Genomic DNA, 117,293 nt, shown 5'->3' with positions numbered 1-117,293 from the left:
TTTCTTAAGTGAAGTTCAGGGAGTCACTTCGTCAGAAGAGTGAACGACGCCACCGCCAGCAGCCGATGCGAGTATCGTGCTTCGCACCCGGAGGGACTTCGTCCGCGAAGACCGCCTGCTCGGCAGGATTTAGCCTGCCCGTCCTCGATCCTTTTATCACGACACTTTTTCTACGTAGGCGACAGTGCCAACCTTGTAAATATTTTTTCTACGTAGGCGACAGTGTCAACCTTGTAAATATTTTTTCTCTTTCTTTAGCGAAGGTAATCCGATTTGATGACACTGGAGAATCCCTGCGCGGCTGAGAAAGGAGTTTTCGGCGTAACATCATGCCTCCTATGCTCATTTCGCCGCATTTTCCTTCGTGGCCGCAGTGCACACACAATTATGTAAAAAGCCGAGCTTCTAATTGGAGTTCATTGCCTGCTTCTTTACTGTAACCGCGTTACGGCCAACACCCTCGAGGATGACGTATGGCCTCTTTCCAAGCAGAACCTATACAAGGCGCTATTTTCTTAGCAAATTATAGGTGAGTGGGCTTGCATTTTTGGAACCTGAAAAAACAGTGCCACTGGAAAAAAGGTATTAAACAATCGTCTACTTTACTGATCTTAGAGTTCTGTTTCATGAAGCCGTGATAGCTCTGCGGTTAAGGCGCTCGGCCACTGAGACGGAGTAACCGGGCTCGAACCCGACCGCGGCGACCACGTTTAGATGGAGGCGAAACGCAAAAAGGCAACCGTGTGCTGTGCGATGTCAGTGCGCGGTAAAGATCGCCAGGTGTTCGAAATTATACCGGAGACCACCTTTACGACACCTTTTTCTTCCTCATTAACTTCCTCCTTTATCCCTTCCCTTACGGCGCGGTTTTGGTGTCCACCGAGATATGCAAGACAGATACTGCGCCATTTCTTTCCCAAAAACAAATTTTCATTTTCGAAGTGAACATACTCCATATGAAACCTACAGTTTAGACAGTATTCTGCAGGTGCATGCAGGCCGTGCACGCGTGGTACGTACTTGGAGTACGGAAAGGGACCAGGCTGAGAGTCCTGTTGTCCTGAAGGAATCGAGGCAGTGGTGGATACTGTTTGCTTTATCTGAAGCTTATGTAAAAAAAAGTTTTTTTTTGTGAGGTGCAAACTCCTTGCACCTTAGCCATGCTTCAAGAGTAAGAATTTGTAGCGGAAGCGGTTCTGTACCTTCTCCCTAACCATTCCGCTAAGTTCACCTACTCTCGTGTATTCCTTGATCACATGACAGCAGCTAAAGCGTTCTCGAGAGCGTTTCTCATTCTTCGGGCTCCATGCTGCTTACATGGCTCAGGCTCATCCAGATATCAGCAGAACATCATGCTCTTGTTTGCCAACAAGAGCACGCGGAAATTTTTGCTTAATCACACGTAACAGCATTTAGAGTTCCTTGCCGTATGCTGAAAGGAACAGAGGCGGGAGCCGATGGGCTGAGTAGCACCGTCAGAACAGATTCTTCAGCACTGTTGGAAAACTAATACCGCGCAACAGTAGTGTTTTTTTTATTTTGCATTGCATTGAATGTGGAAGGTAAAAGAATTTTTTCTACCCCGGCATCTGCTATCGCTGCTGGAAGCAGCTGAGCTGGGGCAGCGGAAATAAAGGATAGCAGACAGTGTGTAGGAGTGAAAAGAAAGAGGGGAGGGGATAGTAGAAAGGACAGGGGGAGGAGTGCACTGACAATAAATCTATTTACATATATACATGATAAATATAAATATATAGAGGTCGCACGCGCGTGAAGGTCACATAATCGCATTAGGATAGCTGAAGTGCGTCACTAAATTTAGAGAGTCGGCGCTATGAAGGTCGCCCACAGGCATCAAATCTAACGCTCTGCGTTTATTATTGTTGGTTGTATGTCCCCGTTATGTGCGTACAGTACAAACTTTCCTGCCGCATAATCTTTCAGTCTTGCATTGTCGTCGCGGCACGCTTTGATGTTGAAATGTTCGGTCACGAGAAGCGGATCGTTTTGGGGCAGTAACACGCAGAGGCTAGGTACTGCTCTTCGCGCATTTTCTGGCTCATTAAATGTATTAACGTATTTTTGTGCTATCTGGCTGCTTGCCGTTGTGCCTTAGTTTAAGTGGCACGTTTCAATGTCATTGTCTCGGCCTCTGCAACTCTCCTTTCTTCAGTTTGCTTCATGCATCGATCAGTCTGCCACGTTCTGTTGATGTGTTGGCTGGGTCCGGCACAGAGGGCTAGTTTCAGAACGTTTTTGCTTCGGAGTGACTTCACTGTCACCCAACACGCTTTTTGTTGGATTTTTTACTTTGTTATTACTGTAGACACATGCAAATGCTACGGGAAACGTAGCGGTGACCCACCTAACGACACAGATCGGTACGCTCACCACGGAAAAATCTGCTGCTCTTCTTTTCAATCGGCACGACAGATCTTCTTTAAGTCCCTGGATCGGCTCCCGAAATAATGCAAATTCGCTGTCCGGTTATCCTCCTCGCCCTGTCCGTAGCAACTTCTGCTGCTTGTTTCTTTGTTTTAGGGTACATTCCCGCTTTATCGCTACCGTCCTGGCAACGCCTTCAGTTCAGCCTTCCCTATTCACGCCTCTCCCCTGATGTGATCATGCGGATTTAAAGGCGTCCGATGGGTTTGCTCGCCGACAATGGTTATCGTCATAGAAGCCATCAAGCAGTTATTGCTGTCAGAATTTCCTGCCGGAAATTTGCTACCGGGCAAAATTAAAAACGGGTGGTTTGTATGAAAAAAACTTTGAAAGTATTGTGGGCAGCCTTGCTTCATCATAAAGAATGAAAATTCAGCATAGAGGCTGTCTGACCTAACGAACTGTCCTAAGGCATCTTCATATGGCTCCTTACCTTCGCTCACACGCCACGGGTCCCATTCCGCTTTACAAAGCAAGGCCAGTTTAGGATCGGAAGGTATAATGATGATGCACATCAGCGAATGGGTTGAGAGCAATCGAAAAACGTAGAGCGCGAGAAAAAGGACAAAAGAATATTCCGAAAGCAGGCGGGAAAGAAGACCGGGTAATGAGATTTCTTGGCTGTGTGCGACTCGTAAGATAAGGCAAGCATGAGAAGGACTTTTGTCCAAAGCTGCCACACGTGACTCTGCAGTGAGAGAATGAAAGGCAAAAAGTGTGGCTTGTGTTGTCTGTCGGCACACAACTCCCTTTGCGTCCCCGCGACCGATGCTGACAGTGGAAGTGAAAGCGACGATGAAAGAAGAGAGCAGGCAGAATGAGCAGAAAAACGCGCTGCATATACATCGGGCGCCCGGCGACATTCCTTTGTAGTCACATACTTGTGCCTCGCGATGTGCCCGATGTCTTGGGAGAGAGTGTGTGCACGTTTGTACTCTCCGAATTCTTGTCTTCTTTAGCATTTTTTCATCCATACGATATATTTGTGCTTAGCTGTTGTGCTGTACAAGAAGTTGGGCACGTGCCCGGCGATCGATTGCAAGAGCAATCGAGCGGTCGAGGGGAACCAATATGCAGGCTTTCCAACCCGTGTGACTTGGGTCGTGTCGAAGAGTCTCCGCAGGAAATTTTTGTGTGCTCTTCATGCCATTTATTCGTTTTTTTTTTCATAATGTCGCGTCGCGTCGAAGAGTCTCCGCAGCAATATTTGGGCGCTCTTCGTACCATTCGTTTTTTTTTTTTCTGAATGTCGCGGCTATAACCCGTTTGCCAATAGGTGGTGCCGGCAAAGCATTTTTATTTTCCTTTACTATCTAGCTTTTCTAACCAACGTATGTAGCAGCTCGCTAGAGGCGTGCGATTTGCCGGATCACTACGTCTTAGCATATAGTAAGATTACCAGAGTTCCTCGATGGAAGCTGCTGAAGGAAAGATGAATCAAACTGTCAGCAGATAAGAATTTTGAAGCGAAAGCTTCACTATGGGACCTCGTGCTTCGATCGCCGTGTGCTTAGTTTTCACCTTGAAAGGACCTTGAGCTTCGAAAGCAAAAGAAAGGCGCATAACTGGCATCCTGGGACAGTGGACACCTTAGTCGCACTTCAAGCTACGAAACCATTAGAGCGGGAGCTGGCAAAGCAAGGAAAGACGCACAACTGCCCTGTTGCAACAGTGAACACCTCATTCGTGCTTTAAGCTACGTGGTATTCTCTCGTACTACCGAGACAAACGAAGGGAATACGCACCCCCAGCTCCATCCCTCACCATACCGCAGGCTGCACATTGGCGACAACTACAAACCCGAACTGCTCCATACCCAATACTGCTGCATGCCCGATACCCAGACCAATTCCCGTCATCATGCAAACTTTGCGGCAAACCAGGAGACTTCTTACACACCCTCCTCACATGCCCCACCTTCCCTCATCCCCCATCACCAACCGCGGCGGAGTCTTACTGGGAGTCTCTTCTGACCAGCTCGTCCGCTCAAGACCAGCGCCGGATCATCTCCAGCGCTCACAGAAGGATTGCGCTCCAGGGGCTATCCTTCGCGTTGTAAGGGTGCCTCCTCCTCACATTGAGGTGGCATCCAAGTGCCATGTAGGGAGCTTCGCCTCCACGATTTACATCATTGGCAATAAAAGTTTCCACCACCACCTAAGCTACGTGGCGGTAGATAGATTCGCGCTGCATGCGTTGGCATTGACAACGTTGTGCCAGAAACGCGGCACTGAAGCCATCTCTCCCTCTTCTTTCACTCCCACCTTCCTCCCTTCTCTTATGGCGTGGTTCAGGTGTCCACCACCGAGATATGCGACACAGATACTGCGCCATTTCCTTTTCACAAAAACCAAAAAACCATAGGCCGTCGGCATTCAATTTCATTCACGTTGGCGTTGACAGCTTTTTACACTGCGATGATTTTAAGGAAGGGAAGTGCGCATAACTGGCTCCCTTGGTCAGTGGACACCTGAATCGCGCTTTTAGGTATACGTGGGGGTGATGAGAGAGAGAGGTGTGGGCTGCATGCGTTAGCGCTAACAACTTTGTGGCAGACACGCGGCCCTGCTGCAATAGGCCGCAGCGTTCAATGGGTGAGCAAACTCTCACCATCAACCCTTAACTGCCACCTGCCAGGGTGGCAGTGTGGGTGCGCTGCCTATCCAGTGTTCGGAACGCCGTCAACGTTACAGACGCCAAGCAGCTTAGCCCGATACGCCATAGCTTTCGCTCTCTGACCAGGTTCAGCAGTAGCTGAACCGCAGCTAATTTTTTAATACTTTGGCTTGACAGTCCGCGCGCTTTACTACTGATCACTTCAAATAGGCATGTTCGCGAAACCAAGTTTTCCGCAGAGCAAAATAACATTGATGGTGGTGGGGAAAATATTTTAATGAAATAGTTTAGAAGGTGGTTGGAGCTCTCAGTCCGGAACTCCATTGGCGTAGGCTGCTGTCCGGGCTCTTTCGATGAGTTGCTTTTGACTCGTTTCGTCCGAGCTAGTCACAGCTAGTCAGAGCTGCCTCCCACCCCTCCTACATTGGCTGGTTATTAACAGTGACCGCCTGATTTCATTGGCAAGCCCATACCTAATGGTACAGGTCCGTCTTCTCCTCGCAGAATTTGCATTGTGAGTCAAATGACTCCGGGTCTATTACGTGTAGTCTTCGTGGGTTGTTGTAAGCGTTGGTCTGTAGCTTTCGGAGGTATTGTTCCTCCCCTTTGTCTAGTGTCTTAGCCGGCGGAGGGTAGACCATAACTGGCCCCCTGGGTCAGTGAACGCCTGAATCGCGCTTATAGGTACGTGGGGTGATTAGGGGGAGATGTGGGCTGCAGGCATTGACAACGTTGTGCCAGAAACGCGGCGCTAAAGCCATAGGACATCGGCGTTCATTGCGTTCATTGGCGTTGACGTTGGCGTTTTACACTCCTATCATTTTAAGGAAAAGAAGTGCGCATAACCGACTCCCTGGGTCAGTGGACGCCTGAATAGTGCTTATAGGTACGTTGGGTGATGAGAGAGAGAGATTTGTGTGGGCTGCATGCGCTAGGACTGACAACAGACCTCTTCTTTGAGAACGAGGCATTGGTGCAGCAAGTCGAGCATATATTTATCTATTTCTCCCACCACAAAGCTTCCTTTATTTCAATCAAGAACTGCTAGTGAAGTGTTTCTTAAGGAAGGAATATGTGTGAAAAATAAGTTGTCTGTAATTGTACACACATGTCTTACTCGAATTTTTTGCTTCAATCTATCGAAAAGCTGAAGCAGCTGACGTGCTGCGCACAATGTTCGCATTAGGAAGTAACGTAATCGTCAGAAATTTTTTTTATTCGTGCAGCTCAGAAGCCAATCAGTTTAAAAGAGCTGCTTGTGCTGAATGATGAGATACAATGCATCACTGTGGTGTGTCGTTTCCTTTTAGCTTCCTTCTATTCTCATGTACCTCAGAGTGCGAAGCGCTGTATTTGCGAAAAACTTGCTTGACTTTATACTGCTGTTCTGCACACCGGTACCAACCACACTACGGGGGATGTGGTATAGAGGGGCACAAGTGATAAAAGCCTGCACAAAACCTCCCTGCCGCGTTTATTATCTAAGTGGTCCTCTGAGTTCTAATCTCATTTCGGCACTGGCCTCTCATTTGATGTTTAGAGCTAGACTTATTGAGCAGCTGCTCCCCAAAAGCGATGGTTCTGCGTTGGAGGCACGGACAAGGACCAAGTTCTCTGCAATTTCTGACAAACCATGTATGTCCGACTTTTTGTGTGTGCCTGGCTGCGCGCATGTAGATGCTAACGAAATTTAATGTATTCAGTGAAGGTTGGCGCTCGACAGTGCAGGACGAAATGAGGTCCATAAATGAACGTACACTTCCTGTCATAAGTATACGGCCAAAGGGGTTTGCTTGCAAGGCCTGCTGTATGCCTCGTTATGCATCCACTGCGAGCGCAATTTCTCGGAAGAGAAATGGCTTCCCGTCCTCAATTCTCCCAAGCATTGTAGTGCTGGATGGGCAAAACAACTTAGAAGCAAACTCCCCTCGGCTCTATACTTTTGACGGGGGCTGTACCTGATGCAGATATTTTTATATATATTTGATGCATCTAAGACATTTCTAGCAGTGGTGATTGCCAGGAGGCACTACTGCGCGGTGTGACGAAGACTCTTCGAGACAAGCCTCCTCTCTGCTGCTGTTACAGAAGCATACACTTTCTGCATTTTCTTTCGTCAACGCAATCCTGAACAACTGTCATTTGTGAATGGGAGCTCTCACCGGAAGCAGCAGTATGCCGCCTTCTGATCCCAGAGCTCCAAAGCATTGTTTCTTTTTTTTTGTGAGTATCGGGTGCAAAAAAGGAGTCTGAACGACAACGGATATCAGGATTTGCTCATATTTTATTTCTACGGTCCTAATACTCTCTTCAAATAATATGCGCCAAAATAATAATAATGATAGATTCAAATAATAACTGCCGTCACCGTTATGCGTTTGACGAGGACGAAGCTCACGGGACGCTAAGGAGACCCGCAATCCACGCCCTCGAAGTTCGTAAATGCGAGGACGACTTCGGCGATATCCCTTGCCGTGCCCACGTAGTGCACAGCTGCCGGTCTCCAGGCTTCGTCGCCTCAGTCGTCCTACGCTCCTCGCGTCCTCTTCCACCGCTTGTCCAAGCGTCTTACACTTTGTTCTTCGGCGGGACAGGACGGCGGTGTCGGCACCGCCAGCCCCGGACGCTGCGTATGGAAAGTCGTCCCTGCGCATTGTACAGAAGAATCGAGCTGAGAACCTGAGAAGCGAAGAGCGTCGTTTTTGCATGATCGGTCCTATCAGGCGTCAGCACAGCTTTTTACGTTTCAACTAATATATGTTAGTCGCCAAAGCGTTGGCGTGTACGCAGTGTGTGCAAATATGTTCGCTTGCTTTGAGGCATGAAGCATGGATCGCTTAGTACAACATACTGCGTCAGTATTAACGAAGGTAAAGTTAGCTTTCAGGCAGTGGGAAATTTTAGGCGAAAATTGGCGTTCTGCAATTTTGCCTCGACATTGCCCCTAGAAGACTGCTTATTCTTGTAATCCGTGCACTTCGCTCAGGGGCGAAGGTCGCCAGAAGTATGCGTCCATGGAAAATATAAGGCGTTTTTGTTTCCTTTGTAAAACATGCCATTTTTCCTATTTGTACAGGCAGCTAAATGTTTTGCACTTCAGATTTGTTGCGATTGTAACTAGCTGAGCAAGACAGAACCGTTTTACCGCAAATTTGGGCGTATAAAAGTTAAAGTGCCAACTTCTCATATGAAATTCTTTCATCGGTTTCGTAAATGTTCGTAGCTAAAGCGCTGCTTTCTCTGGCCCCTTGAATGAATAAATCAATTTTTCTGTTCACGTTGGTTCAGTAGTCTTTGCAAGTCGTGTTCTTAGCATAGAACAAACCTGTGCGGCCCATGCATTTATTGAGATACATACAATGATAGCCCTGGCCTGCATTAACCTTCGTGAGTACTCCACAGTAAGCTTCCTTCGTGTTCGATGAAGTATACTGGGTACAGTAATACATATTTATCTTTTGCGTACGCGTAAACATTCCTTTCCATGGCATCATTTATGAGTATTCGGAATCGTTCAAACAGTGCGTACCCCTTGGCTTCGTGCACAAAGACGACGTAGACGCTCATCGCCATGGCCACGAAGAAGAGGGCGAAGACAGGGACAGCCGAAAAAAGCTTGGTGAGAGCGCAGAGCGGGTTGCCCGGGCCCCTCGTCGCCTTGAGGCGCATTCTCGCTGCCGATACAATGCAGAGCCGAGGGGAACGCAGTAACGCAGGTGCCACCTGAGCCGATACCGTCGTCGTCGTCGTTGTCCCGGTTACTGAAGAAGTGGCGTGACCCCTCGGGCATCCAGCACGACGCCAGGCTAGTCCTTTTACGGGGACTGTTGGTGCTCACCCGGCGCATGATCGACGGTGGGCGCCACCATTTCCGGTCCCTGGAAATGCGGAGAACATGAGGGACATGCGGACTGATCGTTTCCAGTGAACCGTTAGAACAGCGCAGCACCCTATAAAAAAATGCCCAGGCTTAGCTTGGTTAAGCCAAGAATGCGTTGCATATTGCGCGGTCTTTTTGCGCGAGGTATTGCTTGGCGGCACTCGATTTTCTCAGCAGCTTTTCCTCCGTGACGTATGGATGGATGGATGGATGGATAGGAGTGCCCCCTTTGAAACGGGGCGGTGGCAACCGCCACCATGCTCAGCCGTCCTTTTGTTTTTTCTTTTTTTTTCTTTTTTTCTTTTGTCTTTTTTCTTTTCTTTTTTCCTTTTTTATTTTTTACGCGGTTTGGTGACGTCACGTTACCACGTGACGTGACGTCACCAAACCACGTGACGTCACGTCACGTGGTTTGGTGGCTGCCCGGCCGCGCCCAAGGGCTGAACTGAGTGATTGCAATAGGCTACGCATAAAAGAGGGATGCCAACACTTGTCCCATTTATATACGTATAAACAAATACCTTTACTCCTTTCGTGGCTTCGCCGTGGAGCATAGGCTTTCTAGAAAGGCGACATAAGAAACCATATTTGCTCACGGTAGAAACCCGAATCATTTCGTGATAAAGTGTATCCTGGAGGGACTGGTCGCATAATCTTGAATTGTTTGGGACGTTCCATCTGTAGAACTCACCGCACCGCAAAAGTTTTTTCGCTTCCCGTTTCCGAAGAACGCCTGGTAATGCACAGTGCTTCGTGTTGCTCAGATGTTTTTTCTATATTCTTTAAAAGGACTAAATAAATATTTCTGTAACATTAATTGCAAAATATGATGGGAGGCAAAGCTTTTTCTGTAGGCTTACGTTTCACATGTTTGAGGCTTGGTTTAACGTCTATAGAATGCGCAGACTTGATCGCAGCTGAGAGTCATTTATAAACATTCCAGTGGCATTCCTGTTTGGGTTGCGACTGAGAGAAGGATGAAGAGGAAAGTGCACGGGCCTGCCGACTGGCTCAAGCCCAGCCTCCACCGCTGCCACGTGCAGATAGAAGAGAGTTGAAAGATAGGAGCAAAGAGAAAAAGAGAGAGTAAAGACGTGGGCCGCAACAACCGCGTCCGCCGAAGCGGACGATGGCTGAAAAAACAGATAAGCGGCCGTAGCCCCTCGTATTCCAAGTGTCGAAGTAATCAGGCGGAATCATCAAAAGAAAAAGAACTGGTTTGGTTTGGTTTATGGGGTTTAACGTCCGAAAGCGACTAAGGCTAAGAGAGACGCCGTAGTGGAGGGCTCCGGAAATTTCGACCACCTGGGGATCTTTAACGTGCTCTGACATCGCACAGTACACGGGCCTCTAGAATTTCTCCTCCAAAGAAATTCAACCGCCGCGGCCGGATCGAACCCGCGTCTTTTGGGTCAGCAGCCGAGCACCATAACCACTGTTCTAGTTGTATTTATTTTAACTGGAACTATCAAACTGCTTCAAAATATGGTCACTTAAAATTGAATTTGTTCTTTTCGTCACTCAAGAGGACTCCTTTTTTTATTGACCATGTAGTTTTTAAAACAATTTCATGCGGCATGCCCGCATTGGCTGCGCAAGGCACCGATAGCAGTAGTAGAGACAGTATACTTAAATAGCAACTTTCTTTTATCCACGCCAACTTAACATTTAACTTAAGCCAAATTAAGCCTAATTAACATTTCTAGGCAGACCAGATAAATAAATAAAACCGAGTAGGAAATTCGTCGAGTTGGGGAATCGAACCCGCGTCTCTGGAGTGCGAGACGAGCACGCTTCCACTCCGCCATCCCAGCTCGATGGTTCGGAATGAACAAAGGCGCGTCTAGAGAATGCGTTGTCTTCGTTCACTCCCATCTTCTTCCCTTCCGGTTACGGCGAGGTTCAGGTGTCCACCGTGATATGCTAGACAGATACATTTCCTTTCCTCAAAAACCAATTCGTCGACGAACAAGGCATAGAGCCGAACGGGCGATGGCGTTCTGTGGACTCCATGGCAGCGTTGCAAGACGCTGTCGCGTTCCACTCTTAAAGGCGAAGCTTAATATCTTAACCACACATCATTGACACCATCAGCAACACCGCGCTTAAGGCTTTCGCCTCACAACACTTTAGGTCAACAAAGTGTCCCCTGAATTTTTTCACGTCCTGTTTCCAAAGAACCCCTGGTAGTGCATCGATCTGCTTAGAAGTTTTTATTTATATTTTTTAAAAGGGGGGAATAAATGTTTCTGTAACATACACGGCAAAATATGACGGCAGGAAAAGCTTTTCCTTAGCCTTACGTTTGGAATCTTTGAGGCTTGGCTGAAAGTCAATAGGACGCGCAGACTTGACCGATTCTCAGAGTAACTTACAAACATTCCAGTGGCATTTCAGGTGTCAAAGTAATGAGGCGGAATCACCAAAATTAGAGCAACCGTTCTACTTGTATTATTCTTTCTGCAGCTATGAAACTACTTGAACATATGGCCACTTAAAATGTAATTCATTCTTTTCCTGACTCAAGAGAACTTGTTTTAATCTTGCCCATGTAATTTTTAAGTCAATTTAATGCGGCATGCCCACATTGGCTGCGCAAGGCACCGATAGCAGTAGTAGAGACAGTATACTTAAATAGCAACTTTCTATTATCCACGCCAACTATTATTTTAATATGCACATCAACTGTTATCCGTTAAAATCACATTAGGGTAACAAAACTACCAAAAAGTATTCGCTTTGTATACCGGCTTGTTAATTTTGCATGCCAGAGTTATTTTACATGTCTCGGGAAGTATTATATATTGTATAAAACTTTCATGTATTTCATTCTGACTGCAACAGCCACGCATTAAATTTTCAAGCTGCCTTTTTTTCCTCATTAGACGTAGTGTGTTGGCTGTTTTTGTTTCTTTTGGCTATGTTTGCTGTTCTTATATTATTGTGTAAAAGTTTCCACATTCAATTACAGGAGGTCTCCTTACAGCATTGAGCTCTTGGACCGCCTTTTCAACGGTTTATGTAATGCCTGCCTTTAATGAATAAACCATTCTTCATTATCCCACTACGACCGAAGTGGGAAATGATAGTAGTGGGAAGTTTGAATTCCCATGGGTGCTAGTCTGCAGCTTCTGTGCATTGCCCGCGTAGCCATTTCGTAACTGCTATAGAAGCACTTCGGACCGAAGTTACAACTCCGTTCGGACCACATTTATAACTGGTATAATATCTACATCGTAAACGCTTCGGTATTTCCGCGAATAGTTCTTTAGGGTGGATAAATGGATGAATGGGGGCAACTTTTATACTTGCCAAGCGAAAACTCAATCCTAACCGCATTGGTATCTTCGTAGGACTCATGTCAATTCAAAAATTAGTGTTTCCTTTTTGATTAGATTGTGTTGAATTTCCTCACCACGATACTAAGGTCATGTTGCAAAATTGTAGAATAGTGGCACTAAAAACTGATTTCTTCGAGGTTGTTTGTCGACTTCAATACGAATTTTGTTGATTGCGCGTAAAAGTAGAAAAGAAATCTACGCGTGCCTATTAAACCAGGAAGGCCCAATGTCGATGCAATTTGGGGGCACATCAGCTTAAACTTCTGGAAAGGTAGGCAACAGCGTTTCACATTTCCTTCCTGCAACCTCGCGTCAACTAGACGCTGGCAGCAACCCTACTCATATCCAGGGCGTCCTAGATAATTTTAGCCACGGTTTAAAAATATGGAGAGGCACTCTAAGGCGACGCGACCAAAAGCGTGTTGCTGGCTGCTGTATGGAGCAAATCACACTATTTTGTGTAGTGTGGTTAATTGTATAATTAGTCGAGATTAATTATGCACGTTCGCAAGCAACGAGATTAGGCCAAAAATTTCAATGAGAAAGTTGAACAGCCCACACAACTGATTAAATTTTTTTAACTTTCCATCTATTACGAATTTCTTTTGCAATCAGAAAGCTGAACAGTCCGCACAACATCCGATTACAGTTTTTAACTTTCGATCTATTACGTATTCGTTCCGCTCACAGAAGTTGCCCGCGAGGTTAAAAAAACAAACAAACAAACAAAAAACACTCGTCTCGTGCCTGCTTGCGCGTCCCCAAGGTAGTGCTCTCGATCGTTCCTTATAGAGGCGGACAGATAACATAGCCGGGTGTGCTAACGCTTAGAACGGGAGAGGGCAGAGACGCAGGAGCTTCATGCGCAAATTACGCCAGCGGTACGCTAGCCTAGCGGCAGTTCACGGTAGCGGCAAGCAGACAGAGCCCTTATCGCTTGCGCTGGCGTAAATCGCGCAGCCAGCGCCTGCGTCGCTACCCCGTTGCCCTTTAAGCGGCAGCACAGCTGGCTAAGGGATGTGTCCTTTTGTGCGCGAAACACTTGAGAGCACTCCAATGGCACTGCACTGCAATTTGAGAGCACTGCAAAAATCGTATCGTGCCAACCGTTTGCCGCAGAATGTTCTGGACCGCGGCATACGATTCAGCGTTTCGTGCAGCATAAGCGTAGTAAAAACTATTTCTTTGGTCAAATACTATCTTAATTTCCTGCATTAAGGCACTCCCTTCTCTCTTCTTTCACTCCCACCTTCCTACCGTTCCTTTCGGTGCGGTTTGTGTGTCCACCGAGATGTCAGACAATTACTGCGCACATTCCTTCCGTCAGAAATGCGTTGCGTTCAAAACCGTTTCGAACGGGCAACGTAGAGAAAGCAGGCAGGCGTCGCACTGAGCGGTCGATGGCGTTCTGTAGTGTCCTTGGCAGCGCAGCAACACGCTGTCGCGTTCCACTCATACAGGGAAAGCTTAAGCACCCTCCATTTTTAAGGCGAAAGCCTTTAATGCCTCATACTGTCGTTAGCAGACGCTGTCGGCAGCGGTGTCGACAGACGCGTCGGCAGATTTGTCCGCCTTTCGGCGTCACTGCTTAAAAAGAAACCGCGCCGAGGGTGGAAATCGAACCAGAGCCTTTGGCATTTGAAGCAGAGACGCTAACAGTCCGCCACAAAGGCTCAAGGTTCGAGCATGAATAAAGGCGCATCTAGTGAAGGCATGGGGTTCATAAATAAAATAAAAGGAATAAAGTGAAGGAAAAATAACAATAAAGTAAACAAAATAAAAACAAAATAAAAATAAAAACAATAAAAGTCAGAAAAAGAACAAAAATAAAAAAAAAACGAAAAATAAAAAATAACAAACAGTGCTCCACGAAACGCTTTCGCCTTGCAGCACTTTAGAGAGCCAAAGTGCCAACTGAATTTCATTTTTTTGTATTTTCAGGATATCTACAGTCAATTTCCCCTCCATCGAAATTTGACGGAGGTGAAATTCTAGAGGGTCGTGTGCTGTGCGATGTCAGTGTACGTTAGAGAACCCCAGCTGGTAGAAATTTCTGGAGCTTTTCACTACGGCGTCCCTCGTAGTCTGAGACGCTTTGGGACGTTAAACCCCCATAAACCACAAGCCGCTTTTGTTCACTCCACGAAACATCGTGAAAAGGGCAACAAGAGGAAGAAAGGGCGCGAGGATAGCAGCGCGTCCCAAAGGCAACGGCCATAAGCTATCATGGGATCATAGTATGCATAGGATACCAGGCCTGAAATTCAATTTCACCAGTTCGTCACTGCAGTTTTGCATCTATGAGCGAAACGCCGCCACTCACGTAAAGTTGAATCCCTTCTTCGTTCACCGTGAATCGAGAGCATGGAAGATTGTGTGTTCTGTCACCCAGAGTTTTACAATCTGCATTCCTGATTACAAGGCCTTCCTGAGCGCTGACGCGTACCTTGTCAAAGACTTGTCGTTGGAGTTCTCCTCGTTCGATGTTGGTGACGAAGAGCAGCCTCCTATTGCGTTGGGTCCATCCGGGGCCTCTGCAGTGAGAAATCCAGTGGCCAACACCGGGTCCTGCCTCGCCTCCTCCTGCGCACACTGCTGGGCCACGATTTCCGGAGGTGGCGATAGTGGCTGGTCCATCTGGAACTGCAGGACCTCCGAAAAGGGCCAGTTAGGCAGACCTACTACAACCGATGGAGCCTTGAAGATGCCTGGTGGAACCATCCGTGATGGTGGCTGCTGCGCGAAGAATGGTTCTTCAGATGCTAGGAAAGCCGCGTCGGATGTGTGAGCGCTGCGAAAAGAACGCCGTTAGGAACAGGAGCGCTGCGTTTGAGGAATCGTGCCTCGTGCTTCACGCGCACGGCCGCGGGCAGGTATTGGCCGGTCGTTTGTTTACGTCACCGCAGTCGGTGGCTCCATCTTGCGGGGATTTTTTTAAGGCGAAAGCCTTTAATGTCTCATCGTTGTAAGCAGCAGTTGTCGACAGAAATGTCACGCTTTTCAGTTGGTCGAAACAGTTGTGACGTCACAGTGCGCGAATTTCAAACGGGGCCAATTGTACTTTGGCTAGTAACCAGGCAACCAATTGAAGGGATCGTATAGTGATGCTCCAAGTAAGTTGGACTGAGCTTAGTTAATTGCTTAATTACTCAATTAGCCTAATTAACTTTTCTAGTCAGGCCATATAAATAAATAAAACCGAGTAAGAAATTGGTCGAGCTCGGGAATCGAACCCCGGTCTTCGGAGTGCGAGACGAGCATGCTATCCACTCCGCCATGCCAGCCCGATGGTTTGGAATGAACAAAGGTGCGTCTAGTGAATACGGTGTCTTCGCTCACTCCCATCCTCCTCCCTTCCCTTCCGGCGAGGTTTAGGTGTCCACCGAGATATGAGAGACAGATACATTTCCTTTCCTCAAAAACCAATTTACCGACGAGCGAGGCATAGAACCGAATGGGCGATGGCGTTCTATGGACACCTGGAAGCGTTGCAAGACGCTGTCGCGTTCCACTCTTAGAGGCGAAGCTTAACATCTTAACCACACATCAGTGACCACACTTTAGGTCAAAAAAGTGCCCCCCTGAATTTTGACGGGTGTCCACCGAGATATGTGAGACCGTTACTGCGTAATTTCCTTTCCTCAAATACAATTTTCATTTTCTTCATTACGGGCCATCTTTGTCTTTCTTCTTCCACTCCCACTTCCTCCCTTCCTCTACGGTGCGGTTCAGGTGTCCACCGATATGACACAGAATTACTGCGTCCTTTCCTTTCCTCAAAAAGCGTTCAAAGGGCAAGGCATCGCGCCGAACGGGTGGTGGCGTTCCGTGGACTCCGTGGGAGCGCTACAACATGCTGTCGCGTTCCACTCCTAAAGGCGAAGCTTAAGCGTCATTAATTAGCAGCTAATTAGTATTGAGGCACAAATCAGTAATTAACCATTAATTAGTGATTTTTCGTCACTTAGTAATTAGTACTCAATTACATGTGACGCCACCAGTGCCACAGAAGCAGTCAAAGTGGTGCGGAAAACGCTTTCGCCTCTACGCACTTTAGACAGTCAAAGTGCCCCCTGAATTTTTGTTCGCCGCTCGTAGCGGGCAACTATAAGCGGCTTAGCGTCTGTAACGTTGAGTGCGTTCCGGACAATGGATAGGCAGCGCAGCCACCCTGCCATGCAAGTACCAGTTAATGGTTGGTCGCGACAGCGTGCTCAAACGCTGCGGCCTGTTGCAGCAGCCGCGTGTCTGCCACAACGTTGTCAGCGCTAACGCATGCAGCCCGCATCTCTCTCTCATCACCGCACGTACCTATCAGCGCGATCCAGGCGTCCACTGACCCAGGGAGCCAGTTATGCGCTTCCTTTCCGTAAAATCAGCGGTGTGCAAAATGCCGTCAACGCCAACCTCAGTGAACACAATGAACGCCGATGGCTTATGGCTTGAGTGCCACGTTTCAGGCACAACCTTGTCAATGCCCACGCATGCAGCGCACATCTGTCACTACAGCCACGTAGCTTATTGCACGACTGTGGTGTCAACTGTCCCAGGGACCAGGAGGAAGAGGTAAAATTTATAGAATACGACGTCGTAGGCACGGGTTGGGGTGATGTTAGTAAATTAGTTTAGTGATTTTTTTTTGAGCAAAGGAAATGGCGCAGTACTTGTTTCACATACCTCGGCGGACACCTGAAACGCGCGGAAAGGGAGGGGAGGAAGGTAGGAGTGAAAGAAGAACGAGAGAAAGAGGTACCGAAGTGGAGGTTGGTTGGTAACAACTTTATTCATAGTCCTGCAGAGCTTTCGCCGACGGGGCCTTAGGTCTCCCACGTGGGGACGTCGAGGCGCTGCCTCGCCGTCGCCTCGCGGGCCTGCTGGACGGCCCAGAGTTGGTCCCCGAGGCTGGGGCTGCGCAAGGCAGCGGCCAACCGCGGCGGGAGGGTTCCGGAATTAGCACCGTGAAGGTTTTTGGTACAGTCCCAGAGCATGTGAGTTAAAGTGGCTACATTGGCGTTGCAGACCTTGCATATATTTGTCGGGTATGTACCGGGGTAAAGACCGTGGTACAGTTCCGGGTTGGGGTACGTGAGCGTCTGCAGTTGTCTGAGGGTCACCGCGTGCGCCCTGTCCAGCTTGTCGCTGGGCGGAGGGAAGGTTCGGCGGGCCAGGCAGAGGGCCTTGGTAATTTCGTTGTAGCTGGTCAAGCAGTCTTTGGTGCTATTCCACGGACGACGGTCGCCGGCGCGGTTCGCGAGCTCGCGCGCCTTGGCGTGTAGGTCCCCGGAATAATTTCGACCACCTGGGGATCGTCAATGTGCACTGACGTCGCGCAGCACACGGACGCCTTTCTGCGTGTCGTCTCCATCTCGTCTCCAGGTAAACATTATTAAATAAAAATTGGCTGTGGTTTAGCTCTGGTTAAACCTGGAGGATTGCGAAAGCAACATCTGCACGTAGCCATATATTGTTGCGTGAGCTACACTGCCCACAGTCCCGCCGTTTAGCGTGCTCTTGCACGACCATACTGCGCATGCGCGAGGAGCAAGCGACGTCACTACGCACAGGTGGCGTGCCTTGCCGCGCGCGCTCGCCTTTATTTCCTTAAAATGATCGAATTTGGAATGGATTGAAAACGTTTATTGTCAGCACTGAGCCCTAGTGGGCATTATACTAGGTGGCTTCGAGCCCATGGCTCTTGGCGACCTTGTGAGCCCACTCAGTGGCCCGGACTTGCGTCAACGGGTCTGAGCTGGTCAGTATAGCCTCCCACTGGTCTATAGAGAAGGGAGTGGTAGTAGGTCCGCCGGTGGCGGCGCCTTTTTGCAGCTCCATAAAATGTGGTCATATCCGGCTATCTCGCCGCATTGTTTGCAAGTAGCGTTGTATTGTGTTGGATACATTTGTGCTAGTCTCGACGAGGTAAAGAAGGCTCGCGTCTGGAGCCGACGCCAAGTTACCTCCTGGCTTTTGTCGAGCTTTTTGTCTGGTGGCGGATAGATCCTCCTTTCCAGTTTAAACTGATTGGTGTATTCGTGAAATGATATGAATGCATCTCTCGTGAAATTTGGGGGCTCAACCCGGCTCACTGCTCGACTCACATAACCTCGAGGTATACTGTGAGCCAACTCGTTTCCCCTGTTCCCCGAGTGTGCCGGCACCCATATTAGTTCCACCTCTCTTTGGTCCCAGTCTTTATGTGTTAATATTCGTTCTGCCTTCTGGGAGATCATACCCTGCGCAAAATTGTTGATAGCCACCTTGGAGTCGCTAATTATGGTGACTGCTTTGGTGCTGGCCATTGCCATGGCGATAACCGCCTCCTCCGCTGTTCCTGAGTTTTTTGTTTTGACCGAACCGGCCGTTAATGTTTCACCCGAGTCGTTCAGGTCCACGACCACAAAGGAGTCGCCTCCTCCGTATTACGCCGCGTCTACATAGGTTGTGTATTCCGAGCCTTCGAGCTTGGCTTCAAGGGCCTTTTCTCTGGCTCTCCTCATGCCTTCGTGAAAAGCAGGGTGCATGTTTTTTGGTAGTGATTTAATAGTGAGTAATTTTTTAACCTCGGTCTGTAATTTTGCGTGCGCGTTTCTTTCCGGAATTCTATCATGTAATCCTAGGTTGCTTAGGATCTTTCTCCTCGGGGGTGAGGTCGCAGTGTAAAACGTTGACAACGCCACTGAACACAATGAACGCCGATGGCCCATGGCTTCAGCGCCGCGTTTCTGGCACAACCTTGTAATGCCGGCAGCTCACATCTCTCTCTCATCACCCTTTTGTACCTATAAGCTTGATTCAGGCGTCCACTGACCCAGTGAGCCACTATGTGCACTTCCTTTGCTTAAAATGATCGGATTGTAAAACGGGGTCAACACGGACGTCAATGAACACAACGAACGCCGACGGCCTATGTCAACGTTGTCAGTGCCAACGCATGTAGCGCACACCTGTCACTGTCACCACTTAGCTTAAAGCACGGTTTCGATGTCCGCCGTTCCAAGAGGGCTCTGGTTCAGGTGTCCACCGAGATGTGGACACCTAGCCCTCTCCTCACGCTATGTATATCCTGGCATAGCAGAGCTAAGCCACTGCCAGTTTTATATACACCACAAACCACGCAGACGGCGAGGCGCAATCGCTACTGTGCATCAGAGAGGGAGAGAGAGGGAGACTGTCGGCGAGGCGATGGAGAGCGCGCGGCGGCGGAGAGCAAGCTGATGACACGCGTCGCCATAGCAACGGAGAGGCTGACGTCAAACCGTATGTTAGGCGGTCGCGCAAAGAAAACAGCGGGTTCCAGGAACGCAAAGGGGACTTCCCAGGCCTGGCGAGCGAAAACAAGAAGCAAGATCTCAACCAGCCACAGCAGAGACCGGAGATGAAGGTGAGCTGGCCAATTGGACATAACTGTGCAACCACTGTGTCACACTCTAAGACAATGCAACTTGAGGACAGAATAGCAAAACTAGAACAGCGACTTGCTCAAAGCGATCAAGGGGTCAAAGAGCTAGAAGAACAAAACACGCATCTTAAAATAGAACTCCAAAGACAAAAAGCACAATACATGAACGCACTAAAAAACCTCGAACACGCCAGACAGCCCATGTCCATCACGGAGGCCGATCAAGTAGAAACGTACCAACGTAGGACAGAATCCGCAGAGGTGGCCGCCATAAAGGCGGCACAACACCAACTACAAGAAATCCAAGAACTCGATCAGGAGATGGTGAGAGCAACTTCGCTAGCAATAATGAAACACCATGTCAAAGTCAGTGAAGACCTGGAAAAAATGGACGGAAAAGACAACTACATTAAAGGGAAAGTAGCGACTACAACGAAGGAAGCACACAGCAAACGCATGAGAGAACACATGAGCAATAGGCCCATCCATTCCGACGAGCAGGAAGCAAGAATACAAAATGTCTAACGACAAACACACAAGGCTAAACAAGAAAGGAAGCTTGAAAATTTGGCAATGGAACTGTAGAGGAATAAAAGGAAAACAAACTCAGTTAATCCATCTCATAAAGAACCAAGAAAAACCGCCGGACATCATTGCCATCCAAGAATACGGGGCCAGGACTAAAACAAGCATAACAGGATACGAGATGTATGACGGAGACGGTTCCGGCAAGGCCGTCACCTTAGTACATAAGTCAATTACGGCAATCTGCAAAACCAACATACCGGATACGGACGTACACCACACTGTACTAGAAATTGTACCAGAAAAACCAGCGGATGACAGCGCTTTCATCATAAACGTATACAGCCCCCCAAAACAAAAGAACCCCAGAATATACGAACTGTTCAAAAAAGCCAGCGATATGGCAGGCCAGAACCCACTGTTGATCCTAGGAGACTTTAATGCGGCAAACCCCATTTGGGGGTACCAAAAACTCAATGCCAAAGGTAAAAGCATAGCAGAAAGCGCAGAAAAATACTGCATGGAGCTAGCTAACGACCCCACAACTACAACGAGGATAGGAAACAGCGTCTGCAAAGACACCACGCCTGACCTAGCCTTCTCAAAAAACAACGTTAATATCCAATGGGAAAATACAATGGAAACCTTAGGGAGCGACCACTTCATCCTTAACTTAGAAATAGCCGCAGGAGAAATGAAGAGATGCCTAGGGTCTGCCAAAATCACAGACTGGGAAGCCTTCAGAAACCACAGCGACGAAATAATAAACCCGATAACCAACATAGAAGAGTGGTGCACGGAGCTTATGAAGGTCAGACAAAAATACACGAAGATGATCGTTCGCACAGAACAACACCCAGACGTAGATAGCCACCTTCTTCACCTATGGGAAGCACGAAGAAGCCTTATCAGGAGATGGAGGCAGCAAAAACACAACAGGAAACTCAAGCTGAAGATCGCAGAACTGATTAAGAAGGCATCAGAACACGCAGACAACATCGCCACGCAAAACTGGCAACAGTTCACGGAAACACTTAGAGGAACACTAGGCACGGCCCGAACTTGGAATATACTAAGAGCTTTGATAGACCCCACAAAAACCAAAACGGAAAGCGGCAAGTCCATGAAAAAACTACTCCACACCTTCCCTGGAACGGAAGACCAACTAACACAGGCACTGAGGGAAAAATGCTACGGCACAATCATGCACCCAAAGCAAGACCAAGTATACACCGGCGAAAACAACCCCGAGATGGATAGGCCAATCACCGAGGAGGAAGTAAGGGCAACCATAGGGGAAGCAAAAAAGAATACGGCAGCTGGAAAGGACAAAATAAATAACGCTACCATTAGAAACATGGGAGACACGGCCATCGCCGAGCTTGCGAAGTACCTAAACGCTATCTGGGAAAAAGGAATCGTGCCGGCGGAATGGAAACATGCAGAGGTAATTATGATACTCAAGCCGAGTAAAAGACTCCAAATTGAAAACCTAAGACCAATCTCCCTAATCTCCTGTCTAGGGAAGATATACGAGAGGGTGATTAATGAAAGGATCACAAACTACATGGAGGACAAGGGATATTACCCTGATGCCATGTTTGGCTTCAGAAGGGGACTGTCCACGCAAGACGTACTCCTACAATTAAATGAGGATGTCCTCACTGAAATACCAAGAAGCGGCGAACACATAGTGCTAGCACTCGACATAAAGGGAGCCTTCGATAACGTGGGACATGCGGCCATCATGGAAGGTCTCAATAACATAAACTGTGGAAGCAGAGCCTTCCATTATGTCAAAGCCTTTCTCACGGAACGAACAGCTACGATAGGCATTGGAGATACAAGATCGGAGAGCTTCACGGTGCCAAACAAGGGTACCCCGCAAGGCTCAGTAATATCACCGCTACTATTCAACATAGCGATGATAGGACTCACGAAAGTACTGGACGAAATAGAAAACATCAGCTACGCAATGTATGCAGATGACATAACAATATGGACAAACACAGGCTCCCTAGCAGCTAAACAAGAGCGGCTACAAAAAGCGATCGACCATACTGAACAATACGCCAGGGCCAGAGGATTATCGTGCTCAGCAGAAAAATCAGAATACGTAAGAATCAAAAAAGGTACACGAAAATACGACTCCGAAAATCACCCTGAAACTCGGAAACGAGACAATACCTGAGAAAACGGAAGTCAGGGTACTTGGAATGTGGCTGCAAAACACAGGCCGATGTAGCAAAACCATTGCCTCTATTAAGAATACAACAGAGCAAGTCGCCAGAATCGTGCCAAGAATCAGCAGTAGAAAGAAGGGGATGAGAGAACAGGACACCCTAAGACTCATTGACAGCCTCGTCACGAGCAGGGTAACGTACAGCCTCCCCTACCACGAACTAAACAAGCAAGAGACTCTACAAATCGACACCATACTACGCAAAGCGTACAAAACGGCGCTCAAACTTCCAATGTCCTCACCAACAGAAAAACTAATGGCCCTGGGAGTATCAAACACCTTCGACGAACTACGAGAAGCGCAACGTAGTGCGCAATTAGACAGACTCACTCAAACCAGAACGGGAAGACACCTACTGGAGAAATTACGGCTACCTCTAGGTACACAAAGAGACAAGGAACAGATTAATAATGAAGACAGAAACAACATCCGGGTAAGACCAATACCACGACACATGGATCCGAATTTACATCATGAAAGACGACAAGCCAGAGTACGAGCACTCACCAGGGAACTCAGCGACAATCCCAACGTAGTCTACACGGACGCAGCAAAGTACCGATACCAACGCAAAACAATCGCCGTTGTAACAGACGAAGGAGGGCAAGAAATAACCAGCGCAACGATAAACAACCCAAACATAGAAGCAGCTGAAGAAGCCGCCATTGCTCTCGCAATATCGCACGGCAACGCAACAGGACACAACCTCACTATAGTGACGGACTCCAAACAAGCATGTAGAAACTACACAAGAGGTAGGATCGACAGCATCGCCAATCATATTCTACACACGAGGAGAAGACACACAAACACTAAACATAGTATAGTGTGGGTTCCGGGACATGAGGGGATGAGGGGCAACGTGGCAGCAGACGAGTTAGCTCGAGGATACGTCAACCGAGCAGACTCAGCACTTTGCACCACAGGCACCTTTGACCCAGTTACCCCCACGTACTCAGATATACTCGATCATTACAGGGGTCAGCGGAAACGCTAAACAGCCCCACACAAAAGGCTCACCAAAGAGGAGGCGGTAGACTGGCGCAGGCTACAAACCGGTACCTACCCACACCTTCACAAACTACACAAGGTTTTCCCTACACAATATGCAGACGAATGTCCGTGGTGTCAGGGTAAACCTACACTAGAACATATCACATGGACCTGCCATAAGGCAGACTTAGAGCCAAGAATAAACCCGAGTGTGATGCAGTGGGAGCACTTGTTGGCCAGCGAGGACGAGGAAGCGCAACGATTCCTTGTGCGCCGAATCACGATGGCAGCAGTCAAGTGCGGCATCCTGGACCAAGGATCGACCACGGCGCCCAGTGACCCGTAAGGGTCAAGAACACCAATTTATTGTCAATAAAGTTTTTTCCATCCATCCATCCATCCATCCATCCAGGCGCGTCGGCGGCTCCTCGAGGAGCAGGGGGATCCACGGACCACGCGACGAGCGGTTAGCATCCTTTGTCATGTTATTGGGGAGGAGGCGAACCTGCAGTGCAAAGCGCCAGGCCTCGGGCATGGATATCCGCTTCTCCTCTTGGGTTGTGTAATTGATGTGGAGGCGGGTCAGACGGCGGCTACCCGCACGTGTTTTGCTTAATCGCAAGTATTGATTGCTGAGATGAGCCTCGCGCAGCTCCCCAAAGATGCTCGGCAACCCCAGGCCGAGGAGGCGTTGGTTGGATGTTGCAATTGGAAGGTCAAAGCTCTCTTGTAGATTTTGCAGAGAATCGCTTCGAGAGCGTTCTCATCGCGTTTGCGCAGGTGGAGGTACGGTGCCGAATATAGGATTCGGCTGGTTACGAATGCATTGGTCAGCCGGTTGGACCTGGCGTAGTATTGCTTTCGCAATAAAAGTAGATGTCTTAGGCATGGGTTGCGGTGATGTACCCTCCCCGCCGTTTGCTCCTCTTTTAAGCCGGACGCCAGGTGGTCGACTGACGATGTCATTCGGCGACCTCTTCTACCGCTCCGTGACACGGCGTTGAACCTCCGGGTCCGAAGTGAGCAGCGCGGCCTCCCACATCGATTGGGTAGAGAGATGCAGACTCTGCGATGGCTTGTCTTGATTACATGGGTATAGGATGTGCGGTGTGTCTGCATGAAAGAACAGACGGGACTGAAGTACGCTGGGAGCCATATGGAGTACACATGTCCGAATTAAAGAAAGTGTCTGTTTGGAGCTGCCGCCAACTGACTTGTTGCATTTTAGTTAGAGATCTATGTGGTTCTGGAAAGATTTGCATTTCTTAAATTGGGTTGTAATTTCTTTGTAGACTGTCATTCACTCCTTGGCCGACTTGAGCTCGGGGTAGCTCACCTCTCGCTTGACTACGAATCTTCGAGCAAATTGGTGCGCTGCCGCGTTTCCAGAATGGTCCGATTGGGCGGGGACCCAAATAAATGTGATCTGGGCGATATTGGAGATTTCTTATCAGATTTTCATGGCTGTTGAGTGGGGCCTTCCTTTGGCGAATTTTCGAATTTCGGTTTTAGAGTGGCTGATGTATTTCGCAGTGGTGAGTGTAATGGCTAAAGCTATGGCAGCTTCTTCGCTCTCTTCCGGAAATTTTGTTTTATCGGTCGTCGCCGATGCAAGAGGAGAACCTGATGATTGACAACTGCAAGGAAAAAGGCGTCTCTGTCCGTATGTTCTGCCACGTCCACGTGCGTGTTTTTTGCGAAAGATCTTCAGTCTTTCTGGACTGAAAATCTTTCGTAAGTTTTTGTGTCCTAGCCTTTCTTCTGTCCGCATCGTAGTGTGGATTCATGTTTTTGGGCAGAGGATGGACTGTTAGTATTCGTTGCGTGCACACACCTTAGAATAGGCAAGGTGTGTGGACGCATTACTTTTTATTGTAATCCTGCTTTCTTCAGGATGAAACGTCCTGTTTCAGTGCCTGATAGTCTTTCGTTTTGTGTGGTGAGGTGTGCTTCAATCACTTCCGCTTAGTTGTTATGAATTCCTAACGGTAGTAGATAGATAGATACAATGAAAGAGGAGAAAGGCAGGGATGTTAACCAGAAAGAATTCCAGTTGGCTACCCTGCACAGGGGCGGGGAATGAAGGGATTAAAGAGGGAAAAGAGAACGAACGGGAAACAGTCACAATCTCTCAATCAAGGCAGTGGCTCTCAAAAAACAAAACAGTGCCTTGAAAGCCTTGATGGCAGTCGACTGTTGTGGCCACGGACCGAGGATCATGGCCTCTGTGAAAGGGCGAGGATCAAGGCGGTCCAGAGCACTTTGCAGCTTATGACTTTCGGTTACAAAGGCAGTGCACTCACACAAGAGATTAGTGATTGTGACGGTTGAATTTCTTTGGAGGAGAAATTCTAGAGACCCGTGTACTGTGCGATGTCAGTGCACGTTAAAGAACCCCAGGTGGTCGAAATTTCCGGAGCCCTCCACTACGGCGTCTCTCATAGCCTCAGTAGCTTTGGGACGTTAAACCCCATAAACCAACCAACCAACAGTTTACACAAGAAGGGCTGTCGGCCATCGTGATCCGGAAACGTACTTATTTGTGAAGGCAACGCCGAGCCATAGACTACACAGGAATGTTTCTTCACGACGCGCTACATCACACGGAAGACGGAGGCGCAGACCAGGATCCAATGCCCTGAGGCGACGGTTGCAGAACTCTCCCGTGTTTCACGCTGAAAGTGTGAGCTCCCAAGGAACGAAGCCCACAGGCTGCGTCACCTGTCGTTACAGAAAAATTGACAGAGATTCCGTCATTATGGGGAGAACGGGCAGCTTCGTCGGCCTGGTGATTGCCATGAATACCGTAGTGGTCCGGCAACCACTGGAAAATTATGTCCTTTCAATGTGGCGTCAAGTTACAGCTTGCGGATTTCTGCAACGAGTTGTTCGTGTGACCCGCGGCGTAGTGCAGCTTGCCGGACTTGAAGGGCTGCTTTAGAGTCGGTGAAAACTGCCCAGACATGCGAAGATTCATGACTGATGAATATAACTGCAGCCCGTAGGGAAGCTAGTTCAGCACCAGTTGAAGAGGTGGAGATAGGTAGACCTCACCTTCATAATAATAGACCTGGCCGGTATCAGGACAGACCCAGCAAAGCTTGTTGAAGTCATTGCGCCGTCCATCTAGACATGTAAGCTGTGTTTATGGTTAAAATGCAGATGCTGCAGTATCAGTTGTTTGAGATCAGGCAATGATAAATCAGGTTTCTTAGTAATTTCCGGAATAGAGAGGTGCACCCGAGATTCATGGAGACAGCATACGGCTGAGCATGGTCTTGATGCACGGCCGAACTGCGAAGAATGATGGGCACGATGAGCTTCAATTACTTTTGCAAATGAGTATGTGGTCTCAGTACGGGAAGAGCTGCAAGATGACTCGGAACTCGCGTGAGGTGCCAAATGTGTGTTCTCATGGTTTCAACAGCAATGTATGAACTAACAGGGGAGGCTGAGCGCAATTTTGTAGGACTGTCCCATTAGGGAATCCAATTCGTCTCTTTGACTGTGTGGGTGACGTATGGTGTAGAGTAGATGACTCTGCTAAGAACGAAGGCCTGTATTAGTGTTTTGGTCTCGGCTTGTTTATCTCCTCCTCGCCTATTCGCGATGCGTCTCATCACCAGGGAGATTTGGTTGACGGTGTTCGTGTTTTTATTAGTGTGTCGCTTTTTTTTTATTTGACTGTATCAATATTCCCAGGATTCTTAGTGTTTTCACTTCTGGGATAGCTGCCTCTTCAGCGTACCTTTTGACCTCTGGAGTTTTGTTCTTTCTTTGACGCTTTGGGTGCAGGATGTCTGGGGGAACACGTAGTAGTCTACATCTACCGCTTGTTGTAGCTATATTGTGCCGATACTCCCTTCGGTGGTCCAAAGAGTGATATCGTCCGCATGCAGCAAGTGTTCTAGGTCTGGGATTTTTGGGAGTTAGTGTGCCATTTTGATGAAGGTTATATTGAATAAGAATGGGGAGATGAGCGATCTTTCCAGCGTTCCTCTGTCTCCTAAAGGTGTGGGATTTCATTTGCTAATTTGGATTTTGGCCGCTCTATCGGAGGGAAAGTCCTTGATGTAGTTAAACGTTCTTTCGCCTATCTGCAACAGGGAAAAATATTTCAGGATTGTTTTGTGTTTGACGTTATCTAATGCTTGGGTTAAATGTAGAGCCAGGATTGCCCTGGTGGTGCTTTCTTGCTCCTGAGATAGGACTTAGTTTGCTAGGCTGAGCATCATATCCTGTGTTGATAAATGTGGCTTGAAGCGGACCATAGTGTTTGGATATAGTCTCTTTGTGCATGTGGTACTGGCGTCTGTCTAGTATGACGTGCTCTGTCAGTTTTTCTATGCAAGAAGTAAGCGAAATAGGTGTGAGGTTTTCGAGCGCGAGCTTTTTAGTCAGTTTATGGATGAATTTAACGAGGGCATTTTCTCAATACGCTGGGAGTTTTCCCTCCCTCCAACAATCGTTCGCAAAGTCCGTAAGGGCTGCTATGGAAGCGTCATCTACGTTTCAGAGTTGTTTTAATGCCGCCATCTCCCGGGGCGGATGACGTGCGTACCTTATGAAGGGTTGCTCTTATTTCCGCCATTGTTACGACCGCGTCCAGGATGGGGCTAGGTCGTCCTTTACAATATGGGAGGGGCTTCGTCTCGGGTTGTGCAGAAGTATATCTGCTGTAGCGTGTTTATGGCATCCTGATCCGTGCTTAGGTCTATGTTTAAAATTTAGGTGATTTTCTTCTGAGTCGTAGCTTTGTTGGATTCCGGATCAAATCGATTTCGCAGAAGATTCCAAGTTTCTCTCGTGCCTGAATTGCCATTTACATTTCGCAGATATTGTTCCACTGCTGTCTTGCGAGTTCTGCGAAGTGGTGCTGAATTCCCTCCGTGAGTGTCGACTATCCTGTTTCTAGGCTTTCTTCTGTATTTTTGCTCAAGTCAGTTATGCGCCTTTCCTTTGGTTTCTATGCTCCCGCTCTTCATCGGTTCCGCAGCTTAAACGCGACTACGGTGTCCAGTGTACCAGGCGGCGAGTTGCACACCTTTCCATTCTTTTGCTTTATGCGAAGGACAAATGATGGTGGAAATTCCAGAAATGGTGACCTTTGCTTCACCTAACGAAGTGAAGCTTTCGCTTCAGTAATAATTTCGTGAAAAAGCACATCCTGGAGGAGCTGGTCGCATAATCTTGTATGGTTTTGGACACTCCCTCTGTACATCTTAAGACACCACAAAGTCTTTTCACATTCTGTTTCCAAAGAAAGCCTGGTAATGCGCCGTGCTTCGAGTTGCTCGGAAGGTTTTATTTATATTCTTTAAAAGGAGAGAATAGAATGTTTCCGTAACATTCATCGCAACATATAACGGGAGAAAAAGCTTTTAGCCCGAGGTTCTTTAAACCGGGCTCAGGTGGCCTCGGATCGGGGATTCACGAAGGATCGCGTGCACTCATTCAGTGAGCTGACCCAGGCATACAGAGCCTCTCGCCAGCTCTACCCCCCGCCCCACCCCTTCCTAGATAACAAACACGCAACTCTCTGGCGCAAACTACAGAGACACACTCTGCCTTCATCCCTTAACCTAGCTCACTATCATCCCTCCATCCCCACTCCGGCATGCACTCTATGATCAGAACCCTTCGCCTCTTCCATCCACATCATTTCCCTCAGCCCGGCGGACCCTCCCCCGCGGGACCTAGAGAACCTCAAGACCTGGGAGGACTGGGAGACCCTGCTGCGCTCGGAGGACCCGGCCGTGCAGACCATCGCCACCGGCCGTGCTGCCAGTGTTATGGACCTTCGGAACATAAACACTTGAGTGCAATGGGGTCGTGCGGGGACCCTGGGGCGTGCCCCGAATTCCTCTGTAAATAGTTTTCTCTCTCTCTCTCTCTCTCATGTCGCCTTACGTTTTGAACGTTTAAGGCTTGGCTGAAAGTCTAAAGCACTCGCAGACTTGACCGCTGCTCAGAGTAATTTATAAACGTTCCAGTGGCACTTCAGGAGTCAAGGCGGAATCGCCGTAATTAGAAGAACCGCTCTAGTTGTATTTGTGTTGGCTGGAACTATGAAAGTAGTACAAAAATTCAGGGGGCACTTGGCTCTCTAAAGTGCTGCAAGGCGAAAGCGTTTTCTGGCACATTGTTTTTATTTACTTTTTATTTTGCATATTTTTTATTTTGGCTCCTTGTTTTTATCGTTTTTATTTTTATTTTCATATCCTATTTTATTTTGTTTTTATTTTTGCTTATTTTCGTTTCATTTTCCTTTTCCTGACTTTATTCCTTTTATTTTATTTATGAAACCTATGCATTGAATAGTTGCGCCTTTATTCATGCTGGAACCTTGAGCCTTCGTGGCGGAGTGGTAGCGTCTCCTCTTCAAATTCCAAAGGCCCTGGTTCGATTCCCACCCTCGGCGCAGTTTCTTTTTAAGCAGTGACGCCGAAAGGCGGACAAATCTGCCGACGCGTCTGTCGACATTCCTGCCGACGCGTCTGTCAACACTCCTGCCGACGCGTCTGCTAACGACAGTATGAGGCATTAAAGGCTTTCGCCTTAATATTGACCACCTGGGAATCCTTGACGGGCGCAGACATCGCACTGCACTCGGGCGCCTTTTGTGTTTCGCCTTCTTCGAAACGCGGCCGCCGCGATCGCTACAACGGCTCATTTGGCGAGCGTCTTAACCACTGAGCCACCGCAGCGGGTAGACAAAGTGAAAAAGTGGACAGACACAGAAGAGTTGAAAGAAAATTCGTAAGTAGATCTATTCGAACTCTTTCTACAATGCGCCATCATTCGAACACCAAGAAAGCAGCACAGCGTTTAGCGTGCGATATTCAGACATGCACCGGCACCCGCGCGAAAACAAATGCGCGCACAAAGCACTGATAGCTGTTCTGGTTGGCCATGAAAGCCGACAGCAGCGCGGTCCACCGTTGTGGGCGACGTGGGCGAATCACATGCTGGTTGCGCAGCGCAAGCTCAGGCGCAAACAGGCGGCAGGTGCCAAAGGCGATGTCCGTGTACTTGGCCAGGACGCCTGTCCATCGCTGGGGAACAATGACGCTGCATGGAAAAGCGCGTCCAAATTAGGGTGAATTGCAGCAATGGCAGAGTCGTACTTCTATAGCAATGCGCACTGTCCTCTGTCGTTGATGGCAGCCCGTACATAGTTGGCTACCGAATCTACTGCATCGTTTGAAGCTATCTGCAAAGTCATCCCTCGACAAAAGTTCCCAATGATTATGAAGCGAACTATGGGCGAAAAATTTGGTGTTGCAGTTTATACGCAACGTTTCATAACCGGTACCGCTTTCCCGCTTTTCGCTTTCATCGCAAGGTAAATAAAAAAATTAAGAGGGTAGGCGAGAGGAGATTTTCGCGCTTTCTAACACCTCATGCATTCGTTGAAGATGATTACATTGTTTAACTGCTTGGTCTGGTACGCCGTTCTAATGTAAACAGGGAGGCAGGATCACATAGACTAGAACCTGAAGGGGCTGAGTCTGCAGAGACGCCGCCCCGTCCGATGCTTCTTTGGATTCCGCCTGTTCGCTTAACGCTCCACCAGGACTGGTGGAGCGTTAAGGCGATTTCTTCCTCTTGATTTCCGAGGCGCAGTAGCATTATTATACTTCTTGTACAAGTGGAACTACATTTGCAAGACACGATGACAAAGTAACATGCCGTGTCAAAAGATGAAATGGTGCATACCCCCTTGCTCCGTTTCGCATGCCGACAGACATTCATCGCCGTGGCCGTGAAGATGGGTGTCAGTGCGGCGACCAGGAAGCAGAGCACGTCGGGTGCGCAGTGCGGCTGCCTTGCCAGCCTCCTCCAGTTGTCCACGTCATCGTCCCGTGGCGGCTGCTCGCTGCCGATGCTCTTCAGCGCCGAGGAGACCGCCTTCTCGGAGCGGGGACCGGTGCCGCCAACGTCGTCGTCGTCGTTGTCCCCGTCACTGATGAAGATGCGGATATCCTCGAGCATCCAGTACGGCAGCATGCTGCTCTCTTCACGGGTGGTGCCGCTACTCGCCAAGGATCTTAGGTATCCTAAATTGGGCAGTTCTCGGCTCCTGTAAACGTGACGAACATGTGATGATGTGCATGGAGCGTGTCAATTGACAGCATTGAATCAAGATTAATACAGAGCAGAGACCGATGAAAACAAGTTCTAATGGTACAGCTTATGTGCTGTGGGCTAAAGGTTAGCTGAATTACTCTCAGGGCGGCGCCACGGAGCGGTGCCTTACAGATATATCATTTACTGGCAGAGTTTGCCGAGTTCTAAACACCAGAAAAGCTTGATTCGGATCTCAGGATGCTGATAGTCCTCTACATTCATTAAAAGTTGAAATAGGAAATGGGATCGGCAGTCGGATTGAGCGGGTGGCGATCAGCCATGAAGTATATTGGGTACAGTAACACTTTTTTTTTGTGCACGCGTAAACACTCGTTTCCATGGCATCGTTTATGAGTATCCGGAATCGATTAAACAGTGCGTACCTCTTGGCTCCGTGCACGAGGCCGACGTAGACCCTGGTCCTCATGGCCACGAAGAAGAGGGAGAACACAACGAAGACCCGAATGAGTGTGGTGAGTGCGCAGTCGGGCCCGTCATCGCCTTGAGGCGCATTCTCGTTGCTGATACACTGCAGTACCGAGGGGGAAGCAGTAACGCAGGTGCCACCTGCGCCCATACCGTCGTCGTCGTGGTTGTCCCGGTCACTGACGAAGTGGCCTGACCCGTCGGACATCCAGTATGACGACGGACTGGTCTTTTCCCGGTGCAGTAACGACGGTGGACGCAACCGTTTACGGCCCCTGGAAATCCGGGTAACGTGAGGGACATGCGGACCGATCGTTCCTAATCCACCATTAGAGCAGCGCAACACCCTATAAAACCGGGTGATACGAATACATGTCCCCTTATATAGGTATAACCAAAAACCTGTATTGCTCTCGTGGCTTCGTTGTGGAGCATAGGCTTTTTAGAAAGGCGACATATGTTACCATATTTGCTCAAGGTAGAAGCCCGAACCATTTCGTGAAAAAGCGCATCCTGGAGTCGCTGGTCGCATTATATTGTATTGTCTGGGACGTTCCATCTGTAGGACTCATTGCACCGCGAAGGTTTTTTCACGTCCCGTTTCCGAAGAACGCCTGGTAGTGCTTCGAGTCACTCAGAAGTTTTTATTTATATTCTTTAAAAGGGGGGAACAAATGTTCCTGTAACATTAATCGCAAAACATAACGGCAGAAAAGGATTTTCCTGTATCCTTACGTTTCGTATGTTTGAGGCTTGGCTGAAAGTCTATAGCACGTGCAGACTTGACCGCACCTCAGAGTAACTTATAAATATTCCAGTGGCATTTCAGGTGTGAAAGTAATCAGGCGCAATCAGCAAAATTAAAGGAACCTTTCTAGTTGTGTTAGCCTTATATGCAACTATGAAACTACTTGAACATATGGTCCCTTACAATGGAATTCATTCTTTTCCTGACTCAAGAGGACTTGTTTTTTCTTGACCATGTAGTTTTTAAATATATTTAATGCGGCATGCCCGCATTGGCTGTGCAAGTCACTGATAGGAGTAGTAGAGAAGTATACTTTAATAGTGACTTTCTATTATCTATTCCCACAATTATCCTATTATCCACACCAACTATTATCCGTAATATCATATTAGCGTAACACTACTACCAAAAAGTTTTCGTTTTCTATACCGGCTTGTTAATTTTGCATGCCAGAGTTATTTTACACGTATGTCAGCAAGTGTTAGCCAATTGCATGAAACTTTCATGTATTTCATTCTGACTACAATAGCCACGCATGAAATTTTCAACCTGCCTTTTTTTCTTTGTTAGACGTTGTCTGTTGGCTATTTTTTTAAGGCGAAAGCCTTTAATGCCTCATACTGTCGTTAGCAGACGCTGTCGGCAGCCGTGTCGACAGACGCGTTGGCAGATTTGTCCGCCTTTGGGCGTCACTGCTTAAAAAGAAACTGCGCCGAGGGTGGGAATCGAACCAGAGCCTTTGGCATTTGAAGAGGAGACGCTATCACTCCGCCACGAAGGCTCAAGATTCGAGCATGAATAAAGGCGCATCTAGTGAATGCATGGGTTTCATAAATAAAATAAAAGGAATAAAGTGAAGGAAAGGAAAAATAAAAAATAAAAATAAAAATGAGATAAGAAAATAAAAATAAAAAACAATAAAAATAAGAAAAGAACAAAAATAAAAAATAAAAAACAAAACGTGGAAAAAAAACCGTGCGCCAGGAAACGCTTTCGCCTTGCAGCACTTTAGAGAGCCAAAGTGCCCCTTGAATTTTGTTTCTTTTGGCTGTTTGCTGTTCTTATATTATTGTGTAAAAGTTTCTATATTTAATTACAGGAGGTCCCGTTACAGCACTGAGCTCTGAGACCTCCTTCTCTAGGGTTTATGTAATGCCTGCGTTTAATGGAAAAACCATTCTTCGATCCCGGCCGCGGCGGCTGAATTTCTTTGGAGGAGAAATTCGAGGCCCGTGTACTGTGCGATGTCAGTGCACGTTAAAGAACCCCAGGTGGTCGAAATTTCCGGAGCCCTCCACTACGGCGTCTCTCATAGCCTTAGTCGCTTTGGGACGTTAAACCCCATAAACCAAACCAAACCATCATTATCCCATTACGACCGAAGTGGGAAGCTGTAAAATGATAGTAGTGGGAAGTTTGAATTCCCATGGGTGCTAGTCTGCAGCTTCTGTGAATCTCCCGCGTAGCCGCTTTCGTAACTGCTATATAAGCCCTTCGGACCGAAGTTGGTATTTACGAAAGAACTCCGTTCGGTTCACATTTATCACGGGTATGTCTACATCGTAACCGCTTCGGTATTTCCGCGAATAGTTCTTAAGGGCGGATAAATGGATGAATGGGGGCAACTTCGATACCTGCCGTGCGAAAACTTGATCAATCCTAACCGCATTGGTATCTTCGTGGGACTCAAGTCACTTACAAAAATTAGTGTTTCCTTTTTGATTAGATTGTGTTCAATTTCCTGAATACCATACCAAAGTCATGTTGCTGATTTGTAGAATAGTTTCACTAAAAATTGATTTTTAAGAGATTGTCGATTTCAATACGAATTTTGTTGATTGCGCGTAAAAGTAGAAAAGAAATCTACGCGTGCCTATTAAGCAGGAAGGACCCATTGCCGATGCAATTTGGGGGCACATCAGCTGTAACTTCTGGAAGCGTAGTCAACAACTTTTGACATTTCATTCCTGCAACCTCGCGTCAACTAGACGCTGGCAGCAACCCTGCTCATATCCAGGGCGTCGTAGCTAATGCCGAGTCACTCTAAGGCGACGCAACCGAACGCATGTTGCTGGCTGCTGTATGGAGCAAGTCACACTATTTCGTGAAGTGTTTTTAATTGCATAATTAGACGAGGTTAGTTATTCAACTTCGCAAGCAACGAAGTTAGACCAAAAATTCCAGTCAGAAAGTTGAACAGTCCACACTACATCGGATAAAAATTTCTAACTTTCCATCTACCACACAGCATCCGATGAAACTTTCTAACTTTCCATCTAACACGTATTAGTTTGTGCCGCTGACAGAAGTCGCCCGCGAGATTAAAAAACAAAAACAAAAAACGCGCGTCTAGTCCCTGCTTGCGCACCGCCAAGGTAGTGCTCTCAATCGTTCCCTGTACAAGTGAACAGATAATTTAGCCCTGTGTGCTACCGCTTACAACGGGACAAGGCAGAGACGCAGGAGCTTCCTGCGCGAATTACGCCAGCGGTATGCTAGCCTCGCGGCAGTTCATTGTAGCGGCAAACAGACAGAGCCCTTATCGCTTGCACTGGCGTAAATCGCGCAGCCAGCGCCTGCGTCGCTGCCCTTTGCCCTTTAACTCTTTCGCTACCGCGCCATAGGCAATCGTTCGCATAAGATCGATTCAAATCTCCCGCGCAAAAAAGCTCATTTTGGAGAGTCGTGGACGTGCTCCGCCATCTAGCTAGCGAGCTCAACAACTGCTCTTTCCATTGCAGCCTTGGTTTCAGTGTTTTGACATGGGGGGGGCGCCGTGAAAAATAAAACTTTGAACGGCCGCAGCAGCGTCAGCCGGAGAAAATGGCGTCCGCGTCGCCGCGCGCTCCTCGAAAGCGAAAGCTGACGCCGAGCACGTCGGCCGGTTTCAGTTTCGTTTTTTGCGACGAAAGCAGCGGTTATTAGTCGGGCAACTATGTACAAACGTCGGATTTCGGTTTCGACAGCGAGACTTCGGCTCGGGAGCCCGGAACGTCAGCGCGTACTTGCATGTAAGTTCTGTTTTCGTTCGCTGTGTGTTTTCTGCGGTGCATACGGTTTGTAATTGATGACAGTGGTTTATTTTTATGCTTCAAGGTCTTGACAACGTATGGCGAAGGCAGTTTGCCAAATGCTCAAGGTCGCGTCGCGTTTTTCAACCAAGATGACAGCTAGGTGTCCATATCGGTACATCGCTGCGGAGCGGCGCTCGGAGGTTCGCTCGACTTCTCGACTTTTTTTTGATGCTCTTCACGGCGGAAATGATGAAGACCGTGTGCGGAAACACTAATAAGTATGCATGGATGAAGATTTTCAGCAAGTTCGGTGTGACGGCTCATGGGAAGATGTGAATCTGTTGGAGATGGTGATGTTCATTGGAATCATCTTTTACATTGGAATTGTTGACCTGCCACAACTGTATCTCTACTGAAATACCAGAATAATCCATTCTGGCCCTCTGCCATCAAAAATCATTTCTCAAAATTGGTTTTTCGCTTTTTTTGTTTTGTTTTTTTGCACATAACGGACCCGGATGATTCAATGGCGGCAGCATCTATTGGCAAGACTTGGAAAGTGTCCTGGCTTTTGAACCACATCGATAAAACTTATTTCATCGATCCTGATGTTTTAGAGCTTGCCTAAAATGCCAAAGTTTATCAGCTGGCTTTCAGGGAGCAGCTCATTCAAGAAATCTTCGGGTATGATGAGGGAAAAAAAGTCCACGCCCCCAATCCTCCCATAGAATCGATTCAACACCAACCGAAAAAAATGAAAAAAGAAGAAACTGCAAGCTCGGCTATCAGAGAACAAGGGAGGAACAAAGATAAAACCTTATGTGAAGCACCTGTCAGTCTACCTCTGCTTCACACCTTCACCCCTGATTGCTCTTCACAGTGGCCCCACAGACAAGACCCCTGATTTGACAGCCCATGGAAAGTGCAGTAAATTTTTCTCATAGCTGAAACTGTGAATATTGACAGCTATAAACATGTGCAACAGTTTGTATATTCCAGTTTTCCTCTAATCAAGTTCTGGCTTAGTGCAGCCGGTAATTTTTGTTTTCGCTATATACTTTTTTTGTGTTTTTAGCGAATTTCACAAATAAATGTTCATTTACTTTTGCACACACAACTCTTCTGTTTGTTTCATTCAAAAGTGTAACTAATAAGCTACAATTTCATGCATTGCAATATGTGCTGGGTGTATTAGTTCTTGTGCAAAAAATTTTTCTTTCAGTACACTCCAAATCGTCCACTTTTCCGCGGTAGCGAAAGAGTTAAGCGGCAGCACAGTTGGCTAAGGGATGCTTCCTTGTGTGCGCGAAATATTTGAGAGCACAGCAATCGCGGCGCGCATGTGGGCATGTCACGTGGTACTTTTAGAGTGTGTCGGAAAAAATCGTATCATGGCAACCGTTTGCCGCAAAATGTTCTGGATGGTGGCATACGATTCAGCGTTTCGTGCAGCAGAAATGTAGTAGTTAAAACTGTTTCTTTGCTCAAATACAATTTTAATTCCCTTCATTACGACACACCCTTCTCTCTCCTTTCGCTCCCACCTTCCTCCCGTCTAAGACAATTGCTGCGCACTTTCCTTTACTCAGAAATGCGTTGCGTTCAAAACCGTGCCGAACGGGTGATGGCGTTTCGTGGAGTCCCTGGGAGCGCTGAACACGCTGTCGCGTTCCACTCCTAAAGGCGATGCTTAAGCTCCGTCCAATATTTTTTTTTTGTATCTTGTGGATATCCACAGTGAATTTCCCCTCCATCGAAATTCGACGGAGGCGAAATTCTAGAGGGTCGTGTGCATTGCGATGTCAGTGCACGTTGAAGAACCTCAGGTGGCCGAAATTTCTGAAGCCTTTCACTACGGTGTCCCTCATAGTCGGAGACGATTTGGGACGTTAAACCCTCATAAACCACAAGCCGCTTCTATTGGTCACTCCACGAAACATCTAGAAAAGGGCAACAAGAGGGAAAAAGGGCGCGAGGAAAGGGGCGCGTCGTAAAGGCATCGGTCAAAAGCTATCATGGGATCATAGTATCTACAGGATACGAGGCCTAAAATTCAGTTTCCCCAGTTCGTCACTGCAGCTTCATCTATGAGCGAAACGCAACGCTCACGCAAAGTTCAGTCCCTTGTTCGTTCTCCCTGAATCGAGAGCATGAAAAATTCTGTGTTCTGTCACCTCGACATTTTTTACAATCTGCATGGTTGATTACAAGGCCTTAAAGAAGGGAGTTTTCCTGCGTGCTTACGCGTACCTTGTCAAAGATCTGTCGCTGGAGTTCTCCTCATTCGATGTTGGTGACGAAGAGCAGCCTTCTTTTGGGTTGGGTCCATCCGGGGCCTCTGCAGTGAGTAATCCAGTGGCCAACACCGGGTCCTGCCTCGCCTCTTGCTGCGCGCACTGCTTGGCCAGGATTTCCGGAGGCTGCGGTGGTGGCTGGTCCATCTGGATCTGCAGGAACTCCGAGAAGGGCCAGTTATGCAGGCTGACGATAACCGATGGAGCCTTGAAGATGTCACGTTGAACCATCCGCAGCGGGAGCTGCTGCGTGAAAAATGGTTTTCCAGACGTCAGGAAAGCCGCGTCTGATGCGCTGGCCGCTGCGAAAAGAACGCCGTTTGGAACAGGAGCGCTGCGTTTGAGGAATCGTGCCTGGTGCTTCACGCGCACGGCCGCGACCAGGCATTGGCTGTATTTTGTTGACGTCACCGCAGTCTGTAGCTCCATATCTTGCGGAGATTTCTTGTTCGTCGCTCGTAGCGGACAACTATAAGCGGCTTAGGGTCTGTAACGTTGAGTGCGTTCCGGACACTGGATAGGTAGCGCAACCACCCTGCCACCGTAGCATGCAGGTACCAGTTAATGGTTGATCGCGACAGTTTGCTGAAACGCTGCGGCATATTGCAGGGCCCGTATTACGGAACTGTCAAATCAAAAACTTCTCAAAAACGCGTCAAAAACTCGTCAAAAATCCCCGCCGTAGCCGCGCTCCTATTGGTCGGCCGTGGCCGGCGGCCATGTTGCTTTCTTGCGTCATGGGTGGCTGGCGTTTACGTCACGGACATGACAGAAGTGGTGACGTTGCACACCTAATTATGCAGGCGCATTTTGACGATTTTTTTTGACGGCTTCGAGGCGATCAAAATTGGACCGTCGCGTTTTTGACAGAAAATGGCGGCGGCGGCAGCAGCGGTGTATGTAGCGATGGCGGCTAGGCCGGCGCGAGCAAACGACGAAGGAGGGCATACGAAGACGCGTTTAACTTGCCGGACGAGCTGTTTCGACGCCTTTTTCGACTGGAGAGGCAGACTACGGAGTGGCTGTGCGACGAACTCTGCGATGAACTGGGAGGTGTGCGTACGAGTGCGCTGTCGGTGCAGCGGCGGGTGCTGTGTGCGCAGCGGTTATTTGCGACCGGCGGCTTTCATGCAAGCTTCGGCAGCCGACGATACCTCTGTGCCACAGCTGCATACGAATAAAACATGCTTATGCTGGCAAATAACTTTATTTTCCCCTGCAAATCGCACTTCGTGGTCGTCCGGTCGAGGAAAAATAAACAGACGACCACACATCACATACAACGCTTCACGCTTTGACACTTTTTTCATCGATCGTAAGAGCCGAACAACACAGATCTTAACAAGTTGGCTTCGTCTATTTTTCCGCACTTAGAACAACCGCACAGTACCTTGATTTTCGTCGCCACGTAAGAAAACAGTATCAAGGCGTGGAACAGCTGTTTCCGTGCAAAGCGGCTTGTTGACGTTTTACCGCCGTCTGCGCACCCCCGCGGCAGCAAAAGTTACCCACCAGGAAATTTAATAGCCTAATTTCTTGCGCTTCTTGTTTTTCTTAATATTTTTTAGCTTTAAACATCATTTTTTGGCAAAATAAAATAATAATTATTTTTATCGCTGCGCATTTCTTTACTTTTTTAGCAAAAAACTAGCAGACGATCCCTCGTCGTGCAGGCAAATGCTTCGGGGCGCCGCTCTGCTGTAATTGGCTGATTCCTCGTTGCGTCAATTTTGCGTCAGGCGTCGACGTCACATCGTTTCGTCATTTTGACGTCACTGTCAATAACTTTTGACAGATTTTGGACAAAGTTCCGTAATACGGGCCCAGCAGCGCTGCGTGTCTGCCACATTGTCAGAGCTAACGCATGCTGCCCGCAGCTTTCTCTCATCACCGCACGTACCTATAAGCGCGATCCAGGCGTCCACTGACCTAGGGAGTCAGTTATGCGCTTCCTTTCCTCAAAATCATCGGAGTGCAAAATGCTGTCAACGCCAACGTCAGTGAACATAATGAACGCCGATGGCCTATGGCTTGAGTGCCACGTTTCAGGCACAATGTTGTTAGTGCCCACGCATGCAGCGCACATCAGCCACGTAGCTTATTAAGGCGAAAGCCTTTAATGCCTCATACTGTCGTTAGCAGACGCTGTCGGCAGCGGTGTCGACAGACGCGTCGGCAGCCGTGTCGACAGACGCGTCGGCAGATTTGTCCGTCTTTCGGCGTCACTGCTCAAAAAGAAACTGCGCCGAGGGTGGGAATCGAACCAGAGCCTTTGGCATTTGAAGCGGAGACACTAACATTCCGCGACGAAGGCTCAAGGTTAGAGCATGAATAAAGGCGCATCTAGTGAATGCATGGGTTGCATAAATAAAATAAAAGGAATAAAGTGAAGGAAAGGAAAAATAAATAATGAGAAAATATACAAAAACAAAAACAAAATAAAAATAAGATATGAGAATAAAAATAAAAACAATAAAATAAGAAAAAGAACAAAACTAAAACAAAAATATGAAACATAAAAATAAATATAAACAAACAGTGCGCCAGTGAGTGAGTGAAAACTTTATTAGCTCTAGATTCGGATTGTGTTCGGCGGTTTTGAGATGGCTTCGTCCATCTTGCTCAAAGGTCGGTTGCCCTTAGTCCAGGGCTCCGCTGGATGCTGCTGCCAGTTTTGCTCGCCGAATCAGACCTTCTTGGTCGACCCGACGATCGCTGGAGAGCACTCCCTCCCATTGCTCCGCACTCGGGTTTGTTATCACTGGTACCACGCTTATCCTCTGGCATGCCCACGTTATGTGGTACAGCGTGGGGGGTTCTTGGCACCAAGGGCATTTGTCATTGTATTGTGTTGGATATATTTTGTTGAGTACGTGTAGGTTCGGGTAGGAGCCCGTCTGTAGCTGTCTCCACGCGACAGAGTCCTCTCTGCTAAGGGAGTTGTCCGGTGGTGGATACCGCTTTCTGCAGCCCTTGTAATAATTTAGAATCGCCGAATAATCTTGGGGTACAGGTTCGTTCCCCTCGAGGTCGCCTACGTTGGATGCTCGGTAATAAGTGTACCCTCGAGCTATCCTGTCCGCCTCTTGGTTCCCTGTTACTCCCGTATGTCCCGGCGTCCATACTATCGTATGCCTGATTGGTTCTCCGTTTGTTTGTCGTTGTGTTATGTGGCCCCCAGAGCGGAGTATGCGGAGCGCTCTGTGCCCTATTCTGCCGCGTAGGTAGTTGCGGCATGCTGTTTGTGAGTCTGTAAGGATTTTTAGAGACCGTTTAGACCGATAGCCCTCCGCTGCCGCTAGAGCGACGGCCGCTTCCTCAGCCTCGACTATCGTACAGTCTTGTAGTGATGCGCTGGTGATCTCGCGTAGGGTTGAGTCAATCACCGTTGTTACCGCATTGCTGTTGTGCTGCCCCGCTGTTCTGGTGTATGTGGCTGCGTCCACGTATACCGTCGTTTCTTGGGGTGCTAATGTCTTTTGTAGGTATTCAGCCCTTGCCTCTCTGCGTGCTTTGTGTAGGTTGGGATCCATGTTCCGGGGTATTGGCGTTACTTTTAGTGTGTTGCGATATTCGTCCGGAATTGTTTCTGTCCTCTGTATTTCTTGAATTTGATCGGCGCGGCCCAGTTTCTTTAGGAGCTCCCTGCCAGATGGGGTCTGTTGTAGTCTGCGCAGTTGGGAGACTAGTTGTGCCTCTCTCAATTCATCGAAAGTGTTGTGTAGTCCTAGGGCTAGGAGCTAGTAGGGGAGACTGTATGTCACTCGGCTGACTACCAGGCTTCTGACCAACTTAAGTGTGTCCTCCTCTCGCATGCCATGACGTCTGTGTGAGATGCGCGTGATCATGCGGGCCACTTGTAGAGTGGATGCTTTGAGTAGGGCGAGAGTGTGAGTGCAGCGTTGGTTTGACTGTATCCACATCCCCAAGATTCTGATGAGTGTTTTTTCCGGTATCGACTTCCCGTCGAGGTAGACGTTCAACTTTAAGTCGTCGCTAGTGGGGACTGTGCGATTTTGTTTTCCTCTCCAAACTCTTAGGAGCTCTGATTTCTCGGTGGAGCATGCTAGCCCTCTTTCTCTGACGTAGTTCTCTACGCAGGTGGCTGCCTTTTGTAATTTCTCTTCTTTCTCTCCGAGCGAGCCTGTGTTGACCCAGATGGTGATGTCGTCGGCATACATGGCATGGTGTATGCCGTCGATTGCTTTTAACTGTTTTGCCAAGCCAATCATGGCTATGTTGAAGAGCGTAGGGGAGATGACCGATCCTTGAGGTGTTCCTTTATTTGGAGTAAGAAATTTGTCTGATCTGAGCTCCCCCAGGCCAATCGTTGCCGTTCTATTTGAGAGGAAGGCTTTGACGTAGCCGTAGATTCTCCTTCCGCAGTTCAGGTCGTTCATGCCCGTAAGGATAGCCTCGTGACTGACATTGTCAAAAGCCCCCTTGATGTCCAATGCCAGTATTATGTTTTCTCCGCTCTTGGGGACGTTCCCAAGTACTTCTTCTTTGATTTGAAGTAGTACATCTTGGGTCGATAGTTTTGCTCTGAAACCGAACATGCTGTGGGGATACAGTTCGTTGTCCTCCATGTACTGTTGTAATCTCAGCGTCACCACTCGTTCGTACAGTTTGCCTAGGCACGATGTGAGCGAGATCGGTCTGAGGTTCTCAATTTGTAGTTTCTTGCCTGGTTTAGGAATCATGACAACCTCCGCATGTTTCCACTCCTCGGGGACGGTCTCCGCTTCCCAGTGTTTGTTGAGAAAGTCCGTTAATTCAGCGACTAGCTCATCACTGAGGTTGCGGATGAGTGCGTTATTGATCTTATCTGCACCCGCGGCCGTATTTATGGTTGTGTTTCGAATCGCTGCGTAGACCTCTTCTCGCGTGATGGGTCTGTCCAAGGTGTCGTTTTCACTTCCTCGATAGCGCTCTGCGTAAGCTGCTGGGTGTGTGTCCCCGAAGCACTTAACGCGTACTTTTTCCAGGAGTGCTGAATCTGGTCCCTTGAACTGGTGGATTAACCGGTAGATGGCTTTGTTGTTTTCTGCCTTGGTTTTTGTTGGATCTATGAGAGCCTTGAGTATATGCCACGTCCTCGATGTGCTCAAAGTTCCGTTGAGGGTGTCTGCGTCGTTCGCGCGATTTCTTTAGTGTACTTGCGCTGTTTTTCTTTCAGCATGTTTCCCCACTCTTCTATCGATTGGATCCCTTTCGCGGCGAGATTCCCGTCGCATGCCTCGCGAAAAGCGCTCCAATCCGTAATTTTTGCCGATCCCAGCTGGCGCTTTAGCCTGTCTGAGGTTACTTGTGTTTTAAGTATATAGTGGTCACTGCCCAGATTTTCTAACAGGTTCTCCCACACTGCCTGTTCCGCTCCCCGTATGAATGTGAGGTCGGGGCAGGTGTCGGTACTGACGCTGTTTCCGATTCTGGTTGGAGTGTCTGAGTCTGTGAGGAGGGTGCAGTCAGTGTTTTCTGCTGCCGCTGCTAGTGCTTTGCCTTTTGGGTTAGCTGTTTGGTATCCCCAGCTTTTGTCCATGGCATTGAAGTCTCCTAGTATGATTAGCGTGTTGTTTTTTGCTAGGTTGCGTGCGCCATGGAAAAGTTAATGGAATTTTGCTTTCCTCTGTTTTGGAGGACTGTATGCGTTCACAAGGAAGATGCTGCCCCTCTTTCTTTTCTTCTTTGGTATAATTTCTACTATCACGTGTTCTACGTCGGTGTCGGCAATCTTGTCATGGTTTATGGCGATGAGCGCCTTACTGACTAGGGTTGCCGTTCTTCCTTTCTCTTGAGTCTCGTAGCACGTATATCCTGCGAGTGTTGGCGTAGTGCCCGTCTCTTGAAGCGCTATGATGTCGGGCGGTGCTTGTTGTGTATGAATGTGTTGTTGGAGGAGGCACTGCTTCTTGCGGTAGCCTCTGCAGTTCCATTGCCATATGTCTAGGGTTTCTTTGTTGCCTAAGGTTTTGTTGGCCATATTTAAGCTTCAGTGTTGTTTGTGGCCGAGTTGGCGAGGGCTGCTAGCGCGGGCCGGTGGTAGGCCTTTTCTCTAATGTTATCGGCGAATTTCTGTTTGCGGATGCTGCTCCGGAGTTCTGTGACTTGTAGTTGCACTTGTTGCATCATCTGCTGCATCATCTGCTGCATCATCTGCTGCATCATTTGGTGGATTTCTGCCTTAAATTGACTGAGATCCTCGTTGCCTGTTTGCGACTGGGCTTGGGTTTGTAATGTTTGTGGCTGCGGAGGGCTGTTCGACTTAAGGTCTCGTACTGCCTTCGTGAGCTCTGCTATTTTGCGCTCTAGCTCTGTCTGCCTAGCGCGTGATAGTTCTAATTCGCGTCTCAGCGCTGTTTTCTCCGCGTCCTCCTGTCTAGGTTGGTCGCGGTTGCTGTTTGTGTTTGTGTTCTGTTTGTTAGTTATCCCTCCCGAGTGCGGAGCAAACCAGGGGTTTTCGGCTCCCCAGCTCACCTTGACGCCGCCGCTCTTTCGGGCTTGCTTCTGCTTGTTCTGCTGCTGCTGCTGCTGCTGCTGCTGCTGCTACTGCTGGCTCCCTCCCTTGATGGCCGGGGGTGGCAGGGGCGGAAAGGACCGTGACCGGCTCCGTGAACTGCTCCGTGACGTCCGGGATCTCGAGCGGCTCTGGGAGGACTCCCCCTCCGAGCTGAACCACCTCGGTTTCTCGCCATGGTCGTTCCGGCTGCGACGTCTGCTCTCGCGTCCGCCGCCGTTGTTGCCGCTGTTGGCCTTGCCTCGCGGCTCCCTGGCTTTCTTTAATCGGTCTTGACACTCCCTCGATCCGGTAGCGTGGTTGCCCCCGCAGATCAGGCATCTCGGGGTACACTGGTGGTCTTTTGGCGGGTTTTGCATCCCGCACTGTTTGCAAGCCTTGGCGTCCGGTGTGGGGCACACGTCGGAGCGGTGACCTTGTTGGCAGCAAACGTAGCAGATTTGTCTTGTGGGCCGATACGGGTAGCACTTGTACTCGGCTCCGCAGTAGATGACATGTTTCGGTGTTATGGGTCCGTCAAAAGTGATGACAGCTGTCTTGGTCTTGCCTAGTCTTCGAGCACTGTGGATGGTAACACCCTGTGTGCGCGTCCACAAATCGGCTTTCAGTTCCTCCGGTGTCGCTCCGGGGTCAACTCCGTGTATCACGCCACGCCGCGTGTCTTCCGGTGCGGCCACGTAAGCGTTCACGTCGTATGAGCGTCCTTCGATCTTGAGGCTAGTGATGCGTCTCGCGAGCTGGGCGGCCTCTTCGTTCGGCGTGCTCACGATTATAATATTCGATCCTGTACGGAGCCTGGTGATCAGGTCTCGTCCTTCGAACTTGTTGCTGCATGCCGCGGCTACGGCCCGGGCCACTTGGAATTGCTGGAGCGACTTGACTACAAGTCCCTTCGGTCGCAAAATAATCTTAAAATCGTCCCTGGGGAGCGGGGACAGCCTTCGCCTGAGCTGCCGTTGCGTTCCTTTCCCGTCTTTTTTCAGCGCGCCGGCAGCTGGAACGCCAGCTGTGGGCGTAGACGCCGGGGATACCCCTCCGAGGTCACCTTGTGCGGCCGGGGAAATTGGGGCGTTTGCCGCGGCGTTCCGTCCGTTTTTTCTCTGTCGCTTCTTTTGGCGTTTGGTCAGGGCCAATTCCCAATTTGCCTCGTCTTCTTTTTGGGTGTCTTGCTGCTCCTGCATGGCGGATTCCTCGATTCCCCCGCCTGCCGAATTCTCGGAGTCGGAGATGTCAAGGAACGCGTCGTCCATCTCTTGTGCTTCTAGCAAATTCGGGGCTATTCTGCTCGTTGAGGGCTCAAAATTTTGGTATTCTGCGGTGCGGGAGGCGGTTCCAGGCTGCATCGCGGTTGCTCAGCGGGCCTGGCTGCCCGCGAACGCCCGTAGTCGTGCTAAGCCTAAGTAGGCTCAGCGGCGAGCGTTTCCCACCAAAAAGTCCCCCGAGCCACGCGGGGCTTCAAAGTCCGGTAATATTGCCAAAAATGGTCCTACCGTCTTGAAACCGGTGTCCGGGTGATCCAGCTTGTGAGTTCTTTCAGATCCAACAAAACGTTGGTGGCCCAGTGGGTCGAGATAGTCCGTGGGGATTGAAATCTGCGGAGCCCATGCGACGCACGTCCGCACTCCTCCGCTACCACAGGTGGTCCAAAGTGCGCCAGGAAACGCTTTCGCCTTGCAGCACTTTAGAGAGCCAAAGTGCCCTCTGAATTATTGCACGACTGTGGTGTCAACTGTTCCAGGGACCAGGAGGAAGAGGTAAACTTTATAGAAGACGTCGTAGGCACGGGTTGGGGTGATGTTAGTAAATTAGTTTAGTGAATTTGTTTTATTGCGAAAGCAATACTGCTAGCACTTTTCTGCCGTCGGTGGAGGTCGTTCCTTCGCTCCGGCCCTGCTGCGGCGCACGACCACGTGACAGCGTGACGTCACGACCAAAGGAGAGCAGGGGCCCCAACTCGTCTGTTCGGCCGTAGTCGTTCCTTCGCTCGGCGCTGCGGCTACCACGTGACGGCCTCCTCGGCCCGCCGCGTGAGGGCGCTCGCTAGGAGAGGATAAACGGGGCGCCGCAGACGCGCTCCGCTGAGAGGAGTTGTACAAGACGTCACTAGAGTGGTGCGCGCAAACGCCGGCGCCGTGCCGAGGAGACATATGAAGAAAGGCAAGAGCGGTTGGCTAAGCAACGCGCCTATGATGCAGAATGGCGAGCCCGGCGGCGTTCTACAAGTTCAGTGAGCGAGAGTAGTTTCATGGACTCTCTGAATGCCGAAGAATCGTCTATGAGTAGTGCAGAGCGATATAATTACCACAGAAGAAAGAATTAGCCCACAAGAGAGAATTATGGAGGTAAAGGCCAAATACACTATAGCGGTGTAACCAAGGCCGAACTCCTCGAGTGCATATGCGACATTAACAACGCCGGGCAAAGTGAAGTTCCCGTGTTGTGTCCAGAGTAAATACTTTAGTTGCACAAAAGGCGAAGCCATGCCAAACCACCAGCAGAGCCAAGCGCAGCCAGGGAGCTATTGCTTTCGCAATCACTCAGGCTTCACCACAGCTAAGCCGCAGCTGTTTTTTTATGAGCAAAAGAAATGGCGCAGTACTTGTTTCACATAGCTTGGTGGACACCTGAAACGCGCCAAAAGGGAAGGGAGGAAGGTAGGAGTGAAATAAGAACGAGAGGAAGTGGTACCGAAGTGGAGGTTTCCGAAATAATTTCGACCACCTCGGGATCGTCAATGTGCACTGACGTCGCGCAGCACACGGACGCCTTTCTGCGTGTCGTCTCCATGTCGTCTCCAGAGAAACTTTATTAAATAAAAATTGGCTGTGGTTTAGTTCTGGTTGAACCTGAAGGATTGCGAAAGCAACATCTGCACGTAGCCATATATTGATGCGTGAGTTACATTGCCCACAGTCCCGCCGTTTCGCGTGCTCTTGCACGATCATACTGCGCATGCGCGAGGAGCAAGCGACATCACTACGCACAGGTGGCGTGCTTTGCCGCGCGCGCTCGCCTTTCTTTCCTTAAAATGATCGAATTTTGATTGGACTGGAAAATGTTTATTGTCAGCACTGAGCCCTAGTGGGCATTATACTAGGGGGCTTCGAGCCCATGGCTCTTGGCGACCTTGTGAGCCCACTCAGTGGCCCGCACTTGCGTCAACGGGTCTGAGCTCACCGCTCTAGAGAAGGGACTGGTAGTAGGTCCGCCGGTGGTGGTGGTGGTGGTGAAAAACTTTAATCAAGAGAGCTTGAGGGTTAAAAAAAAATAAATAAATAACCCTGCTGCATGGTCGGTATCCTTAGTCCGGGACACCGCATGACGAGGCCCCGTCTCGCGCCCGCTTGACCAGAGCCCTTTGGGACTCCAGTGTGGAGCAGTTGAGGAGGGCAGTCTCCCATGCCTCTCGGGTGGGGGTGGGGGAGGGGGGAAGGTGAGGATTCTGAGTACATGCCCACACCATGTGAAAGATATCGCAGATCTCTCCACAGTGCGGGCAGCGCCCATCTGTGTTCGGATCGAAGTGTTTTGCTATTGCAGGACAGAGAAGGGTTCCTGTCTGCAGGCGCCGCAGAGTTCGCTCCTCCGCCTTACTCAGCCCCTTGGCAGGTGCCGGGTAGAGACGGTGGCTGTCGCAATAATAAATTAGGATTTCGCGGAACCGCAGAAGCGGTTTATGAGCTTCTGAGCCATGAGAGCTAGGATGAGGAGCCCGGTGTGTGAGCGCTCGGGCGGCCGCATCAGCGGCCTCATTGCCTCGTAGACCCTGGTGGCCAGGAGCCCAGATCACTTTTGTGCGAGTTGGATCGGCGAGAGCGCGTCTTAGAATTTGCGAGGCCAGAGGTGATATTTCGCCTGCAAGATAATGTTCACAGGCCCGGCGAGAGTCTGTAATAACCGTTTTCGATTTTGGATCGGCGGCAGCGAGAGCTATTGCGACTTCCTCCGCTCGTGTTGAATTTGGGGCCCGAAAAGATAGCCCATCGACATTCATTCCCCGGTGGACTACGGCAGCCGTGAAGAATCCTGCGGGCGACGGCCCTGTGATGTCCACGTAATAGACGCCCTCTTTATACCCATATTGCCTCTCAAGCGTGCGAACCCGCGCTTGTCGTCTGCCTTCATAAAATGTGGTCATATCCGGCTATCTCGCCGCATTGTTTGAAAGTAGCATTGTATTGTGTTGGATAGATGTGTGCTGGTCTCGACTGGCTAAAGAAGGCTCGCGTCTGGAGCCGACGCCACGTTACCTCCTGGCTTTTGTCGAGCTTTTTGTCTGGTGGCGGACAGATCCTCCTGTGCAGTTTAAACTGATTGGTGTATTCGTAAAATGATATGAATGCATCTCTCACGAAATTTGGGGACTCAACCCGGCTCACTGTTCGGCTCACATAACCTCGAGCTATACTGTGAGCCAACTCGTTTCCCCTGTTCCCTGTGTGTGCCGGCACCCATATTAGTTCCACCTCTCTTTGGACCCAGACTTTATGTCTTAATATTCGTTCTACCTCCTGGGAGATCATACCCCGCGCAAAATTGTTGATAGCCACCTTGAAGTCGCTAATTATGGTGACTGCTTTGGTGCTGGCTATTGCCATGGCGATAGCCGCCTCCTCCACTGTCCCCGAGTTTTTCGTGTTGACCGAACCGGCCGTTAGTGTTTCACCCGAGTCGTTCACGGCCACGACCACAAAGGAGTCGCCTCCTTCGTATTCCGCCGCGTCTACATAGGTTGTGTAGTCCGAGCCTTCGAGCTTGGCTTCAAGGGCCTTTGCTCTGGCTCTCCTCCTGCCTTCGTGAAAAGCAGGGTGCATGTTTTTTGGAAGTGGTTTAATAGTGAGTAATTTTCTAACTTCGGTCTGTAATTTTGCCTGCGCGTTTTTTTCCGGAATTCTATCATGTAATCCTAGGTTGCTCAGGATCTTTCTCCCCGGGGTGGTGATGAAAATATTTTAATGAAATGGTTTAGGAGGTTGTAGCCGTGGTTGGAGCTCTCAGTCCGGAACCCCATTGGCGTAGGCTGCTGTCCGGGCTCTTTCGATGAGTTGCTTTTGACTCTTTCCGTCCGAGCTGGACAGAGCTGCCTCCCACCCCTCCTGCGTTGGTTGGTTATTAACAGTGATCGCCTGATTTCGTTGGCAGGCCCATACCATATGGTACAGGTCCGCCTTCTCCCCGCAGAATTTGCATTGTGAGTCAAATGACTCCGGGTCTATGGCGTGTAGTCTTCGTGGGTTGTTGTAAGTGTTGGTCTGTAGCTTTCGGAGGTGTTGTTCCTCCCCTTTATCTAGTGTCTTAGCCGGCGGAGGGTAGACCCGACGGGATAATCTTAAGTGCTGAAGTATGTCATTGTAAGTTAGTAGTGGGGTAGGAGGTTCCACGGCATCCGCACTGGGTGCCCGGGGGAGAAATGCTCGGGCTGAGGCATGTGCGCTCTCGTTCCCTGGGATGCCCTGGTGACCTGGTACCCATATTAAGTGTTTGTGTGTGGGTTGGTAGCCACGGATGTAGCTATCTTGCAGGATTTTAGCTGCTAGCGGTGCGACCCTGCCCCTGAGGTAATTGCGATACGCTGTCTGTGAATCTGTGAGAATGTATATTGAGCTAGTGTGTGTTGCAGCTAGAGCAATCGCCACTTCTTCCGCAGCCAGTATGTCCTGGCTAGCCAGTACTAGTCCGTCGACTGTTGTATTTTGGTGCACTACCGCGACGGCCGTCATTCCCTGCTCGGGACCCGCAGCATCGACATAGAACACGCCCTCGCGCTCGCCGTAGTGTCTTTTCATGGCTTCGGCTCGTGCTTGTCGTCTTGACTGGTGAAAATCAGGGTGCATATTCCTGGGTAGTGGAGCTGCCTTGAGTTGTCCTCTCCATGAGGCTGGGATGTCGGTTTTGGTGTCTAGCTGTCGGGGGCAATTGATGTTTAAATCACTCAGGACTTGTCGGCCAGTTCGAGTTGTGGAGAGCCGTACCACCTGCGCCGTAAGGTGTGCCTCTATCAGCTCATCGATCGTGTTGTGCACACCCAGTCGCAAGAGCCTGTCCGTCGATGTCGCAAGAGGGAGTCCCAGGGCCTTCTTGTAGGCAGTTCTGATTATGATGTCGAGGTTTTTTATGTCACGCTTCTTAAGGCGGAGGTAGGGCGCTACGTAGACGACGCGGCTTACAACGAAAGCCTGCACCAGTCGCAGAGTATCGTCTTCTCGCATCCCTGATTTGCGCGTCGTTATCCTGGCGATCATCCTGGCGACTTGCTCGCTCACGAGCCGTAGTTTCTGGAGGGCAAGAAGGTTGTTGCCGTCGCTATTTATGTACAGACCCAGTATCTTCAGGGTCTGAACTTCCTTGATGGGTGAGTTGTCTACGCGGATATTGATGGTGTCTTGATTCTTGCGTTGACGGAAGACTATGAGTTCGGATTTTTCGGGTGAGCACGTTAGTCCACACGCCCGGGCATAATTTTGAACTGTTGTCGCCGCGGTTTGTAGTTGTTCTTCAATCATTCCCATACTTCCCGTGGTTGTCCAGATGGTTATATCATCAGCGTACAGGGCGTGGCGTATTCCCTGTACCTGATTGAGAAGAGGTGGGAGGTTTAGGAGTGCTATGTTGAAGAGAAGTGGGGATAGTACTGCCCCTTGCGGAGTGCCTCTCGTGCCCATCTTCACTTGCGTTGTGTGTTTTGAGCCGGTGCTGATGTTGACGGTTCTGTCCGTAAGGAAATCGCAGATGTACGAGTAGGCTCGCTGTCCGCAGTTCATGCTGTGGAGGTTGTTGAGGATTGTGGAGTGTTTGACATTGTCAAACGCTCCCTTGAGGTCAAGTGTTAGAAGCGCTCGGTTACTGTTTGTGCGTGCGGGATCAATGACTTCACGTTTGATTTGCAGAAGCACATCATGGGTGGACAAGTGTGCCCGGAATCCAAACATCGTGTGTGGCAGTAGCTCATTGTCCTCAAGATAATTGGAGAGACGGGTGTGGACTGCCTTTTCCATGAGTTTGCCTGCGCACGACGTGAGGGATATGGGGCGCAGGTTTTCAATGCTGATTTTCTTGCCGGGTTTGGGAATAAAGTGTACATTGGCTGTTTTCCATGCTTGTGGAATGGTGCCGGTACGCCAACATTCGTTTATGTAATCCGTGAGTTGCTGCAGAGCCTCCGTGCCGAGGTTGGCCAGAAGTCCGACAGTAATTTTGTCTTGTCCCGGGGCTGTGCCTCGGCGCATATCTGCTAGTGCTGCAATGATTTCCTCTGAAGTGAAATCTCTGTCTAGGTCTTCGTTCGGTTCCCCACAGTACTCCTTATTGTAGGGTTGTGGGTCTCGCGCGGTGCAGATATAGCGACGCGTGAGTTCATCCACGAGTTCATGATCCGTGCCTTGAAAGCTGTGTAGGGCTCGATGCAAATTTCTGTGTTGTTCACTCTTCGCTTTCGGAGGGTCAATTAGGCATCGCAGAAGGTTCCATGTAGCCTTGGTGTCTAGGTGGCCTTTGAGGGATTCGCACTTCGTTAGCCAATTGGTGCGAGCGAGGTCCCATGCGTATTGGTCTGCTTGAATAGTAAGCTTGGCTATTCGAAGTCTTAGTTTCCGATTGTGTCTTTGCTTTTTCCATCGTTTTATAAGACTACGTCTTGCTTCCCAAAGGTGTAGGAGGTGGTTGTCAACAGCTGGGTGGTCCTCCGTGGTGGCAAGAGACTTTGTGAGCTTTTCTTTAAGGTCGAGAATGGAAGCCGCCCAATCTTCGTAGCTGGTTATTTGTTCGGATGTGGTTAGTTTGGTGTCCTTTCTGAATGTCTCCCAGTCTGTAATTCTGGCTTGCCCTCGTGGTTTGCTGTGCTTGTTGCTTTCGAAGATGGTCTGCAGCACGTAGTGATCGCTGCCTAGGGTCTCTCCTGTATTGAGCCACTCATAGTTGCGGGCATTGCGGACGAGCGTGAGGTCGGGAGAAGTATCCCGCGTTACGCTGGTGCCGACTCGCGTCGGGTGCTGCGGGTCCGTGAGTAGGGTCAGGGCCATGTCAGCGATGGCGGATGCTAGTTTTCTGCCTTTCGTGTCTTCCCTGGGGTATCCCCATAGGGGGCTAGAAGCATTAAAGTCGCCAACTATAGCTAGGGGAGCTTTTTGGGCTTCTCTTAGGGCTTTAAGAAAGATCACGTCGAAGGCTACGCGGTGCTGTTTGGGGCGACTATATATATTGAGTATATAGGTGCCCTTGCTGTTTCTGTGCTGTGGCAGTATTTTTATGAAGGTATATTCAATGTCGCTGTCTAGATTAAGGTCTACAGTGATTGCCGTGCATGATTTGTGGACCAAGATGCATGTCGAGGGATTTGTTTGATGTGTTGAGTATCCTCTGATCTTAGCCTCCATATTCACTTCTTGCAGGGCTATTATTTGCGGCGTATCGGGATGAGAGTCTATGTATTGCTGTAATGTTTCCCTCTTCCGTTTTAGTCCTCTGCAGTTCCACTGTAGGATAGTAAGTTTATGTCTACGTTGTGGAGCCATGCTGAACACTAGAAACTTGTGCCTCATCATGTGGTGCGCCCTCAGGTTGTTGATCTGGCTGAGTGCTTGGCAGACGACGAGTTCCCATTTTACCCTGCAGCTTTGTGCCTCTGTTGTGAGAAACATCTGATAATTCCTGAAGTTTGCGGTCAATTCTGATCTCCTGCGATTGCATCCTTATTAAAACTGGTTCGAGGTTTTCCATCATGGGTTTAATAACTGATTCGAACATACTTTTGATTGTCGTCTCGATCATAATTTGTAATTTATTTTCAATGAGGTCTTGAATTGTTTTTTCCAAGCGAGTGATGCGTTCCTGGGTTTGGGGGTGCTCTGTATATTGCTGCTTTAGTGCCTGCGATGGTGGTGCCTGCGGAGTTGGTGCCTGGTGGGGTGCGTCTGGTGTAGTTGCTTGCCTCTCGGGGGTGCTAGCATCTAACTGGTGTGGAGACGGAGGGTGTAGCTCTGCCCTATCTTCTTCCATCGGACATGCCTGTTGCGTCGATGGAGGTAATGTGTTGTTTGGATTGACTGCGATGACTAACTGCTGTTTCAATGTGCTATTTTCTGATTTTAGTTGTTCAATCTCTGCTTTAAGTCGTTTGTAAGCCAACGCTTCGGGGGAGGAGGCAGCTACATCTGCCCAGCTCACCTTGCTGCCGTTGCGCTGCTCCTTGTTATGGGGTCCTGTTGTCTTCTCGGCTGGACGACTGCCGTTGTTGTGCGTCACATTATCGGTAGTCCCCGGTCCATTGCTTGAAGAGCGTGAGCCGGGTGGTGCTGAGTTGTTGTTGGACTGGTCCTGGTGGGTCAGTCGGTCCCCGCTGCTCGATGGACCTCTGCTGCCGGACCGGTTCCGAAGCCTGGATCTTGACCGGTGGTTGAATTCTCCTGTCTTGGGCTTGGTTTTTTGTGATGTTCGGTACTTGTACTTGCACTGATTCGACCCCATGGGATGTGGACCTTCGCAGACCGTGCACTTGGGTTGGCAGTCGTGGGATTCTGGAACATCTTGCTGACCGCACTGCGGACATCTTGACTTCGAAGGGCAAGGGCAAACATCCGCCCGGTGTCCAAGTTTCCCGCACAGTGCGCAGGCTGGCGTTGTTTTCTTGTATAGGCGTACTGGAACCGCTTCACCGTAGTAGAAGACGTGAAACGGAACCTTTCTTCCTTCAAACGTGATGGCCGCCACGTTGGAGGAACCTAATTTTCTCACGCTCACCACTGGTGCGTCCGGGGAGCGAAGCGCGTTCGTGATGTCTTCGTTGGAAACCCTCGGGTCCACTTGTATTACTCCTTTGCAAGTGTCGTCGGAGGGGCGGAGGTAGGAGTACACTGCCTGTGCCTTGTCCCCAAGCTGAATTTCGTGAATTGCCAGGATCTTTCTGATTATTTGGGCGTCTCGCACCCCGACGACGATGATGTTCTGTTCCCATATGGGCCAAACGCTGAGCTCGGCTGAGCCCTTGTCGACGCCAGCAGCAATGTGCAAGGCGTTTCCGACCGCGTTGCTTCCCCTGAATTTGCTGAGATCCAGCGTTCCTTTAGGTTTGATTATGATCACTGCGTCTTGCTTGTCCAGACGCGGCTGCGGAGGTGGCTTCCAACGCTTGACTTGCGTGCGGGGCGTCTGCTGCAGCGGCGTATCCCCTGCCGCGGTGACGCGTCCATCTGGCGTTCGACCTTTTTGCCGTGCCGAGTGGTCGTCACGGGCTGATGCGCGTTCCCACTCTTCTATCTTGCGTTGGATAATCGCCTCCGTAACCTTGTCGAAAACTGGGGTTTTCGCCTGCGGCATGGTGACAATCTGCATCCCCTCCGGGTCGTATCCCATCAGGGTCGTCATGGTTTGCGGCAGAATTTGCCCGCGGAGCCGCGGCGGGCAGCTGAGTCGTGGCCTAACTGTTAGGCTTAGCAACTCGCGCGATCCGCTTGGTCTTCAAATTCTCGAAGGATTTGAGAAAACGGTCCCACCTGAACAAGGGTGAGTGGTCTCCTCGTTGTTCTGGAAGTGTAGCCAGATGGTGTCGCAGCGCTTCGGCAAATGCTTCGGGAAAGGATCATAAAATTCGGCGGAGCCGACGTGAGACACGTCCGCTCGTCCCGACTGCTGAGGCGCGTCCACCTTCTCCCCGGGGGTGGGGTCGCAGTGTAAAACGCTGACAACGCCACTGAACACAATGAACGCCGATGGCCCATGGCTTCAGCGCCGCGTTTCTGGCACAACCTTGCAATGCCTGCCGCTCACATCTCTCTCTCATCACCCCACGTACCTATAAGCTTGATTCAGGCGTCCACTGACCCAGTGAGCCACTATGCGCACTTCCTTTCCTTAAAATCATCGGATTGTAAAACGGGGTCAACACGGACGTCAATGAACACAACGAACGCCGACGGCCTATGTCAACGTTGTCAGTGCCAACACATGTATCGCACACCTGTCACTGCCATCACTTAGCTTAAAGCACGGTTGCGATATCCGCCGTTCCAAGAGTGCAGTTATGCGCCTTCTCTCTGGTTCAGGTGTCCACCGAAATGTGGACACCTTGCTCTCACCTCACGCTATGTATATCCTGGCATAGCAGAGCTAAGCCACTGCCAATTTTATATACACCACAAACCACGCAGATGGCGAGGCGCAATCGCTACTGCGCATAAGAAAGGGAGAGAGAGGGAGACTGTCGGCGAGGCGATGGAGAGCGCGCGGCGGCGGAGAGCAAGCTGATGTCACGCGTCGACATAGCAACGCAGAGGCTGACGTCACACCGTACGTTAGGCGCGGTGGCGGCTCCTCGAGGAACAGGGGGGTCCACGGACCACGCGACGAGCGGTTAGCATTTTTTGTCATGTTATTGGGGAGGAGGCGAACCTGCAGTGCAAAGCGCCAGGCCTCGGGCATGGATATCCGCTTCTCCTCTTGGGTTGTGTAATTGATGTGAAGGCGGGTCAGACGGCGGCTAGCCGCACGTGTTTTGCTTAGCCGCAAGTATTGATTGCTGAGATGAGCCTAGCGCAGCTCCCCAAAGGTGTTCGTCATCCCCAGGCCGAGGAGGCGTTGGTTGGATGTTGCAATTGGAAGGTCAAGAGCTCTCTTGTAGATTTTGCAGAGAATCGCTTCGAGAGCGTTCTCATCGCGTTTGCGCAGGTGGAGGTACGGTGCCGAATATAGGATTCGGCTGGTTACGAATGCATTGGTCAGCCGGTTAGACCTGGTGTAGTATTGCTTTCGCAATAAAAGTAGATGTCTTAGGCATGGGTTGCGGTGATGTCCCCTCCCCGCGGTTTGCTCCTCTTCTAGGCCGGACGCCAGGTGGCCGACTGACGATGTGATTCGGCGACCTCTTCTGCCGCTCCGTGACGCGGCGTTGAACCTCCGGGTCCGAAGTGAGCAGCGCGGCCTCCCACATCGATTGGGTAGAGAGATGCAGACTCTGCGATGGCTTGTCTTGATTACATGGGTATAAGATGTGCGGTGTGTCTGCAGAAAGAACAGACGGGACTGAAGTGCGCTGGGAGCCATATGGAGTACACATGTACGAATTAAAGAAAGTGTCTGTTTGGAGCTGCCGCCAACTGACTTGTTGCATTTTACTTAGAGATCTATGTGGTTTTGGAAAGATTTGCCTTTCTTCAATTGGGTTGTAATTTCTTTGTAGACTGTCATTCACTCCTTGGCCGACTTGAGCTCGGGGTAGCTCACCTCTCGCTTAACTACGAATCTTCGAGCAAATTTGTGCGCTGCCGCGTTTCCAGAATGGTCCGATTGGGCGGGGACCCAAATAAATGTGATCTGGGCGATATTGGAGATTTCTTATAAGATTTTCATGGCTGTTGAGTGGGGCCTTCCTTTGGCGAAATTTCGAATTTCGGTTCTAGGGTCGCGGATGTATTTCGCAGTGGTGGGTGTAATGGCTAAAGCTATGGCAGCTTCTTCGCTCCCTTCCGGAAATTTTGTTTTATCGGTCGTCGCCGATGCAAGAGGAGAACCTGATGATTGACAACTGCAAGGAAAAAGGCGTCTCTGTCCGTATGTTCTGCCACGTCCACGTGCGTGTTTTTTGCGAAAGATCTGTCTTTGTGGACTGAAAATCTTTCGTAAGTTTTTGTGTCCTAGCCTTTCTTCTGTCCGCATCGTAGTGTGGATGCATGTTTTTGGGCAGAGGACGGACTGTTAAATATTCGTGCACGTGTCTTGGATTAGGCAAGGTGTGTGCACCTATTTCTTTTTATTGTATTCCTGCTTTCTTTAGGATGAAACGTCCTCTTTCAGTGCCTGATAGTCTTTCGTTTTGTGTGGTGAGGTGTGCTTCAATCACTTCCGCTTAGTTGTTATGAATTCCTAACGGTAGTAGATAGATAGATACAATGAAAGAGGGGAATGGCAGGGATGTTAACCAGAGAGAATTCCAGTTGGCTACCCGGCACAGGGGAAGGGAATGAAGGGATTAAAGAGGGAAGAGAGAAGGAACGGGAAACAGCCACAATGTCTTAATGAAGGCAGTCTCTCTCAAAAAACAAAACAGTGCCTTGTAAGCCTTGATGGCAGTCGACTGTTGTGGCCACGGACCGAGGATATTGGCCTCTGTGAAAGGGCGAGGATCAAGGCGGTCCAGAGCACTTTGTAGCTTATGACTTTCGGTCACAAAGACAGTGCACTCACACAACAGATGAGTGATTGTGATTGCCTCTTTACAGGCACAGTTTACACAAGAAGGGCTGTCGGCCATCGTGATCCGGAAACATACTTATTTGTGGAGGCAACGCCGAGCCATAAACCACACAGTAATGTTTCTTCACGACGCGCTACATCACACGGAAGACTAAGGCGCAGTCCAGGGTCCAATGCCCTGAGGCGACGGTTGCAGAACTCTCCCGTGTTTCACGCTGAAAGTGTGCGCTCCAGCTTCAAGGAACGAAGCAAACAGGCTGCGTCACCTCTCGTTAGAGGGAAATTGACAGATTCCGTCATTATGGGGAGAACGGGCAGCTTAGTCGGCCTGGTAATTGCCATGAATACCGCAGTGGCCCGGCAACCTCTGGAAAATTATGTCATGTCCTTTCATTGTGGCGTCGTGGTACAGCTTGCGGATTTCTGCAACGAGTTGTTCGTGTGACCCGCGGCGTGGTGCAGCTTGCAGGCCTTGAAGGGCTGCTTTCGAGTCGGTGAAAACTGTCCAGACATGCTCAGATTCCTGACTGATGAATATAACTGCAGCCCGTAGGGCAGCTAGTTCTGAACCAGTTGAAGAGGTGAGATAGGTAGACCTGACCTTCATTATAATAGACCTGGCCAGTATCAGCACAGACCCAGCAGAGCTTGTTGAAGTCACTGAGCCGCCCATGTAGACATGTATGCGGTATTTATGGTTAAAATGCAGATGATGCAGTGTCAGTTGTTTTAGAGCAGGCAATGATAAATCAGATTTCTTAGTAATTTCCGGAGTAGAGAGGTGCACCCAAGGTTCATGGAGACTCTATACGGGTGGGCATAGTCTTGATGCATGGGCGAACTGCGAAGGAAGATGGGCACGATGAGCTTGAATTACTTTTGCAAATGCGTATGTGGTCCGAGTACGGGAAGAGCTGCAAGATGGCTCGGAAGTCGCGTGAGGTGCCAAATGTGTGTTATCATGGTTTCAACAGCAATGTATGAAGTAACAGGGGAGCTTGAGCGCAATTTTGTAGGACTGTCCCATTAGGGAATCGAATTCGTCTCTTTCGCTGACTGTGTGGGTGACGTATGGTGTAGAGTAGATGAATATGCTAAGATTGAAGGCCTGTATTAGTTCTTTGGTCTCGGCTTATCTCCTCCTCGCCTATTCGCGATGCGCCTCATGAGGAGGGAGATTTGGTTGACGGTATTCGTGTTTTTATTAGTCTGTCCTTTTTTGCTTATTTGACTGTATCAACATTCCCAAGATTCTTAGTGTTTCCACTTCTGGGATGGCTGCCTCTTTAGCGTACCTTTTGACCTCTGGCGTTTTGTTCTTTCTTTGACGCTTTGGAAGATGTCTGGGGGGAACACGTAGTAGAATGCACCTACCGCTTGTTGTAGCGTATCTTGTGCCGATACTCCCTTCGGTGGTCCAAAGAGGGATATCGTCCGAGTAAAGATCAGGTTCTTCTTCTTCTTCTTTGCACCAGAGGTGCCCCGCCAAAGACGGTTGGTTTAACTCTCAAGACTGAAGCTTGATCTTCGCACCAGGGGTGCTCCGTCAGAGAAGGTCTCAAGATGTGTTGACACGCAGGGATAAAAAAGGGAATAACTGAAGATTTATATACAAATGTTTATAGAATATACAAGTTAGATACTACGGCAAAAAGACAAACAACCAAAAGGCGGAACTGGCTAATACTAGGGGAGGCCCGTACTCGGCATAGCCGAAGATGCATAGCACCTCACCTTAGCCCAGAACCCCGCTTCCAGCTCGTGGGCCCGGTTTTAAAGCCCTAAAGGCCCGGCCCACATTTAGTAGCTTCCAATCATGTTGTGCTTCTAACATGATTGGTTCTTCAAGGGCACGGCCAGCTCTCCGGCTTCAACAAGGTACCACCCTCTCTACCACTGAATAAACATAAAAACAAACACAAATACACATTCGTGCCAGAACGTGCGCGAACCGGTACCGCGGGACGGTGGACACGCGTATTTCCCGGCGCATTCGCGAGCGGCCGCGTTCCGAGAAAGGAGACGCTTCGCTTTGAGCGCCCCCAGCCGCGTTCCGATGACCCCGCGTACACTACCGATCCCTTACACGCCCTTCCCAAGATTCTACAAAGGGCTCAAATGCCACTTTTAGAATTATAACAAGAAGGGATCGGTCCGGGTCACAAAACCACCCTGTGGGTGACATACCGCAGCTACACCAGCGCTGGCACCAACAAAACCAAAAGCAAAATGCAAAATGCACACACAACATAAGCAAATTCCACAAATACACACGGTGGCATGCCTGCCGTGCGCCGTAACACGGTGTCCAAATTGGTGGGTTGCACCCAGTTCACCACCTCCAAGTAGACACCCTCGTCCTGCTCTCGAACGAGCGAGCGCGCGCGCGCACACACACACACACACACACACACACACACACACACACACACGCACACGCACACGCACACGCACACGCACACAGACAGACAGACAGACAGACAGACACAGACAGACACAGACAGACAGACAGACAGACAGACACAGACAGACAGACACAGACAGACAGACAGACAGACACAGACAGACAGACACACACAGACAGACAGACAGACAGACAGACAGACAGACAGACAGACAGACAGACAGACAGACAGACAGACAGACAGACAGACAGACAGACAGACAGACAGACAGACAGACAGACAGACACTCGCAACCTGAGCGTTCAGTAGCAGTAGTACCCACCGGTTTTCTCAAAATGGGTACAAGCTATGGCCCGGCCTGGTGCTCGGCTTACTAGGGCTACATTGCTTGGGAAAGGAGCCTGCGCCTTCAAATCCCGTCACTGTGGGCAGAGAGTCGTGTAATGGGTACAAGCCACCCCCGGCCCGGCGCCCGGCTTCTTCAGGGGTGTGCATTGGAGGAGGCTCCGCTAACCCCGCTGCGCCCTTTCGGGGGAAAAACAAGTTTCGAACACACAGTGGAGAGTTGACAGGTTCAACCGAGGGTCGAGAGCTCGACGAAGTGAGTTCGCTCTAACGTGAGCTGAGTGGCACTGCTCCACACCAAAAGCTGCGCACTGAACACCGAAGCGTGGCCTTGTGGTAGAGCATCCGCCTCGCATTCGGGAGGTGCTGGGTTCGATCCCCAGTGCCGCCGGGTACCCACCGGTTTCTTTAATGGGTACAAGATTTCCCCTGGCCTGGTGCTCGGCTCTTCTAGGGTGAAATGCTTGGGAAAAGGGTCTTAGACCAAACAGTTGCCTTGGCGGATGAGTGATAAGTTCCCCTGCCAAGCAACCATAAGTCCGCCTCGTGCGGCATAAGCCCAATTTGTGGCCCTTTTTCCACACGACTCTTCGTTCGCTTTGACCTTGCCAATTAACGTGCGCACGACTCTTTGCCCGCAGTGACGGGATTTGAAGGCGCAGGCTCCTTTCCCAAGCAATGCAGCCCTAAGAAGCCGAGCACCAGGCCGGGCCATAGCTTGTACCCATTTTGAGAAAACCGGTGGGTACCCGGCCGGTGGCGGGAGTCGAACGTCGAACGACGTCCGTAAGTGGCCACGTGAGCCTCCTTAGTCGCACCGAGCGTCCTTGTGTGCGTTCGAGCCACTACGCGTCTCAACACATTTAACGCCTAACTGCCACTCGGCTCATTAGGCTGGTGCCACAGCGGGGCAAGAACTCAACAGCTGGTGCCCTCCAGGATGAAACTCATTCCGGCCCTCGATGGGTCCAAATCCCTGACCACACGACGCCCCCGAGGGCAAGCTCTCTCCGGCGCGCCAGCACGGGCCGCGCCCTGCGCAAGGGGCATATCCCCTTCTCAGTCTAACCGTACCAGTGAGGCCGGTTTTACTACACTTGATCTGACGTACTGCAGTACGGAACGAACTGTTCCACGCGCCGACTTTCAAGGTGAAAGCCACGCACCTGCCTCCTGCCACTCCACCTCGTCCGGGGCCATCTGCACCTTTACTGCACGAGCAAACTTTGAAACCGCCGCTCCGTGCTTGATCAGCGCCCGCTGGCCCCGTGGCATAGTCTGAGACTGCATGAGCTCCCTCGCAGTCGCCCGACCCCAATTTGCCCCGTGGCAAGTCGCCGTGCATCTCCCCGTCCTCGAATGAACTGATCGGGTACCCGTTGGGTGCGTTTGGCAGCCGCGCGGCGCTCGGTCTGATAGGCCCAACAGGCCTACCTCCGCTCTCTGCCTCGGATGGGATGCTCCTGCCACCACCAACGCTATGGGGCACTTCATACCCTATGCCCGACACAGTGTGCGGTTGCAGCAACGCCAGACTTCCTCCTTTCACTCGCTACACGGATCCCGCGCAACCCACTCGTATAGGTAACTCCGTTACACGCGATACGTGTCCGGACCTCACCTTTACGAAAAATATTCGCTATGCAGATTGGAGGAACACCGAGGAATCCCTCGGTAGCGACCACTGCATAATTACCACTACAATCCATACCAAACCACTCACAACACCACAGGCCAATGCAAAACTACCCGACTGGACCAAATTTAGGAGCAGCTACACCAATCCTCAATCGATAATGGACCAAGGATACTCAACGTGGTCCCAACACCTAGTATCCCACTTGAAATCAGTCGAGCAAAATGTTCAACTCTCAGAGGCGAGCCCGGCGGTGGATAACCACCTCCTCCACCTCTGGGAGGCACGACACAGCCTAGTCCGCCGCTGGCGTCGTCAAAAACACAATCGGAAACTCAAAATCAGCATCGCGGATATCACCCAACAGGCGGCACAATACGCGGCCCAACTCGTCGACTCCAATTGGGTGCACCGATGCAACACTGCAGCTCGGAAAATGTCGAGTCGGAGTACGTGACGCCTCTTCCGCGCCCTTATTGATCCGGCACAAACCCGTACTGAGACACAAAAACAGCTTCAAAGGGCTATACATAACTTCACTGGAGACACGGCCAAACTGGCCGATGCGCTCCGCGACAAATATTTGAGTATACACCAGGATCCCCGTGGTCAGGCGTACTCGTATGCAGGTTCCGAGAACGCGGATTTAGATCAACCGTTGCAGCTCCATGACCTAAAAGCGGCCCTGGCTAAAATGAAGCGAGGTACAGCACCAGGCCCGGACAAGGTGACGGTAAAGCTTATTGCCAACCTCCCAGATCCCGCCTACGAAACTCTCCTCGATTACTTCAACACTATCTGGATTGGAGGCACACCACTCCCCATAGATTGGAAAACGGCACTAGTAACTTTCATTCCCAAGCCAGGTAAAGCCATTAACACCGACAACCTCCGGCCCATCTCCCTCACTTCGTGTGTGGGGAAGCTGATGGAGACTATGGTCCGCGACAGATTGTCGGCTTTCCTGGAACAGCAAAACATTTTCGCAGACACCATGTACGGTTTCCGCCCACACCGATCCGCACAAGATGTCCTGTTGCAACTTCACAAGGAGATTCTCGACCCCGTCGAGCACCCCAGCAATGATAAAGTAGTCGTCGCACTTGACCTGCGGGGGGCTTTCGACAATATGACCCACGAGATCATCCTATCCCACTTGTCGCAAACAGACTGTGGGCGCAATACTTTCAATTATATCAAAGAATTCCTTACAGATCGCCAATCCTATATCCGGCTGCAAGACACAGAATATGGCCCATATCAACTTGGCACACGAGGGACCCCACAGGGAGCTGTCCTCTCGCCATTACTATTTAATCTGGCCATGATGAAGCTCCCTACCCAGCTGGCAGAGGTCGCCGGTGTGCAGCACGCTCTGTATGCGGACGACATCACCCTCTGGGCAACACAACAAGCGGTTGGAGACATCGAGACCAACCTGCAACAAGCGGCAGCTATTGTGGACGAATACGCTCGTCGCTGTGGTCTTGAATGCTCCCCGAGCAAATCTGAATTTGTGCACATACGCCCCAACTCAAAGTGCACAACCAAAATTGCCCTTTCCCTACTTAGCGGACCGATACCTGAACACGAGGAGATCCGGGTACTGGGGCTTTTCATTCATCATAGGCGCAAGATAGACACTACCCTAAACAAGCTACGTAAGGTGGGGGACCAGGTGGGTCGGATGCTCCGCCGGGTGTCCAATAAAAGGGGGGGACTACGATGCAAAGATGCCCTGCGGCTGGCCAATGCATTCGTGACCAGCCGGATTTTATATTCGGCTCCCTACCTCCACCTACGCAAATGCGATGAGAATGCCTTAGAAGTAGTTCTCCGCAAGATTTATAAGAGAGCGCTCGACCTCCCCATAACGACGTCCACCAAGCGTCTCCTCGGTCTGGGGATGACCAACACCTTTGGGGAGTTACGAGAAGCTCATCTTAACAATCAATACTTGCGCCTAAGCAAAACACCTGCGGGGAGCCGCCTTCTGACCCGCTTACACATATCCTACACAACACATACAGAAGAACGGGTCCGCATCCCTGAAGCCTGGCGCTTTGCACTCCAGGTGCGACCCCTTCCGAAGAACATGACTGCAGACACCCATGATGGTCGCCGTCTCGCGCGGGCGGAGGCTATTTCTCAACAATATGGCCATAAGCCAGGTGTCTTCTATGTGGATGCGGCCGGCCCACACCATGGGGGTTGGTACACGGCTGCCGTCATCCACCAAAACACTACAGTTCAGGGCCTTACTTTCCGTGCCCCAAACGTTACATTTGCGGAAGAGATCGCCATTGCACTGGCCGCCGCAGATCCAGAGTCCAGAGTCATTATTACGGACTCCAGGGGCGCCTGCCGCAATATTGAGCGAGGGTATATTCCAGACCGTGCTTTCAAAATTCTCCGCGCATGCGAATACACAGGGTTTCCGACCCATCGTACCATCGTGTGGGCTCCGGCTCATGCGGGTCTTGAGGGGAACGAGGCAGCCGACGCTGCCGCCCGCGCGCTTACTCACCGGGCGTCGCCTCATCCGCAGCCTGATCCGGAATTCAATTTCAATCCGGCCATCACCTTTAAAGAGATCACCTCTCTTTATCAAAATTTTCATGGTCTCTATCCCCCTCCCTGTAAAGGCCTCACCAGGGTGGAGGAGCGCTGGCTTCTCCGCCTCTATACCAATACTGTACTGTGCCCGGCAGTACTTAAGCACTTCAATTCTTCTTTCTCGGGCGCGTGCCCACACTGTGAGGAGGAGTTTTCGGACACCTACCACATGGTGTGGGCATGGCCTTCCAATCCTGCCTACCCACCCCACCTCCACCCCACTCGAGAGGACTGGGAAGCTGCCCTGCGCGGCTGCTCCGAACTCCATGCCCAACAGGCATTGGTAGCTAGAGCCCGGGCCGCTGCGGAAGCTACAGGGTTCCCGGACTAGGGATCCCTCCTAGTGTTTGTAAGGGGCGGGCCCTTCCGGCTCGCCCCATCGACCTCTCACTGTAAATAGGAATAAAAGTTTTCCTCCTCCTCCTCCTTCGATCTGACGTCTGTCCTTACCGACCGCCCCCTGCTGAACGAAATGCTCTTTTTCGCAGCCCGCTTGAGACCGCGTTTTTGGAATTAGAGTGATTTCCAACAATCCTGAACTCGCGTCCGCGTCCCTGGTGTCATTTGGGGTAGAGCTAACCTGGGCGGCCGGATCCTCGGAGTGCGCGTTCACCGCCTCTAATACCGCGACGCTGCGTTTCGTCACGATACTTTCTTCAACTGCGATTCCAGCTTCGCAGAAATCTGGCTCACTTCTTACTTCTTCCTGGCTGTTTTCTTGACCTTTACTTCACAGGCCTTTGCCTTCCAGCACTGGCGTCCTCTCCGCTCGGGACTAGGAGCAGTTCTCCCTGGCTAGTTGACTAGCTCTCGTAGACTCTTTGAGCTTAGCCAACTCGAGCTCTAGCTGCTGGCGCCTTGCTTCTAACGCCTGCAAATCCGGAGGTTTTTCCTCGCATAGCGGCGCCTTTCCTCCATTCACTTTTGCAAGCTCAGACTGATAGTAAGCTAAGCGCGCCTTCGCCAATTCCACTCGATACCTCACATCGAGTGAGGGCCGGCATGGATAACCGTCCATACCGCCGTCTGTAGCCCTCAACTATCCTACCGGCTCGAACACATGCACAGGGACGTGAACAATGCGACGAAGGAAACTCACAGTTTCGATGCGTCGATCCGCATTGCCAGCTCCTTGGCGTCGCAGTCCACCGCCACTTTCACCGGACGCTGCGATGAGCTGTCGCACGCCGCTGGTCCTGTGCACGTTGTCACTTGCTGTGACCCGCCGGTGATCGTCAAGTTCTCGACGCGCTGCTTTTCCTGACCGGACGCAGCCCCGCGTCGCTGGACTACTGCCGTGGTCCTTGCCGCTGTCTCACCGCAGGTCCTTTTTCGAACGCTGCTGTTGCCTGACCGTCGCCTTTCTCCCTGCGTTCAATCTTCTTCCTTCACCGTCTTCCGATGGCCGCAAGATCCTGTCGACTGCGCCAGTAAAGATCAGGTTCTTCTTGTTCTTCTTTGCACCAGACGTGCCCCGCCAGAGACGGTTTGTTCCAACTGGAAGACTGAAGCTTCTTTCTTCGCACGAGGGGTGCCCCGTCAGAGACGGTCTCTCGGTGAGTCGAGACGCAGGGATAAAAAAAGGGAATAACTGAAGATTTATATACAAATATTTACAGAATATACAAGTTAGATACAACGGCAAAAAGACAAACAACCAAAAGGCGGAACTGGCTAATACTAGGGGAGGCCCCTACTCGGCGTAGCCGAAGATGCGTAGCATCTCACCTTAGCCCAGAACCTCGCTTCCGGCTTCGGGGCCCAGTTTTAAAGCCCTAAAGGCCCGGCCCACATTCCGTAGCTTCCAATCATGTTGTGCTTCTAACATGATTGGTTCTTCAAGGGCACGGCCAGCTCTCCGGCTTCAACAAGGTACCACCCTCTCTACCACTGAATAAACATAAAAACACAAATACACATTCGTGCCAGCACGTGCGCGAATCGGTACCGCGGGACGGTGGACACCCGTATTTCCCGGCGCATTCGCGAGCGGCCGCGTTCCGAGAAAGGAGACGCTTCGCTTTGAGCGCCCCCAGCCGCGTTCCGATGACCCCGCGTACTCTACCGATCCCTTACAGTCCGCGTGCAACAAGTGTTCTAGGTCTGGGATTTTTGGGAGATAGTGTGCCATTTTGATGAAGGTTATATTGTATAAGACTGGGGAGATAAGCGATCTTTCCAGCGTTTCTCTGTCTCCTAAACCAAAGGTGTGGGATTTCATTTGATAATTTGGATTTTGGCCGTTCTATCGGAGGGTCCTTGTTGTAGTTAAACGTTCTTTCGCCTACCTGCAACAGGGAAAGAGATTTTAGGATTGTTTTGTGTTTGACGTTATCTAATGCTTGGGTTAAATGTAGAGCTAGGATTGCCCCGGTGGTGCTTTCTTGCTCCTGACGTTTGCTAGGCTGAGCATCGTATCCTGTGTTGATAAATGTGGCTTGAAGCGGACCATAGTGTTGGGATATATAGTCTATTTGAGCATGTGGTACTGGCGTGTCTAGTATGACGTGCTCTGTCAGCAAGATCGATGGCATCCAGCACGCGATGTACGCAGACGACATTACGGTCTGGGTGAATCGAGGCTCGCTAGGACAAAAGGAAGAGAGACTGCAAGAAGCAGCAACGTGTGTAGAAGAGTACGTGAGGGAAAGGGGCCTAGCCTGCTCCACGGAAAAGTCGGAACTTCTTAGGGTAGGGTCCAACCCTACCAAGGAGGAACTGACAGTAAAGTTAGAAGGCCAAAATATACCAGAAAGGGATATGATTCGCATCCTGGGCATGTGGATCCAAGGAAGCAGGAGATGTACCTACACAATTAGCCTACTCAAGAAGTCAACAGAACAAATAAGCCGCATGATAAAGAGGGTATCACAGAACAGAAGCGGGATGAAAGAAAGCGACACGATCAAGCTCGTCAGAAGCCTGATAGTCAGCAGAGTCACGTACTCGTTGCCATACCACCGCATGACCAAGAAAGACAAAGAACAGACGGAGGCGCTGCTAAGAATGGCGTACAAGACGGCACTCCACCTGCCAAGAAACACATCAAATGAAAAGCTGCTACAAATGGGCCTAAACAACACATTCGAAGAACTAACGGAAGCCCAGCTAAGTGCGCAAATAGCCAGGCTCCAGCAGACAGCCACCGGCCGCAAGCTCATAAAGAGATTAGGGCACAATGTAGAAGGGATCGCAGATAGAACAGCTAGCATTCCAGACGAGGTCCGCCAGACACTGGACATCAGCCCTCTGCCGAGAAACATGGATCCCAACCTCCATGCCGCTAGAAGGCAGGCCAGGGCAGACTATGTGAAGCGGAACCTAGCCACAATGGAAAACACAGTATACACAGACGCGGCCCTCTATCCATGGGACCACAGGACCAGAAAGTTCCGAGTCGCGGCAGCAGTGGTAGATTACATGGGGGAACCAATTAGCAGCGCGACATTAAGAAACTGTACGGTAACGGAGGGGGAGGAAGCTGCCGTAGCTCTAGCGGCGGCCGAAGGTTACCGTAGGAACAAGTCTTTGATAATCCTAACAGACTCCAAAGCAGCATGCAGGAACTACATACAGGGCAAAATAAGCAAGGAAGCGCTGAGCATCCTCCTCGAAGCAAAGCTTCCAAATAAGACGTTAAGACACAGGATTTTCTGGATACCGGCACACACCGGGATAGAGGGTAACTCGAGGGTAGACAGCCTAGTTCGCGAGATCACGAGCCGAGCAGGGCAGTCAGAAACCCTGGAGGACCCCATGACGGTGGAACCAACGTATGCAGAAATATTAAACTACTACAGAGGGCGGAGATTCAAATACCCACCACCCCACACATCATTAACACAGCACGAGGCGGTCTGCTGGCGGAGACTGCAAGCAGGGACTTTCCACAATTTATACATACTGCATAAAATGTTCCCTACACAATACAGGGGCACATGTCCGTGGTGCGGAGTAACCCCCACGCTATATCACATCACATGGGAATGCGAACGTAACAGAGCATTTCACAAGCTAAATGACCCGAATGCGGAACAATGGGAGGGCCTGCTGACCAGCAGCGAGCTCACGGCCCAAAGGGCACTGGTGCAGCACGCCTGCGAAGCAGGAAGACTCAGCGGTGCCCTGGAATAGGGGCGCCGACCTTGTGAAGAGGCCGAAGACATGACGACATCGGCCCACCGCTAAAACCTGATTTTTGGAGCAATAAATGTTTTTCACTCACTCACAAAACGTTCTTTCGCCTTCATGCAACAGGGAAAAAGATTTTAGGATTGTTTTGTGTTTGACGTTATCTAATGCTTGGGTTAAATGTAGAGCTAGGATTGCCCCGGTGGTGCTTTCTTGCTCCTGACGTTTGCTAGGCTGAGCATCGTATCCTGTGTTGATAAATGTGGCTTGAAGCGGACCATAGTGTTTGGATATATAGTCTCTTTGTGCATGTGGTACTGGCGTGTCTAGTATGACGTACTCTGTCAGTTTTTCTATGCAAGATGTAAGCGAAATAGGTCTGAGGTTTTCGAGCGCGAGCTTTTTAGTCAGTTTATGGATGAATTTAACGAGGGTATGTTCTCAATACGCTGGGAGTTTTCCCTCCCTCCAACAATCATTCGCAAAGTTCGTAAGGGCTGCTATGGAAGCGTCATCTACGTTTCAGGGTGTTGTTTTAATGCCGCCCTCTCCCGGGGCGCATGACGTGCGTATCTTATGAAGGGTTGCTTATTTCCGCCATTGTTACGACCGCGTCCAGGATGGGGCTAGGTCGTCCTTTACAATATGGGAGGGGCTTAGTCTCAGGTTGTGCAGAAGTATATCTGCTGTAGCGTGTTTATGACATCCTGATCCGTGCTTAGGTCTATGTTTAAAATTTAAGTTGTTGGATTCCGGATCAAATCGATGTCGCAGAAGATTCCAAGTTTCTCTCGTGCCTGAATTGCTATTTACATTTCGCAGATATCGTTCCACTGCTGTCTTGCGAGTTCTGCGAAGTGGTGCTGAATTCGCTCCGTGAGTGTCGACTCTTCTGTTTCTAGGCTTTCTTCTGTATTTTTGCTCAAGCCAGTTATGCGCCTTTCATTTGGTTTCGAAGCTGCCGCACTGCATCGGTTTCGCAGCTTAAACGCGACTACGGTCTCCCCTGTACCAGGCGGTGAGTTGCGCACCTTTCCATTCTTTTGCTTTATGCGAAGGACAAATGGTGGTGGAATTTCCAGAAATGGTGACCTTTGCTTCACCTAAGGTAGTGAAGCTTTCGCTTCAGTAATATCGACCATTTGGGAATCCTTGACGGGCGCAGACATCGCACTGCACTCGGGCGCCTTTTGTGTTTCGCCTTCTTCGAAACGCGGCCGCCGCGATCGGGTACTCCGGCTCATTTGGCGAGCGTCTTAACCACTGAGCCACCGCAGCGGGTGGACAAAGTGAAAAAGTGGACAGACACAGAAGAATTGAAAGAAAATTCGTAAGTAGATCTATTCGAAGTTGCTTATTTAAATTCTTTCTACAACGCGCCATCATTCGAACACCAGGAAAGCAGCACAGCGTTTAGCGTGCGATATTCAGACATGCACCGGCACCCGCGCGAAACAAATGCGCGCACAAAGCACCGATAGCTGTTCTGGCTGGCCGTGAAAGGAGACAGCGGCGTGGTCCTCCGTTGTCGGTGAAGCGGGCGAATCTCATCCTGGATGCGCTGCGCAAGCTCAGGCGCTGACAGGCGGCAGGTGCACAAGGCGATGTCCGTGTACTTGGCCAGGACGCCTGTCCACCGCTGGCGAACAATGGCGCTGCATGGAAAAGCGCGTCCGAATTGGGGTGAATTGCAGCAATGGCAGAGTCGTACTTGTATAGAAATGCGCATTGTCCTCTGTCGTTGATGGTAGCCCCTATATAGTTGTCTACCGAATCTACTGCATCGTTTAAAGCTATCTGCAAAGTCATCCCTCGACAAAAGTTCCCAATGATTATGAAGCCAAATATGGGCGAAAAATTTGGTGCTGCAGTTTACACGACGCGTTTCATAACCCGTGCTACTTTCCCGCGTTTCATTTTCATCGCAAGGTAAATAAAAAATTAAGAGGGTAGGCGAGGGGAGCGTTTCGCGCTTTCTAACACCTCATGCATTCGTTGAAGACGATTTCATTGTTTAAATGCTTGGTCTGGTCCGCCGTCCCAATGAAGTCGGTTGGTTGGTTTGGTTTATGGGGTTTAACGTCCCAAAGCGACTAAGGCTATGAGAGACGCCGTAGTGGAGGGCTCCAGAAATTTCGACCACCTGGGGTTCTTTAACGTGCTCTGACATCGCACAGTATTCAAGGAGGCAAGATCACATAGACGAGAACCTGAAAGGGCTCATTGTGCAGAGACGCCGCCACGTACGATGCTTCCTCGGTTCCGCCTGTTCATCAGGACTGGTGGAGCGTTAAGTCCATTTCTTCCTCTTGATTTACGAGGTACAGTAGCATTATTATACTTCGTGTACAAGTGGAACTACATTTGCAAGACACGATGACAAAGTAACATGCCGTGTCAAAAGATGAAATGGTGCATACCCCCTTGCTCCGTGTCGCATGCCGACAGACATTCGTCGCCGTGGCCGTGAAGATGGGTGTCAGTGCGGGGACCAGGAAGCAGAGCACGTCGGGTGCGCAGTGCGGCTGCCTTGCCAGCCTCCTCCAGTTGTCCACGTCATCGTCCCGTGGCGGCTGCTCGCTGCCGATGCTCTTCAGCGCCGAGGAGACCGCCTTCTCGGAGCGGGGACCGGTGCCGCCAACGTCGTCGTCGTCGTTGTCCCCGTCACTGATGAAGATGCGGATATCCTCGAGCATCCAGTACGGCAGCAAGCTGCTCTCTTCACCGGTGGTGCCGCTACTCGCCAAGGATCTTAGGGATCCTATATTGGGCCGTTGGCTCCTGTAGACGTGACGAACAACCGATGATGTGCATGGAGCGTGTCGACAGACCGCGCTGAATCAAAATTAATACAGAGAAGAGACCTATGAAAACAAGTTCTAATGGTATAGTATATGTGCTTTGAGGTAAAAATGAGCTGAATAACTGTCAGGGCCGGGCCGCGGAGCGGTGCCTTACAGAAATATCGTTTACTGGCAGCGTTTGCCGAGTTCTAAACATCAGAAAAGCTTGGTGCAGATCTCCGGATCCGGATAGTCCTGTACTTTCATTAAAAGTTGAAGTATGAAATGGGATCGGCAGTCAGATTGAGCGGGTGCTGATCAGCCATGAAGTATACTGGGTACAGTAACACTTATTTGTCTTTTGCGTACGTGTAAACATTTGTTTGCATGGCATCGTTTATGAGTATCCGGAATCGATTAAACAGTGCGTACCTCTTGGCTCCGTGCACGAGGCCGACGTAGACGCTGGTCCTCATGGCCACGAAGAAGAGGGAGAACACAGCGAGGACCGGAATGAGCGCGGTGAGTGCGCAGTCGGGCCACTCATCGTCGAGAGGTGTATTCTCGTAGCCGATACACTGCATCGCCGAGAGGGACGCAGTAACGCAGGTGCCACGTGCGCCGATACCTTCGTCGTCGTCGTGGTTGTCCCGGTTACTGAGGAAGTGGCGTGACCCGTCGGACATCCAGTATGACGACGGACTGGTCTTTTCCCGGTGCAGTAACGACGGTGGACGCAACCGTTTACGGCCCCTAGAAATCCAGGGTACACGAGGGTCATGCGGACCGATCGTTCCCAGTCAACCGTTACACTAGCGCAACACCCTATAAAACCGGGTGATACGAATACATGTCCCTGGCTGCATGGCTTAACCGTAGAGCTTAGGCTTTCTAGAAAGGTGATATACGAAACCATGTTTGCTCAAGGCAGAAGCCCGAATCATTTCGTGAAAAAGCAAACCCTGGAGGAGCTTGTCGCATAATCTGGCATGATGAGTAACGGACGCCACCGTTTACGGCCTCTGGAAATGCAGGGAATATGAGGGACATGCGGAACGATCGTTCCTAATGCACCTTTAGAGCAGCGCAACACCCTATAAAACCGAGTGATACGAAAATTCAAGGGGGCACTTTGTTGACCTAAAGTGCGGTGAGGCGGAAGCCTTAAGCGTGGTGTTGCTGCTTGTGTCACTGATGTGTGGTTAAGATGTTAAGCTTCGCCTCTAAAAGTGGAACGCGACAGCGTATTGCTGTGCTGCCAGGGAGTACACAGAACGCCATCGCCCGTTCGGCTCTAGACCGTGCTCGTCTGTAAATTGGTTTTTGAGAAAAGAAAATGTACCTGTCTCGCAAATCTCGGTGGACACCTGAACCTCGCCGTAACGGGAAGGGAGGAAGATGGGATTGAATGAAGACACTGTATCCACTAGACGCGCCTCTGTTCATTCCAAACCATCGAGCTGGCATGGTGGAGTGGTTAGCGTGTTCGTCTTGCACTCCGGAGACCCTGGTTCAATTCCCCAACTCGACCAATTTCCTACTCGGCTTTATTTATTTATCTGGTCTGATTAGAATGGTTAATTAACTAAGTACCTAAGCTCAGTCTCACTTAATTGGAGCGTCACTATGACATCCCTTTAATTGGTTGCGTGATTACTCGCCAAAGTACAATTCGCGCCTTTTGAAATTCACGCACTGTGACGTCACGATCATTTCGACCAATCGAAAAGCGTGACATTTCCGTCGACAACTCCTGCTTACAATGATGAGGCATTAAAGGCTTCCGCCTTAATACATGTCCCCTTTATTAAGGCGGAAGCCTTTAATGTCTCATCGTTGTAAGCAGCAGTTGTCGACAGAAATGTCACGCTTTTCAATTGGTCGAGACGGTCGTGACGTCACAGTGCGCGAATTTCAAACGGGGCCAATTGTACTTTGGCTAGTAACCATGCAACCAATTGAAGGTATCATGTAGTGATGCTCCAAGTAAGTGGGACTGAGCTTAGTTAATTGCTTAATTACCAATTTAGCATAATTAACTTCTCTGGTTAGGCCATATAAATAAATAAAACCGAATAGGAAATTGGTCGAGCTCGGGAATCGAACCCCGGTCTTCGGAGTGTGAGACGAGCATACTATCCACTCCGCCATGCCAGCTCGATGGTCTGGAAGGAACAAAGGCGCGTCTAGCGAATACGGTGTCTTCGCTCACTCCCATCCTCCTCCCTACCCTTCCGGCGAGGTTTAGGTGTCCACCGAGATATGAGAGACAGATATATTTCCTTTCCTCAAAAACCAATTTACCGACGAGCGAGGCGTAGAACCGAATTGGCGATTTCGTTCTATGGTCTCCCTGGCAGCGTTGCAAGACGCTGTCGCGTTGCACTTAGAGGCGAAGCTTAACATCTTGACCACACATCAGTGACCGCACTTAAGGTAAAAAAAAAGTGCCCCCCCCCCCCCCCCCCCCCCTGAATTTTGACGGGTGTCCACCGAGATATGTGAGACAGTTGCTGAGTAATTTCCTGTCCACAAATACATTTTTAATTTTCTTCATTACGGCCCATCTTTGTCTTTCTTCTTTCAGTCCCACTTCCTCCCTTTCTCTACGGTGCGGTTCAGGTGTCCACCGAGATGACAGAGAATTACTGCGCCATTTCCTTTCCTCAAAAAGCGTTGCGTTCAAAGGGAAACGCATCGAACGCGTGGTGGCGTTCCGTGGACTCCTGGCTGCGCTACAACACGCTGTCGCGTTCCCCTTCTAAAGGCGAAGCTTAAGCGTCATTAATTAGCAGTTAAGTAGTATTCAGGCATTAATCAGTAATTAACCATTAATTGGTGATTTGTCATCACTTAGTAATTAGTACTCAATTATATGTGACGTCACCAGTGCCACATAGGCAGTCAAAGTGGTGCGGAAAACGCTTTCGCCTCTACGTACTTTAGACAGTCAAAGTGCCCCCTGAATTTTTCCTCTCGTGGCTTCATTGTGAAGCATAGGCTTTCTAGAAAGGCGATATATGAAACTATATTTGCCTAAGGTAGAAACTCGAATCGTTTTGATGAGAAAGCGCATCTGGAGGCGCTGGTCGCATATTGTTTCGGACGTTCCATCTGTAGAAGTCACGCACCGCAAAGGTTTTGCACATCCCGTTTCCAAAGAACGCCTGGCAATGCACAGTGCTTCGTGTTGCTCAGAAGTTTTTAATTCTATTCTTTAAAAAGGACAGAATTAATGTTTCTGTGACATTCATCGCAAAATATGACGGGAGGCAAAGCATTTCCTGTAGCCTTACGTTTCGCATGTTTGAGGCTTGGCTGAACGTCTATAGAACGCGCAGACTTGATCGCAGCTCAGAGTCACTTATAAACATTCCAGTGGCATTCCAGGTGTCGAAGTTGTCAGGCGGAATCACCAAAAGAAAAAGAACTGTTCTAGTTGTATTTCTTTTACCTGGAACTATCAAACTGCTTCAAACTATGGTCACTCAAAATTGAATTCATTCTTTTCCTGACTTAAGAGGACTTGTTTTTTTCTTGACCATGTAGTTTTTAAAGCAATTTAATGCGGCATGCCCGCATTGGCTGCGCAGGTCATCGACAGTAGTAGTAAAGACAGCATACTTAGTGACTTTCTAGTATCTGTTCAAACTAATATCCTATTATCCACTCCAACTATTATCCGTAATATCATATTAGCGCAACACTACTAGCAAAAAAGTTTTCACTTTCTGTACCGGCTTGTTCATTTTTCACGCCAGAGTTATTTTACACGAATGTCGAGAAGTATTACTCAAAAGCATAAAATTTCATGTATTTCATTCTGACTGCGATAGCTAAGCATAAATTATTCAAGCTGCCTTTTTTCTTCATTAGACGTTGTGTGTTGGCTGTTTTTGTTTCTTTTGGCTATGTTTTCTCTTCTTATATTATTGTGTAAAAGTTTCCCCATTCAATTACAGGAGGTCTCGTTACAGCACTGAGCTCTGGGACCTCCTTCTCTACGGGTTTACGTAATGCCTGCCTTTAATGAATAAACCATTCTTCATTACCCCATTGCGACCGAAGTGGGAAGCTGTAAAATGATAGTAGTGGGAAGTTGGAATTCCCATGGGTGCTAGTTTGCAGCTGCTGTGAATCTCCCGCGTAGCCACTTTCGTAACTGCCCTAAAAGCCCTTCGGACCGAAGTTAGAACTCCGCTCGGACCACATTTATAACTGGTATGATATCTACATCATAACCGCTTCGGTATTTCCGCGAATAGTTCTTTAGGGCGGATAAATGGATGAACGGGGGCAGCTTTGACACCTGCCGTGCGAAAACTGAATCCTAACCGCATTTGTATCTTCATGTATCTTCCTTAAAAAATTAGTGTTTCCTTTTTGATTAAATTGTGTTGAATTTCCTGACCATGATACTAAAGCCATGTTGCTAAATTGTAGAATAGTGGCACTAAAAATTGATTTCTTCGAGGTTTTTGTCGACTTCAATTCGAATTTTGTTGATTGCTCGTAGATGTTGAAAAGAAATTTACGTGTGCCTAATAAACCAGGAAGGCTCATGGCCGATGCAATTTTGGGGGCACATCAGCTTAAACTTCTGAAAACGTAGTCAACTTTTGACATTTAATTCCTGCAACCTCGCGTCAACTAGGCGCTGACAGCAACACTACTCATATCCAAGGGGTCCTAGCTAACTTTAGCCACGGTTTAAAAATATGCCGAGGCACTCTAAGGCGACGCGACCAAACGCATGTTGCTAGTTGCCGTATGGAGCAAGTCACACTATTTTGCGTAATGTGGTTAATTGCACAATTAGTCGAGATTAATTATCCAACTTCGCAAGCAACGAATCTAGGCCAAAAATTCCAATCAAAAAGTTGAACAGTCCACAAAACATCGAATTGAAGTTTTTAACTTTCCACCTATTATGTATTTGTTCCGCTCACAGAAGTTGCCCTCTAGAAATAAAAAAAATAAAAAAAAAACACGCGTGACATGCCTGCTTGCTCGCCGCGAAGAAAGTGCTCTCAATCGTTCCTTGTACAAGGGAACAGCAGCCGGGTGTGCTACCGCTTACAACGGGACAGAGCAGAGACGCAGGAGCTTCCTGCGCAAATTACGCCAGCGGTATGCTAGCCTCGCGGCAGTTCATGGTAGCGGCAAGCAGACAGAGCCCTTATCGGTAGCGCTGGCGTAAATCGGGCAGCCAGCGCCTGCGTCGCTGCCCCGTTTCCCTTTAAGCGGCAGCACAGCTGGCTAAGGGATGTTTCCTTTTGTGCGCGAAACATTTGAGGACACTGCAATGGCGGCGCGCCGGTGGGCATGTCACGTCGCAATTTTACCCCCGTATTCGCAAACCAGCCTTACACTTATGGCAAAAGCGCAACTTTCATAAGGACTCAGAAAGTACAAGATTGAGGGAAAGCTTAAGTGCGACTCCAAAACCCGCCTTAACGCACCAAAAGGACGCCTTATGAAAGGGCCACTTATCGTTCAGAAAAGTATGCCTGAGAACGAGGCTACCAACTATTTTAGCGCTTAATTGCACGTTTTTTAAAAAAATAACATGCTGCTAGTGACTATAAACGAAAATTAAGTTCTGATTCTTGTGTTCGCGAAGCTTAATGCAAACGTAAGAGCGGAAATGCTCTTTTCAGCCGATCGTCGTTTTCAGTCTGGCCACAGATGCGGTCGTTCAGATCCAATCCAGTCCGAACTGTTGTGTATATGTGTGCGTGTGTTCGCAGTTTTTGCTCGTGCGTTATTCGGAGCTGCTTTTTGCTTTTTCTCTCCCTGAAAACAGTTGCTTCTGTTTTGTTTTTTTTTGTATATATTTTCTGTTTAACGCCGGCGCGCGTCTCACTCGGCTGGCCCAGAACGCCGGCGCGCGTCTCACTCGGCTCGCACAGAACGTAACACAGCCGCGTCATCCGAACCGGGCCGCTGATCCCATAGAAAAGAATTGCCTCCCACAACGGACCGGGAGAGAAATTCCCTGTCTTCGTAATGTTCCATTGGGTATATGCGGTCCCGAAGTATGCGCCGTAATGTATTCCCATATGGTCGACCTTCCCGGCTTTCCATTTCTCTTCTCAAGGCGACGAAGTCGACTTGCGCAGAGAAGCTTTCATAGTGGGTAGCCATCTTGGATGTGATAAGAAGCGCGTTAAGGTAGCTCCCAGCCTACCTTGAAAAATGTCCACTTACCCATAAGTTAAGGCCGCAAAACTGCTCAGTTTAAGTATAAGTTTTGAATGTGAAACACGATAGGGCCCTCTTAAGTGAATGAAGAGAAAAGATAAGTACAAGGTGCGTTTGTGAATACGGGGGTTAGAGTCTGTCGGAAATAATCGTATCGTGCGAACGGTTTGCCGCAAAATGTTCTGGATGGTGACATACGATTCAGCGTTTCGTGCTGCATAAGCATAGTAGTTTAGACTATTTTGCTCAAATACAATTTTAATTTCCATCATTTAGGCACTCCCTTCTCTCTTCTTTCACTCCCACTTTCCTCCCGTCCCTTACGGTGCGGTTTGTGTGTCCACCGAGATGTGAGACAATTACTGCCCACTTTCCTTTCCTCAGAAATGCGTTGCGTTCAAATCCGTTTCGAACGGGCATGGCGTCGCGCCGAACGATAGATGGCGTTCAGTGGAGCCCTGGCAGCGCTGCAACACTCTATCGCATTCCACTCCTAAAGGCGAAGCTTAAGCACCCTCCATTTTTTTTTTTGTACTTTGAGGATATCTACAGTGAATTTCCCCTGCATCAAAATTCGTCGGAGGCGAAATTCCAGAGGGTCGTGTGCATTGCGATGTGAGTGCACGTTAAAGGACATGAGGTGGTCTTAATTTCTGGAGCCCTTCACCACGGCGTCCCTCTGAGCGTGAGACGCTTTGGGGCGTTAAACCCCCATTAACCATAAACCGCTTCTCTTGGTCACTCCACGAAACATCTAGAAAAGGGCAACAAGCAAGAGAAAGGGCGCGAAGAAAGCAGCAGGTCCCAAAGGCATCGGTCAAAAACTATCTAAGTAGCTATCAAAGTAAAGTAAGCTATCAAAGTAAGCTATCAAAGTATCTATAGGATATGAGGCCTAAAATTAAGTTCCACGAGTACGTCACTGCAGTTTTGCATCTACGAGCGAAACGCCGCCGCTCACGCAATGTGCAGTCCCTTGTTCGTTCACCATGAATAGAAAGCATGGAAATTTCTGTGTTCTGTCATCCCGACGTTTTCTGCAATCTGCATGGCTGACTACTAGCCATTATATAGGATTCTTTCTGCCGCGCTTATGCGTACCTTGCCAAAGACTTCTCGCTGGAGTTCTCCTCGTTCGATGTTGGTGACGAAGAGCAGGCTCTTGTTGCGTTGGGTCCATCCGGGGCCTCTGCAGTGAGAAATCCAGTGGCCAACACCGGGTTCTGCCTCGCCATCTCCTGCGCGCACTGCTGGGCCAGGACTTCCGGAGGCGGCGATGGTGGCTGGTCCATCTGGAACTGCAGGAACTCCGAGGAGGGCCAGCTAGGCAGGCCTACGAGAACCGAAGGAGCCTTGAAGATGTCTGGTGGAACCATCCGCCACTGTGCAAGCTGAGTGAAGAATGGTTTTCCAGATGCCAGGAAAACCGCGTCGGATGTGCTGGCCGCTGCGAAAAGTACGCCGTTAGGAACAGGAGCGCTGCGTTTTAGGAATCGTGCCTCGTGATTCACGCGCACGGCCGCGAGCGGGTATTGGCCGGTCGTTTGTTGACGCCACCGCAGTCTGTGGCTCCATCTAGGGGCGATTTCTTGTTCGTCGCTCGTAGCTGGCAACTATAAGCGGCTTCGCGTCTCTAACGTTGAGTGCGTTCTGGACACTGGTTAAGCCTGTTTCACATGCCAGCGAAAATGCTAGCGAATCCTGTCGCTGCGGCGGAAAAACCTGTCTTGAGTCGTCGCTGCGACGAGCGGCGAGGCTTCAACAAGTTGGAAATTTTCGCTGCGACGCGCCGCTCAATCGCTCAGTCGCTTGCATGTGAACCGGCCTTTAGGCAGCGCAACTACCCTGCCACCCTGGCATGCAGGTACCAGGTAATGGTTGATTGCTACAGTTTGCTCAAACGCTGCGGCCTATTGCAGCAGCGCTGCGTGTCTGCCACAACGTTGTCAGTGCTAACGCATGCAGCCCACATCTCTCTTTCGTCACCCCCCGTATACCTATAAGCGCCATCCAGGCGCCCACTGACCCAGGGAGCCAGTTATGCGCGCTTGCTTTCCTTAACACGATCGGAGTGTAAAACGCTGTCAACGCCGACGTCAGTGAACACAATGAGCGCCGACGACCTAGCTATGGCTTGAGTGCCACGTTTCAGGCACAACGTTGGCAATGCCCACGCATGCAGCGCACATCTGTCACTACTGACACGTAGGTTATTACACGACTGTGGTGGGTTGGTTGGTTTATGGGGTTTAACGTCCCAAAGCTACTAAGGCTATGAGAGACGCCGTAGTGGACGGCTCCGGAAATTTCGACCACCTGGGGTTCTTTAACGTGCACTGACCGCACAGTACACGGGCCTCTAGAATTTCTCGTCCAAAGAAATTCAGCTTTATTGAAGAAGATGGTTTGGTTTGGTTTATGGGGTTCAACGTCCCAAAGCGACTAAGGCTATGAGATTGATTGATTGATTGAAAACATCTTTATTTATTCAGTATTTTCAGAACATGTGGGTGGGCCGCCTAGTCCGGTAGTCCATTGGCTGCTGCTGCTGCGGTGGCCCTCCCCACCAGCCAGTGCTGACGGTCAGGATCATCGCTGAGCAGAATAGCCTCCCACTGCTCCTCCGAGGGGTTGGGAATGGGGTCAAGTAAGGGATTAAATTGGCATGCCCACACCATATGGTAGAGGTTAGCTACCTCTCCACAGTGTGGGCACTGCGGAGAGTATAGTGTAGGGTACCACAGGTGTAATTTAGCTGGTGTTGGGTATGTGTTGGTTTGTAGTCTCCTAAGGGTGTTCTCTTCTAACTTATTGAGGGATTTGTGTGGTGTTGGGTACTCCTTTCTGGCTGTTCTGTACGGCGCGAGATTGTCAGTATACACTGCTAAACCTATCAGGTCACGGCACCCTTCATGGTCATCAGGGGGAGACGCCCGGTATAGAAGAGCTCGGGCATGCCTGTGAGCGGCTTCGTTTCCTCCTGGTAGTTCCAGGTGACCGGGAAACCAGATGATTGAGGCTTGGTTGGGTGGATGCTTAGTCAGCAATGACAACCCTGACTTATGAATTAATCCGGAATTGAAGTTGCGACAGGCGTTCTGGGAATCAGTGAGCACAACGGCGTTGGGGTTATATGCTACAGCTAATGCAATAGCTGCCTCCTCTGCGTGAGTGGGGTTAGATGTTTTCACCGAGGCGCAGTTCACCATCGACCCTGAAGGCGTTGAGACTACAATAGTCATGACTCCATTCTGTGGTCCTGCTGCGTCCACGTAAAGGGTGTTAGTCTGCTTGTCCCATTTCTTCATAATACCCTTAAAGAGATGTGGGAAGCACAATGGCTCTCACAACTCAATAGGCTCGCACTCACAACACCCGGCAGAGAACTGCTCGAGAAGATCCATGTTAATCAGCCCTATACAATTGACCAAAGGGAAGAGGTCCCACGCGATGTAAGAAGACGCATCAACGTGCACCCCATTCCGCGGAATATGCATCCCGCTTTTAACATCGAGAGGAGGAAGGCAAGAGGGGAAGCCCTGCAGAAGAAATGGGATAAGGCTATGAGAGACGCCGTAGTGGAGGGCTCCGGAAATTTCGACCACCTGAGGTTCTTTAACGTGTACTGACATCGCACAGTACACGGGCCTCGAATTTCTCCTCCAAAGAAATTCAGCCACCGCGGCCGGGATCGAACCCGCGTCTTTCGGGCCAGCAGCCGAGCACCATAGCCACTGAGCCACCGCGGCGGCTCGAAGAAGAGGTCATAGGCATGGGTTGGGGTGATGCGAGTAAATTGGTTTAGTAATTTTTTTTGAGGCAAGGAAATGGCGCAGTACCTGGCTGACATATCTCGGCGGACACCTCAACCGCGCCGAAAGGGAAGGGAGGAAGGTGGGAGTGAAAGAAGAACGAGAGAAAGAGATGCTGAAGTGGAAGTCTCCGGAATAATTTCGACCCCCTGGGGATCTTTATCGTGCACTGACGTCGTACAGCACAGCGGTGCCTTTTAAGGCGAAAGCCTTTAATGCCTCACACTGTCGTTAGGAGCCGTGTCGCAGATGTGTCCGCGTTTCGGTTACGTGCCTTATATGGGCATATGCCAATCAGTACTTAATCGATGGCATTCAAATGATATCGAAACGGGATTTAAGGCATTCTATGATAACTACATTATAATTAACAATTCTAGTCAGACCAGATAAATAAAAATTGGAGGCTTATCAAGGTTAAGCCCAGTGGACGCGAAGCATGTTAAGGAGCTGCCTCAGTGTAGATGGGGCTAAGTAACGGAGACGTGGTTTTAGGTTAATCGTCGTACTTTATTTTTTGCAGCTCGACAAACACACTCTTATGGTCCGTAAATGCATGACTCTTGGTTTGCACGTCACTTATTCTGTATTGTCTTTAAGCATTTCTACACAACACCAAGTCTAAACTGTTTCCCCACTGAGTCGTGGACTTTGGCTTTAGTTCACATAAGCCGAGGGCATATCTTTCTTCGACGGCCTGCAGAAGTGTCCTGTCTCTCACCGGGTCCTTATTGAAGTCTCCCGTGCAGACTAACATTCTTTTGTCGGTGCGCGGCGGCAGTCCGTCTGCCATGATGTTGATTGCATCTTGGTTGCTCATTTGGGGCGCGACGTATACACCAGAGACGACCAAGTCGAGAGCCGGGATCTCTACGCAGAGAGCTTTTCCTCGCTGCATCGGCACCGCCGGCGTCACGACTTTAGCTCGTAGGGGGTCTCTGACGTAGATCGCCGCCCCGGCATTTCTGGTTTGGTCGGGTCGTTTCGCAGCACGAACCAGGGTGAAGCCTTTAATCGTCTTCGGAGTGTCTTTGTCCGCCCCGGTTTCTGTAAACACCAGCGCATGCGCAGACATGAGCATTGCTTGTCGTTGCTGTAGCTGACGCATGGCCGCCTCTTCGATGCGTCGCCTCTTCCGATTATCCTTCTCCGTTTCTCGTCTGGGCCGCTCCTTTTCGAGGCGCTGCTCTCGATCTTCGGGAGTTTCTAAAGCACGCTTCTGTCGGTTGGCAACATTTCTCCCTTCCTGTCTCAGTCGTTCCTTTTCGAGTCGCTGTTGTCGCTCTTCGATGGTTTCCATGGCACGTCTCTGTCGTTTAGTGGCATTCCAGCGCTCCGAACTGGTAGAAATGCTGACGGAGTCGCCGATTCCGCTAGTTGAATCACTGGTTGAGGCTTCACTTACACCCTCGGAGCGTTGTCGTCGAGCCGCATATGGAGCGCGCTGCTTGGCTAGGCGTTCTTCGCGTTCTTCGTTTCCGTAGCACACTGCAGCCTTCGTTTTGCATTCCTATTCATTAACGTCCTTAGCGTTTGGAGGCATCTTGACCGCATACACGCCCGGCGCAAAGACGCTGGCGCGGTTGCGGGCACAGAGACTGACGCGACGGCGGGCGCGCGCCGCTTCATCCCTGGCGTGACGTCACATATCACGTGATGCAGCGATGGTGGCGCCGCCGCCGCGTCGCGCGCGACGGCGCGAAGTCATGTCACGTGACCTACTTGAAGGTCACTTGAAGGTCAATGGTGGCCACCGCTGGGAGGCGACCGACGGCGCGATATGAGGCCCCATCTGCAGCCGGTGTGACGTCATCACGTGACGTCATGTCACATGACCCCACTTCAGGTTCAATGGTGGCCACCGCCAGGCGTCGCGCGAAGGCCCGAAACCTACGTTAATATGCTTCGCATAAATAATACCGAGTAGGAAAATGGTCGAGTAGGGGAATCGAACCAGGGTCTTCGGAGTGCGAGACGAGAACGCTAACCACTCGGCCATGTCGGCTTTTTTTGCTGTCTATATTGCTAGCTGGATGGTTTGGAATGAGCAAAGGCGCGTCTAGTGAATAGGGTGGCTTCGTTCCCTCCCATCTTCCTCCCTTCCCATTATGGTGAGGTTCAGGTGTCCACCGAGATATGCGAGCCATTTCCTTTCCTTAATATCCAATTTACTGACGTGTAGAGGCGAAACTTTACTAACCGCACATCAGTGACACAAGCAGCACACGCCGCGCTTAAGGCTTTCACCTCACCGCACTTTAGCTCAGCAAAGTGCACCCATGAATTTTTTGCGTGCCGTCTCCACCTCGTCTCCAGGTAAACTTTATTAAATAAAGAAGAGGTCTTAGGCACGGGTTATGGTGATATTCCCCTGCCCGAGGTGGGCGCCTCTTCTAGGCCGGACGCCAGGTGGCCGACTGACGATGTCATTCGGCGACCTCTTCTGGCCCCGTCACCAAGGCCTGCGTGCCGGGGACGGGGAGTAGGGGGCTTCCTTATCTGGCGGAAAATAAAGTTATCATCATCATCATCATCTTCTAGCCGCTCCATGACACGGTGTTGAACCTCCGGGTCCGAAGTGAGCAGCGCGGCCTCCCACATCGATTGGGTAGAGAGATGCAGACTCTGCGATGGCTTGCCTTGATTACATGAGTATAGGATGTGTGGTGTGTCTGTCGTTTGGTGACCACAGAGAGAACAGACGGGGCTGAACTGTTCTGGGAACCATATGGAGTACATGTGCGAATTAAAGAAAGTGTCTATTTGGAGCTGCCGCCAACTGACTTGTTGTGTGTCTTTCTTTCTTGAAGGGGGTTGTGATTTCTTTGCAGGTTGTCATTCGCTCCTTGCCCGACCTGATCTCGGGGTAGCTCACTTCCCGGTTATCTACGAATCCTCGGGGAAATTGGCGCGCCGCCTCGTTTCCAGGATGGTCGAATGGGCGGGGACCGTGATCCCAAATCAATGTGATCTGGCGGGTATTGGAGATTTTTCGTAGGATTTTGATGGTATCTAAGTGGCACCCTCCTTTGGCGAAATTTCGAATTGCGGTTTCAGAGTCGCTGATGTATTTCGCAGTGGTCGGTGCAATGACTGAAGCGATGGCAGCTTCTTCGGCCTCCTCCGGAAATTTTTTTTTATCGATCGTCGCCGACACAAAGGGAGAACCTCGATGATCGACAACTGCAAGGGAAAATGCGTCCCTGTCCGTATGTTCTGCCACGTCCACGTGCGTCTTTTTTGCGAAAGATTTTGAGTCTTTCTAAAATCTGAGTCTTTCGTGACGTTTTTGTGCCCTTATCGCAGTGTGGATGCATGTTTTTCGACAGATCACGGACTATTAAATGTTCGTGCACGTGTCTTGGAATTGTTAAGGTGCGTGCACAGACTCCTTCATATTGTGTTCGTGCTTTCGTTAGGATTAAACGTCCTATTTCAGTGCCTGATAGTCTTTCGTACTGTGCGGTGAGGTGTGCTTCTATCAATTCCGCTAAGGTGTTATGAATTATTAACTGCAGTAGCTTTTTATTTGGCATATGACGATAAGGTTGAGCGCAGTTTTGTAGGAGTGTGTAATTAGAGAATCCAATTCGTCTCTTTCTTTCACTCTGAGGGCGACGTATGGTGTAGAGTAGATGACTGCGCTAAGAACATAAGCCTGTACTAGTTTCCTGATCTCGGCTTGTTTAACTCCTCCTCGCCTATTCGCGATGCATCTGATGAGGAGGGAGATTTGGTTGACGCTGTTTCAGTGTGTCTCTATTAGTGTGTAGTTTTTTGTATTTGATTGTATGAACATTCCCAGGATTCTTAGTGTTTTCACTTCTGGCATGGCTACCCCTTGAGCGTATATTCTGACCTCCTGTATATGTTATTTCTTTGACGCTTTGGGTGCAGGATGAGGAATTCAGATTTTTGGGGGGAACACGCGAGTCCCGCGGCTTGTGCCTCCTCTACTACTACATCTACCGCTTGTTGTAGCGTATCTTGTATCGTGCCCATCTCCCTTCGGTGGTTCAAAAGTGATATCGTCCGCGTGCAAATGAGTGTTCTAGTTCTGGGATTTTTGCGAGTTCGTATGCCATTTTGATGAAGGTTATATTGAATAAGAAGGGGAGATGACCGATTCTTGCGGCGTTCCTCTGTCTCCTAAACTAAAGGTGTGGGAGTCGATTGTGCAAATTTGGATTTTGGCCGTTCTATCGGAGAGAAAGTCCTTGATGTAGTAAAACGTTCTTTCGCCTACATTCAACAGGAAAAAATATTCTAGGATTGCTTTGTGTTTGACGTTGTCTAATGGTTGGGTTAAATCTGGAGCTAGGATTGCCCTGGTGGCGCTTTCTTGCTCCTGAGATAGGACTTCGTTTGCTAGTCTCAGCATCATATCCTGTGTTGATAAATGTGGTTTCAAGCCGACCATTGTGTTTGGATATAAATTCTCTGTCTAGTATGACGTGTTCTATCAGTTTTCCTATGCAAGAAGTCAGCGCAAAAGGTCTGAGGCTTTCGAGCGCGAGCTTTTTGCCCAGTTTTCGGATGAACTTAAGGAGGGTATATTTCCAATACGCTGGGAGTTTTCCCTCCCTCCAACAATCGTTCGCAAAGTCCGTAAGTGCTGCTATGGAAGCGTCGTCTAAGATTCATTCAGAGTGTCTTGTTTTAATGCCGCCCTCTCCCGGGGCGGATGTCGTGCGTATCTTATGGAGGGCTGCTCTTATTTCCGCTATTGTTATGTCCGCGTCCAGGATGGGGCTAGGTTGTCCTTTATAATCGGGTAGGGGCTTCGTCTCTCGACTTGTGCAGAAGTATCTCTGCGGTAGCGTATTTATGATATCCGGATCCGTGCTTAGGTCTGTGCTCAAAATTTAGGTGATTTTCTTTTGAGTCGTAGCTTTGTTGGATTCCGGATCAAATCGATGTCGCAGAAGATTCCAAGTTTCTCTCTTGCCTGAATTGCCATTTACATTTCGCAGATATTGTTCCACTGGTGTCTTGCGAGTTCTGCGAAGTGGTGTTGAATTTCCTCCGTGAGTGTGACTCTCCTGTTTCTAGGCTTTCTTCTGTATTTTTGCTCAAGCCAGTTATGCGCCTTTCCTTTGGTTTAGAAGCTGCCGCTCTTCATCAATTTCGCAGCTTAAACGCGACTACGGTGTCCAGTGTTCCAGGCGGCGAGTTGCGCACTTGCTTTATGCGAAGGACAAATGATGGTGGAAATCCCAGAAATGGTAACCTTCGCTTCACCTAACGTAGTGAAGCTTTCGCTTCAGTAATATCGACCATCTGGGAATCCTTGACGGGCGCAGACATCGCACAGCACTCGGGCGCCCTTTGTGTTTCGCCTTCTTCGAAACGCGGCCGCCGCGATCGCTACTACGGCTCATTTGGCGAGCGTCTTAACCACTGAGCCACCGCAGCGGGTGGACAAAGTGAAAAAGTGGACAGACACAGAAGAGTTGAAAGAAAATTCGTAAGTAGATCTATTCGAACTCTTTCTACAATGCGCCATCATTCGAACACCAAGAAAGCAGCACAGCGTTTAGCGTGCGATATTCAGACATGCACCGGCACCCGCGCGAAACAAATGCGCGCACAAAGCACCGATAGCTGTTCTGGCTGGCCGTGAAAGGAGACAGCGGCGTGGTCCTCCGTTGTCGGTGAAGCGGGCGAATCTCATCCTGGATGCGCTGCGCAAGCTCAGGCGCTGACAGGTAGCAGGTGCACAAGGCGATGTCCATGTACTTGGCCAGGACGCCTGTCCACCGCTGGCGAACAATGGCGCTGCATGGAAAAGCGCGTCCGAATTGGGGTGAATTGCAGCAATGGCAGAGTCGTACTTCTATAGAAATGCGCATTGTCCTCTGTCGTTGATGGTAGCCCCTATATAGTTGGCTACCGAATCTACTGCATCGTTTAAAGCTATCTGCAAAGTCATCCCTCGACAAAAGTTCCCAATGATTATGAAGCCAAATATGGGCGAAAAATTTGGTGCTGCAGTTTATACGCAACGTTTCATAACCCGTGCTACTTTCCCGCGTTTCATTTTCATCGCAAGGTAAATAAAAAATTAAGAGGGTAGGCGAGGGGAGCGTTTCGCGCTTTCTCACACCTCATGCATTCGTTGAAGACGATTTCATTGTTTAACTGCTTGGTCTGGTCCGCCGTCCCAATGAAGACAAGGAGGCAAGATCACATAGACGAGAACCTGAAGGGGCTCAGTGTGCAGAGACGCCGCCCCGTACGATGCTTCCTTGGTTCCGCCTGTTCGCTTAACGCTCCACCAGGACTGGTGGAGCGTTAAGTCCATTTCTTCCTCTTGATTTCCGAGGCGCAGTAGCATTATTATACTTCTTGTACAAGTGGAACTACATTTGCAAGACACAATGACAAAGTAACACGCCGTGTCAAAAGATGAAACGGTGCATACCCCCTTGCTCCATGTCGCATGCCGACAGACATTCGTCGCCGTGGCCGTGAAGATGGGTGTCAGTGCGGCGACCAGGAAGCAGAGCACGTCGGGTGCGCAGTGCGGCTGCCTTGCCAGCCTCCTCCAGTTATCCATGTCATCGTCCCGTGGCGGCTGCTCGCTGCCGATGCTCTTCAGCGCCGAGGAGACCGCCTCCTCGGAGCGGGGACCGGTGCCGCCAACGTCGTCGTCGTCGTTGTCCCCATCACTGATGAAGATGTGGATATCCTCGAGCATCCAGTACGGCAGCAAGCTGCTCTCTTCACCGGTGGTGCCGCTACTCGCCAAGGATCTTAGGGATCCTATATTGGGCCGTTGGCTCCTGTAAACGTGACGAACAACTGATGATGTGCATGGAGCGTGTGAACAGACCGCGCTGAATCAAAATTAATACAGAGAAGAGACCTATGAAAACAAGTTCTAATGGTATAGTATATGTGCTTTGAGGTAAAAATGAGCTGAATAACTGTCAGGGCCGGGCCGCGGAGCGGTGGCTTACAGAAATATCGTACACTGGCAGAGTTTGCCGAGCTCTAAACACCAGAAAAGCATTATGCAGATCTCGGGATGCTGGTAGTCCTCTACATTCATTAAAAGCTGAAGTATGGAATGGGATCGGCAGTCAGACTGAGCGGGTGCCGATCAGCCATGAAGTATACTGGGTACAGTAACACTTATTTGTCTTTTGCGTACGTGTAAACATTTGTTTGCATGGCATATCGTTTATGAGTATCCGGAATCGATTAAACAGTGCGTACCTCTTGGCTCCGTGCACGAGGCCGACGTAGACGCTGCTCCTCATGGCCGCGAAGAAGAGGGAGAACACAGCGAGGACCGGAATGAGCGCGGTGAGTGCGCAGTCGGGCCACTCATCGTCGAGAGGGGCAATCTCGTTGCCGATACACTGCAGCGTCGAGGCGGACGCAGTATTGCAGGTGCTACCTGCACCTAAACCGTCGTCGTCATCGTTGTCCCGGTTACTGAAGAAGTGGCGCGACCCCTTAGGCATCCAGTATGACGCCGGGCTGGTCTTTTTCCGATGCAGTAACGACGGCGGGCGCCACCGTTTACGGTCCCTGGAAATCCAGGGTACATGAGGGACATGCGAACCGATCGTTCCTAATCCACCGTTAGAGCAGCGCAACACCCTATAAAACCGAGTGATACGAATACATGTCCCCTTCATATAGGTATAAACAAAAATCTCTGCCTCTCCCGTAACCGAGAGTAGAGTAAGCATGAAATGTTTACGGGCATAACACGAAGCGTACGCGGACACTACGAGACGCAGGCCTGACAAGAATGTATATGCAGCGCTTTCGAAACTTTCTAAACTCCGTAGAGGTGAAAGCGTTTTCCGCACCACTTTGCCTGTGTGACACTGGTGACGTCACGACTGGATGACGTCACACATAATTGATGACGAAGTAATGACAAATTACTAATTAGTGACTAATTACTGATTAATGTCTAAATACTAATTAATTGCTAATTGTTGACGCTTAAGCTTCGCCTTTAGGAGTGGAACGCGACAGCGTGTTGTAGCGCTGCCAGGCAGTCCACGGAACGCCACCATCCGTTCAGCGCGATGCCTTGCCCTTTTAACGCGACGATTTTTGAGGAAAGGAATTTACGCAGTAATTCTCTGTCATCTCGGTGTCATCCTTCTCTAGGGTTTATGTAATGCCTGCCTTTAATGAATATACCATTCATCCATTAATCCCATTACGACCGAAGTGGGAAGCTGTAAAATGATAGTAGTGGGAAATTGGAATTCGAATTCCCATGGGTGCTAGTCGTCAGCCTCTGTGAATCTCCCGCGTAGCCACTTTCGTAACTGCTATAGACGCCCGTCGGACCGAAGTTAGTGTTTACGAAAGAACTCCGTTCGCGCAAGGTGTGTTGCTGGGCGAGTTGGTTGGGGTACATCTTGAGAAAAACAGCGCTTGCAGACAAAGGACTAGAACAAGAAGGATAGCGCAGTTGTGTGTCCTTCTTGTCTGGTCCTTTGTCTGCAAGAGCTGTTTTTCTCAAGAACTCCGTTCGGTCTACATCGTAACCGCTTTGGTATTTCCGCGAATTGTTCTTTAGAAATGGATGAATGGTGGCAACTTTGATACCTGCCGTGCGAAAACTCAATCTTAACCGCATTGGTATCTTCGTGGGACTCATATCCCTTACAAAAATTAGTGTTTCCTTTTTGATTAGATTGTGTTGAATTTCCTGAACACGATACTAAACACATGTTGCTAAATTGTCGAATAGGGGCACTGGAAATTGATTTTTTCTAGATTGTTTGTCGATTTCAATACGAATTTTGTTGATTGCGCGAAAAAGTAGAAAAGAAATTACGCGTGCCTGTTAAGCAGGAAGGCCCATTGCCGATGCAATTTGGGGGCACATCAGCTTTAACTTCTGAAAGTGTAGTCAACTTTTCATCCTGCAACCTCCCCTCAACTAGGCGCTGCCAGCAACCCTATCATATCCAGGGCGTCCTAGCTAATGCCGAGGCACACTAAGGCGACGCCACCAAACGCATGTTGCTGGCTGCTGTATGGAGCAAGTCACACTATTTTGTGTAATTTGGTTAATTGCACAATTAGTCGAGATTAATTATGCAACTTCGCAAGCAACGTTAGGCCAAAAATTCCAATCAGAAAGTTGAATAACATCCGATTAAAGTTTTTAACTGGCCGCCGCGGTGGCTCAGTGGCTATGGTGCTCGGCTGCTGACCCAAAATACGCGGGTTCGATCCCGGCTGCGGCGGCTGGAATTTCTTTGGAGGAGAAATTCTAGAGGCCCGTGTACTGTGCGATGTCAGTGCACGTTAAAGAACCCCAGGTGGTCGAAATTTCCGGAGCCCTCCACTACGGCGTCTCTCATAGCCTTAGTCGCTTTGGGACGTTAAACCCCATAAACCAACCAACCAAACCATAAACCAACCAAAGTTTTTAACTTTCCATCTATTACGTATTAGTTTGTTCCGCTCACAGAAGTTGCCCGCGAGATTAAAAAACAACAACAAAAAACGTGCGTCCTGTGCCTGCTCGCGCGCCGCCAAGGTAGTGCTCTCAATCGTTCCCTGTACAAGCGAACAGCGGCCGGGTGTGCTACCGCTTAGAACGGGACAGGGCAGAGACGCAGGTTGGTTGGTTGGTTTATGGGGTTTAACGTCCCAAAGCGACTCAGGCTATGAGAGACGCCGTAGTGGAGGGCTCCGGAAATTTCGACCACATGGGGTTCTTTTACGTGCACTGACATCGCACAGTAAACGGGCCTCTAGAATTTCTCCTCCAAAGAAATCCAACCGCCGCAGCCGGGATCGAAACCGCGTCTTTCGGGTCAGCAGCCGAGCACCATAACCGCTGAGCCACCACGGCGGCAGGCAGAGACGCAGGAGCTTCCGATACAAATTACGCCAGCGGTATGCTAGCCTCGCGGCAGTTCATGGTAGCGGCAAGCAGACGGAGCCCTTATCGCTTGCGCTGGCGTAAATCGTGCAGCCAGCGCCTGCGTCGCTGCCCGTTCCGCTTTAAGCGGCAGCACAGCTGGCTAAGGAATCTGTCCTTGAGTGCGCGAAGCATTTGAGAGCACTGCAATCGCGGTGCGCCGGCGGACATGTCACGTGGTAATTTCAGAGTGTGTCGGAAAAAATCGTATCACGCCAACCGTTTGCCGCAAAACGTTCTGGATGGTGGATTACGAGTTGGCCTTTCCTGCAGCACACACGTAGTAGTTAAAACTATTTCATTGCTTAAATCCAATTTTAATTTCCTGCATTACGGCACTCCCCTCTCTCTTCTTTCGCTCCCATCTTACTCCCGTGTGAGACAATTGCTGCGCACTTTCCTTTCCTCAGAAATGCGTTGCGTTCAAAATCGTTTCGAACGGGCAAGGCGTCGCCTCGAACGGGCGGTGGCGTTCCGTGAAGTCCTAGGCAACGCTGCAACACGCTGTCGCGTTCCACTCCAAAAGGCGAAGCTTAAGCACCAACCATTTTTTTTTGTATTTTGAGGATATCTACAGTGAATTCCCCCCCCCCCCCCCCCATTGAAATTCGACGGAGGTGAAATCTAGAGGTTCGTGTGCACTGCGACGTCAGTGCACGTTAAAGAACCTCAGGTGGCCGAAATTTCTGGAGCCCTTCACTACGGCGTCCATCATAGTCATAGACGCTTTGGGGCGTTAAGCCCCCATAAACCACAAGACGCTTCTCTTGGTCACTCCAGGAAACATCTAGAAAAGGGCAACAAGAGGGAGAAAGAGCGTGAGGAAAGCAGCGCGTCGCAAAGGCATCGGTCAAAAGCCATCATGGGATCATAGTATCTATAGGAAATGAGGGCTAATATTCAGTTTCACCAGTTCATCACGGCAGTTTCATCTATGAGCGAAACGCAACGCTCACGCAAAGTTCAGTCCCTTGTTCGTTCTCCCTGAATCGAGAGCATGGAAAATTCTGTGTTCTGTCACCTCGCCATTTTTTACAATCTGCATGGTTTTCCTGCGCGCTTATGCATACCTTGTCAAAGACTTGTCGCTGGAGTTCTCCTCATTCGATGTTGGTGACGAAGAGCAGCCTCCTCCTGCGTTGGGTCCATCCGGGGCCTCTGCAGTGAGAAATCCAGTGGCCAACACCGGGTCCTGCCTCGTCTCTTCCTGCGCGCACTGCTGGGCCAGGACTTCCGGAGGCGGCGATGGTGGCTGGCCCATCTGGAACTGCAGGAACTCCGAGGAGGGCCAGCTAGGCAGGCCTACGAGAACCGATGGAGCCTTGAAGATGTCAGGTGGAAACATCCGCAACGGGGGCTGCTGCGCGAAGAATGGTTTTGCAGACGTCAGTAAAGCCGCGTCTGATGTGCTGGCCGCTGCGAAAAGAACGCGGTTAGAAACAGGAGCGCTGCGTTTGAGGAATCGTGCCTGGTGCTTCACGCGCACGGCCGCGAGCAGGTATTGGCTGTCGTTTGTTGACGTCAGCGCAGTCTGTAGCTCCATCCTGCGGCGATTTCTTGTTCGTCGCTCGTAGCGGACAACTATAAGCGGCCTAGGGTCTGTAACGTTGAGTGCGTTCCGGACACTGGATAGGTAGCGCAACCACCCTGCCACCCTGGCATGCAGGTACCAGTTAATGGCTGATGGCGGCAGTTTGCTGTAACGCTGCGGCCTATTGCAGCAGCGCCGCGTGTCTGCCACATCGTTGTCAGAGTTAACGCATGCAGCCCACATCTTTCTCTCATCACCCCACATATACCTATAAGCGCGATCCAGGCGCCCACTGACCCAGGGAGCTAGTTATGCGCTCTTCCTTTCCTTAAAATCATCGGAGTGTAAAACGCTGTCAACGCCAACGTCAGTGAACACAATGAGCGCCGACGACCTATAGCAAAAGGTCATTATGTTGTTACTGAGGTCGGGCATTACTTGGAACGCAGCGATGCCACCCGGCGTCCCTGCTGACACGGGCTGCGGCGTCGCTGTCTGAGTCAAGCGTTCCAACTGAGTCGTCACGATACGGTCCTTTTCCATGAGAACATTCAATAATTCTCGCACAGAAATACCATCATCCCGGTCGGCACTCATTGGCGAAAGAGGATCACGCACATCAACGCCAGTCATACCACTCTCGTTGTCACCATCAGCTGAGACTCCCCCGGTCGGAATTTCGTCTTTGTTCGTGGCGTCGTTCGCGTCTCACATCTGCCGCTCAGTTCGCTATAGCCTAAAATACTGCGTTGGAGTATCCCGCTTCTGAGATAACACTTTTGACACACAGGTCACACCAGTCCGGAAGCCGGTTGGAAAAAAAACTCAGGGGGCACTTTGGCTCTCTAAAGTGTTGCAAGGCGAAAGCGTGTCCTGGCCACTGTTCGTTCTTGTTTCCTTTTTTATTTTTTCACATTTTTATTTATTTTTTGCTCCTTTTCTTAACTTTATTGTTTTTTATTTTATTTTCACATCTTATTTTCATTTTGTTTTTATTTTTGTTTGTTTTCTTATTTTGATTTTTTATTTTCCCTTTACTTTACTCATTTTTATTTTTTATCTTCCTTTTCTTGACTTTACTCCTTTTATTTTATTCATCAAGCCCATGCATTCACTGGATGCGCCTTTATTCATGCTGGAACCTTGAGCCTTTTAAGCAGTGACGCCGAAAGGCGGACCAATCTGCCGACGTGTCTGTCGACAGGGCTGCCGACGCGTCTGTCGACACAGCTGCCGACGGGTCTGCTAGCGACAGTATGAGGCATTAAACGCTTTCGCCTTAATATAAAAGAAGTGTTCTAATCGTTTTTGCACATTTAACGTGATACAGTGCAAAAAAAATTATGGCTGAGGCTTCTTCCACACATAACAGAGCCAGATCTTTTCAGCATAATCTCCAGTCTACGGCATAACAAATCGGCTGGAATTGATGGAATATTTATCAGCGACCTTTCCAGAAACTTCCAAAGCTTGAAGTGTGTCCTTCTTTTTATGCTAAATGATATGATTGAAAGTGGCTTCTTACCATGCTCTCTTAAACAAGCGCGTGTTATACCACTTTACAAGGGTGGCAAAAGAAATGATATCACGAATTATCGCCCAATATCTATCGTGTCGTGTATATCACAAATTTTAGAAAAACACGTCTTATGTACAATGTCAGCATTTTTGCTGAGGCATAACGTGCTTAGCCCACATCAATACGGATTTGTTGCTGGTTCTGGTACCCAAACGTTATTAGAAAAGATGTCGGATTCCGTTCATTCTAGTTTTGATCAAAATGAAGTGGCATTTGGTCTCTTTCTTGATGTCAGGAAGGCATTTAATACTGTTCACCATGATATTCTCTGTGAAAAGTTGTTTTGCTATGGTTTTCGTGGTCCTTTTCAAATGTTACTAAGAAATTATGTGTCTCAGCGATCTCAAATGGTGGAACTTGGACCTGTGCAAAGCAGAACTATAGACTTATATAGTGGTGTTCCCCAGGGATCCATCTTATCACCCCTCTTATTTAATCTCTATGTTAATGACCTCCCCAGCATTATAACTTCATCACAGATTTATCAATATGCAGATGACACCCTCCTCATCTCATCTAATACAGATTTTTCTTGCGCACTCCGTCAACTTCAACAGGACGCTACTAATCTATATGATTGGTTTCAATGTAACCTGATTGATATAAACCCCCAAAAAACTCATCTAGTGTGCTTTAAAAATGCACACAAGCCAATCCCGAAAAACGCTGCGGTTTTTTTGCACAGCTCCAGTTGCACTGCATGTTCTTGCTACCCCATTACATGTGTTCCGTCCGTGAAATACCTTGGCATTTACTTTGACAGTGATTTATCCTGGAACACGCACATGGCACACCTCAGTAAGAAGCTTAGAGGCGTCGCATGCTTGCTCTATGCTCTAAGGGCCTACCTGCCATTTGCCATAAGACGTTTAATTGCACAGTCTTTGGGGTATTCTCTGCTGAGATATGGCATGTGCTGTTTCTTCAACTGTTCTGCAACATGGAAAAATAGGATAAACCGTATTCTCAAGAATATGGCTAAGAGTGTCATCTATTCAATACCCCATAAACAGCAAAGTGTATTCCTTTCTTCAGGTCTGCCTTCCTTTGACATTGTGTTCAAACAAGTCACTGTACTCAGATATTTCTGGAACTCTGAATTTCGGTTCCACAACGTTAAACCAATCCCATTAAGAAAAGTTTCTCGATATATTGTCCCTGCAGTGCGAACTCATTTTGGTATGTCTATGAGGTCATATTATATCCCATGTATATTCAATGAGATGCCTGATAATGTTTTCAACTTGAACACTCGCAGACAGTTACGTGATGCTATTGCCGAGCTTGAACAGCTCTAGTGCATATGTTTTAATGTAGTACACAAAACAATGAATTGATTTGGTAACACAGGTTGTTGCTGCTGCCGGACGGCGCCCTACAAGCCCAATTGAGGCTTTGGCGCGTCCGCGTCTTGTATTGTTTCTTTGGTGTGAATAAAGTATTTATTATTATTATTATTATTAAAAAAAAACCTAGTCAGATGCGAAGCATATTGGTGGCTAGGCTTGGTAATACATGGCTTTCCTTGGTTGCATACTTGGTCATTTTAATACAACCACTAGAAGCCTTCGTCATGGGGGAAGACAACGGCATGGCTACAAGCGGAACGCCGACTAACCCCGAGACGCGCGTTGGGTGAGCGCCTGGATTGCCACGGAAGCCGCGTCTGCCTGCCCGGTGGAGCGAGCGTTTCACCTTTTTGATTGTAAAACATTTTATTCGCCGGGAAGAGCTTGGCAAGAGGTCGCGTTAAGTGGTCGAGAGTACATAGCCCTCGACGACTTTGTCAGCCCACTCCACCGCCAAAACTTGCGTTCTGGGGTCAGAGCTAGCCAGCACGGTCTCCCACCGCTCGAGAGAAGGAGCTGTAACTAGATCACCCGGAGGTGGCTCTATTTTGCAGTCCCACAGGATGTGATCGTAGGTAGCACGTTGGCCACAGTGTTTGCAGTTTGGGTTGTAAAGATCTGGATAAATGTGCGCGAGGAGTGATGGGGTGCGTATCGATCTCGTCTGTAGACGACGCCACGTAACCTCTTGTTCTTTAGTAAGTCTTTTGTCTGGAGGGGGGAAAATTCTCCTCTCTAGTTTAAAATGATTGGTGAGATCATGATATGTGATCATGGAGTCCTTCGTGAAATTCAGGGAGCCAGACTCATCCACTGCCCGGTCGACGAAACCTCGGGCTTTATTGTGGGCTGCCTCGTTCCCCGGATTCCCCGAATGGGCTGGGACCCATATCAATTGGGAATAATTTGGTGAGAATTTGGTTACGTTAAGGATTCTAAGGGAGATGTTTGTAATTCGCCCTTTAGCGAAATTATTGATACCCATTTTGGAATCGCTGAAGATGATGCTCCCTTGGGTATGCGCTAGGGCGAGGGCTATAGCCGCCTCTTCTGCCGTTTCAGAGGATTTCGTTTTGATTGTCGCCGAGACGATGTGGTCACCATTCTCGTTCACAACCACAATTGCAAAGGCATTGGTATTTTTGTATTCTGCCGCATCTACATAAAGTGTTCCAGCGCACTGTCTGTATTTGTTATGTAAGGCTTTGGCTCTTGCTTGTCTTCTACCCTCATGGTGTACGGGGTGCATGTTTTTGGGGAGTGGTTTGATTAGTAGGGCCGTCCTATAGTCGCGGGGTAAGTCTACTTTAGCATCGTTATTCGTAGGTTGAAAGTTAATTCCGAGCCTGGTAAGAATACTCCTGCCAGTTCTGGAATTGGCTAATCGCGCTGTTTGAGCCATTAAATGGTCTTCTTTCAGTTCGTTGTAGGTGTTATGTATTCCTAACCTCATAAGCCTTTCGGTTGAGGCATTTAGTGGGAGTCCTAACGCAGCCTTATAGGCCTGCTGTATCATACTATCCAATTTGTCCTTTTCTGCTTTCGAAAATTTGAGATAAGGGGTGGCATAGAGTATCCTGCTTAGCGCAAAGGCCTGCACTAGTCGGCATAAATCTCTTTCCCTCACCCCTTGTCTGCGGTTAGCTATGCGCCGGATTAATCGCGCCGCCGCTTCTACCGTGCGTTTTAGCTTAGTGAGTGTGTCAGTATTCTTTCCATTCGTTTGTAAATACAACCCCAGTATTCTCATGGTCTGTACCTCTTTGACAGATCGTCCATTAACATAGACGTTTATTTGCGGGGGGGATGTCGTGGTACGCCTAGCTCTTTGTTTACGACGGATCACGAAGAGTTCAGATTTTTGCTCAGAACAAGTGAGGCCGGATTCCCATGCGCATGCCTCAATGATGTCCACTGCTGCTTGGAGTGTGTCTTCTATGTAGCCTTCGCATCCTTTGGTTACCCAAAGTGTGATGTCATCTGCATAGAACGTGTGATGTAGGTCTGGTATTTGTGCCAGTTTGGGGGGAATTTTGATGAGGGAGAGGTTAAAAAGGAAAGGGGACAGGACGGAGCCCTGTGGCGTTCCTTTACTTCCTAGTGTGATTGGGGCAGACTCTATTGTTCCGACCGTTATCACTGCTGTTCTGTTAGTGAGGAAGGATCGGATGTAGTTGTACGTCCTTTCTCCGGGGTTGATTTCTGACAAGTTTGTCAAAATGGCTTTGTGGGTGACGTTGTCGAAAGCTTTAACAAGGTCTAAACCCAATATTGCTTTCGTTCCTGTTCCCTCGTCAGCTTCAATTATGTCCTTGTTAAGCTGCAAGAGTATGTCCTGGGTAGATAGTTGGGCCCTGAATCCTAACATTGTTTCAGGTAGGAGGTTCATGTCCTCCGCATAGTTTTGGAGCCTATTGAGGATGACATGCTCCATGAGTTTGCCTAGGCATGATGTTAATGAAATTGGGCGTAGATTCTCAGTGCTGAGTTTCTTACCCGCTTTAGGAATAAAAGTGATTTTCGCGTGTTTCCACTCTGGTGGTATGTTGCCTGCATGCCAGTATTTGTTCATAAGGTCTGTAACCGCCGCGATCGACGTTGCGTCTAAGTTCCTGAGAGTCTTATTTGTTACTTTGTCTGGTCCCGCCGCAGATGTTGTCCGCAGTTTTCCAATTGCGTACCAGACCTCTGCGTCTGTGATGTCTGCGTCTAAATTTGGATTTGGAGTCCCCCGGTAGTCTGGTTGAGTGGTACCATCATCCGTGTTTAGATAACGTTCTGCTAGCTCTTTGATTAGGTCTTCAGTTGTACCCTCATATTTATGTATGAGTCTGTACAGTTGACTTTGTTGCACGGGACGTGTTTGTTCTGGGTCGAGCAGGTGTCTTAGAAGATGCCATGTCTTCTTATTTCCGAGCTGCCCATTGACGCTTTCACATATTTGGTTCCATTGTTGTTTTTGGAGAGTAAGTGTATGTTCCTCGATTCGCCTCTCGATTTCAGCGATCTTTTTGCGTAGTCGCTTGTTGTGTTTTTGCTTCTTCCAGCGTTTTTGGAGGCCTTTTTGTGCCTGCCACAGGTGTAACAGTTTTGAGTCTGCAATCTGCTCCTCCTTCTCAACTGGCACCACAACGCTAGTGGAGCGGACATCCTCATTCAGGGAGATAACCCAGTCGCTAAGGTTAGAGATCTCCTTTGGAGCTGTTTTGTCGCGAAGTTGCCTGAACTTGTCCCAATCCGTGGTTCGTATTTCTTTTGCTTTGTTTTTAAGTTTTGTCGTGGGGAAGGTGATGCTAAGGATGAAGTGATCACTACCAAGGTTTTGCCCGGTGTTGACCCACTTTGCGTCCTTGACGTTTTTAGAGAGGGATAAGTCTGGAGATGTGTCTACACATACACTGTTACCCATGCGTGTGTGGTCGCTCGGGTTGTTTAGCGTTGTGAGCCCTAGTGACTGTATGATTTGCCAGAGCAGGTTCCCTTTCGGAGTTGCTTTGGTATATCCCCATGCTGGGTGTTGAGCGTTGAAGTCTCCCACAATTATTAGTTGAGCCCTAGCAGCCAGCTTTACTGTGTTTATCAACAAGTGTGGGAGTCCATTGCCTTTGTTTCTGGGCGGGTTGTATACATTAAGAATGAAGAGATTTGAGTCTCCTTTTTGCCTTGGTACTATTTCAAGTAGGGTGTAATCTTCTTCCGAATCATTTATAAAATGTTGAATTGCGGTGATATTTCTATGCACCAGAGTGGCTGTGAAGGAGCCGGCTGCGTTACTAGTATCATAATGAGGTGGCAGATATGCTTTATAGCCTGGCAGTGTAGCCCTGCCGCTAGCTTCTTGCAATGCAATCACGTCTGGGGTTGGAACAGACGATGCTTGTTGGATGTGGAGCTGCAAGTGGGCCCGCTTGCGGCGGAAGCCTCTGCAGTTCCACTGCCAAATTTCAAATTTTTGGCGTGGTGCCATGTTGGGTTATAGATGGTTGTGGCGTCGTGGACAGATCCAAGATGGGGGGTAGGCGGGCCTCGATAGTTGTAAGCCTATCCATTATTTGCTGCATGCAGGTGGCTATTTGGGATACCTGTCCCTCTAGTGTTGCAAAGCGCATATCTATCTCAGCAAATTTGGTAGTAACGAGGCCTTGGAAGGTTGCTTGTTCTGTTGATATAGCGCTAGTTCTCTCTGACAGAGTATTGATGTCTGCCCTGAGTTTGGTAGGCGCTTTCGACGGCTGCGGGGTGTCGGCTTCCGAATCCTCGGCCTTTCTTTTGGATTCCTCGCCTTCTTTTGTAGGAAGCGGTCTTTTAGTTGCTATTCTGGCGTCTGTGTCCGTCGCGTTATGGGCCGAAGACTGGGAAGTGGTGGAGGGAGTGTGGCAAATGGCGTCCGTTTCCATCGCATTATTGGTCGAAGCCTGGGACGCGGTGGGTGGCGTTCTAGCCGCAGTGGCATTCTGTACCTGATGCGCTTGTAACAGGCGTTTAATGTCAGCCAACTCTTTTTTAAGGCTGGCAATTTCTCTGTCTCGGGATTGTAGTTGGATCTGAAACTCCTTCTCTCGAGCGTCAATAGATTGGGAGGCCTCTGCTGGCCAGCTCACCTTTTTATTGGAGCGGCTATCGCTGCGTCCGCGGCTCGAGCTTCTCTTGTCGTTCCCTGCAGGGTTCCCCAGGGGCGGGAAGGAGCTGGAGTTGTTCCGGCTGTGGCTGCCTCCTTTTCCGGTAGCACCCTGTTCCTTCTTCCTGGGCCTAGATTGGTGTCCGTGGAGTGATGAGTCGTTGTCCCCTTGCTTGGGTGCCTGGTTGCCATGGGGCGTTCCTTGTTTGTTCTTGGTGATCAGCCGGAATTTGCAGTTCCGGCTGCCTGTGTTGTGGCCCCCGTTGCAGACGATGCAGACGGGTTGGCAGGTTGGCTGTTCTCCCTCAGGTGGAGGCGAGTGATTTTCTCCGGCGTTTCACCTACACCGAGTGTGAACGCGCGTTCGAAATGCGCGGGAATGCCGCTCGAGGACATTCCGGCGTCTGTGCGATGGCATCGTCACGACGACGTCACGGTGTCACGTGGCGTGACGGCTAGGGGTCCCACGGCGACGGCGCGAGGTGGAGGCCGCCTCTCTCATCCGATGTCACGTGATGTGACGTCACGGCGTCACGTGGTGTGACGTCACGCTGTGACGTGGTGTGACGTCAAGGTGTCACGTGGTGTGACGTCCCGGTGTCACGTGGTGTGATGTCTAGGGGTCCCACGCCGACGGCGTGAGTGGTAGCTCTAGCTACCACTCACGCATAAAAATTCAAGGCACTTTGGCTGTCTAAAGTGCGTAGAGGCGAAAGCGTTTTCCGCACCACTTTGCCTACGTGACACCGGTGACGTTAGCACTGAATGACGTCACACATAATTGATGACGAAGTAATGACAAATTACTAATTAATGACTAATTACTGATTAATGGTTATATACTAATTAACTGCTAATTAATGACGCTTAAGCTCCGCCTTTAGAAGTGGAACGCGACAGCGTGTTGTAGCGCTGCCAGCCAGTCCACGGAACGCCACCACCCGTTCGGCGCGATGCCTTGCCATTTGAACGCGACGCTTTTTGAGGAAAGGAAATTACGCAGTAATTCTCTGTCATCACGGTGGACACCCGAACCTCACCGTAAAGGCAGGGAAGAACGCCACCACTAATTCGGCGCGATGCCTTGCCCTTTGAACGCAACGCTTTTTGAGGAAAGGAAATGGAGCAGTAATTCTCTGTCATCTCGGTGGACACCCGAACAGCACCGTACAGGAAGGGAGGAACGCCACCACCCCTTCGACGCGATGCCTTGCCCTTTGAACGCAACTCTTTTTGAGGAAAGGAAATTCTCTGTCGTCTCGGTGGAGACCCGAACCGCCCCGTACAGGAAGGGAGGAAGTGGGAGTGAAAGAAGAAAGAGAAAGAGGGCCGTAATGAAACTGTAAATTGTATTTGAGGAAAGGAAATTACGCAGTAACTGCCTCGCATATCTTGGTGGACACCCGTGAAAATTCAGGCGGCACTTCGGCTCTCTAAAGTGCTGCAAGGGGATAGAGTTTCCTGGCGCATTGTTTTATTTACTTTTTATTTTTCAGATTTTATATTTTATTTTTATTTTCATATCTTATTTCTATTTTGTTTTTATTTTTGTTTATTTTATTATTTTATTTTTTATTTTTCTTTTTCTTGACTTTATTCCTTTTATTTTATTTATGAAACACATGCATTCACTAGATGCGCCTTTATTCATACTCGAACTTTGAGCCTTCGTGGCGGAGTGGTAGCGTCTCCGCTTCAAATGCCAAAGGCCCTGGTTCGGTTCCCACCCTCGGCGCAGTTTCTTTTTAAGCAGTGACGCCGAAAGACGGACATGGATGGAAAAACTTTATTTTCGTCAGTGAGCATGTGTGGACGATTCCGTGTTAGATGGCCATCAATCCATGGCTGACGGCGACCTGTGTGGCCCACTCCACGGCCCTGGTCTGGACGACCAGGTCTGAGCTGGCCAACACGGCCTCCCACTGCTCGAGGGAAGGATCACGCATAATATCCGCCGGTGGCGGTGCTATGCTGCAGCTCCATAATATGTGGTCATAGGCTGCCAATTCCTGACACCATTTGCACTCCGGCTTAATCTCCGGGTAGATTTTGCTCAACACGTATGGCTTGAAGAAACATCTAGTCTGCAATCGTCGCCAGACGCATTCCTGCTCCTTCACCAATTGCTTGTCCGGGGGTGGGTAAATCCTCCGCTCAAGTCTGAAATTGTTAGTAATGTCATGAAAGGATGCCAGCCCATCTCTCGTGGACCTTCCCGGGACGCCCGGCTCACCTACTCGGCTGATGAAACCTCGAGCATTCATGTGAGCCGTCTCGCTCCCAGGGTTCCCAGAGTGTGCAGGTACCCAGACAATTTCCGCCTCCGTAGTCCCTCGTCCCGTGGCCCGATTTAGCAATAGCGCCGCTGTGACAGATATTGTGACGAAGACGCCTAGCGCGGGACGGAGCGCCCGCGCTAGGCCAGCGGCCATTAAATCATCTCATAGCCATCGTTCACCACGCCTCATTCTTCGGCTGGCCGCCGCGTTACATTTGGTGTGAGGTGCTGTGGTCCCTTCATCGCCATCCTGGTTACGGAGCTTCGGCGTCCTGGGCCTGCCGTGGACGTCGGCCGTGAGTACCTGGTCAGCGCCGTACGGCCGTGCCCCAGCCCGCCCGACCTGAACCGACCTCGCCGCTCACCCCAGCCCCGTCCCCCGCCCGGACCACACGACACGACGACCCAAGACCCGACGGACCCAAGACACGACGGACCCAAGACCCGACGGACCCAAGACCCAAACGTAAAGACACCGCCCCCCTGCCCCCGCCGTTCGGTGCGTCCAGAGACCTCGGCCGTCAGCTCCTGGCACCCTACGGCGCGGATGCTTCGTGGACCGGGACTCATTCTCCCATTTTTCTCATCGTGGCGGCCAGCACTGCACCATCTTCTACATATTGTTCGATCCTTCACTGAAGACCATCGCCATTTCGCCGTCTGTTCGTCACCGATCGGGACGATCGCTCGGAGGCCCCGGGTAGTGTGACGAAGACGAAGCTGGCAGTGGCGCGGGACGGAGCGCCCGCGCTAGGCCAGCGGCCATTAAATCATCTCATAGCCATCGTTCCCCACGCCTCATTCTTCGGCTGGCCGCCGCGTTACAATATTATGCCCCTCGCCAAATTTCGGATGGCTGTTTTTGAATCGCTGAAGATCAGGTCAGCATTACTACTAGTTATAGCTAGTGCTATCGCCGCTTCCTCTGCAGTTTCTGGAGAGCGGCGTCCCCGCCCGTCCACCACCGCAATTGCAAATGCGACCTTATCCTTATACTTGGCGACATCTACATAGACTTCCCCGTTGTACTTCCCGTACTTAGCATGTAAAGCTTTGGCTCTTGCCTTCCTGCGGTCCTCGTTATGTATTGGATGCAAAGGTTTTATGTACAAGCCTTTGTGCATTTCTCGCCTCATCTGAATTTTCGTGCCACTGGCTGGAACGTCAACTCCAATGCCGATCCTTTCCAATATGTCTCTTCCTGCTTTTGTTTTTGAAAGCCTTCCGAGATGCATCACCAAGTGCGCCTCCCGTAGTTCTTCTACGGTGTTGTGCACCCCTAATCCCAGCAGCCTTTCGGTAGACGCATTGTGAGACAACCCAAGGGCCGCTTTATACGCCTGCCTAATCAAAGCCTCCACCTTGCCTTTTTCCGTCGCGTCTAACTTCAAATAAGGCGTCGCATACACTATTATACTGAGCACAAACGCCTGCACTAGCTTACACAAGTCCTTTTCCTTAACACCGTTCTTACGATTGGCGATTCTCCTGATTAGCCGCACGGTAGCATTGACCGTATTTTTAAGCCTTTGCAAGGACTTGCTATTCTTCCTGTTATTCTGCAGATACATACCCAGGATCCTGATCGTTTGGACCTCAGCGACCGGTAATCCCCCCACTTTCACCTCTAAAGGCGGTGGCGGCACATAGTGCCTCGCATGTGTCCCTCTTGGTTTATCCCGCAGCACAAAAAGCTCGGTCTTGGGCTGAGAGCACGAGAGTCCTGCTTCCCCTCCTAGCTCCTCCACAATATCCACCGCCTGCTGTAGAGTTCCTTCCAATTGTGGGTCACTGCTGCCCATAGAGTAATGTCATTCGCATAAAATGTATGTTTAAGTCCCGATATCCTTTGCAGCCTGAAATCTGCAGGCGCGTCTGTCGACACGGCTGCCGACGCGTCTGCTAACGACAGTATGAGGCATTAAAGGCTTTCGCTTAAAAAAGGAAACGCACGGTTGTCGCAAAAAACTCACGGGAACATCCGTCAAGAACACACCTTGACGAGCCGCCTTCTATACCGACAAACACACACTGTCCTCTCTCTTGCCAGCCATGCCTTAACAACGCCATTCAGGCTCCCTAACGTAGGGGGTGCCAGCAAGCGGCTGGTAAGGAAAAGTCTACACGCGGTCGGGTTCGAAACCAAGTACTCCGGCTCGGTAGGCGAGCATCTTTACCACTGAGCCACCGCGGCGGGTGGACAAAGTGAAAAAGTGCACGGAAGAGTTGAAAGAAAATTCGTAAGTAGATCTATTCGAAGTTGTTTCTTTTGAACTCTTCCTACAATGCGTCATCATACGCATGCCAGGAAAGCAGCACAGCCTTTAGCATGCGATATTCAGGCATGCACCGACGCCCGCGCGACACAGATGAGCAAACAAAGCATCGAGAGCCGATTGGCTGCGAAAGCCGACAGCAGCGCGGTCCACCGTTGTGGGCGACGTGGGCGAATCATATCCTGGTTGCGCTGCGCAAGCTCAGGCGCAGACAGGCGGCAGGTGCCAAAGGCGATGTCCGTGTACTTGGCCAGGACGCCTGTCCACCGCTGGCGAACAATGACGCTGCATGGAAAAGCGCGTCCGAATTGGGGTGAATTGCAGCTATGCAGAGTCGTACTTCTATAGCAATGCGCACTGTCCTCTGTCGTTGATGGGAGCCCCTACATAGTTGGCTACCGAATCTACTGCATCGTTTGAAGCTATCTGCAAAGTCATCCCTCGACAAAAGTTCCCAATGATTATGAAGCGAACTATGGGCGAAAAATTTGGTGTTGCAGTTTATACGCAATGTTTCATAACCGGTACCGCTTTCCCGCTTTTCGCTTTCATCGCAAGGCAAATAAAAAGTTAAGAGGGTAGGTCAAGGGAGAGTTTCGCGCTTCCTCACACCTCGTGCATTCGTTGAAGACGATTACATTGTTTAACTGCTTGGTCTGGTCCGCCGTCCCAATGTAGACGAGGTGGCAGGATCACATTGACGAGAACCTGGTGGGGCTGAGTGTGCAGAGACGCCGCCCCGTCCGATGCTTCCTTGGTTTCCGCCTGTACGCTTCGCGCTCCGGCACTCTCGCAACCACCAGGACCTGCTCTGGGCGGCCGCTGGTGGTCGGTCATCCTTGCGCGAATCCTCTGGAATTGCCCCTCGTGAATTTTAACAGTGCTAGCAATATCGGGCTTCAGCAAAAGTTGTCGCACCGTTACTATTAGGTTAGGCTGCTAAGGTATCTGCCGCATGATCAAATACGTCGGCTTATATTGAGCATTAAAGAATAGCGCGCAGCCTACATCCCCCAGCTATAGCCTTGTTCAAGCCGAGCTTAAATTTATCCAGTTGGCGGTTAATAGGCGAAAAAGCAGCCGAGCACTGCTTGTATTCGGTTGTTTACAGCACTGCCTGTTTAACTTCGCTTCGATGAGGATTCAGTCCCTGTTTATAGATTGCGCCCTCAATAGACAGCGAGTGAAAGCAGCAGTTAGTAGATAGAATACCCCAGGCGTCTTAACAAAATCGGTCGACATTGTTTAAAACACATATTTTAGAATAAAAATGATCGACTCTTTGGTGGTTCAGTGTCAGTGTAACCGGCCTTCGGAAAAAAGGTGAGCCATGCTTAAACTGCAGTAAAGAACTGAAACTTGTTTACTATTATTGTCAAGTGCTTACTAAAATTTGAGACAAGGAACTGGCTGTTACGGGCAACCATCTCAATTCCTAGACTCCCAGATTCGATTCCTAACTCAGTAACCATGCATTATCGCCATCAGATTGTTTCCACTGAAAAAATGCCTCTCATAGTGATCTGAACTTCACCCAGTTATGCACAAGCCTTTATCAGAAGTTAGCAAAGAGCTTTCTTTACGTCCGATGATAAAGTTTCCGTGGTGATCATCATATCATCAGCCTCACTACACCCACTGCAGGCAAAAGGCCTGTCCCATGTCTTTCCAATCAACCCTGTTCTTTGCCAGTTGCGGCCACCCTATCCCCGCAAACTCCTTGACTGCATTCCTCCACCTAACTTCCCCCAAGGTGGCTCAGTGGTCCAGTGGACATGGTGGATGGCTGCTGACTCGAAAGACGCGCGTTGGATACCGGCCGCGGCGGTCGAATTTTGATGGAGGCGAAATTCTAGAGGCCCACGTATTTTGCTTTGTCAGTGCATGTTAAAGAACCCCAGGTGATCGATCCCATTTCTTCCTCTTGATTTCTGGGGCACAAGTCGAACTACATTTCCAAGACACCATGAAAACATGCCGCGTGCAAAGATGAAGCGGTGCATACCCCCTTGCTCCGTACACCATGCCGACGTAGACATTCGTCGCCATGGCCACGAAGACGGGTGTCAGCACGGCGACCAGGAAGCAGAGCACGTCACATTCACATTCATTTATTCCACATTTATCCTGGTACAGAAAAAATCGGGTGCGCAGTGCGGGGTCGGGTGCGCAGTGCGGCTGCCTTGCCAACCTACGCAGCCGCCCGCGCGCTCTCTCACCGGGCTGTTTTCTCCTCCCCATCCAATCAGGAACCCGATTTTAATCCGGTCTATACATTCAAAGATATTACAACATATTATCAAAATTGTCATCGCCTTTACCCTAGCCCATGTAAAGGCCTGCTGAAGAAGGCGGATGAGCGGCTCCTTCTCCGCCTGCTCACCGATACATTGCTGTGCCCGGCAGCGCTAAAACATTTTCACCCCTCCTTTAGCGGCAGCTGCCCACACTGTAGTGCAGTGTCTTCTGACACCTATCACATGGTGTGGGCCTGCCCCTCCAACCCTGCTATTCCCCCATCCCCAACCCAACCCGGGAGGACTGGGAGGCGACCCTGCTCGGCTGCCACGACTTACAGGCCCAACAAGCCTTAGTCGGGCGCCACTGGGGTCCCATACTAGGGACCTCCACCTAGTGTTTGTAACGATCGGTCCCTTACGGGCTGATCCAAACATACCTCCTGTTCATTCTTAACAAATGTTTTCACCACCACCACCACCCACCTCCAGTCGGCCACGTCATCGTCCCGTGGCGGCTGCTCGCTGCCTATACACTTCAGCGCCGAGGAGACCGACTCCTCGGTTGGTTGGTTGGCCTCAAGTAGAATGGCACATACCCACTACGGGGGAGTGGCCAAGACACAGGCGGTGAACTGTTGGAAAAATTAGCAGTTTTAGAGGAAAAGGAGTAGTAATAGGGTATAGCTGACAGATTGGACGACGCAACGACAGGGGTCCCGTTAGCTGGGAGATCAAAGATAGGACGGCTTTATGTGCAAATTCGAATGCAACACATGGAATGGTTCAATTTTCTATTGACTGAAAGAGAGGGAGAAAAAAAAAATCATGAACGAACTGTTTGATAATCCGAAAAATGAAAAAAAAAATAGAAAAAGAAATGAATAAAATTAATATTGAGCGGGAACCGGTGCCGCCAACGTCGTCGTTGTCGTCGTCATTGAAGAAGATGCGGATATCCTCGAGTAAAACTGCCCTGGACTCAGCCGCAGCAAGCGTTTGTACTCTCCGGCTCGCATTCAAGTAAGTCCTCGTACAGGAGGTCCTGCCTGCGGAAACACTTTTTTCCAACTATGACTTTTTCCAAAATAACTGTTTTAGCCGCGAAAGCTTCCTTCTCGCATTCAGATGCTTTAATGGCTACAGGCAGTGCGGCGAGACGACGATTTCGTTCGGCGTTCATGTTGAAACTCCCGGCAGCTGAGTTTTCGAATCCCGCTAGCAGCGCAAGCTCGCTGGGAGCGAGAGTAAGCGCAGATTGTCCACTGCGTTCGTGTGAATGCCCGACGTCCAGACCGACTCCCAGATGCTTGGTCACGTGTCACGATAACCGCGCTGACGCGCGCGGACCATCCGCGATCCGGTCCGCTCGTCTGAACGGACCCTCACGGAAATACGGTCACGTGCTGGGTACACCAATAATGCAAGGTTTCACGTTCGGTTCAGCTACGGCTTCGGGTGAAAATTCGGGTTCTGTTCCTGTTTTGGGTTCCGGTTCGGTTCCGGTTCGAAACCGGGTATCCTAGCTTGACCAGTAGTGCGCGGCCAGCGGCTGTTCTTTTAAGTCTTTCTATTTGAAATCTGAGCATGGTTTCGCTGTGCTCCTCATAGGTGCCGTACACCCCCATGTTCATCAGCTTCTCTGTCGAGGCGCAGGTCATGACGCCTAAAGCTTGCTTATACGCCCTTCTGATGCATGTTTCCATTTTGTTCTTTTCCCCTTTGTTAGGTTGTAGGTACGGAAGCGCGTACGTCATCCTCGGTATGATGAGCGCAGAAGTGATCCGTAACGCATCTCGCTCTTTCACCCCTTTTCTCTTGTTCGTAATCCGGCTTAACATCCTGCATATCTGTTTCGTGGAGTGTTCCAAGAGCTGGATGGTATGGTCCCGTTTGCCTTTCTCCTGCAGCCACATTCCCAAGATGCGAAGCTTATTTGTCCCCCTTACGGGTTGTCCATCTATCTCTAATTCTATGGTTCCCCTGTCCTCTTTATTTTTGTGAAGTCTAATAAATTCAGATTTTTCTGGGGAGCACTGCATCCCGCTAAATAAAGCAAATTGACCGATCTCATCCGCCGCTCTTTGCAATATTTCTTGCTTGTTTCCCGTCGATCCTTTTGTCGTCCACACTGTGATGTCGTCCGCGTAAATTGAATGTTCTACATCTTTGATGTTTTTCAATCTCCTAGTTAATCCAATCATTGCTATGTTAAAGAGCAAAGGTGAGATGATGGATCCTTGTGGCGTCCCTGTGTTTGGCGTCGTCTTCTTTTCTGACCTAATGTTGTTGATGCCGATCGTTGCTGTTCTGTTAGACAGGAAGGCCTTTACGTATGCGAAGATCCTCTCCCCACAGTTTGTTGCCGAGAGTTCTGTGAGAATGGCATTGTGGCCGATGTTGTCGAAGGCCCCCTTGAGGTCTACGGCCAAGATTACGCCTTCTCGAGTGCCCGATATTTGTTTTAGTACCGTGTCTCTTAACTGGAGCATCACGTCTTGCGTGGAGAGCCCCGTTCTGAACCCGAACATGGTATCCGGAAACAGACCGTTGTCCTCCATGTAAATGCTCAGTCTAGTCTTGACCACTTTCTCGTATAGTTTACCGAGGCTTGAAGTTAGTGAAATGGGCCTAAGGTTCTCTAAACTGGGTGTTTTCCCTGGTTTAGGTATCACGATAATCTCAGCGTGTTTCCACTCCACCGGGACCGTGCCCCTTTCCCAGTGCTCGTTGATTAGTCCAGTCAGGCTTTCGATTTGGTCATCACTGAGGTTTCTGATCATTGCATTTGTTACTTGATCTTTTCCCGGTGTTGTGTTCCTTGTGAATGACCTGGCAGCCGCGTATAACTCGTAGTCTTTTATCGGTTCATCCAGCTTCGAGTTCCTTGTCCCTGAATATACCATGGTGCAGGGTGGCACCTGCGTGCTTCCGACGTACCTGGACCAAAGAAAATCTGTAATCTGGGCGTCCGTTCCTGAAAATTGTGCGTGATACGTTCTATCGTTTTGCTGTTTTCTCTTTTCGATTTTGTCGGGTCTATGAGGTGCCTGAGCAGCGCCCATGTTTTAGCGCTGCCCAAGTTGCCGTTTAGTTCATTGCAAATTTGGTGCCAATTATCTCTAAGTAAGTTTGCAGTGTGGTCTTCTATCTCCTTATTGATTTGAGCTATTCTGAGTCTCAATTTCCTGTTACGTTTTTGTTTCTTCCATCTTTTCGTCAGCCCCCTACGAGCCTCCCAAAGATGTAGCGATCGTTTATCCGCACGTGGAAATTCATCGGTGACCTCTAGCTCCGTAGTATTGTCTCTGTGGACCTCCCGTAGTCGTTTGGTCCACTTTTCGATGTCCGTTATCGCAGTTCTTCCGGCTTCATTCTCCAACTGTTCACGGAATTTTTTCCAATCTGTGATTTTTGTCTTTCTCTGGATTGTGCTGAACCTTGTAAGTTTAATTTGCGTTTGAATTGCGTAGTGGTCACTTCCGAACTGCTCCCCGGTGTTAGACCATTCGTAGTCTAGAATATTTCCTATGATGGTCAAATCAGGGCTAGTGTCTCTTGAAACGCTGTTTCCGACCCTAGTAGGGTATCTGCTATCGGTAACGATTTCCAGCCCGTGCGTGTCCACTCCATCTAGGATGGTTTTTCCTTTCTTTGTATTCATCTTATAGCCCCACTCTTTGTGCGGAGCATTGAAATCTCCTACAATCACAAGGTGGTTTTGTTTTACCAGGCCGATCACCGCTCTAATGATTTCTCTGAAGTCATGTCTCTTCTTGCGCGGTGGTGAATATATGTTAAGTACGAATAGGCTCTTCTCCCCGCGCTTCTTAGGTATTACCTCTATTAAAAGGTGTTCTATATTGGTGCAGCACTTCCCCGCGGCACTGCTGCTGAAATTGCGGACTTTTTCATCATCAGCATAGTCCTCCGCCATGGCGCCCCTTATGTTGTTTTAACTGACCGAGGCACAGCGTTCACGTCCACGCTTACTCAGGAAGTTATGCGGCTCAGTGGCACAAGTCATCGTAAGACCACAGCTTACCATCCTCAAACCAACGGCCTAACCGAGCGCCTCAATAAGACTATCGCTGATATGATTTCTATGTACGTCGACGATGACCATAAGAACTGGGACGCAATCCTTCCGTACGTCACGTTTGCCTACAATACTGCCCTTCAAGAGACGACGGGGTTCACGCCATTTCGTTTGGTGCACGGTCGTGAAGTCGTGACTATGTTGGACACGATGTTGTTGCCCGATATTGCACGCCCATCCGTTGCCGACGCTGATGCATTCGTTCGCCATGCAGAGGCTGCCCGCCGGCTGGCTCGGCAACGAACCTGCGTGCGCCAAGAACTCGATGCTCACCGCTATAACCTCCGTCACCGCGAAGTCATTTTCCAGCCTAGCGATCAAGTGTGGGTTTGGAGCCCCATCCGTCTGCGCGGTCGCTCCGAGAAGCTTTTGCGCCGTTACTTCGGCCCCTACGAGGTACTCTGCAAACTCAGCGACGTTACGTATGAAGTGCGCCCGCAAGGGAGTGTTCGTTCTTCCAGACGCCCGCCGACATCCGAAATTGTGCACGTCGCAAGACTCAAGCCATACCATGCCCGCTAGGACAACTCTCACCACGTTCAGTGCCTGGGATTCTATTAACACCCACACGCGGCTCCCCCTCACTTTCAGGCATCGAGTCGATGCCTTTCCAGAGGGGAGGGGCAATGCCGCACTTAGTTTAGACATCACTCTACCGGCGCCCCCGTGCGGTCTTTCTTCGACCTTTGTCGCGCGCCGGACTTCGTCCTCTTCTGCTCGGTGCTAGGGCCTGCCGGCTGCGCTCTGCCCAGTGTGCTCGCCAGGTACTGTTCTGCCAGGAATAGAACGTCCTACCGGCGTCCGTGACAATATCTTCTTCTGGTGTCGTGTGCTTGTGCGCAGTGACCCCCTTCTGACATAAAATGGCCACTTTTTTAAATCTTTCATCTACTATGGTGTCGTAGCCGACTATCTTCGGCGAAGTGTTAGTTTCTTGCAGCGCTATTACAGTGGGAGGGTGTTTATGCTGCATTACATGTATGTTGAAATCGTTTTTTTTTCGAAATCCTCTACAGTTCCATTGCCATATTGTAAATTTTTCTTCTGCATTAGCCATGATGTGACACTACTGCTGCGCCGCGAAGATCTTCGCGCTTTCGTTTAGGTCGACCTGTTCCGGTGCTCTCTTGTTTTGTCTCCTGAACAGTTCTGCCAATCTCTGATCGGTCGCTTTCAGTCTGCTCATGATTTGTTCCAGCGTCGTCAAGACTGTTTTCTGTTGCTCCTGTATTTGGTGTAGTGGTATAGTAGCATCTATTTCTTCCCTTACTTGCGGTTGTACGGCTGCTGGCCCCTGCGTGCTTGTTTTCGTCGTGGGCGATTGTACTCCGTGTACTTTTCCTCGGTTTGTATCATTTTCTTCTCTTTGTTGTCGCTGTTCTATAAACGAGAGCCTTCTTTTTAGTCGTTCATTTTCCTCTCTAAGTTCCCTGTTTGTTTTTTCTAGAGCTTCGAATCTAGCCTGTATCGAATAGTCTAGAGCAGTGGGATAGACTGGAGACTTGCTCCTAGACTGACTCACCTTCTTGGACTGCTTGGTCTTCTGTTTAGATGCGGAAGCGCCATGAGCATTCCCTCGAACCCACGCGTTGTCGCCACCGTGGTCGGTGGTTCTCGCGTCTGCTAACCCCGGAAAGTCTCCCTCTTTGAAGAACGGCGTTCGGCTTCTGCTACCGCCGCGCCTGTTCCGAGACGCAGATCTCGAAGATCCGTTCTTTTCTTTCGTTTCGGCTTCCTCGCTGTCGAACCACCGCGGCCTGTGGCCACCGTGGTAACTGCTTTCTTTTTTCTTGCCTTGCTGGTTCTGCTGGCCTTTCCGCTTGAGACGTCTCTTACATCCTATATCGCCCGTGGCGTGAGCTTCGCCGCACCACTCACACCTGGGCTCCCCACACTCGTGTCCGTTGACGTTGGCACGTTTGCATCTAGGACACTGCGGAATGGGTTCTGGTTCCGGGCAGACGTCTGATCGGTGCCCCTGCAGGTGGCATCTGAAGCACACCTGCTTCGTAGGTTGGTAAGGGTAAACTCTGTACAGTCCTCCCATCACTGCGACTGTCTTGGGCAACCTCGGTCCGTCGAACGCGATGAGCGCTGACTCTGACTTCCCGAGCATTCTTGCGTAGACTGCACGAATTCCCGGCGTTGCTACTTGGATGTGGTTCATTAGGACTTCTTGCGTGGTGCCGGCCATCACTCCATGCACCACACCCCGGACAGTTCCCTCCGCCGTGGAGCAGTAGGCATTGAACTCGAATTGTTTGTCTCCGAGGCACAACTTCCTCGTCTTTTGCAGAGCTTCTGCCTTCGCGCCGTCTGGCGTCCGGACTATTATTATGTTTGAGATGGCTTTCACCGCGACAAGCATGTCGCCGATGTATACCAGGTTGCATTCCTTCACCAGGGCTTGTATGTAATCGCTGGGCTTGAAATCTCCCACTCTTAGGTTGCGGCTCTTCGGTCGGAATACGATTTTGTATCCTCCTTTCGGGAGCTGTACGAAATCTCGCCTGTTACCAGGGAGTGTCTTCAGTTGGTTGTTTGCAGCGGACGCCGGTGGCGCGTTCGGGACCATGGCGTTCGGTCCCGGCGTCCCAGGTTTCTGCTGCTGTGGCTCGCTCGTTCCCACTGGAGTCTTGTTTGCCTCCGAAGGTGTACTTGCCTGACCGGTAGCTTTCCTATCCTTCTGGGCTCTGCGCTCCACTAATTCCTTCATCACTCGCCATGGGGTCTCGTTGACTGGGTAGACTCTTGGTTGTTCTTGCGGTCCCCTCGTAGCTCCAGCGTTGTTGGTGCTTGCAAGCTCCATGGCTTGGGGCTGGTCCGTACCCGGGTTATTTTCAATAACCGGGGCCGTAATATGTGCCGCAGTCGATGCTGATGCCATGCCGCCGTCGAGGCTGCTCAGCCCCGGTAGGGCCAGCGAAGCCCATGCGTCTCCTGCTTCGGCCACGGCCGACGCTACGTCGGCGTTAGGTGTAGCGTGGCTCTCGCCGCCTCAAGATTTCAATGTCCCGTAAGTGAAAAAATATTCTACACACAGAGATAAAATTGGTGTCCAGATGGTCCTCGTAACTTCACGGAACACATCCAATGAACACTTTGCATTAAACTGGGGTTTTCCGGTCAAGAACACTGACGATTCACGGAGCCCATGCAGAGCACGTCCGCGTTCCCGCGCAGTTGGGTGTCCCCCCTCTCTACTACTATTACCGGTGCCTTGCGCAGCCAATGCGGTCATGCCGCTTGAAATTGTCTTAAAAACTACAATGTCAAGACAAAAAGTAGTCCTCTTGAGTGACGAAAAATTTTCTTTTATGGGGGTTTAAAGCGACTCAGGCTATGAGGTGCGCCGTAATGAAGGGCTCCGGAAATTTCGATCGCATGGGGTTCTTTAACGTGCACTGCCAAAAGACAGTACACGCGGCACTAGCATTTCGCCTCCATCGAAATTCGGCTGCGGCGGCCGGTTTCGAAACCCCGTCTTTCGGGTCAGCAATCGAGAACCATAACTACGGAGCCACCGCGGTGGCTGAGTAACGGCTGAGTAACGAAAAGAATAAACTCTATATTGACTGACCACATATTGAAGTAGTTTCATAGTTCCAGCCAAAACAAATACAACTAGAGCAGTTCTTCTAGTTTTGGCGATTCCGCCTGATTACTTTGACACCTGAAATGCCGCTGGAATGTTTATAAGTTAGGAATCATATTTGCTAGCGCTTAGTGAACACACGGGACAAAAAGACAAATGCACAGGACAGACGCTAGCGTCTGTCCTGTTTCTTTGTGTTCTTATCCCGAGTGTTCACTAAGCGCTACCAAATATGATTCCAAACGCTTTCCAACTAGTCCAAGTTTCCGCCTTAATAAGTTTATAAGTTACTCTGAGCTGCGGTCAAGTCTGCGAGTGCTATAGACTTTCAGCCAAGCATTAAACATTCGGAACGTAAGGCGACAGGAAAAGCTTTTTCTTCCAATATATTTTGCGATGAATGTTACAGAAACATTCTATTCCCTCCTTTTAAAGAATATAAATAAAAATTTCCGTGCAACTCAAAGCACGGCGCATTACCAGGGCTAGCATTGGAAACAGGACGGGAAAAGACTTTGTGGTTTCTTAGTTGTACAGAGGGAGTGTCCCAAATCATGCAAGATTATGCGACAAGCTCCTCCAGGGTTTGATTTTTCACGAAATGATTCGGGCTTCTGCCTTGAGCAAACATGGTTTCGTATATCACCTTTCTAGAAAGCCTAAGCTCTACGGTTAAGCCATGCAGCCAGGGACATGTATTCGTATCACCCGGTTTTATAGGGTGTTGCGCTAGTGTAACGGTTGACTGGGAACGATCGGTCCGCATGACCCTCGTGTACCCTGGATTTCCAGGGGCCGTAAACGGTTGCGTCCACCGTCGTTACTGCACCGGGAAGAGACCAGCCCGGCGTCGTACTGGATGCCCGAGGGGTCACGCCACTTCGTCAGTGACCGGGACAACCACGACGACGACGACGGTTCAGGTGCAGGTGCCATCTGCGATACTGCGGCCACCTTAGCGCTCCACTCCATCGACAGCGACAAGTCGCCTCTCGACGATGACGGGCCCGAATGCGCGCTCACCACACTCATTCGGGTCCTCGCTTTGTTCGCCCTCTTCTTCGTGGCCATGAGGACCAGTGTCTACGTCGGCCTCGTCCACGGAGCCAAGAGGTAGGCACTGTTTAATCGATTCCGAGTACTCATAAACGATGCCATGCAAACAAATGTTTACGGGTACGCAAAAGATAAGTATTACTGTACCCAGTATACCTCATCGAACACGAAGGAATTTACTGTGTAGAACCCACGAAGGTCAAGCAGGCCAGGGCTAATTGTACATCACTGGTACATGCTTATTTCCTGCAGAAAACCACTCTAGCTAATGATGATTTGAGGAGAATAGGACATCTGAGTGTCTAGAAACTGGCATGGTTGTCGCCAACGGCCAGGTGAACATTGGCTGTTAGACGCCAAAAAGTCGCTCTAACAGCCAAAGAGTGTAAGTATATCGTATTGACATGAGGTCATTAATTAGCCTGGTTCAGGTGTTTTTTTCACCGCCATCATCACCCAAACAGCGGCCAGAAAGAGACCCTTCTGCCATCTTGAAAACTGTATTCTTAATCATTTAGAAGCGTCCCCGCTTGCCGGTTTTTACCGCTGCTGAGTAAGAGAGCGAGTGCTCAGCCTCGACTGAGTTTCTTACTCAGTTTTTACTGAGCTTCTGAGTTTCTTACTGAGTTGCTTACTTGAGCATACTGCTGCTTCGCGTGGGAGCCCCCATTCACAAGAGACGACAATGGTTCAGGGTTGCGTTGAAAGAAGAAAATGCAGCAAGACTAGATTTCCGTAACAGCAGCAGGGCGGAGGCGTGTCTCAAAGCGTATTCGTCACACCGCGCAGTAATGTCTCCTGGCTATCATCACTGCTAGAAATGCCTTATGTGCATCAAATATGTCTAAAAAAATCTGCATCAGGTACAACCCCCGTCAAAACTATAGTGCCGAAGGGGTTTTCTTCTCAGCTGTTCAGCACATCTAGCACAACAAAGCTTGGGAGGATTGAATAGGCGAAGCCATTCCTCTTTCAAGTAATTAGCCTCTGAGGATGCATAAGAAGGCATGCAGAACTCCTCGCAAGCAAACCCCTTTAGCAGTATACTTTTGATAGAAAATGTACGTACATTATGTAC

General features: G+C 49.8%; 3 protein-coding genes across 11 annotated transcripts; all 3 read right to left on the bottom strand.

Moving 5' to 3' along the window:
• Positions 1–7,327: 7,327 nt before the first annotated feature.
• Positions 7,328–93,942, bottom strand: LOC149339342 (uncharacterized). Of its 8 annotated transcripts, XM_089548088.1 has the most exons (7): positions 88,109–88,253; positions 87,283–87,462; positions 78,974–79,319; positions 72,671–72,690; positions 72,101–72,395; positions 71,306–71,666; positions 70,202–70,540 (listed from the first exon to the last, which is right to left on the bottom strand). In XM_089548088.1, the coding sequence occupies exons 1-7, from the start codon at positions 88,119–88,121 to the stop codon at positions 70,457–70,459; spliced, it is 1,299 nt and encodes a 432-aa protein (XP_089404214.1). In that variant the 5' UTR covers positions 88,122–88,253; the 3' UTR covers positions 70,202–70,456. The 8 variants fall into 8 exon arrangements, 7 of the variants coding, with proteins under 7 accessions (XP_089404217.1, XP_089404214.1, XP_089404213.1 ...); XM_089548087.1 differs by lacking the exon at positions 72,671–72,690 and having other exon boundaries at positions 72,101–72,421; XM_089548089.1 differs by lacking the exon at positions 72,671–72,690 and having other exon boundaries at positions 72,101–72,421; positions 78,974–79,205.
• Positions 29,781–40,101, bottom strand: LOC149339344 (uncharacterized). 2 transcript variants are annotated; one of them, XM_089548083.1, is made up of 4 exons: positions 38,010–40,101; positions 31,955–32,272; positions 31,161–31,524; positions 29,781–30,512 (listed from the first exon to the last, which is right to left on the bottom strand). In XM_089548083.1, exons 1-4 carry the CDS (start codon positions 38,480–38,482, stop codon positions 30,429–30,431), a joined length of 1,239 nt encoding a protein of 412 aa, XP_089404209.1. In that variant the 5' UTR covers positions 38,483–40,101; the 3' UTR covers positions 29,781–30,428. The 2 variants fall into 2 exon arrangements, with proteins under 2 accessions (XP_089404209.1, XP_089404208.1); XM_089548082.1 differs by lacking the exon at positions 29,781–30,512 and having other exon boundaries at positions 30,734–31,524.
• On the bottom strand, positions 43,171–46,230 carry LOC149339343 (uncharacterized). Its single transcript, XM_089548084.1, has one exon. It carries the CDS (start codon positions 45,911–45,913, stop codon positions 44,600–44,602), a length of 1,314 nt encoding a protein of 437 aa, XP_089404210.1. The 5' UTR covers positions 45,914–46,230; the 3' UTR covers positions 43,171–44,599.
• Positions 93,943–117,293: the final 23,351 nt, after the last annotated feature.

Source organism: Amblyomma mixtum, chromosome 6 (genome assembly GCF_055824585.1).
Source record: "Amblyomma mixtum isolate Tamu chromosome 6, ASM5582458v1, whole genome shotgun sequence".
NCBI classification, from domain to species: domain Eukaryota; kingdom Metazoa; phylum Arthropoda; class Arachnida; order Ixodida; family Ixodidae; genus Amblyomma; species Amblyomma mixtum.
This window is presented reverse-complemented; position numbering and strand designations above follow the sequence as displayed.

Coding starts and splice junctions, on each gene's coding strand:
- LOC149339342 (XM_089548085.1), bottom strand. CDS start 93,392: ATGTGGGGTGATGAGAGAAAGATGTGGGCTGCATGCGTTAACTCTGAC. Junction 89,224..92,667: donor AGCGACAAGTCTTTGACAAG/GTATGCATAAGC, acceptor CTGGATTTCCAG/GGACCGTAAACGGTGGCGCC. Junction 88,470..88,905: donor CTCGTGCACGGAGCCAAGAG/GTACGCACTGTT, acceptor TCACGTTTACAG/GAGCCAACGGCCCAATATAG.
- LOC149339343 (XM_089548084.1), bottom strand. CDS start 45,913: ATGCAGCCTGGAACCGCCTCCCGCACCGCAGAATACCAAAATTTTGAG.
- LOC149339344 (XM_089548082.1), bottom strand. CDS start 38,482: ATGGAGCTACAGACTGCGGTGACGTCAACAAAATACAGCCAATGCCTG. Junction 32,273..38,009: donor AGCGACAGATCTTTGACAAG/GTACGCGTAAGC, acceptor CCGGATTTCCAG/GGGCCGTAAACGGTTGCGTC. Junction 31,525..31,954: donor CTCGTGCACGGAGCCAAGAG/GTACGCACTGTT, acceptor TCACGTTTACAG/GAGCCGAGAACTGCCCAATT.